This window comes from Scyliorhinus torazame, chromosome 2 (genome assembly GCF_047496885.1).
Source record: "Scyliorhinus torazame isolate Kashiwa2021f chromosome 2, sScyTor2.1, whole genome shotgun sequence".
NCBI classification, from domain to species: domain Eukaryota; kingdom Metazoa; phylum Chordata; class Chondrichthyes; order Carcharhiniformes; family Scyliorhinidae; genus Scyliorhinus; species Scyliorhinus torazame.
This window is the reverse complement of record NC_092708.1, coordinates 148,591,885-148,736,063: the sequence shown is the minus strand read 5'-3', so window position 1 is coordinate 148,736,063 and position 144,179 is coordinate 148,591,885. Positions and strand designations below refer to the sequence as shown.

The 144,179-nt window shown below is 46.5% G+C and overlaps 1 protein-coding gene across 1 annotated transcript; it reads right to left on the bottom strand.

Annotated features, from left to right (window-relative positions):
* Positions 1-45,250: 45,250 nt before the first annotated feature.
* On the bottom strand, positions 45,251-99,301 carry wdr75 (WD repeat domain 75). The gene is made up of 21 exons (XM_072478003.1): positions 99,138-99,301; positions 90,376-90,505; positions 88,960-89,025; positions 88,782-88,878; positions 86,552-86,676; positions 85,926-85,996; positions 85,679-85,792; positions 84,441-84,529; positions 73,033-73,191; positions 72,473-72,532; positions 72,258-72,373; positions 68,009-68,184; positions 66,398-66,561; positions 53,024-53,204; positions 51,830-51,924; positions 51,629-51,724; positions 49,890-50,059; positions 49,738-49,797; positions 49,176-49,307; positions 46,897-46,988; positions 45,251-45,578 (listed from the first exon to the last, which is right to left on the bottom strand). Exons 1-21 carry the CDS (start codon positions 99,230-99,232, stop codon positions 45,368-45,370), a joined length of 2,499 nt encoding a protein of 832 aa, XP_072334104.1. The 5' UTR covers positions 99,233-99,301; the 3' UTR covers positions 45,251-45,367.
* Between the last annotated feature and the right edge of the window lie 44,878 nt (positions 99,302-144,179).

The window sequence follows — 144,179 nt, the reverse complement described above, 5'->3', positions numbered from 1 at the left end:
GTTGAAATCAGCCATGATTGAATGGTGGAGTGGACTCGATGGGCCGAATGGCCTTACTTCCGCTCCTATGTCTTATGGTCTTATAACTGACGTTTCTCATCCCAGGAACCATTCTTCTAAAACTTTTCTGCACTCTCTCCGATGCGTTCACATCCTTCCTATATAGTGTGGCGTCCAGAACTGTACACAATAATCCAGCTGAGGTCTAACAAGTGTCCTGTATAAGTGTCTTGTATTAGTGTTCACTAAAGAAAAGGATACTGACAAAATATTGGTAGAAGCAGAAGTTGGATGGAATTAAAATTGATGGGTAGAATGTACTGGAAAGGCTGGTTATGCTCAAGAGTGCATAATCTGGATATCTTACAGGCCAGGTTACTAAGTGAAGAGAGCGGAAGGGCTTGAAAATATTCCCATCTTCCCTCGATATGGGATAGAAACCAGAGGATAGGAGAGTGGAAAGTGTGACACCCTTAATCCAAGGAAGGTCATAGGACTAGGATCATCAGGCAGCCAGTGGCAGATAAGGTTTTAGAAACAACAATCAGGCAAAAAGAAATCTACAAGCACTCTCAGAAGTTTGAGTTGATGAAGGGGAACTCGAACAGATTTGTAAAATACAGATTGTGCTTGATTAGTTTTGTTGAATTTTTGGTTAAGTAATAGAGAAGGTTAATGAAGGGAATGCAAATGATGTTAACTATATAGATTTTAAGAAATAGTTTGACAAAGTACCACAGATAGTTGGGTAACAAAGCTGAGGCTCATGGAAGAGAAGAGCCAATGTTAGCCTGGATAGAAAATTGGTTTCAGGACAGAACAACAAGTGGTGCTGGTTGTTTTTTTAGACTGGAGAATGGTGTTTTCGAATGGTGCGCTCAGACCACCTTTTTTATGATATATACAAATGACTTGGATACATACAAATGATTTGGTGTATACGAATGATTTGGATACATACAAATGTCTTGGATATTGGAATACAGAATAACATTTCAAAATTTGCTGATAACAAACTTAGAGACGTGGCCAATAGTGAAAATGATATTAACTGACTGCAACGCAATCGAATGGTGGAGCAGACTCGATGGACCGAATGGCGTAATTCTGCTCCTACATCGTAACAGGACATAGATATGCTGGCAGGACGAGCAGGAAAGCTGTAGATGGAAACTAACACAGAGAATCAGGAGGTGATGCATTTTGGCAGAAGGGAGAGGGAGAGGCAATATAGACTTAACAGCACAGCTCAGAGTGCGCAGCAGCACAGTGACAATGGGATTCATATGCACAGATTTCCGAAGGTAGCAGGGCGTATGAGAGTAGTTAGCAAAGCATATGGAATTGGGGCTGTATAAACTGAGACGTAGAGTACAAAACAGCCTATTTATGGTGAACCTTTATAAAATTCTGGTTAGGCCATAATTAGAGTTCTAGTCCACTTTTAGTCACCATACTTCAGGAAGTCTGTGATGCCCCTTGAGGGGGTGCAGAGGAGATTTACCAGATTGGTTCCAGGGATGGGGATTTTAGCTTCAAGGCTGGAGAAGATGGGGTTGTTCTCTTTGAAGAAAAGGTTTGAGGGGAGTTTTCATTGAGGTGTACAAGGTATGGTAGATTTAGATAAGGTAGACCATGTAAAGATGCTCCAATTAGGTGATGATATATGGACTAGGGGACATAGATTTAAGGGGGAAGATGCGAAGCATAATTTTAAAACATTTTTTTTTTTTTTTTAAGGACACAGTAAACGGTGATGATCTTGAACTTACTGCTTATGAGGGTGGTGAAATCAGTGGGCTGGATTTTATGGGGGCAAGAGAAGTCTTGCCCACAGGCTGGAGAGCTGGTGGGAGCCGCAGGTCACCTCCCTTGGGGAAGGCCTGCTGAAATAGATACCAGTCAGACATTTAACTGGACAGCAACGGCCCTTGCTGGAATCAAGGACCTGGGAGCAAAGGTCCTGCCTACCGAGAGCAGCTGGCCAGAGACTGGCAGCTCAACTGAATTGCAGCAACCCCAGGGAGTTGGTAACTGCTCCCAGTATGACATCCACTTGAGACAGACATGGGTCCCAGGCCACAGGTGAGTGGTGGAAGAAAGGGAATTGCACGGAGGATGTTGTGGAGGAATGGGGAAAGAGTAACCAGCAAGGATGGCTCCCAGCAGGGCCCACCCAGTTGTGGTGGCACAGTGGTTAGCACTTCTGCCTTACAACGTCAGGGTTCCGGGTTCACGCCAGGGACCCGAGTTCAATTCCGACCTTGGATGACTGTGTGGAGTTTGCATGTTCTCTCAGTGTCTGCGTGGTTTCCTCCAGGTGCTCCGGTTTCTTCCCACAGTCCAAAGATGTGCAGTTTAGGTAGATTGGCCATGCTAAATTGTCCCTCAAGTGTCCAGGGTTGTGCAAGTTAGGTGGGGCTACAGATTTACAGAGATGGGGGAGAGGGGGGGGGGTTAGGGTGCTCTTTCAGAGATTCGGTGTAGACTCGATGGGCTGAATGGCCTCCTTCTGCACTGTAGGGATTCCCAATGCTGGGTCACATGGGCAGGCACTAGAGTGCCTTTGAATAAGGGACAACCCTCTGGAGTCTGCAAGCAGCCCACATGAGTTAGTTTGTCATGTTCCCCACTTGCGAACCCCTGGCCGACTATTGGGTTAATACCATCAGCGGTGGGATAAGCCACTAAGTTGGCATTAATTGTCCACTTAAGAGTCTCAATTGGTGGGGTAGGAAGGCGACTGGGTCGCCAACTTCCATACCCCTGCCTGATTAAATGCCCGATTACCAAACCCACCACAGGGAAGGCACTAAATTCCACCCAATGAATGATTTCAAAAGGAGATTGGGTGTGCAGCGAAGGGAAATTAACTTGCAGGGAGGTAAAGTGAGAAATGGGACTGACTGGGGCTGCATGGCCTCTTCGTCGATGACTGTATGATCTCATGAACGTTGGATAGATGATTCGTGGAGTCTTAATAATTTTAGAAAATCTAATTTCAAACGCGGAGTAACTTCGAGAATTTACAGGAATCAAAAGTTCTGACCTTAAAAAAACAACTCTTATCACAAAGCAGTCACGAGAAACAACTGCTGCAACCAGCTGAGTCATATAACTGGCATACACAATAACAAAACCCACAGCAGTAATCTGATTCTACCAGTTATAATGACAGTGGACGCGCAATGCATCAGCTCGTATTTGGACAGCTGGACATGTTGAGAAAGACAGCAGAATAGATTTAAATGCTGAAGGTTTGAAAACCCAAATGTTGTAACAGAATTTAAGAACCTTGCGCTCACATTATCTCAGTGTGGTCATTAATTTAGCAACTGTGTTTGTTTTTTCGAATCCTTATTGTTTACATTACTTGATCCATGGTCAACTGTGACCTTTGTGCCTTAAGCTAAATAATGTATCAATCATGTGCTTGCAAAGCAAACACAATTCTTTTCTCGCATTAAATACAGGGGACACTCGTAACAAGACAGGAAAAAAGAGTTGACTTTGTTTAGTCTAAATCTGTTTTGGCCTTCTCAAGAGGCTTGCTGCCTCTATGGATTTGCATCACCAGTTTTTTCCAGTGGACTTCCTGGAATATTTCTAACATAAACATGGAAATTAAAATGGGCTTATAAAAGCTACTTCATTCCACTTACTTCAGGGTTACAAGTTGTGCCGGATTAGTTATTAAGAATGCATTAACATTTGCAACAAACGACCCAACCTTCATTTTACGATTCTTGAAAGAGACGTACTTATGGCCCATGTTGCACGTGTGTAAGTAGCATAGGGACAGACAGGCTGCACTGAAATTAGCAATTTAGAGCCAAAGCAAGTGAAAGGGGGTGCATCAAGTACATAGAAAACGTGAGAAGTTGTCAGGATTTGGGGCTGACTGGTCTTGACTAATGCTCCGAAGACGCAAGTTCAAATCCCACCACGGCAGCTGGGGGAATTTTAATTCAATCAATTAATTAATAAAACTGGAAGGCGGCATGTGGCGCAGTGGTTAGCACTGGGACTACAGCACTGAGGACCGGGGTTTGAATCCCGGCTCTGGGTCACTGTGTGGAGTTTGCACATTCTCCCCATGTCTGCGTGGGATTCACCCCCACAACCCAAAGATGTGGTTAGGTGGATTGGCCATGTGGTGATATGCATCACTGTAAAGACACAAGGGGTTAATGTAAATACATGTAGACTAGCTCGACACTAGAGGGAGCACTAGAGACATGACACACACACACTCAACCAATAGAACAGTTAGATAGGACACGACCAATGGGCATTCACGATACACAGAGGTGACACAACCACAGGAGGGCATTACACCAACCCATATACAAAGGACACAACACACATGATCTTCCTCTTTCCAGTGGAGACAGTCAGTGAGTAGAGGCATAGGGTTGATTCAATATTACACCCACCACGTGGATTGTAGCAGACTGGTTAGTCAGTCTGAGTAGCTATAGAAGGATTAACAGTAGTGGCGAACCCGATTAGGAGAAGTGTAAATAGTTTAATGAACGTGTTGATGTTATCTCCACGTCTGAACCTTCCTTTGTCAAGTGCACCACAAGGAAGCCGCTTATGCTACGCCTAGAGCATAACAAGACAGGCCACACTAAATTGCCCCTTAATTGGAGAAAAAATAATTGGGCACTCAGTTTATTAAAAAATAAATAAAAATAAATAAATCTGGAACAAAATACCAGTCTTACTATAATAGTCATGAAACTACTGGATTGTCATATAAACCATTTGATTCACTAATGTACTTTCCCTCATTAACCTGTTTAACACAATTCCAGACCCAGAGCAATGTGGTTGACTCTTACCTGCCCTCCAAAATGGCCTAACATGCCACTCAGTTCAAGAGGAATTAGGAATCAAGGATCGTCAATTTGTGCTAGCCCCGCAAGTGACTCTGACATTCCAAGAACAAAATTTTAAAAATCCAATCACTCAGCTGCATTCCCATAGACTATATGAATTAGGCCACTCGGCCTATCGAGTCTGCTCCACCATTCAAGCATGGCTGATATTTTTCTCTTCCTTATTCACCTGTCTTCCCCCCCATAACCCCTGATCCCCTTATCAAGAACCTATTTATCTCGGTCTTAAAGACACTCAGTGACTTGGCCTCCACAGCCTTCTGCAACAATGAGTTCCACAGATTCACCACCCTACGGCTGAAGAAATTCCTCCTCAACTATCAAAAAAAAATTATTCCTTCAGTCTCAGGCTGTGCCCTCGGGTTCTAGTTTCTCCTACTGGTGGAAACATCCTCTCCACATTCACTCTATCTCGGCCTCTCAGTGTTCTGTTAGTTTCAAGAACAAATGGTGGACTGGGAAAGCTTAGGAGCTGCAACTCCTTGCTGACAAGCACGACACCCGGGCTTCTTCAGTGCTACCTAGACAATACTCTAGGTCTCAAACCGGTGCGGAGTAAGGACGGAACCCTCGAGAGACAGGGAAAACATCGGTCTCTCATGGAGAGAACACTTCAAAGAACTCAGATAAAGGCATTTGAGGAAATCCCCCAACTCTCCATTAAAGATAATCCTGGACTCACATCAGCGTGGATGAAGCTGAAGCTGCTATTAAACGCGTGAGGAATGGAAAAGCCACATGAGTGGATGGGATCCCAGCTGAGCTGTTCAAACATGGAAGAGAAGAGATTCACCCATCATCTTCCTCTGGGACAGTGAAGAAATTTCTGTCATCCTCAGGGATGTCAGCATCACCATCATTTTTTTTTTCATTTTTTAAAAATTCTCCTCCATTTTCACATTTTCTCCCACATTTACATCCATCAACAATAAACAATAATCAGCAAGATATGTCAGTCCCCATAATAACAACAATGATCCCATCTACCCATCAACCCCCAAACCTCAACCCGCATGTTTACATAAACAAATGACAAAAATAAATCAGGGATTACCCGTAGTCACCCCCCTTAATCTTACACAGCTCCCACCCCCCCACCCCAGGCCGCCAGCTCCTCCCATCCACTGCCTCTTGTAAAACTCCTCCCCCTACCCTCGGTTCCCTCCCCCCCCCCAACTTTCCACCCCGGCTAGACCACTCGGACCCTGTTCTGCCAGGCTCCGATGGCCACAGCCCCTCCCCCCACCTCACTCCTGTTCACTGGCCAGCTTAAACCGGCCAGCGTGGAGGCCCCCGCCCGGGTCCCTTTCCCACTTGCCCGGCCCCAGGAAAGCCCAAAGATACCCTTTTAGCACACAAACCCCGCCTATCCACCTACACCCCAAAGAACTCTCATTTCGAGTGAAAGTCCCGTCCCTTCCCTCGTCCAAATATATACCACCTTGGCTCCTTTAATCTCTACACCCGCGCGCAGTGATACAAAAAAGAAGAAAATACAGTCATGAGGTTACATCGGCACATGGCCATTCCTCAGTTTGTCAGTTCTGCCACAGTCCTGCTTTCGCAAACTCCTCCGCTGCTTCCACCGTTCCAAAATAAAAGTCCCTGAGCTTGTAAGTCACCCTCAGCTTCGCTGGATATACAATGCCGCACCGCACCTTGCTAATGTACAGTGCCCTCTTCACCCGGTTGAAGGCAGCCCGCCTCCTTGCCAGCGCCACCGTAAAGTCCTGGTATACACGTATACCAGCTCCAGCCCACTGCACCACCCGCTTCTGCTTGACCCAGCTCAGGACCTTCTCCTTCACCCTGTACCTACGGAAGCACAGAGTCACTGCCCTTGGCGGCTCACTCGCCTTTGGTACAGGCCTCCACGACCAATGAGCCCGATCCAGTTCATATCGGGAGGGGTCCTCCCCCTCCCCCAGTAGTTTTGCCAGCATCGCGGCAAAATACTCAGTCGGCTTCGGTCCTTCAACTCCTTCGGGCAGCCCCACAATCCTCAAGTTCTGTCGCCTGGATCTATTTTCCAGGTCTTCCATTTTTCCTCGCAGATCCTTGTTAGTATCCATCACCTTCCGCATCTCTTTCCCCATCGAGGCAAGTTGGTCACCATGCTGCAATAACGTCTCCTTCACTTTCTTCAGCGCCTCCCCTTGCTCTCGCACCTCCGCCACTGCGCTCGCCACCTCCGTCCTCACCGGGGAAACCGCCTCCTCCACCAGCACACTCATCTCCTTCCTCACCGTCGCCATGCATTTCGCAATCTGCGCCAACTGCTTTTCAAATTCCGCAGCCATCACCTTGGTTATTTCTTCAGCCGTAAGCAGTGCGGCCTTCCCTGGTGCTCCAGCCTCCATTTTTCCTGGTGACCCCGCGGTGACCTTTCCACTCCCCGACGTACCTCCAGCTGGTTTATTTTCGGCCGTTTTTCTGCTCACCCTCGACATTTTACTTTGGGTTTTTTTCCCTCCTGTGTCTTCGCAGTGCCTCCTCCGTGACTTCTCCCTTCTTCTGCCGCCTCTGCGGACCCTGGGACCGGGCTTAAAGCCCCGAAATTGCCGTTCCCGTGCGGGGGCTCTCCATTGTGCGGCCGCCTCCCGCCCGCCGTCGCCGGAAGTCCATCATCACCATCATCTTAAAGAACGATGATAAAACGGACTGTGGGAACTACCGAGGAATCTCCCTACTCTCCATTGGCAGAAAGATCATCACCTGGATCCTCGCTAACTGCCTTTTCCCAGTCTCTGAAGAAATCCTTCAGGAAAACCAGTGTGGCTTCCGACCAAACCATGGAACAGCAGATATGATTTTCACTGCTTGGCAACTTCAAGAGAAATGCCAAGAGCAACATGGGCAGCACAGTAGCATGGTGGTTAGCACAATTGCTTCACAGCTCCAGGGTCCCAGATTCGATACCCGGCTTGGTTCACTGTCTGTGCGGAGTCTGCATGTTCTCCCCGTTTGTGCGTGGGTTTCCTCCGGGTGCTCCGGTTTCCTCCCACAGTCCAAAGATGTGCAGGTTAGGTGGATTGGTCATGCTAAAATTGCCCTTCGTGTCCAAAATTGCCCTTAGTGTTGGGTCGGGTTACTGGGTTATGGGGATAGGGTGGAGGTGTGGGCTTGTGTATGGTGCTCTTTCAAAGAGCCGGTGCAGACTTGATGGGCCGAATGGCCTCCTTCTACACTGTAAATTCTATGGTAAACATCAACCACTCGACAAGGCCTTCATTGATCTGACCAAGGCTTTTGACTCTGTTAAATCAGGAAGACCCAGTCAAAGGCTGGATGTACAGAGAAATTAATCAACATCCTGACTCCTCCTTGACATGGTGTCTGCGACAGTCCTCACTGACATAAATGAGATAGAAATCTTAAGAGGTCAAGACTGGAATCAAGCACGGATGTGTCATCACTGCCACCATTTTCTCCATCTTCATCACCACAATCCTTCACCTCGTCAAGAGTAAGCTTCCCAGTGGAGTGTTACCGTCTACTGGATAGACGGAAACATTTTCAACCTCAACCGGCACTGACATCACTTGTGAAACTTCAGTATGCCAGTGATGTCATCTCCAGTCTCTCAGAAGAGAACCTCCAAGCCATGCTTGACACCTTTGCAGAAGTATATCAAGGATTGGTCTCAGCCTCAACCTCAAGATTCAAGTCCTTCACCAACCCACATCAGGGCAATATCCGGTCTCTCCTTCCATGAAGATCAACAGAGAAACACTACCAAACGTGGAACATTTCCCATACCCAGAGAGCTACCTCTCCTCGAAGGCTGACATCAACGTGGAGATCGAGCATCGTATCCAATCCACGAGGACCTCATTTGGATGCTTAACGACGAGAGTCTTCGATGGCCACGACATCCATGCAGACACCATGATCTTCTTTTCCAAAATGGTCATCCTGGTAGCACAAGTGGATAGCACTGTGGCTTCACAGCGCCAGGGTCCCAGGTTTGATCCCCTGCTGGGTCACTGTCTGTGCGGAGTCTGGACGTTCTCTCTGTGTCTGCGTGGGTTTCCTCCGGGTGCTCCCGTTTCCTCCCACAGTCCAAAGACATGCAGGTTAGCTGGATTGGCCATGATAAATTGACCTCAGTGACCAAAAACGTTAGGAGGGGTTATTGGGTTACGGGGATAGGGTGGAAGTGAGGACTTAAGTGGGTCGGTGGAGACTCGATGGGCTGAATGGCCTCCTTCTGCACTGTATGTTCTGTGTTCCTCCTAACTCTTCTATGTCTCAGAAACATGGACTACGTACAGATGTCGCCTCAAGGCCTTAAGAAGGTACCACCAATGCTGTCCAAAATGGATTCTTTGCATCAGCTGGGAGGTCAGGTGTACTAACAGCACAGCACCAGTGAGGTCATGATCATCCGAAACCAACACCGCTGGGCCAACCATATGCTTAGGATGTCAGAAACCCGACAGCCAAAGAAAATCTTCTTTGCCTAGCTCAAGGAAGGCTTCCGAACAAGGTGATGAGTAAGGAAGTACTTCAAAGATATCCTGAAGGCTTATCTCAAGAAAAGCATGTTAGAAGTCAACGCCTGGGAAACCCTTGCTCAAAAGGACCTACTTGGAGGAACCTCTTGATTGAAGGACACAATTCTTCAAGAATAACCAACGGCAAAAGGAGGCCCAGCAAAGTAGCCTGAGAAAGGAATACCAGTGATCTTGAGTCCAAGGGTTTGCCAGTCTGGAGGAGCTGAGGGAGAGGATAGAGCTCCCGAGAAGGAGTGAGCTCCTCCACCTCCTGGAAATACCTGCCAAGAGTGCGGTAGAAGATGCGGCTCGAGGATCGGGCTCATAGGCCTTGCAAGAACCCACAGAATCCATAACGCATAACACGGAGTTCCTTAGGTGGACAATCATACTGGTTAGTGAATGATCACCAAAAACAATTACTGTAGGGTGCAGGTATCTGCTGCCAATTGTTTGAGAAACCCAAACATATGTTGGTCTTCCTGACAAACATTTGGCAAGTCTTTCTTCAGAAGCTCTCTCAATCATGATACTTTGGCGGAAAAGTTCAGAATGTATGGTGCCAACATGTTGAAAATTCCAAGGTATTTCTCGGTTTTCTTTGTCTTGTGGGGTAGGCATCAGTCTGACATCTTCCACTTTGCCTGGATTTCACATTCACCTAACACTTCCTGCATGTGGAAGTTGAGCCCTCTTGCTATCAACAAGAAGATGTTTTAAACAATGTATTTTATTACAAACGTGTATCATAAAAATGTTTCCCCCTTTTTCATCCTCCCCCTCCACCGCAATGAACAACTCCTCAAACATGATCACGAACATCCCCCACCTTGTCTCAAATCAGTTAACTGAACCCCTTAGCTCATACTTTATCTTTTCCAGCCGCATGACGTCATACAGGTCACCCATCCAGGCTGCAACCCCCGGTGGCGATGCCGACCACCACTCCAGTAAGATTTGTCGCCGGGCAATCAGAGAGGCAAAGGCCATGACATCGGCCTTCCTGGTCTCCATGAGCTCCGGCTTTCCGAAACCCCAAATATCAGCACCAAAGGATCCGGGTCCACCTCTTTCCCCATTATCCTTGCTAGGACCGCAAACACTCCCGCCCAGAATCTCAAACTTTTGACAACCCCAGAACATGTGCGCGTGATTCGCTGGCCCCCGCCCATACTTCTCACACTCATCTGCCACCGCCTGGAAGAACCCACTCATTCATGCCTAAGTCATATGTATCCTGTATCAGGCTCATCCTTGTGCACGAAATCGCATTTATCCAAAGCAGTGCCTCACTCCAGACTCCCCAATTGATCTCCCCTCCCAGCTTCCCTTCCCATTTTTCCTTAATCTTCACCACCCCGCCCTCCCAGCCACCTGTATACATCCCCAATTCTACCCTCTCCTTTCACATCTGGAAGCAGCAATCGCTCTAACAGGGTGTATCCCGGCACCCTAGGGAACTCCTTCCAGACCTTTTGGGCAAGGTCCCTTACCTGCAGGTGCCTGAGCTCATTCCTTCTCGGGAGCTCTATCCTCTCCCTCAGCTCCTCCAGACTGGCAAACCCTTCCTCCAAATACAAACCCCTCACCTTGACCAGCCCCACTTCCCTCCACCTCCTGTACATGCTATCCACCACCCCCCTCCCGCCCAAACCCCTGATTCTCACAACGGCGTCAACACCAACATCCCCTCCATCTTAAAATGCCTCCTCAACTGGTTCTAAACCTTCACCATGGACTGCACCACCGGTCTTCCCGAATACCTACTTGCCGCAGTTGGCAATACTGCCGTCACTGGGCAGCAGGGTAGCACTGTTGTTTCACAGCACCAGGATCCCTGGTTCGATTCCTGACTTGAATCACTGTCTGTGCGATGTCTACATATTCTCCCCATGTCTGCGTGGGTTTCTTCTGGGTGCTCCGGTTTCCTCTGACGTGTCCCGAAAGACGTGCTGTTATGTAATTTGGACATTCTGAATTCTGCCTGCGTACCCAAACAGGCGCCGGAATGTGGCGACTAGCGGCTTTTCACAGTAACTTCATTGAAGCCTACGTGTGACAATAAGCGATTATTATTATTATTATTTATTAACAGTCGTGTTCAATATTCGAAAAAAGGCCTTTGGCACAAAGATCGGGAATGTGTGAAAATAAACAGAAACTCGGCAGAATATTCATCGTTACCACTTGGATTCTCCCTGCCAAGGTCAATTGCAACGTATCCCACCTCCTAAGATCCCCCCTGGCCTCCTCCACCAGCTTTGTTAAGTTCCACTTGTGGAGCAACATCCATTCCCTCGCCACCTGAATCCCCAAATACCTGAACCTATCCCTCGCCACCTTAAATGGCATCCCCCCTAAATTGGCTCGCCGTCCTAACATATTCACAGGGAACACTTTGCTTTTCCCTACATTCAGCTTATACCCAGAGAACTCCCCAAACCTTCCCAGCAGGCCCATGATCCTTCCCATACTCCTCTGTGGGTCCGAAACATATAATAGGACATCGGCATAGGGGGACATCCGATGCTCCCTCTGTCCCCTCATAATCCCCTACCACTCGGCAGACCCTCAGAGCCATCGCCAAAGGCTCTATAGCCAGCGCAAGCAACAACGGCGACAGCGGGCCCCCCGCCTTGTTCCCGTGTAGTTCGAAACTCCGTGAACTCATATCGTTCGTCCGCACACTCACCCTTGGTGCCACATATAACAAGTGCACCCATGGCACAAATCTCAGCCCAAACCTCTCCCGAACCTCAAACAAGTACTGCCACTCCACCAGTTGAGTGCCTTCTCCACGTCCTACATTCAGTAACAAGGCTTCCAATGGATTCTTGACTACATTTAACAACCTTCTTATATTGCTCAAGAGCAGCCCGTCTTTCACGAATCCTGTCTGGGCCTCTGCCACCAGCCCCGGGACACAATCTTTCATCCTTCCTGCCAACAACTTAGCCAGTACTTTCACATCTGTGTTCAATAGTGGCTTGGGCCTACACGACCCACATTCCACTGGGTCCTTGTCCTCGGGATTATGGTAATCACTGGCTGCTTCATCATCTCCGGCAGCTCCCCCTTCTCCAACGCCTCATTAAACGCCCCCAGAAGATGCAGTGCCAAGTCCGTTGCGAACTCCTTATAAAATTCCGCAGGATATCCATCCGGCCCTGGCCATTGACACCTCCCCATTTTGATTCAATTCCACATGATCCGTAATCGCCAGCCGCACCTAGTCACAAAAGCCCCCATCCACCAACAATCCCGAATCAAACCTCAACCCCGGCCTCTGGTCCCATCCCGATCTAAGCCGAAGCTCCAGCAAGTGGGGCGCATGGTCCAAGATCACTATCCCCGGGTACCCTACCCCCTCCACCACAACCAAAATCACCTATCACCCACAAAATAATCAATCCTCGAATACACCTTATAAACAGGCGAAAAAAAGGAATACTCCCTTCCCCCCGGGTTCTTAAAGCGTCAACGATCCACCATACCCATCCTTTCCATAACTCTACCCAGCTCCTTTGCCATTCGTACCCTACCCATCGACCTGTCCATCTTCGGATCTAGGACACAATTAAAATCTCTTCCCATAATCAACGGTGCGTGGCCAAGTCCCGGATTGTTGCCAGAAACCTCCTCATAAAACCCAATTTGGTGCATACAGGTTTACCAACACCACTGGCGTCCCTTCCAATACCCCACTCACAATCACATATCTCCCACCCGGATCCCTCACTTCCTTCCTTCGCACCCACAAACCCCATTTTCTCACTCATTAAAATTGCCATTCCCTGCGATTTTGAATTAAATCCCGAGTGGAAAACCTGTCCGGCCCACCCCTTCCTTAACCTAACCTTGTCCTTCACGCGGAGGTGTGCGCATTATGGCAGCACAATGGTTATCACTGTTGCCTCACAGCTCCAGGGGCCCAGGTTCGATTCCCGGCTTGGGTCACTGTCTGTGTGGAGTCAACACATTCTCCCCCTGCTTGTGTGAGTTTCCTCCGGGTGCTCCGGTTTCCTCCCACAGTCCAAAGATGTGCAGGTTAGGTGGATTGGTTATGCTAAATTGCCCTTGGTGTCCAAAAAAGGTTAGGTGGGGTTGCTGGGTTAGGGTGGAGTTGTGGGCTTAGATAGGGTGCTCTTTCCAAGGGCCGGTGCAGGCTCGATGAGCCGACCAGCCTGCTGTTGCACTGTAATTTCGATGATTCTATGAAAGACCACCTCCGCTTTTAAGCTCCTGAGGTGCGCAGACACATGCAAACTTTTAACTGGTCCATTAAGTCCAGGGACCTTCCACGTTACCAACCTCACCGGAGGCTCAGGCCTCCATTCCCCTCTACAGTTTGTCCTCCCCACTAACTCTAGCCCCATTAATTTCATCCTGTACCTACCCCATCCCAGAAGGCTACCCCATCCGCCCCTGACCCTGTCATCTCTCACCTCCTGTCACGTCTCATCAATTAAATCCCCCTCCCCCCCCCCCACCTCTCTTGGCCTTCTCCACCACTTCACTTTGTTCACCAGAATTACTTGCTAGCGTGGCAGCCCCTGCCCAAAGGCTCCTCCCAATGACCTCCCCTCCCCCCACTCCTCTGCTCAGGGAAGGTGGCCCCCTGCTGACCTTTCCCTCCCCCACCCAAACAAAGACTCCAGGTCACCTCCCCAGAGAGCAAACATGCAAACAATTAGCACAGTCCCATAAACAAGAGGGGGGATGGGAACATCCATCCCCACATAACATTTCACCCCACCACCCCTTACTAACCCAACAGTAAACAACAAACCCAAAAAAGGATCCCCTCCAAACCAGAGGGAACAAAAAAACCCGAATCCCTACGCCCACTTCAACCGTTTTCCCAACCATTACAAAATGGCAGCACCCCAGCATTGTTCCTCTCAGTTCTCCCACAGTTTATGCTCCTTGATGAAGTCCTCAGCCGCTTCTGGGGTCTCGAAGTAGTATTCCCGGCCTTGAAGCGCTTGTAGGACATCAATTCTCGGTGATGAACCTAAAAATGTTTACTTACCAGAAGCTGATCCTCTAGCTCTTTCCACATCTTCATCGGATCTTTCTGGCCCTTCTCAGATAGTCCAGGTTTATTGACTGTGTAACCCCGCATTACTAATTGCCATCAGTCCTTTCTTATCCAGCTTGCTTATCCAATTCTGCAACTGTTCGGTCTTGGTTGACAAAGCTTAAATTTGAATAAGAGATCAGTCACCTTCCAGTTCATGCTGGAGGGGGTTGCTATCCATCATTCTGTTCTTTTGTCTTTTTCAGACACAATCATTGAAGGCTACTTGTGACAATAAGTAATTATTATTATTGCAATATATTGAAATGGAGGAATGCTTTATGTGCCTCCAGCAACTTTCCAGTTGTGCTCTCTGCTTTTTCTCTTGCTTTGTAATATACTCCTTGCATGCCTTCAGCACTGTATTTGGTGGGCCTTTTCTATTTTTTCATTTTCTATCTTACTCTGTATCTTCAGCTCTGTTCCAAATGCCCGTTACTTTAAGTGATGCTATCCTGAGGCAGCTGGCTGCTTGCTCGGACATGCCCAGCCCATAGGTACTCAGTCTAAAGTGAGCCTTATTTCTTCCATTTTCAATGCTTGTTTTTCTCTACCACGGTAATTTGGATTTTTACATAATTTCATTGCAGTGTTAATGTAAGCTTACTTGTGACATTAATAAAGATTATTATTCTGGAGTGCATGTTAACCTAGTGTACTATTTCTCCCCTTGGTCCACAAGCTTGTATCCTTTGTTCTGTTTTTTCACTTCAAGAGCGCAATCAGTGCTGTACACCATGTCGTGATGTCCTCGTTCGATCTATATCGAAGATAAATTAGGTACGTGGATTCTGTTTGCTTGTGGAATTTATACATCTAAATCAGTACAAGCAGTAGATCAATCTTGAGATACACCCTGCTCTCTAGAGCACTACGGTGCAGAGACCGTGGCTCCTGATCACATGTTGACATATAGGTACCTGGTGTGGTGAATGGAACTACTGTTAATTCTGTGATATCATGTTACTGCTGTATCGTGTTATGTTATGTGTTTAACCCTGTGTGCTCCACCTATGGGCCATTGTACGGCTTCATCCACAGGGGGATATCTCGGGGCATGTACGGGCTCACCCTTGTCTCCAGCCCTTACAGGAAGTATAAAGGCAGCTGACCTGCGGGGCCGCATTCATTGTTGTACCGGTCACAGGCAGGCTCAGTTGTAAGCGGATTAAAACCACGGTTTACTTCTCAATGTGTCTCTCAGTGAATTGATGGTCGCATCAATTTAATCAGCTTAAAATACTACTATGGAATCAGCCCTCAAACCTGATAGACTGGAACTCGATCCACAGGCCGCGGAGGCGAGAGAATTTTTTTCACACTGGCTTCGATGCTTCAAGGCCTACCTCGCCGCGTCGTCTACGCCATCCGTCACGGACAAACAGAAACGGAGTCTTCTCCACGCACGGGTGAGCCATCGTATTTCTGTCCAGCACGATGGCGCCGCGTCCTATACAGAGGCCCTCGCACTACTCGAATGCATATATGTACGGCCCATGAACGAGGTCTACGCACGACACATCTTCACCACTCGCCGCCAGCGCCCCGGGGAGTCGCTAGATGACTACCTACGCGACCTCAAAGCCCTCGCGCGCAACCAACTGTAACTACCAGGCCGTTACGGCCCCTCAGCATATGGAGCTCGCCGTCCAAGACGTTTACGCGGCGGGGGTCCGATCGAACTATGTGAGACAGCGCCTGCTCGAAAAAGGGGCCCAGGACCTGGAAGACACGGTAACACTAGCTACCTCACTGGAGGTCGTGTTTCAGAGCCTTACTGCATTCCCCGCCGACCACGCAACCCCCTCATGGGCCCCCGACCAGAGACTACCCCATGCTTGTGCTGCGCGGCCGCCCGCCCATCATGGGGGGCTGCCCTGCTATTTTTGCGGCCAGTCCCAACACCCCCAACAGCACTGCCCGGCCCGCAACGCGAACTGTAGTAACTGCGGGCGAAAAGGACACTTCGCCAAGGTCTGCTTGGCCCGGTCTAAAAACTCGAACTCACAGACCCGATCCACAGACCCACAGGCCCGCAGACCCCGCAAGGTGGCAGCGTGTCTGCCGACTCCACCTCCGCACAACACGTGAGACTCATGGGGGCCGCCATCTTGACCATCCTCCCCCATGCGGCCGGCCACGTGCGATCCATGGGGGATGCCATCTTGGACGCCATCGTCCTCACCGCCCGCCACGCTTAACCAACGGGGGCCGCCACCTTGGCCGCCATCTGCTACACCGCCCGAGATGTACGAACGACATGGCCAGCAGCCATCGCGGGGCCGCCCCAGCACCTCCAATCACGCCACCGGCTACCCCCAGCTCAGTGCAGTCACCCTGGACCAGTCGCGACCGAAGCACCTCCGGAGCTTCATGATGGCCGTCCGGGTAAACGGGTACGAGACACCTTGCCTTTTCGACTCCGGGAGCACAGAGAGCTTCATTCACCCGGACATGGTAAGATGTTGTTCGCTCCCAAAATTCCCAACGCGACAAACTATCTCCCTCGCTTCTGGGTCGCACTCGGTGCAAATCCAAGGGTGCACTACTGCAACCCTAGCGATCCAGGGCGCTGAGTACGCTAATTTTAAACTATATGTGCTCCCAGACCTCTGAGCTCCTCTCCTCTTAGGACTCAATTTTCTGTGCAACCTCAGGAGCCTAACTCTTAGATTCGGGAGGCCCCTGCCCCCGCTCACCATATGAAGTCTCGCGACCATAAAAATCGACCCTCCCTCCCCCCCCTCATTGCGAACCTCACCGCCGATTGTAAGCCAATAGCCACCAGATGCAGGCGGTATAGTATGCAGGACAGGACGTTCATTAGGTCCGAGGTACAGCGTCTCTTGCGGGAAGGGGTCATAGAAGCCAGCAATAGCCCTTGGAGAGCTCAGGTGGTGGTCGTCAAGACTGGGGAAAAGTTCCGGATGGTGGCTGATTACAGCCAGACCATTAACCGCTTTACGCAACTCGATGCGTACCCCCTTCCCCGGATTACAGACATGGTAAATCAGATCGCGCACTACCGCGTGTTCTCCACGGTAGATCTGAAGTCTGCACACCACCAGCTCCCAATCCGCCCGGAGGACCGCCACTACACGGCGTTTGAGGCAGACGGCCGCCTTTTCCATTTCCTCCGGGTCCCCTTTGGCGTCACAAACGGGATTTTGGTGTTCCAACGAGCAATGGACCGAATGGTGGACCAGTACGGGCTGCGAGCCACGATTCCGTACTTGGACAATGTCACCATCTGCGGCCATGATCAGCAGGACCACGACGCCAACCTCCACTGATTTCTCCAAACCGCCCCAAAACTCAACCTCACCTACAACAAGGAGAAATGCGTTTTCCGCACAACCAGGCTAGCCATCCTCAGCGAAGTCGTGGAAAATGGGGTCCTAGGGCCCAACCCTGACCATATGCGCCCCCTCCTCCAATTCCCTCTCCCTCACTGCCCCAAGGCCCTGAAGAGGTGCCTTGGATTTTTCTCCTATTATGCCCAGTGGGTCCCCCAGTATGCGGACAAAGCCCGCCCACTATTTAAGGCCACCATTTTTCCACTGGCAGCCGAGGCTCGCCAGGCCTTCATCTGCATCAAGGCGGACATCGCCAAAGCTGCAATGTGCACGGTGGACGAGTCCGCCCCCTTCCAGGTGGAGAGCGATACCTCAGAGGTCGCTCTCGCCACCACGCTCAACCAAGCAGGCAGACCGGTAGCGTTCTTTTCCCGCACCCTCACCACCTCTGAAATTCGACACTCCTCGGTCGAAAAAGAAGCCCAAGCCATCGTGGAAGCTGTACGGCACTGGAGGCACTACCTCACTGATAGGAGGTTTACCCTCATCACCGACCAACGATCGGTTGCCTTTATGTTTGACAATACGCAGCAGGGCAAGATCAAGAATGCCAAGATCTTGAGGTGGAGGATTGAACTCTCCACCTATAACTACGATATAGTATATCGTCCTGGAAAGCTCAACGAGCCCCCAGATGCCCTGTCCCTCGGCACGTGCGCCAGCGCGCAAGATGACCGATTACGTGCTATCCACGATGACCTCTGCCACCCGGGGGTCACCCGGCTCGCCCACTACATCAAGGCCCGCAACCTGCCCTACTCCATCAAGGAGGTCAAAGCTGTAACCAGAGACTGCCAAATCTGTGCGGAGTGTAAACCGCACTTCTATCGACCAGATAAGGCCCACCTGGTAAAGGCGCCCTGGCCCTTTGAACGCATTAGTATCGATTTCAAAAGGTCCCGCCCCTCCAATAATCGCTACACGTACATCCTGAACATCATAGACGAGTTCTCCCGTTTTCCGTTCGCCATTCCCTGCCCCGATGACCACTCCCACAGTCATCAAAGCCCTGCATAGTGTCTTCACCCTGTTCGGTTTCCCCAGCTATGTCCACAGCGACAGGGGCTCGTTGTTCATGAGCGACGAACTGCGTCAGTACCTGCTCAGTAAGGGCATCGCCTCGAGCAGGACTACCAGCTATAACCCCAGGGGAAACGGGTAGGTGGCGAGGGAGAACGCGACGATCTGGAAGACCGTCCTACTGACCCTACGGTCCAGGAATCTCCCGGTTTCTCACTGGCAGGAGGTCCTCCCCGATGCGCTCCTTTGCACGGCCACAAACCAGACCCCTCATGACCGCTTGTTTGTTTTCCCGACGGGAGCTACCTCAGGGGCCTCGCTTCCGCCCTGGCAGTCCTCCTCCGAAAACATGTTCGGAGCCATAAGACCGACCCCCTGGTAAAGAGGGTCCAGCTCCTGCACTCCAACCCACACTATGCATATATCAGACACCCCGATGGCCGGCAGGATACCGTCTCCCTCCGGGACCTGGCGCCCGCAGGCTCCGACACCACGACCACCACTGCATCCCCCACACTAGGTCCCGTCCAACCTCCCATGTTCAGCACCCCTACCCCTATCCGACCTCCCATGTTCAGCGCCCCTACCCCGATATGATTCTCGCGCTCCCTCCCACCCGCCGCACCGGTCCACAGGAATGAAGCTCCGGAAGAGCCGCTCCAGGAGTCCACTCCTGTGCCTGCTCCGGGCCCAGCTCCACAGCCACCCGAAACGGCTGCAACACCAGTGCTTCGGCGGTCACAACGTACGATCCGAGCACCAGACCGACTGAATCTGTAAACCTGTCACCCCCGCCGGACTTCATTTTTTAAATAGGGGGTGAATGTAGTGAATGGAACTACTGTTAATTCACCAGTGCACTGTGATATCATGTTACTGCTGTATCGTGTTACGTTATGTGTTTAACCCTGTGGGCTCCAGCTATGGGCCATTGTACGGCTTCAGCCACAGGGGGAGATGTCGGGGCATGTACGGGCTCGCCCATGGCTCCACCCCTTACAGGAAATATAAAGGCAGCTGACCTGCAGGGCCGCATTCATTGTTGTACCGGTCACAGGCAGGCTCAGTTGTAAGCGGATTAAAACCACGGTGGACATCACCCTTAAAGTGATATTACAACATTACTCACTCCCTTTGTCCTAACATAAACACATATTTACTTCTAGGTGTTTTGGCTTCAGTTGAATTGCTTCCCTTGCTTCCTTAAAGACCCTCCTTAAATTTTCTTGGTTGATAAAAAGTTTGTTCACCCCTCTAATATCTCTTTAGCTAGGAGTACATTTTTGTTTAATGCACCTTTTGAAAAACCTTGCAGTGTTTTCCCCATGTTAAAAGCAACTACATAAATGAAAGTTATTGTATTATGTATACTTCTTTGTATCTTGGTGCCCTCCCCGTCTTGGGCTGAAAACAGCGATTACTATATTGTTAAAAATCTGCTTCGAAACAACCCAGTTGGCTGGACCCATCCTACTCTCAACACTATCTTCTGCAATGGAAGTACAAGATAGTTCTGGTAAAAGGTCATCAACCTGAAATGTCAATTCTGCTTCTCCATACACAGCTGCTGCCAGGCCTGTGTATTTCCAGTATTTTCTGTTTTTATTTCAGATTTTCAGAGTTCACAGTACTTTGCTTTTGCAAGGTTATGGGCGGGATTCTCTAATCTCCCAGCCGCGTGTTTCTTGACAGCAGGAGGTGACACCCCGTTCACTGGCAGCAGGATTTTCTGCTCCCGCCGCTGTCAATGGAATTCCCATTGAAGCCACTCCATGCCATCAGGAAAACTACAGGTGGGGATATGCCGTGGCAGGACCAGAAAATCCCACCTCTAGCGAAAAGCCAGAGAATTCAGGCCTATATCTCTGGGATAGAGATGGGAATGGGCTGGCTCAGAGTATCCACCATCTGATGGCCCCTCTCACTTTTCAATGTTTGCTGCTAAGGACAGGAGAGAAAGTCCCTTACATGTGAGAATAACCAATTGCCAAATTTATAATTATTTCAATTTTCATATTAAGGACTGGGCAAAAATAGTAAGGCCCCAGTGTACAACCCTTACTGCTGCTGAGCTGACTGGACAGCATGAGCACTATTATGGGTTTAAAATGTATGGCTGAAAAGAAAATAATGCGCTATTCTTGAACCATCAGATTCCTGCAAATCATTTGTGGTGCAATTTGTACCTTGATTGCAGCATGGTAGCACAGTTGCTTCACAGCGCCAGGGACCCAGGCTCGATTCCCAGCTTGGGTCACTGTCTGTGCGGAGTCTGCACATTCCCCCCGTGTTTGTGTGGGTTTCCTCCGGGTGCTCCGGTTTCCTCCCATAAGTCCCGTGTTAGGTGAATTGGACATTCTGAATTCTCCCTCTGTGTACCCGAACAGGCGCCGGAGTGTGGCGACTAGGGGATTTTCACAATTACTTCATTATAGTGTTAATGTAAGCCAACTTATGACACTAAAGATTATTATAATCCCATCCCATGCCATTCACCTCATGCCATAGGCATCCCATTCCTTTCATATCACACCCCACCTCTTCTTCCTATGTCATTCCCATTCCTCATCTCCCATGTATTCCCACCACCATGCCACCTTTGTTCTCCCCACATCCCACCCCCCTCCTCCCTGCCATCCCGTACTGTTCCCCCCTCTGCACTCCATCGCTTGCGGAGTGCTTCAGCTATGTAATGGTGACGATCAGAAGAGTAGCTGTTGGGGTTTGTCCCATGAATAAATACAGAAAAGATTCAAAATGCCTTTTGGCATCTATACAGTGACATTGCAACTTTTTGGATAACATCCTGCTTAATACAGGAGCAAACCTCGCCATGATAGATTCATGGGAAATGGCCGATAGCAATCACAATTCAGGCCCCAACAAAGAATTTCCATTTGGGGATAAACTACTGGAGGCATTCTGCCAGCTCAGCCTGAGTCACCCACCTTCAGGAAAAAAAGAATGAGCAGATCGTTGGGTGAAAAATTGAATTATCAGCAAATCAAAATTAGCATAATAATAATAAGTTACTTGTCACTCTGGCCAGATCCAGCTGGATCTCAAATCACTATTGGGGCCTGGCTCTCCCTGCCAAAAGTGCTTTTCATTCCAGGATTATCCTATAATGCAAAGATGGTTATTTAAATATTTCTCTACTTTTTCCATCTCCTCTCATGCCCTGTGTGAACTTACCTTGTCCAGGAAGCCTACCTCCTTCGCGCTGAACCCTATTTCCAATCATCCACCATTCCTGCGCTCGATGGCCTACCTGCAATCCTACTTCAGCAACTTGAAAATTCTGATCCTCCAGGTCTCTGAAATATCCGCACTCCACTAATTCTGGCCTCTTGCACATATGGCTCCACCATTGGTGGTTGTGCCTTCAGATGCTGAGGCCCTAAATACTGGAATTCCCTTCCTAAACTTTGCTTACACATTAACGATTCTCAATAAACGTCTCTCTTCAAACAATGGCAAATCAGACTACAGAAGGGCGATAAATCGCTTGGTTGCATGGTCTACTGAAAACAACCTCTCTCTAAATGTCAGAAAGACCAAGGAACTGATCATCGACTTCAGGAAGTGTAGCACGCCACACACTCTGCATCAATGGCTCCGTAGGGGAGATGGTTGATAGCTTTATGTTCCTGGGGGTCACCATCACCAACAGTCTGTCCTGGTCCACTCACGTTGATAAAACAGTTAAGAAAGTCCAACAACGTCTCTACTTCCTACGGAAGCTAAAGAAATTTGGCATGCCTGCATCGACTCTCACAAACTTCTACAGATGTGCGATAGAAAGCATCCTATCCGGCTGCATCACAGCCTGGTATGGCAACTGCTCGGTCCAAGATCGCAAGAAACTGCAGACTGGGGTGAACTCAGCCCAGCGCATCACACAAGCTTGCCACGCCCACATTGATCTGTATACACCTCCAGCTACCTCAGGAAGGCAGACAGCATTATCAGAGACCCCTCTCACGCAGGCATTGCCTTGTTCCAGACCCTTCCATCAAGCAGAAGGTACAGAAGTCTGAAGACTCGCACATCAAGACATAGGAACAGCTTCTTCCCCACAGCTACAAAACTCCTCAATGACTCCCCTTCGGACTGATCTGTTCCATGTAAGAACACTATTCATGATGCCCTATGCTGCTCTTGCTCATGTATTTGCTTTGTTTGGCCCCTTGTTCCACACTGTAACCAATCACTGTTTGTCGATGTACCATTTTTCAATGTTCTCTGTTGATTATTCTCTTTATCTACTACGTACGTACGGTGTACGTTCCTTCGGCCGCAAAAAAATACTTTTCACTGTACTTCGGTACATGAGACAATAAATCAAATCAATCAATCAATCTTCCACCAAGCTTTGGATTAACTGCTGTAATGTCTTATTGGGCTGCAATTTTGTTTGATAATATGCCTGAGAAGACCTTGGGATGTTTTGTGATAAAGGAATGATATACGTCAACATTTTTATCGTTTAATACTGTGGTAGGAACATAGGAACAGGAGTAGGCCATTCAGCCCCTCAAGCCTGCTCTGCCATTCGACATGGTTGATCGGTTGATTGGATAGCCCATAACCCTTTTAAGTAATTGTTAATCAGAAATCTATCAATCACCACCTTCAATGTACTCAATGATTGAGGCTCCACAGCCCTCTGGGGTGGAAAATTCCAAATATTCACAACCCTCTGCGTGAAGAAATTTCTTCTCATCTTGGTCTGAAGTGGCATCCCTCTAATTTTGAAGTTGTGCTCCCTGGTTCTAGACACCCCAACCAAGGGAAACATCTTACCTGCATCTACCTTTAAGTATTTTGTAGGTTTCAGTGGCATCTCCTCTCATTCTTTGAACCTCTAGAGATTACAGACCCAATTTGCCCAATTTCTCTTAATTAAACAATCCCTCCATCCCCAGAACAAGTCTTCTGAACCTTCTTGCACTCGTTCTCTGGTAATAATATTGTTTCTGAGGTAAGGGGATAAAACTGCACACAATACTCGAGGTGCAGTCTAACCAAGCTTCTATCCAATTGGAGCAAGACCTTACTCCTGCACTCAAATCCTTGTGTGTTAAAGGTCAACATTCCACTTGCCTTCCGAATAGCTTGCTCCACCTGCACACTAAACTTCAGTGACTTATGGACAAGGACACAGTTATAACCTGCCTACTGACGATTGGCTGGGGACTAATGACTATCCCACAATCCTATGGGAGTATGAACTTCCCCAATGAGGGGGGCGGAGAAACTCCTACTATAAATAAGCTGGCCAGTCCAGGAACCAGGAGGAAGGAGAAGGTAGCAAGGGAAGTTACTGCTACTGTTATGTATATATTGTTATAGTAAATAAACGTTATTATTTTGTATCCTTAAACTCGTGCTGGATTCTTCGGGGCCCTTACAAAAGACACCCAAGTCCATTTGCACATCTTTACCATGGGAGACTTCAATACGAATGGAATAGGCACAGATTTTGAAGACAACAGTATAAATTAAACATTTTAGACACAGTTGTAATTATTTTGTAACTCGTCCTCTGTAAGCAATGCAAAAGCTTCAGAAACTCAGTATTGGTTTTACAACACAAGAATAGCAATTCTATTCACCTGGTGATGTATCACCACACTTGGTATTACCTTTTCCTGTACATTACGTCATGACTATGTGTGCAGAGTAACTTGCTTCTTTCAACTTTGCTGCAGTTGCACAAACTCCAGAGTTCATTACCTGAACTTCCAACTCATAAGGGAAAATGTAATGAAGGCCGTCAGATATTTACAGAAGCCACACCTGGTGATAATTACAGAAGAGTTGCCACAATTATGCAAGCAGATATAATGCTAACTTTATAAAGCGATCGAGAAACAAACATACAGCGGAATGACAATATCTAGGTTCCTCTGTTTTAAAAAAACACTTCCCCAAGCAAAGCCCCTTTGTTATTTTTGCTATACTCAAATTAAAAATGCAGATTCCTTTTTAAAATCACCTATTGTGTCACTTGTCATCTAACAGGATCAACAATTGTGGACAAAGAAACAATCACTTGCCCCACGAATTTCAGTATTTTTACTTGATATGGGAAATTTACTTTACATTTAATGGGAACAAACAATGAATTATAGATAATGCTTATGGTGATGGACTAACAATCCAAATTTTGATAATTCCCAATCAGAATATAAGTTGGCCCATATTTTTCACTGGCAATGATGGTGAAACTTGTCACAGTTTGCCTTCATTACCCCAAATAACAAAGAACAGTACAGCACAGGAACAGGCCCTCCAAGCCTGTACCGATCATGATACCAACCTTCGCCAAAACCCTCAGCACTTCCTGGTGACATATCCCTCTATACCCATCCTATCCGTGCGTTTGCCAAGATGCCTTTTGAATGCCGTTAATGTGTCTGCTTCCATAACCTCCTCTGACAACACGTTCCAGGCACTCACCATCCTGTGTAAACAATCTGCCTCGCATATCTCCTCTAAACTTTGCCCCATGGACCTTAAACCTACGCCCTCTAGTGACTGACCCCTCCATTCTGGGAAAGACCATAAGACATAGGAGCAGAATTAGGCCACTCGGCCCATCGAGTCTACTCCGCCATTCAATCATGGCTGATATTTTCTCATCCCCATTCTCCTGCTTTCTCCCCATAACCCCTAATCCCCTTATTAATCAAGAACCTATCTATCTCTGTCTTAAAGACACTCCGTGAATTGGCCTCCACAGCCTTCTGCAGCAAAGAGTTCCACAGATTCACCACCTTCCGGCTGAAGAAATTCTTCCTCATCTCTGTTTTAAAGGATCTGAGATGGTGTCCTCTGGGTTTAGTTTTTCCTACAAGTGGAAACATCCTCTCCACATCCACTCTATCCAGGCCTCGCAGTATCCTGTAAGTTTCAATAAGATCCCCACTCATCCTTCTAAACTCCAATGGGTACAGACCCAGAGTCCTCAACCGTTCCTCATACGACAAGTTCTTCATTCCAGGGATCACTCTTGTGAACTTCCTCTGGACCCTTTCCAAGGCCCGCACATCCTTCCTTAGATACGGAGCCAAAAATTGCTCATAATACTCCAAATGGGGTCTGACCAGAGTGCCTGCCCCTCATAATCTTGTAGACCTCTGTCAGGTCACCCCTCAACCGCCGTCTTTCTAATGAAAATAGTATAGCTGACACCCTCCAGACCAGGTAACATCCTGGTAAACCTCCTTTGCACACTCTTCAAAGCCTCCCCGAACAGGCGCGGAATGTGGCGACTAGGGGCTTTTCACAGTAACTTCATTTCATAGAATTTACAGTGCAGAAGGAGGTCATTCGGCCCATCGAGTCTGCACCGGCTCTTTGAAAGAGCACCCTACCCAAGGTCAACACCTCCACCCTATCCCCATAACCCAGTAACCCCACCCAACACTAAGGGCAATTTTGGACACTAAGGGCAATTTATCATGGCCAATCCACCTAACCTGCACATCTTTGGACTGTGGGAGGAACCCGGAGGAAACCCACGCACACACGGGGAGAACGTGCAGATTTCACACACAGTGACCCAAGCCGGGAATCGAACCTGGGACCCTGGAGCTGTGAAGCAATTGTGCTATCCACAATGCTACCGTGCTGCCCACAAATGGAAGCCTACTCGTGACAAGTGATTTTTTTTCTTTCTTTTCTAGAATGGCGACCAGAATTGTGCACAATATTCCAAGTACGGCCTTCCCAAAGTTCGATACAACTGCAGCATGACTTACCAGTTTTTATATTCGATGCCCCGTCCAATGAAGGCAAGAATTCCATATGCTTTCTTGACTACCCTGTCTACTTGTGTTGCCACCTTCAAAGATCTATGAACCTGCACGCCCAGATCTCTCTGATTTTCTATATTCCGAGTTTTGCCATTTACGGTATATTTTCCCTCTCGGTTAGACCTACCAAAATGCATTACCTCACATTTGCCCGCCATTTCTCCACCCAAGTCTCCAACCTATCAATGCCCTGCTGTATCCTATGATAATTCTCAACACTATCTGCCACTCCACCAACCTTGGTGTCATCTGTGAACTTACTAATCGGACCGGCTACATTTTCCTCCAAATCGTTTATGTACGCTACAAACAACAGAGGCCCCAGCACAGATCCCTGTGGGACACCACTAGTCACAATCTTCCATTCAGAAAAACACCCTTCTACTGCTACCCTTTGCCTTCTGTGACCGAGCCAGCTCTGTATCCATCTTACCACCTCACTTCTGATCCTGTGACTTCTACTTTTGAAATAAAACTAACAGCAGCTTCAAGAGTCCACACCTGCGCAGAATAATGCAGAAATCCAAAAGTTGGTGGTTCCATACTCCTCCAGGTGTTTTTTTCCTGATTCGTTCATTGATGGGTTCTGACCATGGGCATCGCTGGCTAGGCCAACATTTATTGTCCATCCTCAATTGCCCTCGAGAACATTGTGGTAAGCTGCCTTCTTGAAGCGGTGTAACCCATGTGGTGTAGGTACACCCATAGTGCTGTTAGGAAGGGAATTCTAGGATTTTGACCCAGCAACAGTGAAGGAGTTATGATATATATCCATGTCAGGATGGTGAGTGGCTTGGTGGGGAACTTCCAAATGGTGGTATTCTCTCCCATGCATTTGCTGTCCGTACCCTTTTAGATAGTAGTGTTACGACACCCTGGGCGAGTGAATGGTCAGTTCCAGCCCCACAGATCCCAGACATTAACTTTTTCATGAGATCTTTTACTCTTGACTGCTCCGATGAGTTACAGGCACCAGATTTAGAAGTAAAACATTAACAAACTATTTATTGCAAGAGTACATATATGAACATATAATCAAAATAATGGAACAGTGGTCTACTAGTCTACCTATTCTCATAACCCTGTCGCGAGGGGGGAAGGGGGAGAGGGGGAGGGGGGAGGGGGAGGAGGGGGAGAGGGGGAGAGGGGGAGAGGGGGAGAGGGGGGAGAGGGGGGAGAGGGGGGAGAGGGGGGAGAGGGGGGAGAGGGGGGAGAGGGGGGAGAGGGGGGGAGAGGGGGGGAGAGGGGGGGAGAGGGGGGGAGAGGGGGAGAGAGGGGGAGAGAGGGGGAGAGGGGGGAGAGGGGGGAGAGGGGGGAGGGGGGAGAGGGGGAGAGGGGGAGAGGGGGGAGAGGGGGAGAGGGGGGAGAGGGGGGGAGAGGGGGGGGAGGGGGAGAGGGGGGAGAGGGGGGAGAGGGGGAGGGGGGAGGGGGGAGAGGGGAGAGGGGGGGGGAGAGGGGAGGGGGGGAGGGGGGAGACACATGGGACAAACATGGGACACAACCGACAGAATACCCTTCGTCGTCCAGTACTTCCCCGGAGTGGAGAAACTACGACACCTTCTTCACAGCCTTCAACACGTCATTGATGAAGATGAACATCTTGCCAAGGTCATCCCCACTACTTGCCTTCAAACAACTGCGCAACCTCAAACAAACCATTGTTTGCAGCAAACTACCCAGCCTTCAGAACAGTGACCACGACACCACACAACCCTGCCATGGCAATCTCTGCAAGACGTGCCAGATCGACATGGATACCACCATTACACGTGAGAACACCACCCACCAGGTACGCGGTACATACTCGTGCGACTCGGCCAACGTTGTCTACCTCATACGCTGCAGGGAAGGATGTCCCGAAGCGTGGTACATTGGCGAGACCATGCAGACGCTGCGACAACGAATGAACGGACATCGCGCGACAATCACCAGGCAGGAATGTTCCCTTCCAGTCGGGGAACACTTCAGCAATCAAGGGCATTCAGCCACTGATCTCTGGGTAAGCGTTCTCCAAGGCAGCCTTCAGGACGCGCGACAACGCAGAATCGCCGAGCAGAAACTTATAGCCAGGTTCCGCACACATGAGTGAGGCCTCAACCGGGACCTGGGATTCATGTCGCATTACATTCATCCCCCACCATCTGGCCTGCGAAATCCTACGAACTGTCCTGGCTTGATACAATTCACACCTCTTTAACCTGGGGTTACCCCTATCTCTGGATCTGTAAAGATTTAATCACGTGCAAATGCTCGCATTCCAAGCATTGTCTGGCATCTTTGAATTTGTCTATATATGTGTTTCTGGAACATACCTTTTCATTCACCTGAGGAAGGAGCAGCGCTCCGAAAGCTAGTGACATCGAAACAAACCTGTTGGACTTTAACCTGGTGTTGTAAGACTTCGTACCATTAATGGTGGAGGGAGGGAATGCCTGTGGATGAGGTGCCAATCAAACCGGTTGCTTTGTCCTGGATGCTGTCTAGCTTCTGGAATGTTGCTGGAGCTTCACTTATCCAGTCACTCCTGACTTGTACCTTGTAGATGGTGGACAGACTTCGGGGAGTCTGGAGGCGAGTTACTTGCTGCAAGATTCCTAACATCTGACCAGCTCATGTAGCCACAGTATTTAGACCATAAGACATAGGAGCAAAATTAGGCCATTCAGCCCATCGGGTCTGCTCCACCATTCAATCATGGCTGATACGCTTCTCATCCCCATAACCTCTTGTCAAGAACATATCTATCTCTGTCTCAAAGACACTCCGTGACTTGGCCTCCACAGCCTTCTGCAACAAATGAGTTCCACAGATTCACCACCCTATGGCTGAAGAAATTCCTCCTCATCGCTATCTAAAAAAAATCATTCCTTCAGTCTGAGGCTGTACCCTTGGGTTCTAGTTTCTCTGACTAGTGGAAACATCCTCCCCACATTCACTCTATCTCGGCCTCTCAGTATTCTGTAAGTTTCAATGAGATCCTCCCTCATCCTTCTGAACTCGGCCGAGTACAGACCCAGAGTCCTCAACCGGCTAGCCTAGTTCAAAGAATAAACAAAGAACAAAGAAAGGTACAGCACAAGAACAGGCCCTTCGGCCCTCCAAGCCTGCGCCGACCGTGCTGCCAGTCTAAACTAAAATCCTCTACACTTCCGGGGTCCGTATCCCTCTATTCCCTTCCTATTCATGTATTTGTCAAGATGCCCCTTAAACGTCACCATCGTCCACCACCTCCTCCGGTAGCGAGTTCCAGGCACCCACTACCCTCTGTATAAAAAAAAAAAAACTTGCCTCGTACATCTCCTCTAAACCTTGCCCTCGCACCAGGATCATTGCCCCCTAGTAACTGACCTCTCCACCCTGAGGAAAAGTCTCTGATCATCCACTCTGTCTATGCCCCTCATAATTTTGTAGACCTCTATCAGGTCGACCCTCAACCTCCATTGTTCCAGTGAGTACAAACCTAGTTTATTCAACCTCTCCTCATAGCTTATGCCCTCCATAACGGGCAACATCTTGGTAAATCTCTTCTGCACCCTCTCTAAAGCCTCCACATCCTTCTGGTAGTGTGGCGACCAGAATTGAACACTATACTCCAAGTGTGGCCTAACTAAGGTTCTATACAGCTGCAACATGACTTGCCAATTTTTATACTCAATGCCCCGGCCAATGAAGGCAAGCATGCCTTATGCCTTCTTGACTATCTTCTTCACCTGTGTTGCCCTTTTCAGTGACCTGTGGACCTGTACACCTAGATCCCTCTGACTTTCAATACTCGAGGGTTCTACCATTCACTGTATATTCCCTAACTGTATTAGACCTTCCAAAATGCATTACCTCACATTTGTCCGGATGAAACTCCATCTGCCATCTCTCCGCCCAAGTCTCCAAACGATCTAAATCCTGCTGTATCCTCTGACAGTCCTCATCGCTATCCGCAATTTCACCAACCTTTGTGTCGTCCGCAAACTTACTAATCAGACCAGTTACATTTTCCTCCAAATCATTTATATATACTACGAACAGCAAAGGTCCCAGCACTGATCCATGCGGAACACCACCAATCACAGCCCTCCAATCAGAAACGCACCCTTCTATTGCTACTCTCTGCCATCTATGACCTAGCCAGTTCTGTATCCATCTTGCCAGCTCACCTCTGATCCCGTGTGACTTCATCTTTTGTACCAGTCTGCCATGGGGGACCTTGTCAAAGTCCATATAAACAACATCCACTGCCCTACCTGCAACAATCATCTTTGTGACCTCCTCAAAAAACTTTTATCAAGTTAGTGAGACACAACCTCCCCTTCACATAACTGTGCTGCCTCTCGCTAATACGTCCACTTGCTTTCAAATGGGAGTAGATCCTGGTCAATGGTAATTCCAAGGATGATAGTGGTGAATTCAGCAATCGTAATGCCATTGCTGTCATGAGGCAATGGTTAGATGCTCTCTTGTTGGAGATGGCCATTCCCTGGCACTTGTATAGTGAGAATGTTACTTACCACTTGCCAGCCCAAGCATAGATATTGTCCGGGTCTTGTTGCATTTGGACATGGACTGCTGCAGTAATTGAGGAACCATTAATGGTGCTGAACAACAATTGGCGAAATTCCCACTCTGACCTTCTGCTGGAAGGATGGTCATTGATGTAACTGATGATGGGTGGGCCCAGGAACCCCTGCAGTAATGTCCTGGAACTGAAATGATTGCTCTCCAACAATCACAACCATCTTCCTTTGTGCTAGGACTTCAACCAGCAGAGTTTTATTCTTGATATCCATTAACTTCAGTTTTGCTAGGGTTCCTGGGTGTTAGTCAAGTGCTGTATGATATCAATGGTAGTCACATTCAACTCACCTTGGGTACAAGGCTGTAATGAGATCAGGAGTGGAGTGACTCTGACTGAACCCAAACTGAGCAGGTTATTACTAAGCAAGCCCCACTTGATAGTATTGATGTTCAAGAGATTTATAGGGTGGTAATTGGCCAGGTTGGATTTGCCCTGACCTTTATATACTGGACATACCTGGGCAATTTTACACAATGTGAGGTAGATACCAGCATCATAGCTGTACTGGAACAGCTTGGCTAGGGCGCGTCCATTTCGGGAGGCCAGGTCTTCAGCACTATTGCCGGAATATTGTCAGGGCCTTTGGAGTAGCCAGAACGTTCAACCGTTTCTTAACTGAATTAAATTGGCTGAAGACTGGCATCGGTGATGCTGGCGAACCTCGGAGGAGACCTGTTACGTTCCACAGAGGTATTACTGAATTGATGAAAATTTCTACTTCAAGTCCACTGCTCCTATTTTATGTTTGTGGAAAGTCAATTTCTTCATTGTGATGAAAAATCAATTCGAAAAAAAGTTTATTGCTTAATCCAATCAGAAATAATTTCAGTTTATAATTTTAAATTAGCAGGGAAGGATATAACAATAATCTTTATTGTCACAAGTAGGCATACATTAACACTGCAATGAAGTTACTGTGAAAGGCCCCATGATATTCAGTGCTCTTAACATCCAGTTTTTCTCTCTTTGAAAATACTTCAATGTGATTGGTTACTTACCTTGCTTCCTGAAATCACTGTTGACGACACCTGGAGACCCCTTCCACTTGACAACAGATTTAAACAGCTGCTATTGGAAAAGGGCAAAGCCACGCTAGAGATCATAGCTCAGAGCTTTAGGTGTCCCTTCGACGTGCCCAACAAAATTGTGGCTGGCCCTCCCCCTTTTTCTTTTAAAAACCTTCCAAGAGTGCAGTTTCCCCTATTCAATGTGTGCTATGCAGAGTTTATTCTTTATTCTTCAGCATTGCTGAAAATAAAACGGAACTCAGTTAGTCCAAATTCCTTTGTTTCAGCAGTGATGACTTTGACTGAATGAACTGCTATGTAGTGCCAGATTATCTTTTCCAAAATTGGAACTGTTCTTCAACTACACTGCATGGTTATATATTTTTTCATAATATAAGACAAGTAAGTTAACATGTGGGATCAGCAACATACATATTAGTTGGTGATGGAAGACCGAAGATGGATGGAGTGGCTCAAGGCAAACAACTTGTATAAAGTGAGTGTGCAGGGAAATGTCTGAGCACTTGACAGTACAGGAACTGTAGACTGAGGACAGGGAAATAGGTGAATGGTTAAGAGCTGGTCGAAATTTCTTAAGCACAAAGAGAGGTAACAAAGTAAGGATGTTGAGTGGAAGGGTAGAGGAAGAGCAGTTCCCAACAACAGAACAGATTTTTATTAATTGTATTGAAGTTGCACTAGCTGCCATGGTGGGTTTGAACCAGTGTCCCTAGACCACCTGGGCCTCTGAATTCCAATTCAGTGACATTACCATTACACCACTGCCTCCCCTCAGCAACAGAGCTAATGTGTGCCGGAAGTTAGGACTTGAAATCACTAAGATTGGGTGAGGTGAGGCTTTAGAGCCAATGAAAGAGGCATTTGGTGGACAGCAAAGATATTGAATTATAACAATATTGGGTGCAGAAATAAGGACACATGATTTTGGCTGGGGTGCAGCTTAGGCTGGCGGGGGCGGGGGGGGGGGGGGGGGGTGATCCTAATAAAAAGCATTGATGAAATGGCTCAATGTAATAAAATATGGAAAAGGGGTTCTGGTAAGGATCAAAGAAATTAGATATGTGGCTCAGTCTGGAGGAGGAATCTAAGCTCATGGCTGAGTAATACAGCTGTAACTGGAGCCTGTATGGCGACAGAAATGAATGACAACTGTAATAGATCACTTCAAGGTCAAGGGAGTGGATGAGGATTATAGAGCTGGTGCCATTGTATTACAAAATCTTTTCAATCTTCCTCTTTTTCACCTCCCTCAGACTTCATTCTGGCCATGGGCTGCATTTTTACATACACCTCTAACTGATTTTAAATGAGGATCTTTGATATTCCTTGATGTCTTTGCCATACCATTTTTAATGATGCAAACTTATAAACTTTTGTGGTATTTTAAAAGTCCATTCCTGAGTTTTGAAATATATGTGCCACATTTAAGGATTTCAAAACCTGAATGCTTCGATTAAAGAAAGTCCGATTAAGGAACAGAAAATGGGTAGTTGCTCGTGATGGCTTTATTATGCAATAAAATGAAACTAGCGTCTTTAAAACAGTACGGAACTAAGTTAGAAGGCTTGCATTTTCTAAACAAGGTCAACTAAAATATCAAAATCAACAGAACCCAGGGAAACAGATAGTTTGCTTAAATCTTACTTAAAACGGTTTGTTTCTCAAAGAATACCATATAATGCAGAAACATAATTCACTTATGAATTAATCGTAGTGACTGGTAATCTTTTTTGATACTAAAAATGCTGTTAAGCTAACTTATTTAAATTACTTTACAATGGAACTCTGAAAAATGGGAAAAGAAACATTGATTTTCTGGCATAAAAGCCAAGATAAAAACAAATTACTGCGGATGCTGGAACCAGAGACAAAAACAGAAAATGCTGGATAATCTTAGCAGGTCTGACTGCATCTGTGGAGAGAAACCGAGTCTGGATGGCTCTTTGTCAAAGCAGCAGCAGTAAACTCCCTTCAGATAAATGATATCAGCATTTATAGTCTCCTTTTCTCAATACTGCACAGTACATCCTCATGTAAAAATAACCATGGCTGCTGGAAGGCTGAAATAAAACAGAAAATGCTGGAAATATTCAGCAAGTCAGGAGGGAGAAACACAGTTAATTTTCAGGAAGGCAGAGTGCCTTTTTACTATAAACTTGTGACTCAACTTGATGACATTCCTCAGAATCCAGCACGGGTTTTCTTCTCCTGATTCCACGCTTTGTCATGACTACTTGGTTACTTGGGAAAAATGGACTGCCAGATCTACAATAGTGACTCGCCAAGCAGCTTGTTCAACGGATTTCCATCCCCAACCTTCTGTGAGGACGGGACTGTTTGTTGGGTGTCAGTGAAAACACCAGGAGGCAGTGGATTTAACTCAAATTCATAGAGTTAAATAAAGGATTTCAGTGCATTTCCCACCAGCAAGCACCGCTACGCTGAAGGCCAAACACAAAAGCTTTTCATGGCCACTCTGACGAGACCTTTCCATGGTGGCCCCAAACCCAAGCTTTTCATGGTTGCATGCCTGTACAGGGTAGGGGGACAGGGGAATAGGGCAGGGGTGAAGGTCAGCATAACAGGTTATCACCACACACCAGTGAAACTTCGACAATGTTACAGGTATCACACGTACTTAACTGCATTGAATGTAAAGTTCACTTTAGTAAATGCTTGTGTAAAATGTGCTTTTCTCTCACAACTATACAACAATCACATCATCACCAAAAGTCAGATAATTTGGTTGTAAGGGTTGTCACAAAGAGAACTGCGGTCTTATAATTTCCTTGTGCTTATGTTCGAAGAAACACGATTCTTTTCAAAATTTATAGCTCTGAATTACTTCTGATATTGGACTGGATTTTATGGCCACAAATCATAGGCTGCTCCAAGCTTGCGGAAAATGAACAAAATGACATCAGGTTGGCAACCTGATGCCATTCTGCCAGTTTCCTACAGGACAGAACTGAGTGGGTGCAGAAATTGAAAGCCTGCCTGCCATTTTGAAGAAAAATCAAGACTATTTAGATCTTTAAAGAGGCTGAAATTCTACATTTCCCATTCAATTTTATTTAGCAGTCATCTGGGAAAATGTTGGGAGTGACTCATGCCAGGTATGAGGAAGCAGAACAAGTATGGGTGAAAGTGCTTCCAAATGGGACCATGGTTGCATGCAGCAACTGAGTCTGCTGTTGAAAGTGGCAGCATTTGGCGATTAGTAGACTTTATAAGTTGACATTACAAATAAGGAGAGGACAGGGGGTCTGGAGATGGGGCTATCTTGGAGGGTGAGAACTCCAGCGGAAGAACCAGAGATCACTGGCCCCATGGAATTGCACATTCTGGAGGAGGCTCCTTCAGTGTGAAGGACACAGATGGGCCAGCAATTCTAGGACAGGTAAGTCCTGCAGTCCAGGTGGGTGAGAGATCTGCAGTTGTGCAAAGGCAAGGACAAGTCAGACACCAACTGTTGGTGTCTGACTTGTCATGGTAGAAGGCACAATCCTGCATAGAATCTACAGGCAAAGGACGATTACCTTCAGCCCTCAGAGCGTCAGTGCCTTTGCAGACTGTTTCTCTCCAAGGAGTGATCTCCTTTTGCAAATTGCTGTCCCTGTCCAAGTTGCACATCATCCTGGAAAATGATTTGTTGTTCCTTCAGTCACTGGAACTCCTTATCCTAACAGCACTGTAGGAGTACCGACATGACACAGGCTGCAATGGCACAACCTCACCACCAGGGGCTCAAGGGCAATAAATCCTTGCGAGCGATGGCCACATCCAAAGAGCCTTAGATGACCTGCAGCTGAGTGACTTGTTTAGATCTGATGCACAGGTCAGAAAGATAGATTAATCTTGAAGCACAATAAAGATCGATCAGAATAATGCGTGGATTCCAAAGGTTAAAATACAAGAAGATTACACATACTACTAGGCCTTGTATTCCCAGAAAATTATACAGCCAAAGAGCGATTTGATCAAAGTTTTAAAGATGATCAAGCGTACTGTTGAAGTAGAGAAAGAATTTCCCTGTTTGTGGCGTCTAGGATAGGAGTTAGAGTCAGATCTTTCAGGAGCAAATTTAGAAAACAATTCTACATGCAAATAGCGGAATAAGTTTGGAACTCACTTCCACAAATGGCAGCTGACAAATAGGTTAATTGTTAATTTTTAATCTGAGATTGTTAGATTTATGTGAGCTAATGGGGTCAAGCTGAGTATATGGAATTAGGTCACAGATCAGCTGAATGACAGAACAGGCTCAGGGGCTAAATGGCCTACTCTTGCTCCTGGGTGAAGGAACTTTTACAGCTGTCAATTGGTTAAGCATTTATATAAAGTTTATCGACATGACTGAATGATGCTTGCATTTCTGTGGGTCAATTAGGTATAATTGGTTGTGCTGCACTTAATTTCATTTATATGTATATTTTACAATTATTTTTTTACAGGATGTGGGCAGCGCTGGGTACGCCAGCATTTATTGCCCATCAGAAGGTGGTGAGTTGCCTTCTTGAATAGCTATAGTCCCTGAGGTGTAGGTACACCCACATCAAATGCTGCTGTTAGGGAGGGAGTTCCAGGATGTTGATGCAGCGACAGTGAAGGAATGGTGAAATATTTCCAGGCCGGGATGGTGACGGACTTGGAGGGGAACCTCCAGGTGATGGGGTTTCCAGGAATCTGCTGCTCTTGGCCTCCTAGATGGTAGTGGTCATGGGTTTGGAAGTTGCTGCCTAAGGAAACTTGGCGAGTTCCTGCAGTACATCTTGTAGATGGTACACATGGCTGCCACTGTTCATCGGTGGAGGAGGGTTTGAATGTTTGTGGAAGGGGTAGCAATCAAGCGGGCTGCTTTGTCTTGGATGGTGTTGAGCTTCTTGAGTGCTGTTGGAGCTGCACTCATCCAGGCAAGTTGGTTTGGGGGGGGGGGGGGGGTTCAGGCGCCAAGTTATACGCCTTGATCTGCTCTGGTAGCCACAGTATTAATATGGCTAGTCCAGTTCAGTTGGATCAATGGTAACATCCCAGGATGTTGATTGTGGGGGATTCAACGATGGTGATGTCATTGAATGTCAAGGACCGATAGTTAGATCCTCCCTTGTAGATGGTCTTGCCTGGCATTTGTGTGGCACAAACATAACTTGCCACTCATCAGCCCATGTCTGGATATTGTCCAGGTCTTGCTGCATTTGGACGTGGACTTCTTCATTATCTGAGGAGTCGCAAATGATGAACACTGCATCTGCAAACAGCCCCACTTCTGACCTTATGATGGAAGGGAGGTCATTGATGAAGCAGCTGAAGTTGGTTGGGCCGAGGACACCACCCTGAGAAACTCCAACATTTACCCTGTCAAGGCTGCTCAGAATCTTAAACCAAAGAGAAAATGCTGGAAAATCTCAGCAAGTCTGGCAGCATCTGCAGGGAGAGAAAAGAGCTAACGTTTCGAGTCCGATGACTCTTTGTCAAAGCTTTGAAGACATATACGAGGACACTCCGATCCTTCTGTACGGCAGCATTTCACATTCTCTTGCCATTTAAATAATTTTCTGCTTTCCTAATTCTGCACCAAATACATTTTCCTGTATAATATTAAATCTGCCAAATATTTTTGGACACCCGAGTAATCCTTTATCTCCTTGCTTCCCTATCTTTGAATAGTCAGCAAATTTGGCTACAATGTACACTGTTCCTTCACAGTTTTCATGGATTAGGTTCTGGAATGCACCGTCTGAGAGTGTGGTTAAAGCAGGTTCACGCGAGGCTTTCAAGAGGGAAGTGGATTCCTATCTGAAAGGGAAGAATGTGCAGGGGGAAGGAAAGTGAGTGGCAGTAGGTGAATTAATCCTTTGGAGAGCTAGCACAGACATCACCAGTTGAATATCCTCCTTCTGTGCTGCACCCATTCTCTGAAGTCATTATTATAGTTGTAAAGTTGAGGCACCAGCACTGACATCCCACTGCCAACCTGAAAATTAGCTATCCTAATTTGTTTCTCGTCAGTTAGCTAATCCTTTCTCCATGCTAATATATTACCCGTAACACAATGATTGTGTATTAACCTTTTATGTGGCACCTTAGTGAATACCTTTTGGAAATCCAAATATATTGGGTGGGATTCTCCAAAATGGAGGAAGAGTGTTCGCGCCATCCTGAACCCCGTCGCCCAGAGGGGGCCAGCACGGTGCTGGAGCGGTTCACGCTGCTCCAGCCTCCCTTGCCGGCGCCAACTGGGCGCTGTGCCAACCCACGCATGTGCAGTGGCGCTGCGCCAACCCACGCATGCAGTGGCGGCGCGCCAACCCGCGTATGCAGTGGCGCCGTGCCAACCTGCGTATGCACAGTGGCGCCGTGCCAACCCGCGTATGGTGGCGCAGCGCCAACCCACGGATGCAGTTGGGCCAAGTTAATAAGACCATAAGACATAGGAGCGGAAGCAAGGCCATTCGGCCCATCGGGTCCACTCCACCATTCAATCATGGCTGACTTCAACTCCATTTACCCGCGCTCTCTCCATAGCCCTTAATTCCTCGAGAAATCTTAAATTTCGGGAACCTTCGATAACGAGAGCTATTGTAGGCCTCGTCAAAAAGGAAAAGGAGGCATTTGGCAGGGCGAGAAGGCTGGGAACAGACAAAGCCTTTGTGGAATATAAGGAAAGGGCCGGTCAAGGACAGTAGTGGGAACTTGTGCATGGAGTCAGAAGAAATAGGAGAGGCGTTGAATGAATACTTTTCTTCAGTGTTCACAAAGGAGAGGGGCCATGCTTGTGAGGATGAGAGTGTGATTCAGGCGGGTAGGCTGGAGGAGGTAGATGTTCTGAGGAAGGATGTATTAGCAATTTTGAAAAACCTGAGGGTCGACAAGTCCCCTGGGCTAGATGGGATATATCCAAGAATTCTTTGGGAGGCAAGGGATGAGATTGTAGAGCCTTTGGCTTTGATCTTTGGGTCCTCGCTGTCCACGGGGATAGTGCCAGAGGACTGGAGAGTGGTGAATGTTGTTCCTCTGTTCAAGAAAGGGAATAGGAATGACCCTGGTAATTATAGGCCAGTTAGTCTTACTTCGGTGGTCGGCAAGATAATGGAAAAGGTCCTGAAGGATAGGATTTATGACCATTTGGAAAGGTGCAGCTTAATCCGGGATAGTCAACACGGATTTGTGAAGGGTAAGTCTTGCCTCACAAATTTGATTGAATTCTTTGAGGAGGTAACTAAGTGTGCAGATGAAGGTAGAGCGGTTGATGTCGCATACATGGATTTTATAAGGTGTTTGATTTATAGAATTTATAGTGCAGAAGGAGGCCATTCAGCCCAGCGAGTCTGCACCGGCTCTTGGAAAGAGCACCCTACCCAAGCCCACACCTCCACCCATTAACCCCACCCAACACTAAGGGCAATTTTGGACAGTTCCCCATGGTCGGCTTTTGAAGAAAGTAAGGAGGTGTGGGATAGAGGGAAATTTGGCCAATTGGATAAGTAACTGGCTATCACATAGAAGACAGAGGGTGGTGGTGGATGGAAAATTTTCAGACTGGAGACCAGTTACCAGCGGTGTACCACAGGGATCAGTGCTGGGTCCTCTGCTATTTGTGATTTTTATCAATGACTTGGAGGAGGGGGCTGAAGGGTGGGTCAGTAAATTTGCTGATGACACCAAGATTGGTGGAGTAGTGGATGTGGTGGAGGGCTGTTGTAGGCTGCAAAGAGACATTGATAGGATGCAGAGCTGGGCTGAAAAATGGCAGATGGAGTTTAACCCTGATAAGTGCGAGGTGATTCATTTTGGTAGAAAAAATTTGAATGCGGATTACAGGGTCAACGGCAGGGTTCTGAGGAATGTGGAGGAACGAGAGATCTTTGGGTTCATGTTCACAGATCTCTGAAAGTTGCCACTCAAGTGGATAGAGCCGTGAAGAAGGCTTATAGTGTGTTAGCATTCATGAACAGGGGCTTGAGTTTAAGAGCCGCGGGGCTATGCTGCAACTATACATGACCCCGGTGAGACATGTGTGTGCAGTTCTGGTCACCTCATTATAGGAAGGATGTGGAAGCATTGGAAAGGGTGCAAAGGAGATTTACCAGGATGCTGCCTGGTTTGCAGGATAGGTCTTATGAGGAAAGGTTGAGGGAGCTAGGGCTTTTCTCTTTGGAGTGGAGGAGGATGAGAGGCGACGTAATAGAGGTTTATAAGATAATGAAGGGGATAGATAGAGTGGACATTCAGAGACTATTTCCACGGATGGATGTAGCTGTTACAAGGGGGCATAACTATAAGATTCAGGGTGAGAGATATAGGAGGGATGTCCGAGGTAGGTTCTTTACTCAGAGTGGTTAGGGTGTGGAATGGACTGCCTGCTGTGATAGTGGAGTTGGACACTTTAGGAACTTTGAAATGGTTATTGGATAGGCACATGGAGCACACCAGAATGACAGGGAGTGGTAGCTTGATCTTGGTTTCAGACAATGCTCGGCACAACATTGAGGGCCAAAGGGCCTGTTCTGTGCTGTACGGTTCTATGTTCTAAATCAAGAATTTATCAACTTCTGTCTTAAAGACATTCAACGTCCCGGCCTCCACCGCCCTCTGTGGCAATGAATTCCACAGACCCACCACTCTCTGGCTGAAGAAATTTCTCCTCATCTCGGTTCTAAAGTGACTCCCTTTTATTCTAAGGCTGTGCCCCCGGGTCCTAGTCTCCCCTGCTAATGGAAACAACTTCCCTACGTCCACCGTATCTAAGCCATTCATTATCTTGTAAGTTTCTATTAGATCTCCCCTCAACCACCTAAACTCCAATGAATATAATCCCAGGATCCTCAGACGTTCATCGTATGTTAGGCCTACCATTCCTGGGATCATCCGTGTGAATCTCCGCTGGACCCGCTCCAGTGCCAGTATGTCCTTCCTGAGGTGTGGGGCCCAAAATTGCTCACAGTATTCTAAATGGGGCCTAACTAATGCTTTATAAAGCTTCAGAAGTACATCCCTGCTTTTATATTCCAAGCCTCTTGAGATGAATGACAACATTGCATTTGCTTTCTTAAATACGGACTCAACCTGCAAATTTACCTTTAGAGAACCCTGGACTAGGACTCCCAAGTCCCTTTGCACTTCAGCATTATGAATTTTGTCACCATTTAGAAAATAGTCCATGCCTCTATTCTTTTTTCCCCAAAGTGCAAGACCTCGCACTTGCCCACGTTGAATTTCATCAGACATTTCTTGGACCACTCTCCTAAACTGTCTAAATCTTTCTGTAGCCTCCCCACCTCAATACTACCTGCCCCTCCACCGATCTTTGTATCATCGGCAAACTTAGCCAGAATGGCCCCAGTCCCGTCATCTAGATCGTTAATATATAAAAAGAGAACAGCTGTGGCCCCAACACTGAACCCTACGGGACACCACTCGTCACCGGTTGCCATTCCGAAAAAGAACCCTTTATCCCAACTCTCTTGCCTTCTGCCTGACAGCCAATCGTCAATCCATGTTAGTACCTTACCTCGAATACCATGGGCCGTTATTTTACTCAGCAGTCTCCCGTGAGGCACCTTATCAAAGGCCTTTTGGAAGTCAAGATAGATAACATCCATTGGCTCTCCTTGGTCTAACCTATTTGTTATCTCTTCAAAGAACTCCAACAGGTTTGTCAGGCACGACCTCCCTTTACTAAATCCATGCTGACTTGTCCTAATCCGACCCTGCACTTCCAAGAATTTAGAAATCTCATCCTTAACAATGGATTCTAGAATCTTGCCAACAACCGAGGTTAGGCTAATTGGCCTATACTTTTCCATCTTTTTCCATGTTCCCTTCTTGAACAGGGGGGTTACAACAGCGATTTTCCAATCCTCTGGGACTTTCCCTGACTCCAGTGACTTTTGAAAGATCATAACTAACACCTCCACTATTTCTTCAGCTATCTCCTTTAGAACTCTAGGATGTAGCCCATCTGGGCCCGGAGATTTATCAATTTTTAGACTTTAGTTTCTCTAGCACTTTCTCCTTTGTGATGGCTACCATATTCAACTCTGCCCCACGACTCTCCTGAATTGTTGGGGTATTACTCATGTCTTCTACTGTGAAGACTGACGCAAAGTACTTATTTAGTTCCTCAGCTATTTCCTGGTCTCCCATCACTAGATTACCAGCGTCAATTTGGAGCGGCCCAATGTCTACTTTTGCCTCCCATTTGTTTTTGATGTATTTAAAGAAACTTTTACTATCATTCCTAATGTTACTGGCTAGCCTACCTTCATATTTGATCCTCTCTTTCCTTATTTCTCTCTTTGTTATCCTCGGTTTGTTTTTGTAGCCTTCCCAATCATCTGACTTCCCACTACTCTTTGCCACATTATAGGCTTTCTCTTTTGCTTTGCTGCATTCCCTAACTTCCTTTGTCAGCCATGGCTGCTAATCCCCCTTCTAATAACCTTTCTTTTCTTTGGGATGAACCACTGTACTGTGTCCTCAATTACTCCGAGAAACTCCTGCCATTGCTGTTCTACTGTCTTTCCCACTAGGCTCTGCTCCCAGTCGATTTTCGTCAGTTCCTCCCTCATGCCCCTGTAGTTACCTTTATTTAACTGTAACACCTTTACATCTGATTCTACCTTCTTTCTTTCAAATTGCAGATTGAATTCTACCATATTTTGATCACTGCCTCCTAAGTGTTCCCTTACTTTAAGATCTTTAATCAAGTCTGGCTCATTACATAACACTAAGTCCAGAATGGCCTGTTTCCTCGTGGGCTCCATCACAATCTGTTCCAAAAAGCCCTCCTGTAAACATTCAATTAATTCCCTTTCCTTTGGTCAACTGGCAGCATTATTTACCCAGTCCACCTGCATATTGAAGTCCCCCATGATCACTGTGACCTTGCCTTTCTGACATGCACTTTCTATTTCGTGATGCATTTTGTGCCCCTGGTCCTGACCACAGTTAGGAGGCCTGTACATAACTCCCATTATGGTTTTTTTGCCTTTGTGGTTCCTCAACTCTACCCACACAGACTCCACATCATCTGACTCTATGTCGTTTAGTGCTATTGATTTAATTTCATTCCTAATTAACAAGACAACCCCGCCCCCTCTGCCCACCTCCCTGTCTTTTGGATAGGTTGTGAATCCCTGGATGTTTAAATGCCAGTCCTGAACCCCCTGCAACCACGCCTCTGTGATGCCTACCACATCATACCTGCCAGTCACAATCTGGGCCACAAACTCATCTACCTTGTTCCGTACACTCCGCGCATTTAAACATAGCACCTTTAATTCTCTATTGATCGTCCCTTTTTGTTTTCTTAAGTGTGGTGGACCTTGGTTTACTGAGCCTTTCCATACACTGTCATATTTTGTGGGATGGGGACTATCGTAACCTCTCCTAAGTTGTCTTTTCGTGCTTTTTTGTATTCCTAAGCAGCTATGCTTCCCACTGACTACTTCACCTCTTCGTTCCCTGACTTTCCCTTCCCCCCCATTCTCTAGTTTAAAGTCCTATTGACCACCCTATTTACTCTTTTTGCCAGAACACTGGTCCCAGCTCGGTTCAAGTGGAGACCATCCCAACGGTATAGGTCCCCCCTGTCCCAAAACTGATGCCAGTGTCCCATGAAAAGGAACCCCTCTTTCCCACACCACTCTTCCAGCCACATGTTAACTTCCCTTATTCTTGCCTCCCTATGCCAATTTGCACGTGGCTCGGGCAGTAATCCGGAGATTATGACCCTTGAGGACCTGTTTTTTTAAAATTTGAATCCTAGCTCTTTATAATCTCTAAACAGGTCCTCTTTCCTAGACTTGCCCATGTTGTTGGTACCGACATGGACCACAACTGGATCCTCCCCCTCCCTCTCCAGTATCCTTTCAAGCCAGTCAGAGATGACCCGCTACCTAGCACCGGGCAGCAACATATCATGCGGGACTCTTTATCCTGCTCACAAAGGATACTATCTATCCCCCTGATAATAGAATCCCCTACAACTACAACATGCCAATTTACTCCCTCCCCTTGAATGGCCTGCTGAACCATGGTGCCTTGGTCAGCTGACTCATCCTTCCTGCAGTCCTGTTCGCCATCCACACAGGGAGCAAGTGCCTCATACCTGTTGGACAGGGTCCCGTGAATGCGCAAAGGACTTCCTCAACGCGCCGGCCCCGACGCAACATGGCGTGGGGGTTTAGTGGCCGGCCGCGTAATAAAATAGGGCCGGGGCTGGAGAGGCCAGCCCGCCGATCGGTGGACCCCGATTGCGGGCCAGACCGGTGAAGGGGCGCTTTTCCCCACCCCACAGGCTGCCACCCAACCCTACGCGCAGATCTCCCGCCGGCTGCGAGCAGGGGCAAACGGCGCCGGCGGGACTCTGCCGTTTCCGCGCGGCTGCTCGGCCCATCAAGGCCGGAGAATCGGCGGCCCGGCCGTGGGAAGAAATGGCGCGGATGCCGATTCTCCCATACGGCGCAGCATGGGAGAATCCCTTCCATTACATGTAGTGGTTCCCCCTTTTCCTCCTGATTTGTGACATGCTTAAAGAACTCTGATAAATTTGTCATTTCCTTTCATACAGCCGTTTGTATTGTAATTTTCTAAATGTCTTGCTACTTGCTTAATATAGAATTCTAGCAGTTCCCAAAGACAGATGATTAGCTCACAGCTTCCTCTTTTCTGTCTCCCTCCTTTCTTGACATTACATTTTCAGTTTTCCAATCTGTTGGGATCTTTCTAGAATCTGGAGAACTTTGGAAAATTGCAACCAATGCATCCACCATCTCTGCACCACTTATTTTAAAAACATTGGATATAGGCCATCAGGTCCCAAGAATTTGACAGCTTTTAGTCCCATTAGTGTTCTTAGTGCTTTTTCCTTGAGTGATAATGATCAGTTTATTTTTTTTCCTTCTGCCTCTTGATTTTCTATTATTATTGGTTTGTATTTTTCACCATTAAGATAAGGAACACAAATAGCTTATTTAAAAAAAAAGCTTTATATAGATAAGCACGAGTAAATGTTTGTTCTAAAAATATTTAACACTTTATCTGGTCATTTTCCAGCAGATCCCCAGCTGTAATCAATCTTTCCAGTCTATACTGCAGTTAGCCAGCTGTAGCTAACCTTCCGAAGTTTTTTCAGTTCTTTTTCTTCAGATTTAGTCAGTTTAGGTAATTGTTCCTCCGATGAAAATGCTTTCTTCATTTCTTGCTCATTTTCAATGGGATTCATCTCCACATCAGATTCATCATCATCTTTCTCATTCTCACTCTCCATTTCCAAGTCCTCTTGTTCTTCTTTTGTACTAATTTTAAAGATCGCAAAAATGCACAATCGTATCAAAATAGAGGGTTAGATAGTGGATCTTTCTCTTTTCAATTGAATTATTTGGGAGACAGGATTTGAATGCATTACTTCAATTCATTTGGCTGATTATTTCAAACATTTATCACTACGAGTAAAGATTTCTTCATTGTATCAATTTACTTTCTACTATGTCCTCCTGTCTTGGTGTACTTATGGCAATAATCTAGTTTTACCTTTTTTATTACATGTAACACCACCACGGCTCACCCTTACTTGTGGTCTTTCAAAACATCAAACCCCAAGATTCTCTAACCTTTACCATGTAGGTTATAGGTGAGATGAGCATCTATATAATTTTAATCAAAGTAGTAATAAAATTATTTTCGATATTAATTAATTCTATATTCAATTAATTAATTTTGATATTAAAAGGTGTTTTAAATGCAAGCTGTGGCATACGCATGTCACCAGAATAATGTGTCAATTAAGTAGTAATTCAAAATTACAAACGTGTTCCTACTTATTGAATGGTAAGCTGTAATCAAATAAATTTCTCTGAACACTTGCTTCATTTGAAAATGTAATGCTGTTGCTGGAACGTGTGACAATTCACGACAATTAAGATATCTGATGATTATCGTAATTTTGTTGATTATAGGGAAATACAGATCTTATTTAGGAATGTTGACCTGAATTTAACATAATCCACTGTATTGCAAAATTTTACATTCATGTTCTTGGTCTGTATTCTAGGATTCCAATAGCTTCTTTAATTCCATCATTATATTGTTATAACAACAAAAGCACAATGCCTCAAGTCCCTTTTTTCTTTTCATGATAATTATTCAATGAATAAAAATTAAGTCCCCATTTTTTAACCTATTTAATACTTTGATTTCAGCTTTTACTTGGGATTGTCAATCAGCAACCAAACTCAACACATCATATTTGCTTCATTTCCCTCCACCCCTTGTTTCCTTGCTTCGTGCTTCTGCACAGACTCCAGTTCCTTTCCCTGCTCTTCATGGATTTTCAGTTCATGCAACAATTGGCAAGTACAGGATCCATTTTAGCTTACTAGTACTGTGTGGAGTAAAGGTTTATTGCAGAATACAGGATTTAAAGGCAAGAAGAAAAATCCAAATATAACACTAAATAGGATGGCTGAAGAGCCATGTGGAGTCTGAATAATTTAGGATTCTGCATTAATAGAAAGAAAATGGGTGTAATCTCAAAGGACATGCCTGTTTTGGTAACAACTTAATTGCATCTAGATGAAGTCAGGTATCCCAAAGCTATCAATCTATTCATCTTACCTTATGCCCATTTTGGGTATCAGCAATGAATTCACAAACATCAAACAGAGAAATGATGCATTTGGCAGAACATGAGCTGGTGTATGAAGCATCTAGAAAAAAATAAATAGTGTTTTTAAGAAAGCTGTCGTAGTGAGGACTTGGTATTCTTAATTGCTCATTGCTGAGGGTAAATCAACATCTGACACGTGGGAGGCCTTCAAATGTCAGTTGAAAGGAATTCAGGACCGGCATGTTCCTGTGAGGAAGAAGGATAAATATGGCAAATTTCGGGAACCTTGGATAACGAGAGGTATTGTAGGCCTCGTCAAAAAGAAAAAGGAGGCATTTGTCACGGCTAGAAGGCTGGGAACAGACGAAGACTGTGTGGAATATAAGGAAAGTAGGAAGGAACTTAAGCAAGGAGTCAAGAGGGCTAAAAGGGGTCACAAAACGTCATTGGCAAATAGCGTTAAGGAAAATCCCAAGGCTTTTTACACATACATAAAACGCAAAAGGGTAGCCAGGGAAAGGGTTGGCCCACTGAAGGACAAGGGAGGGAGTCTATGTGTGGAGCCAGAGGAAATGGGCGGGGTACTAAATTAATACTTTGCATCAGTATTCACCAAAGAGAAGGAATTGGTGGATGTTGAGTCTGGAGAAGGGTGTGTAGATATCCTGGGTCACATTGAGATCCAAAAAGACGAGGTGTTGGGCGTCTTGAAAAATATTACGGTAGATAAGTCCCCAGGGCCTGATGGGATCTAGCCCAGAATACTGAAGGAGGCTGGAGAGGAAATTGCTGAGGCCTTGACAGAAATCTTTGGATCCTCACTGTCTTCAGGTGATGTCCCGAAATGTTGTTCCTTTGTTTAAGAAGGGTAGCAAAGATAATCCAGGGAACTACAGGAGACTGAGCCTTACATCGGTGGTAGGGAAATTACTGGAGAGAATTCTTCTAAACAGGATCGACGCCCATTTGGAAGCAAGTGGACGTATCAGCGAGATGCAGCACGGTTTTGTGAAGGAGAAGAGAGGTAGTGTCTCACTATCTCGATAGTTTTGAGAGGAGGTCACAAAGATGATTGATACAGGTAGGGCAGTGGATATTGTCTATATGGGCTTCCAGTAAGGCCTTTGACAAGATTCCCATGGCAGACTGGTACAAAAGGTGAAGTCACACAGGATCAGAAATGAGCTGGCAAAATGGATACAGAACTGGCTAGGTCATAGAAGGCAGAGAGTAGCAATGGAAGGGTGCTTTTCTGATTGGATGGCTGTGACTAGTGGTGTTCCACAGGGATCAGTGCTGGGACCTTTGCTGTTCGTAGTATATCGAAATTATTTGGAGGAAACTGGTCTGATTAGTAAGTTTGCGGATGACACAAAGGTTGGTAGAATTGCGGATAGCGATGAGGACTGTCAGAGGATACAGCAGGATTTAGATTGTTTGGAGACTTGGGCGGAGAGATGGCAGATGGAGTTTAATCCGTACAAATGTCAGGTAATGCATCTTGGAAAGTCTAATGCAGGTAGGGAATATACAGTGAATGGTAGAACCCTCAAGAGTATTGAAAGTCAGAGGGATCTAGGTGTACAGGTCCACAGCACTGAAAGGGGCAACACTGGTGGAGAAGGTAGTCAAGAAGGCATACGGCATGCTTGTCTTCATTGGCCGGGGCAGAGTATAATAATTGGCAAGTCATGTTGCAGCTGTATAGAACCTTAGTTAGGCCACGCTTGGAGTATAGTGTTCAATTCTGGTCGCCACGCTGCCAGAAGGATGTGGAGGCTTTAGAGAGGCTGCAGAAGAGATTTACCAGGATGTTGCCTGGTGCGGAGGGCATTAGCTGTGAGGAGAGGTTAAATAAACTCGGTTTGAGCTCACTGGAACGAAGGAGGTTGAGGGGCGACCTGATAGAGGTCTACAAAATTATGAGGGGCATAGACAGGGTGGATAGTCAGAGACTTGTTCCCAGGGTGGAGGGGTCAATTACTAGGGGCATAGGTTTAAGGTGCGAGGGGAAAGGTTTAGAGGAGATGTACGAGGCAAGTTTTTTTTTATTTTTTTATAGAGGGTAGTGTGTGCCTGGAACTCGATGCCGGAGGTGGTGGTGGAAGCAGGGACGTTAGTGAGGTTTAAGGGGCATCTTGACAAATACATGAATAGGATGGGAATCGAGGGATACGGACCCCCGAAGTGTCGAAGATTTTAGTTGAGACAGGCAGCATGGTCGGCGCAGGCTTGGAGGGCCGGTTCCTGTGCTGTACTTTTCTTTGTTCATTGTTTAAGTACTCACTTGGTTAATTGTAGCAGATCCTTCAGGCAGTGCAGTTTGTTCTGTTTCTGATCCAAAATTGGCTTGTTGTTCCCTATGTTTCCCCAGCAACACATGGAAAGGAGTCTTGGGAATGTTTTCTTCTATGACCAGCTGAAGGAAAATTGAATGCAGTTATAAAGTTGCCGGTGAACATTGATTTTCTAATACTATTAAATTTACAGATCACACACGGAAGGAGGAAGGCTTGTAACACTCTTGTCACAAGATGTTGCTACCTTTTTAGTCAAACATCAGTTAACAACATCCTAAAGCTCACAGCCTCAAATCTGTAACTCGGTACTCACTGCCCTTTTAGTTAGGTCACAAAAGCTCCCATTAGTTGCACTATATATTACCAGAGTGAATCAATGATTGCATTCCAATTTCACAATTTAGATAGCATTCCAGTATAGGGCTCAAAAATGTTTTTAACTTATATGTGTTCAACAATAAACTTCTTTCATATGATATATGATTTATACAAAAGAAAACATTATTTCCTGTGGTCACCTTATCTTTGTACAAACCACATATACAGTACCTGCTTGCTAGATGGTGTCAATCTTTCTTCTGCGGATTCTGTACCGAATGTCATCAAGCTCTATGTGGGAAAATAATGGTCAGCAACTTATTAATTGCTTAATTTAGCTGTAAATATCTTGTTTGTAACTTCACTGTTTACATTCGTGTTACCTGTGAAGCAGAGAGGAAGTACAGCTGGGATCTGACTAGCCACTGGTTACTGTCAGAATGATAGTCCTCAGGAACTTCTCTGGGAACAAAGAGCGCCCACTGGACTCGACCAGAACACACATTTGTCTGCATGTACAAGGGCCGTGGCTCATTAGGCTTAAAAACAAACACTGCAGCAAAATAAAAAAGACTTGAATGAAAAAAGGCTGGAGGAACTTAAATTCTGAAAAGCTAAGAAAAAGTTATAGACTATTAGAAGTGTTGGAAAAGCTTAGCATGTCTGGCAGCAACTATGGAGAAGAATGTTTTGAATCGAATATAACTTGTTCAAAACACATTTTTGACTTGAAACAGTAACTCTAATTTCTCCCTGCCCAAATACTGCCAACCCTGCTGACATTTTCCAACACATTCAATTTTTATTTTAGGTTTTCAGCATCTGCAGCATTTTGCTTTTATTCTGGAATATGAAAAGTGACCCAACTTTAAAAATAAAAGGGTATACATTCCACTTCTGTGCTCGTGTCCTTCCATCGAATGATGGTTGGAAAAACATTAGAAAATGGGGAGCATAGAAGTAGAATTTTTACCGGAATATTTTTAATATGGAGGAGAGGGCTTAAAATTTCAAGCAATTCCAACAACAAAAGTTCATAAATATGGACACTACACTTCTATGTGTAAGCAATTTCAATGACAGACGTTATGAATAATTGCGATTTTACAAAAAGGTAAATTTAAGTCAACCTCACAGACTACTTTATAAGAATACTGGAACTATGTGGACTGAAGAAACTACTTTAAAGTGACTTTCATGAGAATTTGTGCAGCATTATTCAAAGCTGAATTTGCTTACTCTAGTCTTACATTAAATTTAGAGTAGTATGCATAGACATCCCAGCAGCTAATATGGTTGTGTTTATTTGATGAGATTTTAAGGTTTGTTTTTGGTAACAGAAGTGTTACTCCAAACAAATTGCAGAGAAAAGTGCATTATGCGCACAGAACAGTTAATATGGTGAAAAGAAGATTTTGTATGTAACATCTTTCACTGTGGCATTCTAGAAAAAAAATCCTCAAATTGAAAGGGCATGGCAATACATTGTAAAGAGTCAGAAACTGGCAGATTTATGCATCCTGCTCTTTCTCCCCCAATGACCCCATCACAGAATTATGTGGCCATGGTTCATGTGTCAGTGACAAATCAACTCTCGAATGTGGTTTTCCCACTTACTGCCAAGTGGAGAGACCATGACATGGGAGGGGCAAAAATACATCTGTGTGGTCAAATCTCCAGTCCATTCTCCCAGACACTATCACAAATCATGGAGTTGTCTATTACCAAAGGCAGTGTGATGGTGCTCTGACTGCTCATGAAGGAAGATGAAAAATTAATCACAAATGAAGTGACAATTAAGTAAAAAAATAAAAGTAACATTTTGCAGTACCATCCACTTATTTCACAAATCTCTCAAAAGGACAGCTCTGGGAATTAAGCTATTTTTAAAGAGTTTGCACTTAAAACCAGTGAGAGCTAGGTTTTAGCTGTAAATTAAATAGGGAATATACTTTCTGCAACATTTTTTGTGACAAGTGATCAACTGGTAATCAAATGGTAATCAGATAGTTTTTAAAATTACTAACTGTGGCAGCACTGAAAAAAACATATAGTAATTGTTTAATTTACTCCAGTGACCAGATGCAGAATATATTGCAGATAAATCAACTATTGTACTCACAGTCTGTAGTCCTGGTAAATTCAGTAAAAGCAGCAACATTCTCAGACAGAGGGTCAACTTGCAATACCTTTACATTTAACAGTGTACTCCATTCCACTGCAAAAAAAAAATACTGTCAACTCAGGAGCTGTTTAATGAGTGTAAACAGTGAGATTATAAAATCAGATAGTATTTTGACAAAGAAAAAAATTCATAACTCACAGATACAACTTAGAAGGTTCCAACAGCACAAAAATCCATTGTCTGTTGTACCAAGGAGGTATTTGGAACAACTCAGTCTTCCAAAGGCAAGATCTCTGGAAAAATTGAAATGAAATGTTGAATTCTTCAAAATAATGTTAATATTTGATTATTTGCATCAAATTATCAAATGGTCAGGGGAAAAACGCAATTATGAAATGGACTGTTGTGATGAAAGTGGCATTGTGTCATAAATGCTTGGAAAATACATCACTAAAGCAGGAAATGCAAGAGGGGCGGGGAAGGAAGAGCCACTTAGGAATGGTTCCTTAACATATTTCCACTGCGGAGAACTTAATGGGCTGCCAACTGCATGGAGGCTGGAAGCTTGTTTACAGAGTCACGGGACCAATTAACAGCAATTTTGTGGCCTCACTGGCATCTTGCTGAAGGTGTCGTGGTCCCTCAAACATGTGTGGAGGCCACCTGATTAACAGAGACAGCCTAGCCAGCAGAGCCAGAGACCCCATGCCACAAAGAAGGGGCTGTATTAATGCATGGCTGCAATCGACCTGCGAGAGGGTATTCCCTCTAGCCCCATTCATCTATCTATCTCGTTATGTGTGACTGCTGTGCAGGCAAATGAAGGCACCTCCATTAAGACACCCTTGCAGTCCCGATCTCTCCTACTGGTGTTGCCGATGCCCGAGAGTTGCCAGCTTTTTAACTAGGCCAGCAGTCTGTAAGGTGCACTTGGCGATGGTTGTTTCCAGGAAGACTGCTCTGCTTGTTTTGCTGTGAGCAATGCATCATCGGGACCCTCATTTGGTCCCCACATCAGGATCCCGAAGTCTGCAGCACAATCTAGCCCATTATTTTTATTCTGACCACCTGAACAGAAACTTTTGTTCAGTTTCCATGTCAATTTGGTTTTCATCAAAATAAAAGCTCATCATACAGGAAGAACCAGAGATATCGGCATTAGCTGACATTGTCAGGGTAAACTGAGGTTTCTCCAGAGTTGTCAAGTAGCTGGAAATTGGGTGATATAATACATTTCAACAGTGTAGATAAATGCCAAATTTCTCCAAAGGTGAAATATTACTTTCAAAATTAAGAGCCAAATGGCATATTTATATCTTACAGTAGACAGTAATTTTATCAGTAGAAGCAACTCTGCAGCCAGATTGCAAAAAATTCACTTAGAGGACTCACCGTATTTTGCCAGGTGGGTGACAGAAGGTGCATTTCAGATCCCAAGTGTCTGGATCCCATAAAGTAATGATTTGTTCAAAGCTGACTGCAAGCAGGGAACCATCTTCAGAGAAACTACAGTTTGTGGCCTGAAGGTGGTGATATTTGCCCACAAAATCACAGCTCCAGCTTACACTTGTCCCTGGAAATGAATTGCAAGATAGAGAACACAGCATGTGAAGGGCAAAGTGCAGACTTCGTAACTCCTCTGATCAATTATTTGAACCTTTGCACTGATAATTCAGCCAAATTTTATTTTAATTACTTTACCTCAAGCGGTTTCAAGAAACTCTAAACAAAAACAGAAGAGCAATTTGGTATCAGCATTAATACTCCTTTAGAAGAGTGGGCTATGAGATACATTCACTGTCCCCCTATGAAAACCGAATCACATGCAATGAATGGACTAATGTAGTCATTTGGGTCAGGAATTAAGGAATGAAAATGTCAGGACTTCGCTTATTTCACAGAAGTTTTTGATGACAAATCAGAAGCAAAATTGTTGGAACCATGTACAATATGATTCAGTACCTCCAAATGGGAATCTATGCAACAGCACCTTCTACTGTTGAATCGCCTGCATTTACAAAAAGCATCTAGAAAATACAAGTCCCAGAATTTCCAATCTCTAGCACAACATACCCAGGAGGTACAGAGAAGATTCCAGGGGAACCACCCGGAGATTGCCACACAAGGATTGCATGAGAATTGCCTGGGAAGTTTAAACTTCTGATGGACAATTACCGTTGACTGGGAACCATCCAATACTCCCGTTTAAATTGGAGACTTTGGATGGTTCTGCCTCTCTGCACAGAATAGTTATCCAGGAAAAGTTAAAAGAATTGAAGCCACTTTTAACTGCTAGTTAACCATAATAATGACCTGCCCCCAACCCCACTGTACCCCCAAGACTACCCTCCGCTCCCTGCTGGCTACTCTCCTATCCCCCATCACGACCCCCTCAACTCCCCGAACCCACAGCCCCCGAATGCCACCCCCACAGCTCCGACTGCACCCAAACCGCCCCGAAAACCCCCCAACTCCCCAAGATATCTCAACCATCCCAACTACCCTCCTGATCGCCCAATCCATCCTACCCACCCCCAACCCATCCTACCCCACCCCCAACCCATCCTCCCCACCCCCAACCCATCCTTCCCCACCCCCAACCCATCCTTCCCCACCCCCAACCCATCCTCCCCACCCCCAACCCATCCTCCCCACCCCCAACCCATCCTGCCCAACCCCAACCCATCCTGCCCCACCCCCAACCCATCCACCCCACCCCCAACCCATCCTCCCCACCCCCAACCAATTCTCCCCACCCCCAAAAACTAATTATTTCAATGAGCCATAATCTCACACAACCCCATCAAATCTCCTCTTTTTTTGCTCTAAAGGGAAGGAACCACAACTTCACCAATCTATTTGTAGCTAAAATCCCTCATCCCTGGAACCATTTTTACAAGTCTCCAACCTCTCATCTTTCCTAAACTGTGGTGACCAGAACTGGATGCAATATCCAGCTGCAGACTAAGCCCCTTGACATTCGATGGCACAACCATCACTGAATCTCTCCCCCCCCCCCCCCCCCCCCCCCTCAAAACCACCACCGCCCAAGTCAACATTCTGGGGGGTTACCATTGATCAGAAACTAAACTGGACTAGACACGTTCCTTCACTGTCGCTGGGGCAACATCCTGGAACTCCCCCCACCACCTAACAATACAGTGGGTGCACCTACACCTCAAGGACTCCAACGGTTCAAGAAGGCAACTTACCAGCACCTTATGAAGGGCACTAAATGCTGGCCTAACCAGCGATTCCCACATCTCGTAAAATATGTAAAAAAGCAGAGCTTTATAAAGGTTCAGCAAAACTTCCCGGCTTTTGTACTCAATACCTCTATATAATGTCCATAATCCCAAAAGCTTTGCCAATTCTCTAACAATATATCCTGCCACCTTCAAAGATCTATGCACATGGACCCTCAGGACTCTGCTCCTGCACATTCTTTAGAATTTCACCATGATGTCTATATCCTCCCGATCCCTTTAGCTAAAAATATACTGGCTCACACTTCTCTTTATTAAATTCTTTCGGCCACTTGTCATGGCAAAAAAACAACACCAATGAAAAAGAATTTCTGAAGTGTGTTTAGGAGAATTTTCTTTATTGGAATGTTTCTGGTAGAAAGAACCAACAATACCTTCGCTCTTGGAGTCAAATGAATGAAGTGTCAGTAGGGGAACGGTTAAGGACCATAGATTTTACAGTACAGGAGGCCATTCTGCCCATCGTGTCTGCACCGGCACCTGGAAAGAGCACCCGACTTAAGGCCACGCTTCCAACCTATCCCTGGAACTCACCAACCCCACCTCCGCAAAGACAGTGGCCCAAGCCGGGAATTGAACCTGGGGCGGTAAAGCAACTGTGCTAACCACTGTGCTACCATGCTGCCCTATTATTGTATCATAAAATTTAGTCATAATGGGACAGATGGAGGCTATTCAGCCGATCAAGTCCATGTCAGCTTTCTATAGAGCAATTCAATCAGTCCTATTCCCCTGATAGTTCCAGGTCATTGTCACTCACTGAGTTTAAAAAAAGTTTCCCTCTCATCCTTCCAGTATCTCTTGTCCAAAACCTGAAACATGTGTGCCTAGTCCTTGTACCTTCAGCTAATGAGAACAGTTTTACTTTGCCTACCTTATCAAACCTACCACAATCTAGTCCATCTTTATCAAACCTGCCCTCAATCTCTTTTGCTCCAAGGAAATTCCAACTTAACCTCTACCTCACCTCTGGAACTATTCTGGTACATAGGGTAATTATGGAAATAGACAAGGACCAATCCAAAGTAAAAATAATTTAATGGGGGAGTACCATTTCAGTGGGGTGAGAACGGCCTTGGCCCAGGTAAATTGGAATCAAAGACTGGAGGACAAAACAATAATCAATAGACTGTCTTTAAAGAGTAGAGTTGATGTACATTTTCACAAGAGGAAAAGGTGGGACAAACAAAGCCAGAGCTTCCTGGATGATGAAAGAAGTAAAGGGGAAGATGATGCAGAAAACTAGTGCCTATGCCAGAGTCAGGTCTGATCATACAAGTGAGAACCAGGCTGAGTATAGAAAACTCAGAGGGGAAGCAAAAAGAGAAATACGAAAAGCCAGGAAAAAGATGATAATGGGAGCAAACATGAAAGGAATCAAAACGTCTTTTAAAGCCATAGAAATACAGAAAATAGGAGGCCATTCGGCCCTTCGAGTCGGCTCCGCCAATCATTATGATCATGGCTGATCATCCAACTCAATACCCTGATCCCACCTTCCCTCCATATCCTTTGATCCCCTTCGCCCCAAGTGCTATACCTAATTCCTTCTTGAAAACATGCAATGTTTGTATGTTGCTTCACTGCTTTCTGTGTAGCAAAGGCTCACTACTCTCTGGGTGAAGATTTTTCCTCACTTCAATCCTAAACAGTCTATCCTGTATCCTCAAACTGTGACCCTTGGTTCGGTACACCCCTACCATCGGGAGCATCCTTCTTGCATATACCCTTTCTAGTCCTGTTAGAATTTTATAAGTTTCTATGAGATCTCCCCCCCCGTTCTTCTGAACTCCAGTGAATACAATCCTAACCAATAAATCTCTCCTCATATGTCAGGCCTGCCATCCCAGGAATCAGTCTGGTAAACCTTCACTACTCCCCCGCTATAGCAAGAACATAAAAATAGTAAAAGGGAAAAGACAAGGAGGGGACTATTAGGCACCAAAATTGGGATTTATGCATGGAGGCACAGGGCATGGCCAAGGTACTACATGAGTACTTTGCAGCTGTCTTTTACAAAGAAGCACAGACTGCCAATGTCAGAGGGCAGGATTTTGCCATGCACTATGCCAGGATGCATCTGTATTGCTGATGATATTGCTGTTGTAGGAAGAACATGGACATGCCCATAATCTCAATTATTGCAAGCAGCACATAATGAAGGATTGGTGTTCAACAGTCTGAAATGTGCCAATGTGTCACAGATCAATTTATTTAATTCTATTCATTCCAGAGCTGGTAAGTGTCCCAATTCATGTAAAATAGGGCCATGCCAACTCGTCAAGACAAAGACAATCTTTGAAGATGTCTTGATTTCTTTATATCTTGTCTCGATACATTCCCAACTTTGCCCCCAAATCTTTACGCAACAAAAGTTGTTGAGAAAAGTAGTGTCTTTCCTGTGCACGTAGACCACCAATACCCTCTTCACCAGGCAGTCAAACTTGGGGGCGCTACCCTTGGGTGGGTCGCGCGCGGGTGTCGGGAGGGTCGTGGAGCCGACCGTCGTGGCGCTCCCGATCACACAGCCGGCTGTTAATAACGCCGGCTGCAAGTGGTCTTCAAAATGGCCGCAAACATGTAAGAAAACACCGATGATTGGGCACTGCCGCCTTTTGTTTTTAAAATGGTCGCAGCTTTTCGTTTTACAAGTTCGGGGGGGGGGGGGGGTTTATTCATTTCATTTATTTGATTTATTCATTTAATTTTTATTTTTTCCATTTATTTTATTAATTTTTTAATTTTTGTTTTACAAGTTCGGGGGGGTTTTATCTGATAAAATTTTACTGGGAAAAAAATGCAGAACTATGGACAGATGGAGACTCCATACTTTCCGACAACGGGAAGCTTCACCTTCATCCAACAGGTTCCATTGGAGGAGCGCGTACGTGGGCAAAGGGACCCAAAACCATTTCCTCCATTTTTTAAGCAGCATAAAAGGCAAGTGAAAATGGTGGGTAACGCAGGTCGGCCGCGTGGGTCACGAAGGTTAGCCGGTGTGGGTCGCGAAGCTGGCCGGGTTGGGTCCCAAAGGTTTGCCGGTTGGTAAAAATGGGTCGCCGGAAAAAAAGTTTGAAGAACACTGCTCTTCATAATACCGAAAGCCATTATCAGAACTCAGAAGCAGACATTAAAATTTAGGGAGACGGGACTTACGGTTGCGGCTATGCCTAGGTAGGTCGCACGTTCAGCAGCTCCCGCCGGGAACGGACTTTTGGGCTCTTCAGAGGGGCCCCAACGGCAATTGTTCAACGGCTTCCAGTATGGCAAGGTGACAGCAAGGTCCCCCCGACACTATATTGGACCAGGAGTGGAACGGTTACAAAAGTGATCCGGGTGCAGCGAAAAGTGCGAGGGAGGAAAAGCAAGATGTCGGCGGGTGGAGACCAAGCAGCGTGGGCGCAGTGGTCACAGGAGTAGCAGGAGTTTCTTAAACGCTGCTTTGAGGAGCTGAGGACAGAAATGCTGGCGCCAATGAAGGCGGCGATTGAGAAGCTTGTGGAGACCCAGAAGGCCCAAGGGGCGGCGATCCAGGAGGTGCGGCAAAAAGCTTCGGAGAACGAGGACGAGATCTTGGGCCTGGCGGTGAAGGTGGAGGCGCACGAGGCGCTGCACAAGAGGTGGGCAGAAAAATTCGAGGACTTGGAGAACAGGACAGGGAGGAAGAATCTTCGGATTCTGGGTCTCCCTGAAGGAGTGGAGGGGCCCGATGCCGGGGCATATATGAGCACGATGCTCAATTCGCTGATGGGCGCGGGAGCTTTCCCGAGGCCCCTGGAGCTGGATGGGGCTCATCGGGTCCTGGCAAGGAGACCCAAAGCCAACGAGCCGCCAAGGGCTGTAGTGGTGAGGTTCCACGGTTTTATGGACAGAGATGGTGTCCGGAGATGGGCCAAAAAAAGAGCGGAGCAGCAGGTGAGAGAACACGGAGATCCGAATTTATCAGGACTGGAGTGCGGAGGTGGCTAAGAAGAGGGCTGGTTTCAACGGGCTAAGGCAGTGCTCCATCGGAAGGGGGTGAAGTTCGGGATGCTGCACCCAGCGCGATTGTGGGTCACGTTCCAAGATCGGCACCACTATTTCGAAACGCCTGATGAGGCATGGAACTTTATACAGACTGAAAAGTTGGACTCAAATTGAGGGTTTGTCGTGGGGGGGATGTTTACTGTGTTTACCGCGTTTGGGGAATGTTCGTTTTGTTTGAGTGCTGGGTGGGGATGGGTGAATGGATTTGATGTGGGGGCTGTGGGAGTGTGGGCGTCAGTGTTGGAGGGGCAGGGCCCCATGGAGGAAGAGGGGGGGTGGAGGCCCGGGGATGGGGAGTTGGGCGTAAGGCCGCAAAAAGGAGCTGCGCTAGGGGGGGTGGGGCCGGCTCAGGAAAGCGTGGGCATTTTCCCGCGTTAGGGAAGGATGGGGACAGGGCCGGGGAGGAGGGAGGGGGAGGACGGTGCTGGAGAGGAGTGCACACTGACTGCCAAGGGGTGGGGGGATTCTCACACTGGAGGGTCGATGGAATGACGGGAGAGGCCGGGGTCGGCAGGAGTCAGCCGACTTACGGGAGTGTCATGGGGGGAGCAAAATGGCTAGATGAGGATCTAGCGGTGTGGGGGGGGGGGGGGGGGGGAAAGAGGAGGAGAACTGGGTTGCTGCTGCATTGGCCAAAAGGGAGCTGGGAGTAGGAGAGGTAGTCGGGGCGGGGGTCCGCCGCCTGGGGGACTGGAGGATGCGGGAGGGGCGGGCACGTGGCTGGCCTAGAAAAGGAGATGGCTAGTCGGCAGGGGGGGGTAGCCCCCCGATCCGGCTGATAACTTGGAATGTGAGGGGGGGCCTGAACGGGTCGGTCAAGAGGGCCCGGGTGTTCACGCACTTAAAGGGACTGAAGGCAGACATAGTTATGCTCCAGGAGACACATCTGAAGGTGGCAGATCAGGTTAGGCTCAGAAAGGGATGGGTAGGGCAGGTCTTTCATTCAGGGCTGGATGCGAAGAACAGAGGGGTTGCAATACTGGTGGGGAAACGGGTGTCGTTCGAGGCACTGAATATTGTTGTGGATAATGGAGGTCGATATGTGATGGTGAGTGGTAGGTTGCAGGAGGTGCAGGTGGTACTGGTGAACATATATGCCCCAAATTGGGATGATGCCAGATTTATGCAACGCATGCTGGGTTGGATTGTTGGCGGATGAGGGGGTGTGCGGGTGGTGCGGGGGTGTATTGAAAGATATTTGGAGGCCAACGACAACGGGGAGTTGCAGGTGGGGGTAGTCTGGGAGGTGTTGAAGGTGGTGGTCGGGGAGAGCTGATCTCCATTAGGGCCAACAGGGAGAAGAGAAGGGGGAGGGAGAGGGAGAGGTTGGTGGGGGAGATTTTAAAGGTAGACAGGAGGTATGCAGAGGCCCCCGAGGAGGGGCTACTTAGGGAGCGACAGAACCTCCAGACGGAATTCGACCTGTTGACCACAGGGAAAGCAGAGGCACAGTGGAGGAAAGCGCAGGGGGCGATGTATGAGTATGGGGAGAAGGCGAGTCGGATGCTGGCACATCAGCTTCATAAGAGGGAGACAGCGAGGGAGATTGGCGGAGTTAAGGATAGAGGGGGGGAATACGGTGCGGTGAGAATAAACGAGGTATTTGGGGGCTTCTATGGGGATCTGTACAGGTCTGAGCCCCCAGCGGGGGAGATGGGGAGGCGACGATTCCTAGATCAGCTGAGGTTCCCGAGGGTGGAGGAGGAGGTGGCTGGTTTGGGGACGCCGATTGGGCTGGAGGAGCTGGTTAAAGAATTGGGGAGCATGAAGGCGGGGGAGGCCCTGGAGCCGGATGGGTTCCCGGTTGAATTCTACAGGAAATACATGGACCTGCTGGGCCCGTTGCTAGTGAGGACTTTTAATAAGGCGAGGGAGGGGGGACCTTGCCCCCGACAATGTCCAGGGCGCTGATTTCTTTGATCTTGAAGCTGGACAAGGATCCATTGCAATGTGGGTCTTATAGACCGATCTCGCTCCTCAATGTTGACGCTAAGTTGCTGGCGAAGGTGCAGGCTACGAGAATTGAGGACTGTGTCCCGGGGGTGATTCATGAGGACCAGACGGGATTTGTGAAGGGTAGGCAGCTAAACACAAATGTGCGGAGTCTCCTCAATGTGATTATGATGCCCTCAGTGGAGGGGGAAGCAGAGGTAGTGGCAGCTATGGACACGGAGAAGGCCTTTGATCGGGTGGAGTGGGAGTATCTTTGGGAAGTGTTGCGGAGGTTTGGGTACGGGTAGGGGTTCATCAGTTGGGTCAGGCTGCTATATAGAGCCCCAGTGGAGAGTGTGGCTACGAACCGGCAGAGGTCGGAGTACTTTCGTCTGTACCGGGGGGACGAGGCAGGGGTGCCCCTTATTGTTTGCACTGGCAATTGAGCCGCTGGCCATGGCACTGAGGGAGTCCAGGAAATGGAGGAGACTGGTCCCGGGGGGGGGGGAGACACCGGGTGTCGTTGTATGCCGACGACCTGTTGCTGTATGTGGCGGATCCAGTGGAGGGGATGGCGGAGGTCATGTGGATCCTTAGGGAGTTTGGGGACTTTTCGGGGTATAAACTCAACGTAGGGAAGAGAGCGCTCTTTGTGCAAGGTTTCGGCGATTTACCAGGAGCTGAAGGAAGAGGAGGAGGCCTCGGTGGAGGGGTTAAAGAGCAAGTGGGAAGAGGAGCTTGGGGAGGAGATAGATGAGGGGGCTGGTGCCCTGAGTAGGGTTACTTCTTCCTCCTCTTGCGCCAGGCTCAGCCTAATACAGTTCAAAGTTACTCACAGAACGCATATGACATATGGCGAGGTTCAGTAGGTTCTTTGGGGTGGAGGACAGATGTGGGAGGTGCTCGGGGAGCCCGGCAAATCAAGTCCATATGTTCTGGTCGTGCCCAGCACTGGATGGGTTTTGGAGGGGTTTTGTGAGGACTATGTCCAAGGTAGTGAACGCCCAGGTCAAACCGAGCTGGGGATCAGCATTATTTGGGGTATCGGACAAGCCGGGAGTGCAGGAGGCGAAAGAGGCCGGTATTCTGGCCTTTGCGTCCCTGGTAGCCCGGCGGAGGATTTTGCTACTATGGAAAGATGCGAAGCCCCCTAGTGTGGAAGCTTGGATCAATGACATGGCAGGGTTCATCAAGCTGGAGAGTGTAAAGTTTGCCTTGCGAGGGTCTGTGCAAGGGTTCCTCAGGCGGTGGCAACCGTTCCTAGACTATCTCGCGGAGCGTTAGGAGGAGGTCAGCAGCAGCAGCCCAAGGGCGGGGGGAGTTTCTTTTGGGGTGGCGTTTGGGTGAAGGGGTTTCCCCTATTTGTGTTTTTAAATGTTATGTTATATGGGGGGTTATTGTATATGGGGGAAATCCAATGTATAATTTCTGATTGTTGTGTTCTTGTTTCTGTCTTTTTGTTGGGGGGGGGGGGGGGTTGATGAAAATTTGTTCAAAAATTTGAATAAATATATTTAAAGCATTTTTTTTTTAGGGAGACAAGTACCTTGGAGATAGATGCCTCACAGAAAAGACTGGGAACATGTACACTACTAAAAGGTAAACAGTTTGTATTTGCTTCAAAATCTCTAACACAATTCACCAATATTGAGCCAAAAACATTAGGTTTAGTGTTTTGAACCATGTGTTTTCATACCTATTTAGCAAAATGTTTGTAGTACAGACCGACCACAAGCCATTGGAGATGATTTGGTGAAAACCATTGACAAGTGCAACATCAAGATTGCAGCATCTCGATAAAGATTCACAGTTGTGACTGTGAGATCAAGTACAAGCCAGGTAACTTGATGGTCACATTGCACGTGCTTAGCAGACTGCCTAACCCACGACAGACAACGTATTCGTAAATCTCCAAGTTGACTGCATTGACAACGAACCTGAAGATGCTCGCCAAATTGATCAGTACATTTTGCACAATGCAAATGCCAGCAGCTATAAGAAATAACAAAATAAACATGAAAACCATCACTGACAGATGGCCTGATTCAATTCAGAATGTCCACAAACACGGAAGATCTTTTTGGCCTCATCAGGATAAGCTAAGCATTTCCCAGGGAGTCACTTTTAAAGGCAGGCTGGTTACCAAGTCAGAGTCGTTGTGACCCGATATTCTTCAACCACTTCATCACTCACACATGGACATAGATCGTACTGGAAGACTCACAACAGAAACCGTCTATTGACCGGGTATAAACAATGACATTGAAGTCATCATTGAGAAGTGCAAAACATATGAAAAACGTATGCCAATTCAGCACAAAGAACCACTGATCCCACATGAAGTCCCTACCCATCATTGGTCCAAAATTGCATCAGACCTCTTTCACGTGAATGCACTGGTTTCATAATCACTGTCGATTACTCAAATAACCTATTAATCGACAATCGCACAATACAGCAACACACCTTTGCACACACTTCAAATGTTATTTTTCTGTATTTTGGTGCGCCCAGAGATCATTACGGATAGCAGTCTGCAATATATTGGTAAGCCGTTTCAGGATATGAGAGAGTAGTGGAATATGGATCAAACTACTTTTTCTCCTTATTACCTCAGATCTAACGGCCTAGCTGAATGATTTGCCCAGTGAAATCTCTAATTATCAAATGTAGATAGACCAAGTAAAATCAATGAAGAAAGTGGGTATTTTAGAAATACTTTCGATGTTTGTGTTATTCTGTGAAACAGACTTGTAGCTGTGCGTGAGACTAATTTAATTAAACTGAAGAACATTTGTCTGCAGGGTTGAGGACATTAAATGAGTATAGGTGCGAAAGACATGCACTTCAACTAAAATTAGTTAAGTTGAATTTTCTGTAAGTAAATAATAACAACAATAATAATAACCTTTTATTGTCACAAGTATGAAGTTTCTGTGACAAGCCCCTAGTCGCCACATTCCGGCACCTGTTTAGGTAAGCTAGTACGGGAATTGAACCCGCGCTGCTGGCCTTGTTCTGCACCACAAATCAGCTGTTTAGCCCTAAGCTAAACCAGCTTGGGTACTGGACCGCTTCTTGGCACTTCTACCAGAAATCCAGCAGTTTGTAGCACGGAAATCTCAAATATACCCAGAGTTAGAAGATGAAAATTAGATTGGGGATGTGGCTTTTCTCACTGACATCGTGGTCTCCTGAGCTTGTTTAATGAGGTATTGCAGGGGGAAAAAAAATCACCTCTTGCCCCAGTAGTTGCTCGTGCAACAAACTTCATACTGCACCTGCAGTTAGTGTCCACTCAGTTACCTCAATTCCCAAATTTGGAAAGAAATGCTGGAAAAATACTCTGATCGAGGAATTAAATATGATCCATCAGTACACATACAAGTGCAATCTACACTGGCAGAATGTTTTTCGAGAACCACTTTTTTTCTCAGTGATCTGAAGCTCTTCCTCTCAAATCTATTTGATTTTACCTGAGCAAATGTGGCATAGTATGTCAAACCAGCTAAAGGGGAAAGATGTACGAGAATTTTGGTTGAATAGCTACAGTCCAGTTGTCCGACATTGCATTGCAAAGTTGATGTCAATATTTGGATCAACACATGTGAGCAGACCTTTTCTGCTATGGGACCCATCAAATGCAAGAAGCACAACAGCCTGATGGATGGAAACCTCAGTGCTGAATTGCGAAGCGTTTACACATTACTGAGTCCGAATCTAAGAAAGCTTGTGGAGGACAGATCCAACCAGAAGTCACATTAATGCAGATAAAGTGTAAATATTACATTTGATTTTGCCATCTGAAATTGATAATAGTTCTATGAATGCATGAATTAAGTATTTATGCATCTTCTGTAACTGGTTGTGAAATATTTGGCATGTGTTAAATGTAGGCTGCTGCCCAGAGATGAAGGAGGGCCTCTTGTGTGATCACTCACTAGCCTAGGTTGCCCATCACTGCTTTAAGGAATAGGTGCATGACATCATGAACAAGGAAGTATGCCATGCAATCCAGTTTTAGTTTTGTTTTTGCCTGTAAGCATAGCTTTTCAAAAATAAATTTTGAGTGCCCAATTATTTTTTTCCAATTAAGGGTCAGTTTAGCATGGCCAATCTACATATTTGGATGGTGGGGGGTCAAACCCACGCAGACATGGAGAGAATGTGCAAACTCCACACAGACAGTGACCTAGGCCAGGATCAAACCTGGTTCCTCGGCGCTGTAGATAGTAGTGCTAACCACTGCGCCACCGTGCCACCTTGCTTGTAAGCACAGCTGATTATGTATTTAAGCTTTCTGTCCACGTATATCTGTTCTCATGGGCCTAGCCTTAATAAATGAGCCCACAACTGTTTACCCAATCTCTTATGAGAAATTGATGCCTTTATATTATATAAACATGACAGCGATGGGCTGCTGGGCTTCCCCTCTATCCTGGAACGCCTTCCACAAGCCTCAAAATTGAGGCCAGAAAGCACCTGGCCCTCTTACGGTGCCAATAACTGATCACTTAGCAGGCCTCAATTGGACGAGGGCAGGCGTGCCCTCGTCCGAGAGTGTGGTGGAAGCAGATTCAATCATGGCTTCCAAAAAAATCTAAAGAGAAAAAAATCTAGCAGGGCTACAGGGATACAATTGCATGAATTATGAGCAGGGGTAGGCAACTCGGCACATCGAACCTGCGCCGTTATTCAATATAATCATGCCTGATCTGATTGTAACCTCAACCCCACTTTCCTGCCTACACCCAGTAATCTTTACACCCCCCTTCTTAATCAACAATCTATCTCGCTCTGCCTTAAAAATAGTTTCTGCTTGGACTGCCTTTTGGGGAAGAGATCCAGAGACTGACGATCCTCAAGAGTAAAAATTTCTCATTTCCATTTGAGTGACCTGTTTTTCAAATGTGACCCGTAGTTCTAGATTCTCTGACAAATACACCTTGCAAATACCCCATAGGATCATAAACGTTTCATCAAGTTTAATTTTTCTCTTCTAAATTCCAGTGGATACAAACCTAACCTCGGCAACCATTCATCATAAAACAACCCACCCTTTCCTGGTATTAGTCTAGCAAACCTTCTCTGAGCTGCTTCCAATGTATTTACATCTTTCCTTTAATAACGAGACAAACACATACACAATACTACAGATATGTTCCCACCAATGCCCTGTACAACTTAAGTGTAATCTCACTACTTTTGTATCAATTCCTCTCACAAGAAGCAATTACATTCTGTAGCTTTCCCAATTACTTGCTGTTCCTGCACACTGGGATAGGGCAGGAGCTGAATGCTCGTGAGCCAGCACCAATCTGACAGAACACAATACTTCCTTCTGTTTTAATTAAACAGGAAAAAGCTATTTCCAATAATCAGTTATTTTATAGTTTAAAAAAGGAAAACAGACTAACATACAGATAGATCTCTGTATATTTTACGAGTGACATTCAAGTCCCTTCAGTTTATGCAGTTCATTGCTCAAAGTTTAGAATTTACAGAAGTGAATAGGAGCTTCCTCAAAGGGCTAAGTACTCACTGTATATATCGGAGTCATCTCCAAGAATCCAGACTTTAAACTGGCAATCCAAGCCAGTTGTTACCAAAGTGGCTGGCCCACTTCTGTAACGAGGAAAATTTTGGAAGCAAAGGGCTGAAATATGGCTCTCATGTGGTGCATTTACTGTGGTATTAAGGACAAAACTACCAAAAGGAAAGAAACAATGTCAATTAAATTCAAATTACACAAGATTGATACATCGGAATTTAATGCAATGCTTCCTTATGAAAGATATTCTGGGACTGTCAACGCAGCAATCTAATTATATAACACCTTTAACATAATCAAATATCCAAAGATGCTTCACAGGAGCATTAGAAAACAAAGTATAACACCAAGCCACATAGAGAGATCTGAAATCAGATGACCAAAAGCTCGGTCAAGAAGATACATTTTAAGAATTGTCTAAAAGGAGGAAAGTGAGAGAGATGCAGGGAGGGAATTCCAGAGCTTGGGGTCTAGGAAGATGAAGCCACAGCCACCAATGGTGCAGCGATTATAATTTGGAATGCACAAGAGGCCAGATTTACTTTCAATCTCACTAATAATGGAAGCAGAGATGCCATAACGCACATGTAAAGCATGTAAGATTCCAGGAAATTCACAGGAATCAATTAAGGAGAAGCTTCTGACTGTTTCATCTACAGCACTGCGCCAACAAGTTTCTGTTAGTAAAGTAATGAGAGCTGTAGCAAAAATTGAAAACATGTCCTCCCTTCATATTTAAGGTTTGGCGTTTAAATAGAATAGGTGCTAATAAGTTAAGAATCAGCACAACATGGGGGTTAAATTGGGTAGTGCAGCATTTTTATTTTTAGACACTACGTCATAAATTGAGATTTAAGAATGGGATCCAAGGTGCACGTGCACTTTTGGCTGGACTACTAAGAGCCATTTCAAAGGGTCATTAAGTGTATACATGTTAGTTGTTTGTGCAACACCTTTCTGGAGATTTCCTATCCTTTTCATTCTTGCATATTCAGCCATTCTTCGATAATTAAGTGTATAAAGGGCTCCTAATACTTTTTGCAGCCACAATGCTCATTCAGAGGAACAACTGCCTTTAAGTAGCAATATCAGGGTTTCAGCTGAAGCAACCACTGAGTAATGCAGGTAAAACTGACATGAATTTAACATCCTGCCTGTTATGCAATGAATGGATGCGAGTCAATCATGCACTTTTTTGGGGCTTAGCCAATTTAACCTCCAACAGTCCAATAATACAGCCAGTTTACTTGAATAGGATTACACTTTATAAGCAGTAAATAATACTACTGTTATGGAACAAATGTACCAAACAACAAACCTAAAAGTTAACAACCTCTACGGCATTACAAATTTTCAATGGTCTACATTTTGGTAGGCAAAAAGTAAAAGGTGATTCATGTGGCTTTAGCAATGGAAGAAACATTTCTGACATTTATATTCCACCACTGTGCAAGCTGGTAAAATATTAATTACAATATTTCAATTAAAAAATACAAGAGTTCCATGGTAATAAATCTTATTTTAGTGGCTCTATTCATATACGATTCAAAAGCAGGTTAGATAATGTAGTTAATTTTTGTATATGGTTTTGGGAAAACCCACCTCTGCGTTTTCTCATTATAGGCCCAAAGTTTCATCTGCAACTCAAGGTCTGTTTCTTCCCCTTTCCTTTCTTCCACAGTTACTAACCATGCACCCTGGGAATCAAAGACTGCCTTGACCACCTCAGTCTGCTTTAGTCCCGATTGGTGGATATATTCCTGTTGTACTATGTCTAGCTGTGAAACAGAAACAACATTAACATTTGGTTGTTCTTCAATGTTTAAACACTGGAGAGCCTTCTGAAATGCACCATAAAGTATTTTATCTTCTTTGAAGTGCATGGAACACACAAATTTGATCAATACATAATACTGCATCAAAACTATTGCTGAAATGGTTTTTGCGTTTGATTGGCAAAATTAGAAAGACATGTTTGAAAGCATTTCCAGCTAATGGAATGATTTGGATCCTGGAGAAATGAATGATAAAGAATACAAGTTGCATGGCAACACGTTGTTTTGTTCAGCATAATAGCTGCATTACAACTGTGAATTACACTGTCCCATCAAAAATAATGCCATGCAAATGACATAGGATCAGGAGAGTGAACTAAAGCACAGTTTAGAAAATGTTATGCAATAAAAACAAACTTTAAGAAACTTATTAATCACCTGAAACTCAAATCTAGATTACTGCATATTGCAAGGTATTTCCAGGATTTACTTTAAAAAAATAACATGGCAGTTGGGAGTGGGTGCAGTACTGTGTTGTGTGTGGCTTCAGGCTACCAGCATTCTCTGACACGAGATTAATGGCATTCTTCTGTTTGTGTTTTGTTGAGGAAGAGAGGATGAGGCAAAGAATCCCATGGAGGTAAATTTTTCTCAGAATTCATACTGCCAAAGAAAGCCTCCATTAAGATTGTAAGAACGCAAGCCAGAGAAAACAGAAGAGTAGAGATAAAAGTTAACTATGATTCAAGCAACAGAAAATAAAGAATTGATATTGGAAGAAAATCCTTGAAATAAAATGAGAAAGCAAAACCAAAAATCAAGATTGGGTTATATTTCAGGATATTGTTCATTATTCTTCAAGGAATTAATCCAGATAAGTTATTTTTTAAATGTGCATACAACTTGCTTTAATGTGGCCAGTTTCTACGGTCAGTCTGATGCTGGGATGTGAATTGGAAACCAGATGCAGCATGGCTAGATGGCTGCAGATAATAAGAGGCTTGTAAAAAGGTTTTTCAGGGATTGAAAGCTGATAAATTCCCATGACCTGAAAATCTACATCCCACAGTACTTACGGAAGTGGCCCTAGACATAATGGATGCATTGGTGGTCATCTTCCAAGATTTTATAGACTGTGGAACGGTTCCTACAAATTGGAAGATAGCTAATATAACCTCGCACTTAAAAAGGGAGGGAGAGAGAAAACGGAATTATAGACCAGTCAGTCTGACGTCAATAGTGGGGGAAATTTTAGAGTGCATTATACAAGATTTAATAGAAGAGCATTTGGAAAACAGTGGCAGAATCGGACAGAGTCAGCATGGATTTATGAAAGGGACACCATGCAGAGATGCCTCAGTGTGATTTGGACAAGTTGAGTGAATGGGCAAAAGCATGGCAGATACAGTATATTGTGGATAAATGTAAGGTTATCCACTTTGGTAGCAAAAACAGGAAGGCAGATTATCTGAATGGTGATGGGGAATGTGCAATGAGACCTGGATATCCTCGTACATCAGTCATTGAACGTAAGCATGTAGGTGTATCAGGCGGTAAAGAAGGCAAATATATATTGGCCTTCATAGAGAGAGGATTCTGGCCTTCATACCGAGAAGATTCAAGTACAGGAGCAGGGATGTCTTGCTGCAATGATAGAGAACACACCGGGAATATTGTGACAGTTTTGGTCCTCTTATGGAGGAAAGATGTTCTTGCTCTAGAGGGAGTGCAGCGAAGGTTTACCAGACTGATTGCTGGGATGGTGGGACTGACATATGAGAAGAGATCAAGTCGGTTAGGATTATATTTACTGGAGTTCAAAAGAATGAGGGGGGGGATCTCATAGAAATCTGTAAAGTTCTAACAGGATTAGACAGGGTAGATGCAAGAAGGATGTTCCTGATGGTGAGAGTTCAGAACCATGGCGTCACAGTCTGAGGATACTGGGTAGACCATTTAGGACTGAGATGAGGAGAAATTTCTTCACCGTGGTGAGCCTATGCAATTCCCTACCATAGAAGGTAGTTGAGGCCAAAACACAAATATTGAAAGGACTTAGATATAGGACTTGGGGCGAATGGGATCAAAGGATATTTTGGGATGGGGAAAAGGCGGGAACAGGCTATTGAGTTGGATGATCAGCCATGATCATATCGAATGGTGGAGTGGGCTCAAAGGGCCAAATAGCCTACTCCGATATTTCTATTTTAAACACACGAGGTATCTTCCCATATGTTGCTGGGCCACATGCTAATAACAACATGAGTAATAAACATTGTTCTTTTGCCAGCAAATTCTAGGTCAATGATTCAAGTCCAGCTATGGCTCGTCTCATGCAATCTTAGCTCACTTCCCAAAAGATTAAGTGAAATATACATATAAAAAACATGCAGAACTAGTTCAAATTAAATAGCAGCTTGATAGTTACACCCATCCCATTTAAGTGTGTCATTCGGGACACTGGCAGTGTGTATTAACTTCTGGAAAGTAAAGCCTCTCAAGACTGTTGGTGGGTATAAATTATGCCACGAACCAGGGAAGTCAGCTATGCTAGTCCTCAATTCATCACAGAATGGAGGCAGAAATAAACAAACAAAAATTAAAGAGTAAAAAATGAAAATAATAAATAGCATGCTTGGGAACTGGGGAACGCTGTGGTCCATTAATCACTTTAAAATACATGCAGAAATCTTAGAATCATAGAATCCCTATAGTGCAGGTGGCCATCCAGCCCACCGAGTCTGCACCAACCCGTTGAAGACCACCCTACCTAGGCCCAATCCCCCACCCTATTCCAGCAACGCCACCCTAAGGGGCAATTTAGCAGAGCCAATCCACCTAACCTGCAATATTTGGAGTATAAGAAACCGGAGCACTCTGAAGGAACCCATACACACACTGGGAGAAAGTGCAAACTCCACACAGTTACCCAAGGTCGGGATAGAACCTGGGACCATTAAATCTTGTTGGGAAATTTCCCATAAAACCACTGTGCTATTTAAAAGATCAATCAATGAAACAGGAATGGTAAGACGGCAAGCTAACAGTGGTTTTTAAACTTAAAAACCTTTTGTCAGGGCTTTGCACCGACTGCTTTTATACTGCAGCTAATGACTCTTCTCAAATATTCTCAGACAATTTATGATGGACGTTTGCTAAAATGTATTTATTAGTAACTAGAATATGAAATTTGCTTGTTGGAATAACATCAATTATTCAAAGCATTTGAAAACGACTGCAAAATACTTTTATATTTATTTTTGAAAAAACACAGACAAACTAAATACCTTACAACATTATCAACATTCTAGTGACAAAAAGCATTGCATGAGTAACCACTTGAGATTGTAGCATTTGATTAAAGGTTAGTGAATACATCAAGATAGAAACAAAAACAAAAAATGCTTGAAATCTCAACACGTCTGACAGCATCTGTGGAGAGCGAAAAGAGCTTACATTTAGAGTCTGAATGACCCTTTGTCAATGCTGGAGAGAACTGAAAATAGGATGAGATTTATACTGTTGAGGGAGTGGGGAGAACGGGACATTGAGCAGTGGAGCTGGATAGAGGGCCAGCGATAGATGGTCATTGACAAAGGTGTCATGGACAAAAAGACAAAGGGAATCTAAACGGTGGCGATAATGACTAAGGGTGCTGGGGTTGTACTCAGAGTCTATTCAAAGACAACCTGAAGCTAAATACAGTAGTCACATGAATCTTAAATTACTATGAATAACCTGGAGATGAGCACTACATTTAAGCAGTACTCAAAATCTTCAACATAAAACACAAATGGAAAAGTGTAATTTGTCTTCTAGTCATTTTATTTTACTGTAACATGTACAGGATCCCTATGCCAACAGAATACAATATATTATCCAGTCTCTGCTCCCAAACACTGGCCAATTTACCACTTTGTTTCACTTGAAAATAACATTTTGAATGAACATTATATGCCCCTTAAAAAGGGCAAAAATGCAGTTCACGAAAGAATCACTTTAAAATACACTTAAAATGCAGCATGTCTTTTATTAACAAAATGAAATAGTTGTAGATTGGAAATAATTGCACTTACATTGTATAATTGCTTGTCACTCTGGAGCGAATAAAATTGCAAGTGCCCTGGTTTCCCATTTAGAACCAGAGCTTTGCTTCTTGGATCAAGCATTAAACCAGTTATAACCTCCTGACCTGAAGAAGGACCAAGAAACAAAACAGAAAAGCAACAATCTAGTGACAAACAATGACAACACAAGCATGCATTCAAACAAATCTCAGTCACATACATACCTTGAACCAAACCCTGAATTACAGCAGAAATATTCAGATTGCTTTGGATGATTGTTATTTCTGGAAGAGAAATCAAAATGTAATATTAAAAAAATAGAAACAAGGTGCCCAGAGGACTGGTCGAAAGTTAGAATTATAAATATTGCCAAATTGGGAGGGATCATAGAAAACACAAGCGATACATGCGTGTAATTTCACAAAGTGTGATTTATAAGACTTTATGGGCACAAATAGCCACTTGCAACGCAATGTACTGAGACCGGACTCAAAAACAGGGGAAAATTGAATGTTCAATATTCCTGGGTATACGATATTCAGGGAAAAAAATGGTGGCAGACTAAACCAACCTGTATAATGTAATGTCAGTCAGATGGGCAAATCTTTACCAACTGAACGGAACTCTCACACATACTGATACTACCATTTCAAAAGATGATGTGAAGTGTGTGTGAGCTTCGAAATCTGTTGCCCAATGTTATAAGTAATACAAAAGCATAACATAATCTCTCAAAGTTTACTTCTAAAACACAATGGCTCCTATGGAAGTTTCCAACCCTTACTATTATCACTGTGAGATGTACAATGCAAGACACCATCAGGTGAGGCTGCAATATGTTCAATCGCTCCCCCAAGGCGAGGCAGAAAGTCTTTTGTGTTTTCGGATCCATATCGCCACTGAACGAGCACAGACTCTACTCCACCAGACAGCAAATTAGTGCCTATTAAATAAAAAGCCACAGAAAACCCAATCAGCCAAGAACATTTTTCTTGCTGCAGCCTTTCACAAATAGCGGTCATTGTAAAATCTTAATGCAACAATTTGTCTCAACCTAAAACATAGCTCTGCAAACTCGAAAAAAGAATTGCAAGAAATACAAAGTCAAGTTTAGACTGCAATAATAAATATACAAAGTTTGGTGAATAGGTTGGGGAGTTACAAGTGGAAATGCCCGTGTGGGAAAATGATGTAGTGGCAATAACAGAAATATGGCTTAAAAAGAATGGGCTGCTTAAGATTATTGATACAAATGATTTAGAAAAAATAGGGAAGGAAAAAGGGAAATAGGGTGTCAGTATTGATTAGCAAAGCCTTTGTAGTGTTGGAAAAGGGGGACATGGACAGAATCGATTTGGTTTGAATTGATAGACAAAAAGGACATGTTCAAACTACTGGATAGTCAAAAGGTCTCAAGCACTGAGACAAGGAGCAAGAAAGAGTTAGAAGAGCACATCTGTAGGCAAGTCACAGAGATGTGAAAACACAATAGAGCAGTGATACATTAATTACCCAAATATCGATTGGCATAATGGGATAATGATAAGGGTAAAAGGAGGTGGTGTTTGCGAGCGGGTCGGCCGCATTGAGGAGCTCCCACTGGTGGCCACTATCTGCGGTGCTTTCGGGGGTTTCCCCGATTCTTTGCTCTTCCTCCCGATCGTTGTCGGCCTTTGGGGCCGTCCCAGGCGTCAAGCCGGGCTGGTCTGAAAACCGGCGAGGAACCCCACGTGAGTGTTGGGCGGCTGTGCTGAGGCGCGGGCCCAGGGCGGGCAGCTTTCTGAGCAGAGGGGGCGGAGCCAAACTGAGGACGAGGCGGCAGGCCCTAAGCCAGGGCGCGATGTAGTGGAGATGTTCCACATCGGGTGGCACCCGCCTAGAATGGGTTTGTTTTAAAACTGAAGTGCGGTTCCAGGGGAATTCTTGAGTAATACAAAAAAAGAGAAAGACGTTTTAAAGAAAGTTTTTGAAAAATATTTTTCTTTCTCTTGAAGGAAGAATTTATTGATTTAAAAAAAAAAAGATTGAAGAAGGAAAGAAGGGAAAAAAAGGGAAAAATAATAAGTCGTTAAAGGATACGAAAAGCAGCGTCTAAGAAGGGAGGAAGCGCGAGCTCGCCGTTGAATGAGGACCAGCAAAAGCGCTGACAAGATGGCGGATGCCGGACCGCACAGTGGGGCCGCACTGCTTACGGTGGAAAAGATGACCGAGGTGATGGCTGTGGAGCTGGAAAAGCAGTTTGCGAGGCACACGGAGGCTTTGAGGAAGGAGATGGCGGTCGCATTGAAGTCATTGGTGGAGGAGGCAATCGCCCCTGTGAGGGTAGCTGTGGCAAAGACATCAGCCGAGGTGAGAGAGCAGGGTGAGAAATTGAAGGAGGTGGAGGAGGCCGTGTCGCCGCACAGCGACCAGCTCACCTCAATGGGGGACGAGCTGTGGAGGATGGTGGAGGTCAACAGAGGACTCCGAGCAAAGCTCAAGGACTTGGAGAATCGCTCGAGGCGGCACAATCTGAGAATTGTGGGCTTGCCCGAAGGGACAGAGGATCCAAGGCCAATAGAGTACTTCACTAAGAGGTTGGCGAAGTTGATGGGGGAGGGTGAGAACCCCAACTGGTACGAGCTGGACCGAGCTCATCGGTCATTAAGGCCGAAGCCCAAAGTGAATGAACCGCCAAGTGCAGTAATTATCTGCTTCCACAAGTACTGTATAAAGGTGTTAAGCTGGGCGAAGCAGAAGCGCGAGGTGCAGTGGGATGGTGCTAGAGATCGGATTTACCAGGACTTGATGGTGGAGTTGGCAAAAAGGCGTTCGGGCGAGTGAAGGCGGCACTGTACAACAAGTGGGTGCGATTTGGTATGGTGTACCCAGCGAAGCTGAGGGCGACGTATAACGCCAAAGACTTTTATTTCGAAACAGTGGCGGCGGCTGAGGCGCTCGTGAGGGCAGAAGGCTTGGGACTGACGTGAGGAGCGGAGCTGGAAGAGAGACTGTGGACTGCGATTGGGGAGCTGGAAAATGTATAAATGCTATAACTTTCTTTTCATTGACGTGTATTGTAATTTACTTCATATTGTTACAGAGTTCAAGTTATTGGTTGGGTTGATTGGCATTCTGTGTTGAGACGGTTATATCTTATTTTAGTGAATTGTATGGGTTGGATTGTTGTTTTTTTTACTCTGGGACTGGGTGGGAGGGGACGGTATACCTTTTGGAGGGGGGGGGGGGGGAAAAGAGAGCCACCTGCGCTAGCTAACTAAAGTTGGCTAGTGACAGAGGTGAGGTGAAAGGAGGGCTGCAGACATTGGAGCCTGGTTAGCAGGTTTCGATGGGCCTACAAGGCGAGCAGTGGGGGGAGGATTGATGCTGGGAGACGTTCTTTTGAGAGGAAATGTAGGGGGGGGGGGGGGGGGGGGGGGGGAGTTCAATGTTAACATAAGAACTAGGAGCAGGAGTAGGCCATCTGGCCCCTCGAGCCTGCTCCACCATTCAATGAGATCATGGCTGATCTTTTGTGGACTCAGCTCCACTTTCCGGCCCGAACACCGTAACCCTTAATCCCTTTATTCTTCAAAAAACTATCTATCTTTATCTTAAAAACATTTAATGAAGGAGCCTCTACTGCTTCACTGGGCAAGGAATTCCATAGATTCACAACCCTTTGGGTGAAGAAGTTCCTCCTGGAACAATGGATAGGGGTGGGTCAGGCTCATGGGACAGGGCCCGGTGGTATGATGATGGTGGATAAGAAGGGTGAGGGTGGGAGAGACCCTCAGTTAAGATAGTCACGTGGAACGTGAGGGGGTTAGGAGGTCCAGTCAAGATGTCAAGGGTGCTTGCGCATCTTAAAAGTTTGAAAGCCGATGCAGCAATGCTGCAGGAGACTTACTTGCGGGTGAAGGACCAGGTGAGACTTAAAAAGGGCTGTGTTAGTCAGATGTTTCACTCTGGATTTGACAGAAGGGCTCGAGGGGTAGCGGTAATGGTCAGCAAAATTGTACGTTTCCAGATGGAGAATGTGGTTGCAGATCAGGGGGGTAGATATGTGATTGTGACAGGGGCGCTGGAGGGAGGGAGGTTAGTGGCGTTGGTAAGTGTATACGGTCCCAATTGGGAAGATGTGGGATTCGCGAAGAAGCGGTTTGGGGTCATCCGCCACTTGGACACACACAAACTGATAGTGTGTGTGTGTGTGTGTGTGTGTGTGTGTGTGAAGTGTGTGGGGGGGGGGGGGGGGGGGGGGGAAAGAGACTGGAACTTGGTGCAGGAACCAAGGTTGGACAGGTCACGGCCGCGCTCGCTGGTCCCATCAGGGAGGGGCGAAGGCATTGGCTGGGCTAATGGTGGAAATGGGAGGGGTGGACCCTTGGAGGTTTCTGCATCCGAGGGAGCAGGAGTACTCTATTTTCTCGGCAGTCCAGAAGGTATACTCGCGGATCAACTTTTTTGTGGTGGAGAATGCTTTGCTGGCTAGGGTTAAGGGGTCAGGATACTCGGCAATTGTAGTATCAGATCAAGCTCCGCATTGGGTGGATATGGTACTGGAGAAGGGGGTAGCGCAGAGGCCGGGGTGGAAATTAGATGCAAGACTTTTGGGGGACCAAGGGTTCTGTGACAAAATTGAAATGGTAATTGCGGAATATGTATGTTTCAACTGTACGGGTGAGGTGTCGAAGGCAGTTGTCTGGGAGGTTCTAAAGGCAGTGGTGAGGTCATCTTGTTTAAGGCCAGGGTGGACAAAGAGGAGAGGTTGGAGCGGCAGAGGGTAATAGATGAGATGTTGGAGGTAGATAGGAGTTATGCAGAAGATGTGGATCCAACGAAGTTGGAAAAGAGGAAGGAACTACAGGCGAGCTTTGACCGACTATCTACCAGGAAGGCGGTGCGCCAACTGAGGCGAGCAAGAGGTGCAGTTTACGAGCATGGAGATAAGTATATTAGCATGTCAGCTTCGGAGGGAGGCAGCGGTAAGGGAAATTGTTCAGGTGAGGGACAGGGCAGGGAAGTTGGTGGTGGCTCCGGATCAGAGTAACAAGGTCTTTGAGAAATTCTATGAGAGGTTGTACAGGTCAGAGCCACCTGGGGGAGACCGGGAGATGCAGGAATTTCTAGATGGGTTGAGTATCCGAGGTTAGGGGAGGAGGACAGGGCTACATTAGAAGGAGCGATAGTGGAGCAGGAGATAAAAGATGCGATTGGGAGGATGCAGTCGGGGAAGGTGGCAGGGCCGGATGGGTTTCCAGTGGAATATTATAAAAAATTCATGGATAAGCTGGCATCCCTGATGGTGGGGATGTTTGAAGAAGCAATAGGGAAGGAGGTGTTGCCACAAACCTTGGGGCAGGCATCGATTTCCCTGTTGCTAAAAAAAGATAAGGACCCGACGTAGTGTGGGTCGTATAGGCCCATATCACTTTAAACGTGAACGCAAAAGTATTGGCGAAGGTACTGGCGGGTAGGCTGGAGGAGTGCCTCCCGAAGGTGATAGGTGAAGATCAGACGGGGTTCGTCAGAGTGAGGCAGCTCTTTTCAAACGTTAGAAGGGTATTGAATGTGGTTATGGCACCGGCGGAGGGGAACGAAACAGAGGTGGTTGTGGCATTGGACGCTGAGAAGGCGTTTGACCGGGTAGAATGGGGGTACTTGATTGCAGTTCTGGAGCGGTTTGGGATTGGACCAAGATTTGTGGACTGGGTAAAGCTACTATATGAGGAACCGAGGGCGAGTGTCCGCACAAATAACATCAGCTCGAGATACTTCTCTCCACTGTGGGACAGGCAGGGATGTCCTATGTTGCCCCTGCTGTTTGCACTCGCGACTGAGCCGTTGGCCATCGCATTAAGAAGTTCGGGGTTATGGAAAGGAATAGTGCGGGGGAGGGGGGGGAACAGAGCATAGGGTGTCCTTAAATGCCGATGACTTGCTGTTATACGTGTCGGAACCGAGTGTGTCAATAGGGGGAATATTGGAGCTGCTTCGGGTGTTTGTGTCTTTCTCGGGGTACAAACTAAATCTAGGCAAGAGTGAGTATTTTGTGGTATCTCGGCCGGGGGTGGGGGGACTGCCATTCCGTAGGGCAGGAACTCACTTTAGGTACCTGGGGGTGCAGGTTGCCCGGGGGTGGGGGGCGCTCCGCAGTTACAACATTACTAGTTTGGTGTGGAGGGTGAAAGCTGATCTGTCAAGGTGGGATGGTCTCCCTCTGTCACTGGCGGTTCAGATACAGGTGGTTAAAATGAACGTGTTGCCGCGATTCCTGTTTATTTTCCAATGCCTGCTGATTTTCCTGCCAAAGGCATTTTTCAGAGAGATTGAAGGAATGATTAAGTCGTTCCTATGGGGAGGGAAGGTGGCCAGAATTAGAAAGGTGCTGCGACAAGAGGGGAAGGCAGGCAGGGGGTTTGGGTCTTCCGAACCTGATGTATTATTACTGGGCGGCGAATGTGGAGACGGTGTGAAGCTGGGTCAGAGGGGTTGATTCCCAGTGGGTCAGAATGGAGGCGGGATTGTGCAGGGGGCCCAGATTGAAAGCACTAGCAACAGCGCCACTCCCGATGGCCCGGGTAAATACTCAGGGAGTCCGGTAATAATAGCTTCATTGAAAATTTGGAGACGGTTTCGCCAACACTTCGGGTTGGGGGCAGGGTCAAGGAAATGCCGATTCGGGGGAACCACAGATTTGAGCCAGGGAAGTGGGATGGAAATTTTCGGAAATGGGAGGAGATGGGGATTAAGACACTACAAGATTTGTTTCTTAGAAGTTGGTTTGCAGGATTGAAGGAGCTGGAGGCGAAGTATGGGCTGGAGCAGGGGGAAATGTTGAGATACATGCAGGTTTGAGATTTTGCCAGAAAGGAGATACAGAGCTTCCCGGTGGAGCCGGTCTCCACATTGCTGGAGGAGGTGTTGACGACAAGGGGACTGGAGAAGAGGGCAGTGTCGGTGGTTTACAGAGCTACTTTGGAAGAGGAGAAGGCACCACTGGAAGGGATCAAAGCAAAGTGGGAGGAAGAGATGGGAGAGGATATGGAGGAGGGGTTCCAGTGTGAGGTGCTCCAGAGAGAGAACGCCTCCACGTCGTGCGTGATGTTGGGGCTAATCAGCTGACGGTGGTATACAGAGCACACCTCTCGAGGGCGAGGATGAACCGATTCTTTGAAGGAGTAGATGTGTGTGAACGTTGCGCGCGGGGGGGGGGGGGGGGGGGGGGTTGCGCGCTAATCACGTTCATATGTTTTGGCCCTGTCCAAAGCTGGAGGATTGCTGGATGGAGTTGTTTAGGGTGATCTCAGTGGTGCACGTGAAACTGGACCCGGGCACTTGGGGAGGCCATATTCGGGGTGTCGGACCAGCCGGGGTTGGAAACGGGTGCAGAGGCAGATGTTGTAGCCTTTACCTCGTTGATCGCCCAAAGGTGGATCCTGATGGGTTGGAGAGCACCCTGTGCCCTGGCGAGGCAGTGGGGGGGGACCTGTGTTGGAATTTTTGATCCTTGAGAAGGTTAAGTTTGAACTGAGGGGAAGGATGGAGGGGTTCTACAATTCATGGGCATTATTCATTATGCACTTTCAAGAACTGGATAACATCGAAGATTAGATGGGGGGGGGAAAAGAGGTGTTGGTTGGGAGGGTTGGGGGGAGGGGGCGGTGTGGGTTAATAGTGACTATGGGTGATTCCTGATTCCTTTTTGTCATTTGTTTATGTGAACATGCGGGCTAATGTTTGGGGTTTGGTGGAGGATGGGATTGTTGTTATTGATATGGGGATTGACATACTCGTTACTGATTGTTGTTTATTGTTGGTGGGTGTAAATTTGGGAGAAAATGTGAAAAAGGAGAATAAAAATATTTTTTTAAAAAAAGAGTAAAAGGTGTAATTTCAGGAGAACTTTTGTCACTAGTATGCTCTCGGTTTAACAAGGAAGGAGACATTTCTGGATCTGGTGCTGGGAATAAGGTGGGCTAAGAGGATCAAGCGGCTGTAGAACATTTGAAGTGATCAAAGTGATCAACATATCATAAGGTTTAGAATAGTGACGGAGAACGCATGGTACAAGTTAAAGTAGATTTCTAAATTGGAAGAGGGCTAACTTAATGGATTGATAGGAAATCTAACCAGGGTGAAATGGAACCAACCTTGGTGAGGAAAAATGGTAATGGAACAACAGGTAAATTCCAAAGAAAGATTAAAGTAGGTGAACCAAATGCAGTGATTCTTGGATGATGAAAGAGAAAGTGAATAGAACGAAACAAAAAAAGTGTACAATGCTTGTCAGATGAATTCTTCAAGTGCTAAACAAACTAAACACAATAAGTGGAAAAATAAAAAGGAAAATAAGATTGACAAAGAAAATGAGAATATAAAGTCAGTTAATATAAAAAGGAAACAAAACAAATCCAGATATATAAATAGTAATTGGGCTGTAAGGTCCTATTAGGGATAAAGAAGGTAATATATACTTAGAGGCACAGGGCCAGGCTAGAATACTTAATGAGTGCTATGTATTCGTGTTTACTAAGATGATGCTGGGAAAGAATTGGTATAAGTGGATAGTAGAGATAATGTATCAGGTGAAAATTCAGAAGCAGGACGTATTGGAAAGGCTGGCTACGCTTAGAGTGGATACGTCACATCATCTGATGACTTATGTTTCAACAACTCACCAAAGATCCTTCAACAGCACTTTACAAACCTGTGACCGGGACCACCTAGAAGGACAAGAGCTGCAGATGTGTGGGAACACCTTTGCCTGAATGTTCCCCTCCAAGTCACGCACCATCCTGACTTGGAACAATATTGCCATTCCTTCATTGTCATGGGTCAAAATCTTGAATCTTCCTTCCTAAAAGTTCCTATAACACATGGACTGCAGCAGTTCAAGGAAGCACACCACTACCTTCTCAAGGGCAATTAGGGATGGGCAATTAATGCTGACAGGCAGTGATGCCCACATCCCATAAACAAATTTTAAAAAAGATTGCTATGGAAGATGGTTGCAGATAGCAGAAGGGTTTGCCATAATCTTCCAATCTTTCCGAGATGTGGTAAGTGCCAGGGGATCGGAGAGTGGCAAATGTGAAATCCTTCGTCAAGAGAGAGCAAGGACTGTCCAAGTTGCCACAGGCTGCTCAGTTTAAAATCAGCAATAGGCAAGCTTTAAAAACAATAAAATCAGTTTACTAAGGCAGGACAACACATGTAAAAGGCAGATTGAATTTTGTTGATTAGCAGAGCCGGTTGAAGAAGGGAATGCAGCGGATGTTGATATGGGCTTTAAGAAAGCATTCGACAAAGTACCAGATAAAAGGCCGATTAACATAATTAAAGTCTATACAATAGGAGGGTCAGTGGCAGATTGGATAAAAGAAATTGACTTAAAGACTGAAAAGTGACTTGTGATAAATGGTTGTTTATCAGAATAGATGATATACATCAGTGTTTTCCAAGGGACAGTGCTAGGACCACTGATTTTCTGATTTATAAAAATGGCTTCAGTGTTGGAATACAGAGTAAAATGTCTAAATTTTCCATTGATACAGACAGTGTAGATGATACCAATCAACAGGATATTGATAGGTTAGCATAACGGACAGAGCAGTGCAGTGTGAGGTGATTCATTTTGAAAGAAGGGATAGGGAGATGAACTATGTACTTAATTGTACAGTCTAAACCAGGCATTGTCAAAGTCGGGGACGCGTCCCGTGGGTGGATCACGGGCGGTTGTCGGGAGGGTCGCGGAGCCATCCGTCGCGGCGATCCCCGATTGCGCAAATTCACGCGTCGTGGCCGGCTTTTAACTATGCCGGCTGCGAACGGCCGCGACCAGATTTTTAAAAATGCGGCCGCACTGCGCATGCGCACTGATGAGCGCGCACGCATGCGCAGTGTGGCCGCATTTTTAAAAATCTGGTCACAGCTTTTTGAAGGCTGTTCACAGCCGGCATAGTTAAAAACCGGCTGCAAAATGTTCAGGGAGAATGATGTGATGGGTTGCTTTCTGAACTTTGATGAGGATGAAGTGGAAGTCTCTTACTCCAAGAATGGGGAGTGATCCAACGATGGTTTCACCGCAGCTTTAACTTCAACCAAGAGATGTCAACTTTTTTTAATCTTGATTTATAAACATTCCAAAACAAAGTGCCTGCAGGTCGTATTTGGTAGCTTTATCAATTAATTGATTCTGACGTGTCTTTTATTTTTTTACATTTTTAATTGTAATGTTTAGGTGAAATGTGGTGAACCTCCAATTTCTAGAGGATGAAAACATGTTCAGTTTCTGCAGCTTTTCCTGGAAAATGTTATCAAATTAAACCCCCCCTGAACTAGTAAAAAAAAAAGCTGGCTGCTGCGGCTGTTGCCCACGGATTTGCGCAGTCGGAGACGCTGAAGATTTTTAAAAAACGTTCTATGTAATCTTTCTGCCTGAAGGGAGGCAGACAGCAAGTCACGCCCCCCGAACACTGACATCACGTGCTTTGGGTGCGATTGCGATTCCTCCATTTCGTCAGCAGGAAACAAGGTAAGAGAAAATGGTGGGCTGCAAAGGTCGGCCGGCGCGGGCCGCAAAGGTCGGCCGGCGCGGGCCGCAAAGGTCGGCCGGCGCGGGCCGCAAAGGTCGGCCGGCGCGGGCCGCAAAGGTCGGCCGGCGCGGGCCGCAAAGGTCGGCCGGCGCGGGCCGCAAAGGTCGGCCGGCGCGGGCCGCAAAGGTCGGCCGGCGCGGGCCGCAAAGGTCGGCCGGCGCGGGCCGCAAAGGTCGGCCGGCGCGGGCCGCAAAGGTCGGCCGGCGCGGGCCGCAAAGGTCGGCTGGTTGGTAAAAATGGGTCTCCGGAAAAAAAAAAGTTTGAAAAACACTAGTTTAAACAGTATGGAAGAACAGAGGGACTTAAAGGTTAGTGTGCATAGATCTCTGAAGGTGGCAGGAGTTTCAGCAAAGCATATGGGATCTTGAACTTCATAAATACAGGTAGAGTGCGCAAGCAGGGAAGTTGCACTGAACCTTTATAAAGTCCTGGTTATACCACAACCAGAGTATTGCGTCCAGTTTTGGTAACCAAACCTTAGGAAGAACATGAGGATGCACGGGAGATCTCTCATCAACCTCCCTTTTCTCCAAAAGAACCCTAAAATTTTCTCAAACCTGGAACCATTCTGGTACATCTCCCCTGCATCCTCTCATGTCCTTCCTAAGGTTTGGTGACCAGAACTGGCCAAGATAGAGCTGTACAAGATTATGACAGTTTCAGATAAGGCAGCCAAAAGCTGCTTTCATTAGTTAGGCCTCTTCTGCAGTACAGCATCCAGTTCTGGACACCATACTTGAGGAAAGATGTGAAGACACTGTGGACAGTGCAGAGGTGATTCACAAGAATGATTCCCAGGATAAACAATGGTAGCTATGAGGATAGATTGCAGAGATTGTGCCTGTTTTCCTGTGAGTGAAGAAAGCGGAGAGGAGACTTGATGGGGGTATTCACGATCTTGAAGGGTATAGATAGGGTAAATAGTGAGAATCTGATCATTTTCAAAGATACATCAAGTAGTGGGCACAGATTCAAAATAATGGGAAAAAGGAGTAGAAATAATGTGAGGAAAAAAAATTCATAGAGGTTGGTTGGTGGCTGGAACAAAAAGAATGAATGTGCCAGGTTACAGGGGGAAGGCAAGGGAGTGGTACTAGGTGGAATGTTCTTCCGGAGAAACACTGCAGAGATGGTATTAATGGCCTCCTTCCACACCGTAACGATTTGTGATTAGCTGTTGATATAAGCACTAGTCACACAGATTTAAGGTTTTGAATAGATACAGGTGAAATGTGAACAAGAACTTTTTTTTCCATAGTGATGGAATCAATGATTTCAAACGGAAACGAAATATGCATTGGAGGGAAATAAACATGTTGGGCTATGGGGATAGAGTAGGGAAATGGAACTGACTGAATTGCTCTACCCAGAACCGGCATGCACTTAATAGATGAAAGGACCTCCCTCTGTGGAGCGATGACTATGAACCGAGTTTGAAGGGATATGTTTTTAATAAGTACGGACTCCAAATTAAACCCCGTCAATTTACTTTGTATTGGGAGTTTTAAAAACTATAAAATTTGTAAACTATAATAATGTAAAAAGAAACAAAGATCCATCTGACTAATTTCAGTTAAAATCAGATTAGAAATCAGACAATGCACTTCCCTACCTTCTGCTGAAAAGACCAGGTCATTGACTGCATCGTGATGCCAGTGCTGTGATGAATAGGTATACTCTTGTTTGTGATTAAAGTTCCTCCTATGAATTTAAAAACAGCCTCACATGAGGACTAGAAACTCCTCACCTTTTCAAAAGCTAGAATCTACTTTTCCTTTCAGCCAAGTGAAGACTTTTCAATACATTTTGAAAAATGAATAGTTCAAAATCAAAATATCCCAAAATAGCAGCTCTTTTTATGAGTAACTGTGGCAAAGTGTTTCATAATATAGATATACGAGTTCCCGCTTTAATTCAATTTTCTACAGGAAGTTTCCCTGATGGCCAATATTGCGTCTTTACGGTAGAGTACATAAATAGACAAGAACATCTCAGCGGGGATCTCTAGTTGTACTGAATTATCTGATCTCGGTCAAGACTGCCGACTTAAGAAAAACACTCTTGAATCTTCCTTCTACTTACTTATATTTTAATGTTAAACAGTATTAAAGATGCTGATTCTGGAAACAATTTCCTCGGTTTAGACAGTGACATTTTAGTGCCTATACAGCTTAGTTCCCAAGCACCCTGTTTTCTCATTGAAAATAAAGCATCTCATTGCTATCTGGATATTTGCAGCTTTTATTGTTGACTGCACTTTATAAAATAGTGAAACAGAACTTTGTACAAAAGGAATTTTCTCAGCAAACTGTTATTGTAACCTGCATTCTAGCAGTTATGAAATAATGTGTGAGAAAAATGTTTATCAGCTTTCTAAACAGCAATATGAAACGGGGAAAGAATTAAAATTAATTCCAATGGTCATTTTATAAATTTAGCTTGAAATTGTTCTTGGACGGTACTGTCCAAATTAAAGTAGGGCATGAGAAGGAAGACGAAAAAGATATTTTTAAGTATTTCAACTCCAATATCATTTAACACTACTCCTAGAAGGCCTATGGCCTTGGTTTTCAGATTACATCACAGCATCCTAGAAAACCAGTTACAAGTTATATGATAAAACCAAGATCACAAAGCACATACCCACTTTAAATTATTTTTTATTGCATCTACTTTTGATGATGCACATGGGCAGTTAGGTAAGGAAGAATAGCAACAAAATCATATATGCAAGTTTTCTGATTTCAGTGTGCACTGAAAAGTTTTCCCCAATGGTAGAAACCAAATAAAACTAATTACAAGTGGCTTATCAAAGATGAATTCCAGAAGCATGTTGAAAGAATGCCATACCAGAGCCGGATTTTGCCATCTTCGTGGCCTGTTGCTATACAGTCTTCCTTTGGATGGCAAGCTACACAGGTGAATGCATTAGCTCCTTTCCGATTTTTGATACCCAAAGGAAAACTTAAAACATAAAAGTAAAACAAGATTATTTTGTTGGTTCCTTGATTGTAAACAGATTGTTTTACGGACTAGTCTGACATGATAAAACTAGTATGCAGAGAAAAACCAAAGTAATATTCCAACTAAGGATTACCTGTAATGCTTTTTCTTTTTGAAGAAAAACACACGGAGCTCAAGAGCTTTGAGTGAAGCAACATATGCACCCTGTTAAATGAAAATCAAATAGAAAATGTAACAAATAAAGAAGGTGCATTTTTCATTCTAATGAACTACTAAATCACTTAACTTAAAACAAATCATGCAAATTAATTGTGTATGATTAATAAAATTAATTTATTCATTATGTACCCAAATTATCGTTATTTAGAAACACTGCCAGATGAATTGCCAGTAAGAGCCATTTCCTACAATTTGCCCCACCCCACCGATTTCACCAGTAACTGTCGGATTATATTCTAACTACAAATTAATCTCCCTTTGGATTAAATTTTATTTCTCTAGGTGTACATACGTTATGGAACAACTTGAAGATCCAACAGTTATACTTGCACTTCCTTTCCATTGCCAATAAAAATTATTTAGGAAGGTGCTTTACAATTAAATTGCAGCCATTAATGTACAAACTTTTTATCTGAATCAATCTGACTGTCATAAATTGTTTCATATTCATTTTGTTTTACACTTTTGAGGACAAAAATTTTTATTAATGTATTTTACATTACTTTTATTTTTTTAAACCAGATACTCAAAGAGTCATACCTCTCTGCCAAAAGCTATTGATTTTGGTGACTGACATACATCATCCAAAATGAGAGTCAAGTCTTTTGCTTCAACTTCTTGAGCAGTTGATTTGGGCAGACTGATGGACATCAACTGAAGTTTCCCTGGAGAACAACACAGATTGCAAAGCAGGAGTACAATACACAAAGTGAGGAACCTTTCAATTTTACTTTACACGTCATGATTTATCTTTGAAAACATTCCACCTACTACCAAAATGTAAAAGACAATTTGCCATCAGAATCAAAATCTAAAATCTATTGTACTTGGATCAGAGAAAACAATTAATATCGTTGAGATTGGTTACTAAATTGATAATTACATATAGTCGCTCGGTAATACAGGACTTGAGTATTGTTAAAGAGTTGCCGCTGAAGCTTTTTGTCGTGCGTTCAAGACAAATAGAAGAATTTTAAATGATCACAGCAATATATATTACAGGAGAAAAGGGGTGCTGACTTGGCAAGTTGATTCCAATTGGTCAACTGGCACATTAGGGAAAGGTAGCATATTTAGACCACTCCATTTTAAGAGTGAATTTGAACGCAGGATGGAGCGTAAACAAACAGCAGTAGATTCAAAGATCACAAGCATATCAACTATGTATTGGAAATATGCACAGGATAGGAAGTATGGCTCATTCCATCAAAAACAAGCTTCTTGAGAAAAGCAATGGAAATGTTTCAGAGTTCTAGGCCTAAAGATGCTACACCATCTATTTGGACATAGCTGCGGATATTAAAATTGAATTCAAATGTGAGAGTTTCTAAACTCAGAAAATGGCTACATGTCTAGTTTATCGTGGTAGTGACGTGCTCAATTTGCGATGGCTTCTTTCAGCAGCACATTTGTAAATAAGCCAACATCAAACAAGCACTTGGACAAGCCAGTGCAATCAGGTCACCTATAGTCTTCGCCAAGATGAAGACACCCTTCACCATGGGCGTGGGAAACTCACTAAGAAACAACTGTATTAATTCACTCAACCATTTGGCCAATTCATGCTGCGCAGATCCGGCCATTAATAAATAGGCTGTAATGAGACACCATTTTTATGTGTGGTATGCAAGCTCGCAAATGGGCCAAAGGCCACCATTTTCAGACCTGAAAAGTGTCTGATCTATCTAAAGTTCCCTGGAAAGGGACAGCATCTCAAAAATTTGAACAAGTTAAGCAAGCCATTTCCAACTGCAACTGTGCAGTGACAATGCAAATGGTATTTTCCATTAATAGTTTGCAGCCAACAGTTCAAAAGGGAGTTCTGCCTCCAACACAATTATGCAATGTAGTGTATGAATTTCAGTGCCAGGTACATAGGCCATACATCCCAATGATTGGCTGGTGCAATCAAATAACATATTCCTCCAGATGTTCATAATAGGCAGAGTACAGACCATACTCAATTAGCCCATGCTTATAACATCCAAAAACATCTACTGTTAGATGCAGTTCGAGATTAGGCGTCACATGCTGAAAAATCCTATGTGCACTAATAGTTACACCAACAACTAATCCAAGATAATCAATTGATCTTGTAACTTGGCCCATTTACACTTGCTAACTTGGCTACATTCACACGCAGGGACCGTTCTCTACCAACAAAAGGAATGTTTGAAATTTGACATTCTTGCATTTGTCTTGATGAGTGTAGTAAGGTGAACAGTTTTGGCAACATGCCTCTTTTCAGCAATAATAATTACATGCAGATGGCAGCACGGTGGCGCAGTGGGTTAGCCCTGCTGCCTCACGGCGCCTAGGTCCCAGGTTCAATCCCGGCTATGGATCACTGTCCGTGCGGAGTTTCACATTCTCCCAGTGTTTGCATGGGTTTCGTCCCCACAACCCAAAGATGTGCAGGATAGGTGAATTGGCCACACTAAATTGCCCCTTAATTGGATAAATGAATTGGGTATTCTAAATTTATTTAAAAAAAATAAAAAGTAATTACATGCAGATTAAGAGGCTCGAAACTAAAAGAAGTTTTCTGTATATTCGAAACTGTGACAAGATACCAGCTGCAAAAGAAGAGAATTTGACCAACGTATTGTGATCACAATATTTTACAGAGCATTAAAGCATGCAGCTGGTTATATTACGGTGTTAAATCAGCTTTTCAGGGTTTTATATCTCTGTATTTTAGCTGCACATACAATGCAATGTTAGCAAAGGATAACCTTTCTTAAATCAGATGACAAAACCTTTTTGTTACCTGTAACTTTATTATCTTTTGGAATAATAGCAAAGATGGACTTTTCATCAGCAGCAGATGCGTACAGGGCAAGAAGTTTAAAATCCACAACAAAGGTCTACAGAGAAAATAAATAGTTACCACACATTTAAAAGAAAACTTTTTTTTAGTATGTGTTTCAGAGTACAGCATCACTTACTTTTATTAATATTCCATCGGTGAAGTCCCATAGTTTAATAGTGCCATCCAACGAAGTAGAGTACAGCTGTGAACAAATAGCTGGATAATCAGTAGCAATTTTAAAAGATTTTTCACTGCAGTTAAAATGTACACTGTGTAGGCTTATGCATAATTAAACCTTGTAGTTGTAAATTTGAACCAAATAACAACTATTATATAGACTCTCAACAATATCAGGAGACAAGACATTCCACCGTGAAAAAAGGACTACAGCACCAATAGTTGTACTGGCTTGATTTTTTTTTTTTTAAATTTAGAGTTCCCAATTCTTATTTTTTTCCAATTAAGGGGTAATTTAGTGTGGCCAATCCACCTAACCTGCACATCTTTGGGTTGTGGGGGTGAAACCCACGCAGACATGGGGAGAATGTGCAAACTCCACACGGACAGTAACCAAGGGCCGGGATTCAAACCGGGTCCTCAGTGCCACAGTCCCAGTGCTATCCATTGTGACTGGCTTGATATTTTTAAGGACTTTCAGTTGTTTTGTGAAAGATGAGATCACTTGGGCCTTTTTTTAGCTTGAGGAAGGAAAATCAATATCAGCACTTTGCATTGGTCAAAAGCCTATAGCTTAAACCATCAATGGAGGCTCGATAAACATGGAGCAGCAAAACGTTAGAAACCCATACGTGAAAGGGTAATGAGGTACATTTATAGCATCTGGGCTGCATGACAAGTGCCCATTGCCAGAAAAATTTCAATTGTCAAACATTCACATTTTTAATACATCAGAGCCCAAAGGTATGATGTTTCTCCAAGAGATGATTTACTGCATTTCTTCAAGATCATGGTTCAAGGTTTACGGAGGATAACAATTTAAAACAATCAATCCCCTTTTGATCTTTTTGAAAATTATTTTCAAAAGATCAAATCAGCTGAAGATAATCCATTCCCAATAAACCTATTTGATTATATCACTATCCCAATCAATTGGTAAGTGATGAGACATATATTTTTTAATTTATCCTTCTTTCTCATTATAATTTGAGAACACGGACACTGTGTCACATATGGAATTTTTTTAAATGTTGGCAGAGTGTTCACCCAGGTTTTTTTGTTCCATTTATATTCTTTGAACATAGGAAAATAAAATTTCTACATCATTTCAAAAATATCTGTGTCTTTGGATGGGAAGGTGGTGTTGAAGCCCTAAAAGTGGTGTGGAACTCTGGCCAAATTGGGACAGCGAGTTGGAATGTGTTTAATTTGCAGGCAGGCAAATCACTGTAGCCTATATATCAGCTAAGTCTCCAGGGTCTTCCACAGCTGAAGCAGCTTAACAGAATTTGCTCGATGTACTGCACAACGTGCCACAAATGCAATTTGTTTTACTGTGTTGTAGCCAAACATTGATCGCAAAAATCTTTCTTACCTGCAAATGATTTTTGGGATTAAGTTGAATGCCTGTGACGAGATTCTTATGGCCTTTCAGGGCATGCACACATTCCTCTGTGGCTGTACTATACACTTTGACAAGATCCCCTGATGCACACAACAAATATCTGCAAAACATTAAGCATCTGAGTACTATTCTGTAAAGGGGGAAAAAATGAATCTTAAAAAGCAAGCTCCATTCTGTTTGTGTAATGGCTGTGTAATGGCTAAAAGGCTTCTCCTGAATGCATTATGAATTTTGTAGCCTCTATACATTTGATACTGAATGTATCCCAGTTAATATCAGGCTGGTTGAAATTCTCGACTGTTACTGCCTTTGTTTCTGTACTTTCAGCAATTTGCCGAAATATCTGCAAGCTTACCTCCTTCGGACTGTTTTAGGCGCTTTGACATACTTCTAGTAGTGCAATTGCTCCTTTTAGTTCAACCTATATGTGGCCTGATTTGATGGTAGATCCAGACCCGTGTCATGCTCCTCGTGTGCGATGTGGGAGCTCAGGGGCACGTCCACTGTCCCTGGCTCCTTCACGTGCAAGAAGTGTGTCCAGATGCAGCTCCTGTTAGACCGCTTGACGGCTCTGGAGCTGCGGATAGTCTCACTTTGGCGCATCCGCGATGCTGAGGACGTCGTGGATATCACATTTAGCGAGTTGGTCACACCGCAGGTGAAAGGTACTGAGGGAGATAGAAAATGGGTGACCAAAAGACAGAGCACAAGTAGGAAGGCAGTGCAGGTGTCCCCTGCGATCATCTCCCTGCAAAACAGATATACCACTTTGGATACTGTTGAGGGAGATGGCTCACCAGGGGAAGGCAGCAGCAGCCAGGTTCATGGCACCGTGGCTGGCTCTGCTGCACAGCTGGGCAGGAAGAAGAATGGCAGGGCTATAGTGATAGGAGACTCAATCGTAAGGGGAATAGACAGGGGCTTCTGCGGACGCAATCGAGACTCCAGGATGGTATGTTGCCTCCCTGGTGCAAGGGTCAAGGATGTCTCGGAGCGGCTGCAGGACATTCTGGGGCAGGGGGGTGAACAGTCAGCTGTCGTGGTGCACATAGGCACCAACGATATAGGTACAAAACGGGGCGAGGTCCTACAGGCTGAATTCAGGGAGTTAGGAGCTAAACTAAAAAGTAGGACCTCAAAGGTAGTAATCTCAGGATTGCTACCAATGCCACGAGCTAGTCAGAGTAGGAATGTCAGGACAGATAGGATGAATGCGTGGCTCGAGAGATGGTGCAAGAGGGAGGGATTCAAATTCCTGGGGCATTGGAACCGGATCTGGGTGAGGTGGGACCAGTACAAACCGGGCGGTCTGCACCTGGGCAGGACTGAAACCGATGTCCTGGAGGGGTGTTTGCTAGAGCTGTTGGGGAGAGTTTAAACTAATGTGGCAGGGGGATGGGAACCGACGCAGGAAGTTGGAAGGTAGTAAAACAGGGACAGAAACAAAAGGCAGTAAGGGGGAAAGTGTAAGGCAGAGAAGCCATAGTCAAAAATCAAGAAGGGCGACAGTAAAAGGTACAGTGACTGAGGGGAGCTCAGTGAATAGGACCAGTAATACTAAAAGGAATAAAACGGGAAATAAAAACATTAATGGTAAGCGACATGGCAGGTTGTTACATGAAGATATGGGTTTAACGACAAGGAAAATTAGGAGAAAGGTTAAGAGGAAATATAACTTAGGAGAGGTTACTGATCAAGGTGTTATGATTCAGAACAGAGGTAAAAAAGCCAACATAAGTGTACTTTACCTGAATGCTCGTAGTATTCGGAATAAGATAAATCAGTTGATGGCGCAAATCATCGTGAATGACTATGATTTAGTGGCCATTACTGAAACATGGTTAAAGGATGGTCACGACTGGGAGTTAAATATCCAGGGTATCAAACTATTCAGAAGGACAGAGTGGATGGTAAGGGAGGTGGTGTAGCTCTATTATTTAAGGATGACATCCGGGCAATAGTAAGGATGACATCGGTGCTATGGAGGATAAGGTTGAATCCATTTGGGTGGAAATCAGGAATAGTAAGGCGAAAAAGTCACTGATAGGAGTTGTCTATAGGCCACCAAATAGTAACATTATGGTGGGGCAGGCAATAAACAAAGAAATAATGGATGCATGTAGAAATGGTGCAGCAGTTATCATAGGGGATTGTAATCTACATGTCGATTGGTTTAACCAGGTCGGTCAAGGCAGTCTTGAGGAGGAGTTTATAGAATGTATCCGCGATAGTTTCCTCTCGGAAGGAGCAATCACAATATGGTGGAATTTAAAATACAGATGGAGAGTCAGAAGGTAAAATCAAACACTAGTGTTTTGTGCTTAAACAAAGGTGATTACAATGGGATGAGAGAAGAACTAGCTAAGGTAGACTGGGAGCAAAGACTTTATGGTGAAACAGTTGAGGAACAGTGGAGAACCTTCCAAGGGATTTTTCACAGTGCTCAGCAAAGGTTTATACCAACAAAAAGGAAGGACGGTAGAAAGAGGGAAAATCGACCGTGGATATCTAAGGAAATAAGGGAGAGTATCAAATTGAAGGAAAAAGCATACAAAGTGGCAAAGATTAGTGGGAGACTAGAGGACTGGGAAATCTGTAGGGGGCAATAGAAAGCTACTAAAAAAGCTAGAAAGAAGAGTAAGATAGATTATGAGAGTAAACTTGCTCAGAATATAAAAACAGATAGTAAAAGTTTCTACAAATATATAAAACAAAAAAAAGAGTGGCTAAGGTAAATACTGGTCCTTTAGAGGATGAGAAGGGAGATTTAATAATGGGAGATGAGGAAATGGCTGAGGAACTGAACAGGTTTTTTGGGTCGGTCTTCACAGTGGAAGACACAAATAACATGTCAGTGACTGATAGAAATGAGGCTATGACAGGTGAGGGCCTTGAGATGATTGTTATCACGAAGGAGGTAGTGATGGGCAAGCTAATGGGGCTAAAGGTAGACAAGTCTCCTGGCCTTGATGGAATGCATCCCAGAGTGCTAAAAGAGATGGCTAGGGAAATTGCAAATGCACTAGTGATAATTTACCAAAATTCACTAGACTCTGGGGTGGTCCCGGCGGATTGGAAATTAGCAAACGTGACACCACTGTTTAAAAAAGGAGGTCGGCAGAAAGCGGGTAATTATAGGCCAATGAGCTTAACTTCGGTAGTAGGAAAGATGCTGGAATCTATCATCAAGGAAGAACTAGCGAGGCATCTGGATGGAAATTGTCCCATTGGGCAGGCGCAGCATGGGTTCATAAAGGGCAGGTCGTGCCTTACTAATTTAATGGAATCATTGGAGGACATAACCAGTGCGGTAGATAACGGGGAGCCAATGGATGTGGTATATCTGGATTTCCAGAAAGCCTTTGACATGGTGCCACACAAAAGGTTGCTGCATAAGATAAAGATGCATGGCATTAAGGGGAAAGTAGTAGCATGGATAGAGGATTGGTTAATTAATAGAAAGCAAAGAGTGGGGATTAATGGGTGTTTCTCTGGTTGGCAATCAGTAGCTAGTGGTGGGATCAGTGTTGGGCCCACAACTGTTCACAATTTACATAGATGATTTGGAGTTGGGGACCAAGGGCAATGTGTCCAAGTTTGCAGACGACACTAAAATGAGTGGTAAAGCAAAAAGTGCAGAGGATACTGGAAGTCTGCAGAGGGATTTGGATAGACTAAGTGAATGGGCTAGGGTCTGTCAGATGGAATACAATGTTGACAAATGTGAGGTTATCCATTTTGGTAGGAATAACAGCAAAAGGGATTATTATTTAAATGATAAAATATTAAAACATGCTGTTGTGCAGAGAGACCGGAGTGTGCTAGTGCACGAGTCGTAAAAAGTTGGTTTACAGGTGATTAAGAAGGAAAATGGAATTTTGTCCTTCATTGCTAGAGGGATGGAGTTTAAGACTAGGGAGGTTATGCTGCAATTGTATAAGGTGTTAGTGAGGCCACACCTGGAGTATTGTGTTCAGTTTTGGTCTCCTTACTTGAGAAAGGACGTACTGGCACTGGAGGGTGTGCAGAGGAGATTCACTAGGTTAATCCCAGAGCTGAAGGGGTTGGATTACGAGGAGAGGTTGAGTAGACTGGGACTGTACTCATTTGAATTTAGAAGGATGGGGGGGGGGATCTTATAGAAACATATACAATTATGAAGGGAATAGATAGGATAGATGCGGGCAGGTTGTTTCCACTGGCGGGTGAAAGCAGAACTAGGGGGCACAGCCTCAAAATAAGGGGAAGTAGATTTAGGACTGAGTTTAGGAGGAACTTCTTCATCCAAAGGGTTGTGAATGTATGGAATTTCTTGCCCAGTGAAGTAGTAGAGGCTCCTTCATTAAATGTTTTTAAGATAAAGATAGATAGTTTTTTGAAGAATAAAGGGATTAAGGGTTATGGTGTTCGGGCCGGAAAGTGGAGCTGAGTCCACAAAAGATCAGCCATGATCTCATTGAATGGCGGAGCAGGCTCGAGGGGCCAGATGGCCTACTCCTGCTCCTAGTTCTTATGTATCATTGCTCCTCACATCTGAAATTGTTTCCTTCATCAATATTGTAACCTATTTTTATTTTTTTTTAAAACTCTCAACTATCTGACTATCCTGTTATCAGGAATGTTGAGTTGCCCTCCCTGCCCTTTAAGCAAACTTTCAAATACATTTTTGAGTGTCTTCCTCCTCTGCTCATCGGCCTTGTATACTAGAACACTTGTATCAGAGTATACCACTAATGAATGAACAGCTCCTTTGTTGGCTATTTTCTAGCCTTTGTTTCCTCAGCCTGCCATACTTCCTCGCCATTTTTCTTCTCTATTTTCCTTCCGAATCTATGCTCAGACTCCTATCTCCTCCTGCCAAACTCTCCTCAGCAACTGCAACAAATCTTCCCACCATAATATTGGTTCCTGCCCTGCTGAGGTACAACCTCCCGACTTGTACAGGTACCACATTCCCAGTTCCCCAGGACAAAAACCCTCTGATATCATCTTGAATCATAGTCACCTGAACTATCTCCTCCTTTGTCACAGTACTCAGAAGCGTGGCAGCATGAGTAATCTTTGAGGATCTATTTGTAATTTCTTCCTATCAATGTCACTGGTACCGATATGCACCATGACCGCTGATTGTTCCCCTCAGAATCTTGTGCAGCTGTTCAGTGACATTCTTAACCCCAATACCAGGGTGGTAACATTCGATTATCAAGGAGTCAGGCTGACGGCGGCTGCAGAAATGCCCATCTGTTCCTCGAGTGGTCCAAGGATAGTGTTACAGGCATTCCTCAGGATAGTTTCCTTGGTTGAACCATCATGAGCTGCTTCAAGAATTACCTTCCTTCCAACATAAGGTCTGAAATGGGGATGTTCAATGATGATTGCAATGTTCAGTACATTATCATTTGCAACTCCTCAGATACTGCATGCAGCAAGACTCAGTGAACATTCAGGCTTGGGTTGAAACGTGGCAATAACATTCATGGCACACAAGTGCGAGGAAATGATCATGGATGGATGGATTTGTTTATTGTCATGTGTACCGAGGTACAGTGAAAAGTATTGTTCTGGGTACAGTTGAGACAGATCATTTGGTACATGAAAAGATAACCCATTGGGCAAACATTAAATATAAAAATATACAATGTGAATAAATAGACACAGGCATCAGGTGCAGCATACAGGAGTGTAGTACTACTCAGTAGAGAAGATGTGTGAAGACATCAGATCAGTCAATAAGAGGGTCATTTCAGAGTCTGGTAACAGTGGGGAAGAAGCTGTTTTTGAATCTGTTAGTGCGTGATCTCAGACTTTTGTATCTCCTGCCCGATGGAAGAAGTTGGATGAGTGAATAAGCCGGGTAGGAGGGGTCTTTGATTATTCTGTCCACTTTCCCAAGGCAGCGGGAGGTGAATGCACGGGAGGCGGGTTTGTGTGATGGACTGGGCTGTGTCCACGACTCTCTGTAGTTTCCTACAGTCCTACGCCGAACAGTTGCCATATCAGGCTTTCTATAGTGGATCTGTAAAAGTTAGTAAGAGTCAATGTGGAACTGCCAAATTTCCTTAGTTTCCTGAGAAAGTAAAGGTGCTGTTGTGCTTTCTTGGTCAGTGTCGATGTGGGTGGGCCAACACAGATTGTTGGTGATGTGCACACCTAGGAATTTGAAGCTGTCAACCATCTCCACCTCGGCACCATTGATGCAGACAGGGGTTTGAACAGTACTTTGCTTCCTCAAATCAATGACCAGCTCTTTAGTTTTGCTGACAATAAGGGAGAGGTTGCTGCCATTACACCACTCCACTAGGTTCTCTATCTCCCTCCTGTATTCTGACTCATTGTTGTTCGAGATCCAACCCACTACGGTGGTGTCGTCAGCAAACTTGGAGATGGGAGTTGGAGCCAAATTTTGGCACACAATCCTGTGCATGGGGAGTACAGTAGGGGTCTCGGTACACAGCCTTGTGGGGCCCCAGTATTGAGAACCATCATGGAGGAGGTGTTCTTGTTTATCTTTACTAATTGTGGCCTATGGGTCAGAAAGTCAAGGATCCAATTGCAGAGTGAGGAGCCCAGTCCTAGGTTTGAAGCTTTGATACGAGCTTTGCTGGAATTATGGTGTTGAAGGCAGAGCTGTAGTCAATAAATAAGAGTCTGATGTAGTCTGATACAAGTTGTCGAGGAGGAGTGTACAGCCAGGGAGATGGCATCTGCTGTGGACTGGTTGTGGCGGTATGCGAATTGCAGTGGATCAAGGTATTCTGGAGTATGGAGTTGATGGGCCTCATGATCAACAAGAGAAAATCTAACCATCTTACTTTGACATTCAATGGCATTACCACCAATGAACCTCACGCCATCAACATCCTGGCAGTTACCACAGATCAGAATCCTAACTGAACCAGCCATAAAATACCATAGCTACAAGAACAATTCAGAGGCTGGGAATTCTGCAGCAAGTAATTCAGCACCTTCTACAAGGCACAAGTCAGAAATGTGATGGAATACCCTCCAGTTGCCCGAATATGTGCAGCTCCAACGACACTCAAGAAGCTCAACACCACTCAGAACAAAGCAGCCCACTTGATCAGCACCCCATCAGCCATCTTAAAACATTCAGTAGCATCATCTGCAAGATGCAGTGCACCAACGTGCCAAGATTCCTTCATCGGCATTTTCCAAACCCGAGACCTCTACCATCTATAAGGACTGTAGATAGGTGGGAAGACCACAAACTGCAATTTTCTCTCCAGGTCACAGCACCCTGACTTGGAACCATTACTTCACTGTGTCGAGCTCAAAATCTTGGAATTCCTGCCCCCAACAGCACTGTTGGTGAATCTATATCATATATTTGCCCCAACGCTGCAGCCACTTTCTCAAAGGCAATTAGGGATTGGCAAGAAATTCTGGCCTTGTAAGCAGCAATCACATCCCAACAACAAATTACAAAACGATTTAATTCCTATTACTATTGCTTTCTTAATCTTCACATCTGCCCTGGATAGGAATGGCATCTATAGACCTTAGGGCCTTTCCTCTGGCTACATTCTGAGTATTCAGAATTGAATGTCATTTGGAGAGCAAGATGCACTCAGGAGATCCAGTACTACCTGCCTGGTACAATTTGACCCTCTGGCTCTCACCCAATTCCTCACTCTCTGCACACTATTAAGTCACAGCATCCCCACCTCTCAAATCAGGGTATTCATGTTCCTCTCAGCCTGACACACCAGTGACTGCAGTTACTGCTGAAGCTCCTGAAATCCAGAGCTCAATCGTTACTGACTGTTGCTACTTGTTGCACATTGTCACAAACTTTAGCTTGATCACTCTTCTGTGAAGAGCACTGGGTTATTTTACTATGTGAATGCCACTATATTAATATGCAAACTGCTCTTATGTGTACAGGTGCATTTAGTAGGGTCTGTTGCAAGTATTTTACACAATACAATTTGGCCTGGAAGAGTACAGCAATGGTGGTGTTCAGCACAGTTGTACTCTTACTGGTACAAGGATTTGATTTTCATCCAAAACATTTACAATTTTTCAATGAAATAAATTTTTAAAATGCAACTATTAAAACATCAATTCACAATTTGACCAGGAACTAATCACTTGACTGAAATTAACTGTGTAAATATTTGTGAAAATTTAAGACGCAATAAAATATGTTGTACTTTTCGTGACCAATGTACATCTCAGAGAGCTTTACAGCTGGTGAAACAATTTCAAAGTCACTGTCAGTCACAATAAACAGGAGCTCCAAGTTATCAGTTGCAGGCTACTTCAATTGATTACAGATAGAAGCGCAGCGCTGTAACAAGTACGACTGTTCCGTCATTTGGAATTTTGGATAATCTGCCAGCAGTAAAGTGCAAGGATCTGTTGAGACCACTAAAACATATAAACAACAGGCCCCATTATAAAATCAGGGCATCACATAGAGCATCCCATTCCAACCTGGGGCAGGTTAATGTAGTCTAATTGTTAGCACCAGGACTTGGAGAGACACTCGGTCCTTCCTGCCTCTGCTAACTGCAGATGTAAATCAGAGCCTCCCCTCCCCGATACTGAAGCTTCCCGGGAGTCAGGGCGAACCCCAGCCACTTCCACCCCAGAACCGGGCACAGGCAGACACCGCGTGGCTGCAGACAGCTTCTCTCCAGCGGGTTCTCCGCTCGCAGCCTTGGACTGTGCCCAGGAGCCGGCACGGAGCAGCTCGGGACAGCGCTCACCTGCTGTCGGCCGAAAAGACGGGCCGCCGGTAGTTGATTCTGCTGCCGCCACAGCGAACCACGCGCACATCAACCGGCTCGACTCCTTCCACCATCTTCCCCGACCTCTGACTCCTTACCTCACAGTCACGTGGGCTGCGAGGGGGAACGCAGCAGGGGAGGGACCTAGAACGAGAAGGGCGGGGCCTAGAGGCGCGGGCCGAGAGACCGTGACGGGGCGGGGCCTAAAGGCTGCAAAAGCGACCAGACTGAGAGGCAGGGAGAAGGGGGCTTCGAGGCAGCGAGAGGGGCGGGGCCCAGAGGCAGCGAGAGGGGCGGGGCCTAAAGGCGTCATGAGTGGGGAGTGCGAGTCAGAGAGGGGCGGGACCGAGCCAAGCAAGGGGGCGGTGCCTACAACAGGAGTCATGATGTGAGCACAGTCAGAAGTCTTACAACATCAGGTTAAAGTCCAACAGGTTTGTTTCGAATCAATAGCTTTCGGACCGCAGCTCCTTCCTCAGGTGAATAAACAAGAGTGACAACGAGAGGGGTGGGGATTTTCTGCTCCTTAGCAAATTTTGTATCCATGCTGCCGCTCTCCCTTTAATACCATAGGATTTAAATTTGCTCGCAAATGTAAATAAAATAAGAATTGCATTATGTTGTACTTTTCGTGACCAATGGACATCTCAGAGAGCTTTACAGCTGGTGAAACAATTTCAAAGTCACTGTTACAGCTAGCAGCCAAGCTGCACACAGTAACCTTCCACAAACAGCAATGTGATAACAGAGTTAGAACTGAGATGAGGAGAAATTTCTTCAGCCAGAGAGTGGTGGGTCTGTGGAATTCATTGCCACAGAGGGCGGTGGAGGCCGGGACGTTGAGTGTCTTTAAGACAGAAGTTGATAAATTCTTGATTTCTCGAGGAATTAAGGGCTATGGAGAGAGAGCGGGTAAATGGAGTTGAAATCAACCATGATTGAATGGTGGAGTGGACTCGATGGGCCGAATGGCCTTACTTCCGCTCCTATATCTTATGGTCTTATGGATAAGGTCAGATAATGTGTTTCTCGCCAACGAGAGGCGAGGCCATATTGGATTTGATACTGGGTAATAAACCAGGACAGGTGTTAGATTTGGAGGTAGGTGAGCACTTTGGTGATAGAGACCACAATTCGATTACGTTTACTTCAGTGATGGAAAGGGAGAGGTATATACCGCAGGGCAAGAGTTATATCTGGGGGAAAGGCAATTATGATGTGATGAGGCAAGACTTAGGATGCATCGGATAGGGATGGAAGCTGCAGGGGATGGGCACAATTGAAATGTGGAGCTTGTTCAAGGAACAGCTACTGTGTGTCCTTGATAAGTATGTATCTGTCAGGCAGGGAGGAAGTGGTCGAGCGAGGGAACCGTGGTTTACTAAAGTAGTTGAATCACTTGTCAAGAGGAAGAAGGAGGCTTAAGTAAAGATGAGATGTGAAGGTTCAGTTAGGGCGCTCGAGAGTTACAGGTTAGCTAGGAAGGACCTAAAGAGAGAGCTAAGAAGAGCTAGGAGGGGACATGAGAAGTCTTTGGCAGGTAGGATCAAGGATAACCCTAAAGTTTTCTATAGATATGTCAGGAATAAAAGAATAACTAGGGTAAGAGTAGGGCCAGTCAAGGACAGTAGTGGGAGGTTGTGCGTGGAGTCCGAGGAGATAGGAGAGGTGCTAAATGAATATTTTTCGTCAGTATTCACACAGGAAAAAAAAATGTTGTCAAGGAGAATACTGAGATACAGGCTACGAGACTAGAAGGGCTTGAGGTTCATAAGGAGGAGGTGTTAGCAATTCTGGAAAGTGTGAAAATAGATAAGTCCCCTGGGCCGGATGGGATTTATCCTAGGATTCTCTGGGAAGCTAGGGAGGAGATTGCTGAGCCTTTGGCTTTGATCTTTATGTCATCATTGTCTACAGGAATAGTGCCAGAAGACTGGAGGATAGCAAATGTTGTCCTCTTGTTCAAGAAGGGGAGTAGAGACAACCCCGGTAACTATAGACCAGTGAGCCTTACTTCTGTTATGGGCAAAGTCTTGGAAAGGTTTATAAGAGATAGGATGTATAATCATCTGGAAAGGAATCATTTGATTAGAGATAGTCAACACGGTTTTGTGATGGGTAGGTCGTGCCTCACAAACCTTATTGAGTTCTTTGAGAAGGTGACCAAACAGGTGGACGAGGGTAAAGCAGTTGATGTGGTGTATATGGATTTCAGTAAAGCGTTTGATAAGGTTCCCCACGGTAGGCTATTGCAGAAAGTACGGAGGCATGGGATTCAGGGTGATTTAGCAGTTTGGATCAGAAATTGGCTAGCTGGAAGAAGACAAAGGGTGGTGGTTGATGGGAAATGTTCAGCCTGGAGTCCAGTTACTAGTGGTGTACCACAAGGATCTGTTTTGGGGCCACTGCTGTTTGTCAATTTTATAAATGACCTGGAGGAGGGCGTAAAAGGATGGGTGAGTAAATTTGCAGATGACACTAAAGTCGGTGGAGTTGTGGACAGTACGGAAGGATGTTACAAGTTACAGAGGGACATAGGTAAGCTGCAGAGCTGGGCTGAGAGGTGGCAAATGGAGTTTAATGCAGAAAAGTGTGAGGTGATTCATTTTGGAAGGAATGACAGGAATACAGAGTACTGGGCTAATGGTAAGATTCTTGGTAGTGTGGATGAGCAGAGAGATCTCGGTGTCCATGTACATAGATCCCTGAAAGTTGCCACCCAGGTTGAGAGGGTTGTTAAGAAGGCGTATGGTGTGTTAGCTTTTATTGGTAGAGGGATTGAGTTTCGGAGCCATGAGGTCATGTTGCTGTACAAAACTCTGGTGCGGCCGCATTTGGAGTATTGCGTGCAATTCTGGTTGTCGCATTATAGGAAGGATGTGGAAGCGTTGGAAAGGGTGCGAGGAGATTTACCAGGATGTTGCCTGGTATGGAGGGAAGATCTTATGAGGGAAGGCTGAGGGACTTGAGGCTGTTTTCGTTCGAGAGAAGAATGTTAAGAGGTGACTTAATTGAGGCATACAAGATGATCAGAGGATTAGATAGGGTGAACAGTGAGAGCCTTTTTCCTCGGATGGTGATGTCTAGCACGAGGGGATATGGCTTTAAATTGAGGGGAGATATATATAGGACAGATGCCAGAGGTAGGTTCTTTACTTAGAGAGTAGTGAGGGCGTGGAATGCCCTGCCTGCAACAGTAGTGGACTCGCCAACATTAAGGGCATTTAAATGGTCATTGGATAAACATATGGATGATAAGGGAATAGTGTAGATGGGCTTTAGAGTGGTTTCACAGGTCGGCGCAACATCGAGGGCTGAAGGGCCTGTGCTGCGCTGTAATGTTCTATGTTCTATGTATTGTGATGTTGATTGAGGAATATACAGTCCGTAGAATCCCTACAGTACAGAAGGAGGCCATTCGGCCCATCGAGTCTGCACCGACTCTCTGAAAGAGTACCCTACCTAGGCCCCACTCCCCCCACCGTATCCCTGTAACCCCACTAAATCTGCACATCTTTGGACTGTGCGCGGAAACCGGAGCACCCGTAGTGTGGTGAATGTATTACTGCTACCATTCACCATTGTAATTGCATTACATTGTATTGTATTATGTTGATGCCCTTGTGGGCTCCGCCTGTGGCTCTGCCCCTTGGGGGAGGTATATGGAGCTGCAGCCTGTAGGCGGCACTCAGTACAGAGCAGTCGCAGGCAGGCACAGTTCTAGCTGCTTAAAACCACAGTTCACTTCAACTCTCCGTCTCGTGTGAATTGATGAAATGAAATGAAATGAAAATCGCTTATTGTCACAAGTAGGTTTCAAATGAAGTTACTGTGAAAAGCCCCTAGTCGCCACATTCTGGTGCCTGTTCGGGGAGGCTGGTACGGGAATTGAACCGTGCTGCTGGCCTGCCTTGGTCTGCTTTAAAAGCCAGCTCTTTAGCCCTGTGCTAAACCAGCCCCATGGTCGCATCAATTTAATCAGTTACAATATCGCTATGGAAGCAGCCCTCAAACCTGATCGACTGGAACTCGACCCACAGGCAGCTGAAGCCAAAGGAATTTTTTCGCACTGGCTCCGCTCTTTTGAGACCTACCTCGCCGCCTCCTCCTCGCCCACTGTCACCGAGGAACTGAAACTGAGTGTCCTCCACGCCCGGGTGAGCCACTGAATCTCCGTGCAGATCGAGGAAGCGACCACGTACGCAGACGTGGTCGCGATCCTGAAAAGCAGTACGTGAGGCCGGTGAAGAAGTGTTCGCGTGGCATCTCTTCACCACTCGTCGTCAGTGCCCCGTGGAATCGCTGGAGGAATACCTACGCGATCTGAAGGTACTCGCTCGAAACTGCAACTGCAAGGACGTCACGGCCATGTTGGTGAGGGGCCGGCGTGCGTAAGACGTTCTCCACGCATGCGCAGGATTGGGCTGCCCCAACTGCGCATGTGCGGGTTGGCGCAGCACCCATTTGGTGCCGCGTAAGGACGCTGGAGCAGCGTGAACCGCTCCAGCGCTGTGCTGGCCCCCTGTGGGGGCCAGAATAGGCCGTGTTCGGGCCCTGTTTGCGCCATCGTGAAACGCGACCTCGTTCAAGATGGCGCGAACACTTGGCCTCAATATCGGAGAATCGCCCCTATATGTCCTCCCTGACCTCTGTGCTCCTCTCTTGTTAGGACTGGACTTCCAGTGCAACCTCAGGAACCTGACCCTGAAGTTTGGCGGGCCCCTACCCCCTCTCACCGTATGTAGCCTTGCGACCCTTTAGGTCGCCCCTCCCCCGCTCTTCGCGAACCTCACCGCCGACTGTAAACCCGTTGCCACCAAGAGCAGGCGGTACAGTGCCCAGGACAGGACTTTTATCAAGTCAGAGTTCCAGCGGCTCTTGAGGGAAGGGGTCATCGTGGCCAGTAATAGCCCCTGGAGAGCCCAAGTGGTGGTCGTCAGGACCGGGGAAATGAACTGGATGGTTGTAGACTACAGCCAAACCATAAACCGATACACGCAACTCGATGCTTCCCCCTTCCCCGGATAGCGGACATGGTTAATCAGATTGCACATTACCGGGTGTTCGCCACGGTAGATCTGAAGTCCGTATACCACCAGCTTCCAATCCGCCCGGAAGATCGCCACTACACGGCCTTTGAGTCAGACGGCCGCCTCTTCCACTTCCTCCAGGTCCCCTTCGGCGTCACCAACGGGGTCTCAGTCGTCCAAAGAATGATGGACCGAATGGTGGACCAGTGCGGGCTGCGGGCCACATTTCCGTACTTGGACAATGTCACCATCTGCGGCCATAATCAGCAGGACCACGACGCCAATCTTCAGAATTTTCTCCAAACCGCCCAAGCCCGCAATCCCACCTATAACAAGGAGAAATGCGTTTTCCGCACAACCCGACTGGCCATCCTCGGCTATGTCGTGGAATACGGAGTCCGAGGGCCCGACCCCGACTGCATGCGCCCCCTCCTGCAACTCCCCCTCCCCCACCCGATGCCTCGGGTTCTTTTCATATTATGCCCCAACTATGCGGACAAAGGCCGCCCATTTATCAAAGCCACCATCTTCCCCCTGACAACTGAGGCCCGCCTGGCCTTCAGCCGCATCAAGGCAGAGATTACCAAAGCTGCACACAAGGCGCATCTGGTGAAGGCATCCCGGCCCTTTGAGCGCCTCAGCATCGATTTCAAAGGGCCCCTCCCCTCCACTGACCGCAATGTGTATTTTCTTAACGTCGTTGACGAGTATTCTCGTTTCCCCTTTGCCATCCCATGCCCCGACATGACCTCGGCCACTGTCATTAAAGCCCTGCATAGTATCTTCACCCTGTTCGGTTTCCCCACTTATGTGCACAGTGACCGGGGCTCCTCGTTTATGAACGATGAGTTGCGTCAGTACCTGCTCCGTAAGGGCATTGCCTCGAGCAGGACTACCAGCTACAACCCCCGGGGAAACGGACAAGTGGAGAGGGAGAACACAACGGTATGTAAGGCCGTCCTTCTGGCCCTACGGCCTGGGACGCTCCCAGTTTCCCGCTGGCAGGGGGTCCTCCCCGACGCGCTCCACTCCATTAGGTCACTCCTCTGCACAGCCCGAAAGAGACCCCTCATGATTGCCTATTTGTTTTCCCCAGGAAATCCACCTCCGGAGTCTCGCTTCCATCCTGGCTGACAACACCGAGGCCTGTCCTCCTCCAAAAGCCCGTGAGGTGCCATAAGTCCGACCCCCTGGTCGAGAGGGTCCAGCTCCTTCATGCCAACCCCCAGTGTGCCCACGTGGCGCACCACGACGGCTGACAAGATACAGTCTCCCTCCGGGATCTGGCACCCGCCGGTTCCCCTGCGACCATCACCTACCCCCCCCACCCTACACCGAACACCGCCCCTACATGGCCTACACCCCCCCCTCACCTCATCGCCAACTTACAGTGATGAAGCTCCAGAAGAGACGCTCCCGCTCCCGGAGTCAACGGGCCCAACACCCGTGCCTGCTGCGAAACCAGAGCTCAGGCGATTGCAGCGAATGATCAAGGCACCGGACAGACTCGATCTGTGAGCCCACTTCACCCCCGCTGGACTTCAATTTTTAACAGGGGGTGAATGTGGTGAATGTATTACTGCTACCATTCACCATTGTAATTGCATTACATTGTATTGTACTATGTTGATGCCCTTGTGGACTCTGCTTGTGGCTCCGCCCCTCGGGGGAGGTATATGGAGCTGCAGCCTGTAGGCGGCACTCAGTACAGAGCAGTCGCAGGCAGGCACAGTTCTAGCTGCTTAAAACCACAGTTCACTTCAACTCTCCGTCTCGTGTGAATTGATGGTCACATCATGTAGTAAACCTACGCAGACAGGAGGAGAACGTGCAAACTCCACACAGCCAGTCAACCAAGGACGGAATCAAACCTCGGTCCCTGGAGCTGTGATCCAGCAGTGCTCACTTTTGTGCCACCGTGCTGTCAGGAACCGGGGATAACTCCCCTGCTGTTCTTCAAAATGTGTTCTTCAAAATAACATCTCAGGGTCTTTTACATCTACTTGAGCAGATAGATGGGATCTCAGAGACAGCAAATCCAACAGTGCAACAATTTCTTAGAATTACACTAGAGTACTAGGCTTGATTTTTGTGCTTCAATCCTAGTATAGAATCTACACACAGCTCTGTGATTCAGAAACAAGCGGGTTTCCAACTGAATCATGGCCGAGACTCAGAGAAATAAGTTTTGGTGCTGCTTATGAAAGTTCCTATACACAGCAACACCTGTATTACACTCATCAGCCCTATCCAATACTTCATCAAAGAACATGATCAAGTTAAATGCCAATTGTCCAAAATAATTACCTCTAAAATGTTTTCCACGACCAACATTAGGCTGCTGTGGACTTATCCCCAGCTTTTGTAAATACGGGTGGCACAGTGGTTAACACTGCTGCCTCACAGCGCCAGGGACCATGGTTCAAATCCAACTTTGGTTGACTGTGGCAAGTTTGCACGTTCTTCCCATGTCTATGGGTTTCTTGTGAGTGCTCCACTTTCCTGCCACAGTCCAAAGTTATGCAGGTTAGGTAGATTGGCCATTCTAAATTGTTCCTTAGTGTCCAGAGGTTAGATGGGGTTATGGAGTTACAAAGATGTGGGGCTGGATTCTCCACAGCCGCACACCAAAATCGCGGTCGGCGCGGAGGCGGAGTATCCACTTTCATGCCGTAATAGGGCCCGGCGCCGGTTCGGTGATTCTCCGGGCCTCAAAAATTGGCGTGACCGCGGAGTGCGCTGCGTCGCCGAGGGGCCATTGCCAGAGGCCCACTCATCAAAGCTCCGCTCCCAACCGGCCGAGTTCCCAACAGCGTGGAACTAACGCCACCTATTGCTGACGTGGCGGCTGCGGACTCAGTCCGCGGCTGCCCTGGGCGGGGGTAGGGAGATTGGAGGTCAGGGGGGGCCTTATAGATTAAATCTGCCCAGTTTCAGGCTCAGACACACGTCCGATCGGGGGGGGGGGGGGGGGGGGGGTCTCTTTTCTCTGTGTGGCTCCGCGGTCCGAGTCCGCCATGGGCTCGTCGCGGCTGCTGGAGGCCGCCGCCGTGCGCATGCGTGGACTCCGAACCGGAAGTGCAGGGCCCGTATCTGCAGCTAAAGCTGTGAGATTTACTCCGGGCCCTGCTCGCCCCCTGCAGGGCATTGGATCAGTTCAACTTTTTAATAGGAATTTAGGGAGTAAAACCACCATTTATACGCCGGCGTGGGGACATAGTATAATTTTGGGAGAATCCAGCTCAGGGTGGGGGAGTGGGCCTTGATAGGGTGCTCTTTCAGAGGGCAGGTGTAGACACAATAGGCTGAATGGCCTCCTTTGGCACTTTAGGGATTCGATGATTCTATGAATATTTGCTGTTTTCCAGTCCTCCCATTTCTAAGGTGGGTTCGAGAATTGTGACCAGAACTTCTACAATTTCTACTTTTAGTTCCCTCAATAACCTCACAGGTTGTATCCCATCTGGACAGGGTGAGTTTACTAGTTTGAAGGCTGCCAACCTTTTAATCATTCCTCTTCATCTACACTTAAACCTATCCAATATTTACAGTCTCCACATTGGCATTATCTGGTAACGTCCTCTTCTCTAGTGAAAACAGAATCAAAATACTCATTTAGTACCTTAGCCATACACTCTCCTCCAGATGAATATATCTATAATGGTCCCTAATTGATCACACCCTTTCCTTGATTATCCTTTTGTTATTTATGTATTTATAAAATAAATTTTACATGAGCTGCTAGGTCTTGTACTTTTTCTTTGCCCTCTTATTCCTTTTTAGATCTTCCCTGTAATTTTTCCATTCAACTTTACTCGTTACTCTGTTATCAATGTTATAATTGTCAGAAACCTAATTTTCCTATCTCAGTTTAACTTTTGAATCTTGAGTCATCAAGTGATTTCTAGCTTGGAATGTCCTTCCTTTCCTCCTCATGGAAATGTGTGCACTTCAATCATCTCCTGTTTGAAGCACTCCCCATTGGTCAATTACTTTTTTGCCTCCCAAATTTTGATTCCAATCCCCCTGGGCCAGATCCCACTTCAAATCAGAAGGGGGAAATTGAAGGGGAGTCAAAAGATTGAATTGTGTAGTTTCCTTTTGAACACCAGTATAATCAGTGAGCTTTCTGTTATGGAATGTGCAATGCTTCTTTATGTGACTAGACAGCTATTGACATATTTAAATAAAGAGCCTTTATCTCTTGAAATCTTCACTGCATGGTTGAGCGATTGTATGAAATGTTCAGCTAAGCCATTGGTAGCTGGATGATAGGGGGTAGATTTGATATGGCGGATGCCACACCCCTGCAGCTAGTCCTCGAATTCAGCTAATGTGAACTGAGTACTGTTAAGCCTCATGAGTTGTTCACGTTGCCCAAATCTTGCAAATATCTCATCAAATCTTTCTATGGCCTGTTCCATAGCTGTCGATTTCAAGATGGCAACCTCTGGGCACTTCAAATGCGCATCAATCATGACCAAAAACATATGTCCTTCAACTGGCCTGCATAATCAACATGGATTCTTTGCCATGTCCTGGTAGGCCATTCCCATGGATGCAAAGGTTGTAATGGAGGTACGTTTCTCAACGCAGTACAGGATTGGCACGAGTTCTACCTTCTCCTCTCTTCTCCTTGGGAGTTCACTTCTGCCACCATCACGGCGGTCTACATCCCACCCCAGGTGGAAGTGAAGAAGGCGCTTGATGTATTGTACGCTGCTATAAATAACAATGATGTGGAGATGCCAGCATTGGACTGGGATGAGCACTGTAAGAAGTCTTACAACACCAGGTTAAAGTCCAACAGTTTTGTTTCGAATCACTAGCTTTCGGAGCACAGCTCCTTCCTCAGGTGAACCTTCCTCATTCAACTGAGGAAGGAGCTGTGCTCTGAAAGCTAGTGATTCGAAACAAACCTGTTGGACTTTAACCTGGTGTTGTAAGACTTCTTCCTATAAATAACAATGAAACAGAATACCCGGAGACCTTGTTCATCGAGGCCGTGGACTTCAACCAGGCCAACCTCAAGAGCGTACTGCTAAAATTCGACCAACACATCTCCTGTCCCACCAGGGGCCCCAACATTCTTGACCACTGCGACAAAACATCAAGGGCGCCTACCGATCCATCCACTGACTGCACTTGGAGAATCGGACTACAAGACGGTGCTCCTTCTCCCGGCATACAAGAAACCTAAGCGGGAGAATCCGGCAAGAAGGTCGTGCAATGCTAGTCCGAGGCAATGGAAGAGCTCCAGGTGACTGCTTAGAGTCAGTGGACTGGTCCATATTAAAGAACTCAGCGGCCAACCTAAATGGGTATGCCACCACCATCACAGACGTCATCAGTAAGTGTGGAGAGGGTTGCATGCCAAAGAAGGTAGTACATGAATCAGAATGAGGAGGTGTCAGTGGCCACGGTCTGGGAGGCGTTGTTGGTGGTGGTTCAAGGGAAGATTATGTTGTTCAAGGCTCACAGGCACAGGAGGAGGAGGGAGGAGCATGGATGGCTGTTGGACAAGATAGTTGAGGTGGACAGGAGATACTTGTGGATCCCTACTAAGGAGTTATTGGCGGAGAGGAAGAGGTTGCAGGGAGTTTGATAGGTTGATGATGGGCAAAGCGGTGGGACAGCTACAGAGAGAAGGCAAGCCATCTGTTGGCCCACCAGCTGCAGCAACAGGCGGCGTTTAGGGAAATTTTAAGGGTGCGGGCAGAGAATGGTGAGGTGATGTCGGAGCCAGGGAGGATAAACAAGGTGGTCAGGGGGTATTAGGATAGGTTGTATAAGGCCGAGCCGGGTGGAGCGGAGGGGAATATGGGACTTCTTTTGGATGAGTTGGAGTACCCAGAGTGGGAGGAAGAGAAAAGGAGCCACTGGGGCTGAGGGAGGTGATGGACAGGATCAAAGGAATGCAGTTGGGGAAGGACCAGGGACTGGACGGCTTTTTGGCGGAATTCTACAAGGTGTTTGCGACAGAGTTGGCAACCCACTTGTTGGGGATGTTTTGTGAGGCAGTGGAGAGGGGTGAGTTGCCAGAGACATTGACACAAGCATCGATTTCACTGATTCCAAAGAAGGGGAAGGATACGCTGGAGTGTTGAATATGGACGTGAAAGCATTGTCGAAGATGTTGGTGGGGAGGATGGAGTGGTGTGTGCTAGGGTGGTTTCTAAGGATCAAACGGGTCTTGTGAAGGGTAGGCAGCTCTCTAGTAATATCAGGAAGCTGTTAAATGTAGTTATGTCTCTGACAGGGGGGCAGGTACCTGAGGTTATTGTTTCCATGGATGTAGAGAAGGCCTTTGATCGGGTAAAGTGGAGGTACTTGTTTTAGATTCTGGGATGTTTTGGGTATGGGCCAAAGTTTGTGGCTTGGGTGCATCTGCTGTATGTGTCCCTGGTGGCTAGCATGCGCACAGACGAGATGAGTTCACCAGGTTTTGGATTGCAAAGGGGGACGAGGCAGGGGTGTCTGCTGTCGTCACTGTTATTCGCATTGGCGATTGAATCTTTGGCGATGGCCCTTCGGGGGTCTATTGAGAGGCGAGGGATTGTGAGGGGGGCAGGGAGCGCTGGGTGTCATACGCGGACAACCTGGACCTGTTGTTTGTGTTGGACCCGCTAAAGAGTATGGGAGGATCATGGGACTGTTGGAGTGGTTTGGGGACCTTCTCCGGGTATAAGTTGAATATTGTGAATGGCGCTGAGGAGCCCCGTTTTTGTGCGGGTTTCACCCCCACAAACCAAAGATGTGCAAGTTAGTTGGACTGGCCACACCAAATTGGCCCTTAATTTGAAAAATATAATTGGGTACTCTAAATTTATAAAAAGAAAAAAAAAGAATGTTGGGAAGAGCGAGGTGCTTCAGGTTCATGTGGTGGGGTGGGAGGCCATTTTGGGGCAGTTGCCATTTAAGCTAGCTAGAGAGAGGTTTAGGTATTTGGGGATTCAGGTGACGCGTGAGTGAGCACAATGCACAAGTGGAATTTGACAGCGTTAGTCGAGGATGTAAAGGGAGATTTTAAGAGGTGGGACACTTTGCACTTGACACTGGCAGGGAGGGTTCAGGTGGTGAAGATGAATGTGCTGCCAAGGTTCCTGTTTGTCTTTGAGATCCTCCCGTTCTTTCTCCCTAAGATCTTCTTCCGGAGGGTGCAGGCATTGATTTCACAGTTCAAGTGGGTGGAGAGGGTGCCAAGGGTAAAGAGGGGGCTCTGTTGCAGAGGCAGAGACAGAAAGGGAGGTTGACGCTCCCGAACCTGCTGCATTATTATTGGGCAGCGAGTATGGAGAAGGTGAGGCAATGATTGTGGGGGCTGGGGGGGGGGGGGGGGTTAGTGGCCGGGGGCGGATGGTGGTGGTGGTGGGGGGGGTTGGAGTGGAATGGGTTAGGATGGAAGAGGATTCCTGTAAGAGTTCCAGTCTGAGGGCCATGGTGACGGTTCCGCTGCCGTTAGCTCCGGGGAAGTACACGGGGAGCCTGGAAGTGCAATCGACAGTCAGGGTGTGGAACCAGTTGAGGAGGCATTTTAAGTTGGACACGATGTCGATGCTGATGCCACTGTGTGGGAACCACAAGTTCAAGCCAGGGGGAGATGGATCGGATATATGGAAAATGGAGGGAGGTGGGGCAGGAGTGAGAGACTTGTTCTCGGAAGGTAAATTTGCGGGGCTGGACGAGCCGCAGGAGAGGTTTGAGCTGTCACAGGGCAGCGAGTTTAGATATATGCAGGTGCGGGACGTGGTGTGAAAAGAGTGGAGGGTGTTTCCGAAACTGCCAGCGTGCGCACTGTTGGAGCAACTGCCTCTCCAGGATGAGGTGGGGGAAGGCAGGATTGGAGATATATATGGGTGGCTGGTGAGGATCAAGAGTAAATGGGAGGAGGAGTTGGGGTTGGGAAATAGGTTGGGGGCAGTGGTGCGAGGCGATGTGGTGGGTTAACTCAACCTCCTCGTGCGCAAGGATGAGCTTGATTCAGTTCAAGGTTGGGCACACAGTACACATGACTCGGGCGAGAATGAGTGGGTTCTTCCAGGGTGTGGCAATAGGTTGTGAGAAGTGTGGGCGGGTGCTGGTAAATCATACGCATATGTTCTGGAGTTGCGAGAAGCTGGAGAGATACTCGGAAGCGGTGTTTGGGACACTATCTAAAATAGTAGGGGTGTAGGTCAAGCCAGACTATGATGGTGGTTTTTGGCGTATCAAAAGCGCTGGAAGTGGAGGAGGGGAGGGGATAATAGGGGAAAAATTGTACCACTGTGGGCTCTAATTTTATGGACTATTTATTTTATATTTTTCTGTTGTTACACGTGCTTCGAATAAAATACCCAACTGGAAACCATTGTCTAACTTTGAGATTCATTCCTTACTGAAGGCCAGGTCTGAGGCGTTCAAGACGGGTGACGCAGACCTATGCAAGAAATCTAGATACGACCTCCGCAAAGCCTTCAGGGACACCAAGGGACAATACCAGACAAAGCTAGAGTTACAGACTAATGACAGATTAGATTAGATTTATTGTCACGTGTACCGAGGTACACGTGACTGTATTGTTCGGCATACATCCGGGCAGATCGTTCCATACATGAAAAGCATAGGACATATGATAGATGCACAATGTAAATACATAGACATCGGGTGAAGCATACGGAGTGTACTGCTACTCAGTAGAGAAGATGCGTGGAGAGATCATTCAATCCATAAGAGGGTCATTCAGGAGTCTGGTAACAGCAGGGAAGAAGCTGTTTTGGAATCTGTTAATAATTATAATAATAATCTTCATTGTCACAAGTAGGCTTACATTAGCACTGCAAATTAAGTTACTGTGAAAAGCCCCTAGTCGCCACATTCCAGTGCCTGTTCAGGTACATGGAGGAAGAATTTAGAACCTCCAAATTGCATAACAGCATGTCTTTCGGGGCTTCTGGGAGGAAACTGGAGCACCCGGAGGAAACCCACGCAGACACAGGGAGAACGTTCTGTGCAGACTCCGCACAGACAGTGACCCAAGCTGGGAATTGAATCTGGGATCCTGGCACTGTGGAGCAACAGTGCTACCCACTGCGCTATTGTTAGTGTGTGTTCTCAGACTTTTGTATCTCCGACCAATGGAAGAGGTTGGAAGAGAGAATAACCCAGGTGGGAGGGCTCTTTCTTTCTGCTGCCCGCTTTCCCAAGGCAGCAGAAGATGTAGACAGAGTTAATAGATGGGAGGTGGATTCGCGTGATGGACTGGGCCGTGCCCACATCTCTCTCTCTAGTTTCTTATGGTCTTGGGCCAAGCAGTTGCCATACCAAGCTGTGATGCAGCCAGATAAGAACATAAGAACTCGGAGCAGGAGTAGGCCATCTGGCCCCTCGAGCCTGCTCCACCATTCAATGAGATCATGGCTGATCTTTTGTGGACTCAGCTCCACTTTCCGGCCCGAACACCATAACCCTTAATCCCTTTATTCTTCGAAAAACTATCTATCTTTATCTTAAAAACATTTAATGAAGGGGCCTCTACTACTTCACTGGGCAAGAAATTCCATAGATTCACAACCCTTTGGGTGAAGACGTTCCTCCTAAACTCAGTCCTAAATCTACTTCCCCTTATTTTGAGGCTATGCCCCCTAGTTCTACTTTCACCCGCCAGTGGAAACAACCTGCCTGCATCTATCCTATCTATTCCCTTCATAATTTTATATGTTTCTATAAGACCCCTCCCTCTCATCCTTCTAAATTCCAACGAGTACAGTCCCAGTCTACTCAACCTCTCCTCGTAATCCAACCTCTTCAGCTCTGGGATTAACCTAGTGAATCTCCTCTGCACACCCTCCAGTGCCAGTACGTCCTTTCTCAAGTAAGGAGACCAAAACTGAACACAATACTCCAGGTGTGGCCTCACTAACACCTTATACAATTGCAGCATAACCTCCCTAGTCTTAAACTCCATCCCTCTAGCAATGAAGGACAAAATTCCATTTGCCTTCTTAATCACCTGTTGCACCGGTAAACCAACTTTTTGCGACTCATGCACTAGCACACCCAGGTCTCTCTGCACAGCAGCATGTTTTAATATTTTATCATTTAAATAATAATCCCTTTTGCTGTTATTCCTACGAAAATGGATAACCTCACATTTGTCAATATTGTATTCCATCTGCCAGACCTTAGCCCATTCACTTAACCTATCCAAATCCCTCTGCAGACGTCCGGCATCCTCTGCACTTTTTGCTTTACCACTCATCTTAGTGTCATCTGCAAACTTGGACACATTGCCCTTGGTCCCCAACTCCAAATCATCTATGTAAATTGTGAACAATTGTGGGCCCATCACTGATCCCTGAGGGACACCACTAGCTACTGATTGCCAACCAGAGGAACACCCATTAATCCCCACTCTTTGCTTTCTATTAATTAACCAATCCTCTATCCATGCTACTAATTTCCCCTTAATGCCATGCATCTTTATCTTATGCAGCAACCTGTTATGTGGCACCTTGTCAAAGTCTTTCTGGAAATCCAGATATACCACATCCATTGGCTCCCTGTTATCTACCGCACTGGTAATGTCCTCAAATGATTCCATTAAATTAGTTAGGCACGGCCTGCCCTTTATGAACCCATGCTGCGCCTGCCCAATGGGACAGTTTCCATCCAGATGCCTCGCTATTTCTTCCTTGATGATAGATTCCAGCATCTTCCTTACTACCGAAGTTAAGCTCATTGGCCTATAATTAACCACTTTCTGCCTACCTCCTTTTTTAAACAGTGGTGTCACGTTTGCTAATTTCCAATCCTCTGGGACCACCCCAGAGTCTAGTGAATTTTGGTAAATTATCACTAGTGCATTTGCAATTTCCCTAGCCATCTCTTTTAGCACTCTGGGATGCATTTCATCAAGGCCAGGAGACTTGTCTACCTTTAGCCCCATTAGCTTGCCCATCACTACCTCCTTCGTGATAACAATCCTCTCAAGGTCACAGTCACTGGCATGTTATTTGTGTCTTCCACTGTGAAGACCGACCCAAAAAACCTGTTCAGTTCCTCAGCCATTTCCTCATTTTCCATTATTAAATCTCCCTTCTCATTCTCTAAAGGACCAATATTTACCTTAGCCACTCTTTTTTTGTTTTATACATTTGTAGAAACTTTTACTATCTGTTTTTATATTCTGAGCAAGTTTACTCTTATAATCTATCTTACTCTTCTTTATAGCTTTTTCAGTAGCTTTCTGTTGCCCCCTACAGATTTCCCAGTCCTCTAGTCTCCCACTAATCTTTGCCACTTTGTATGCTTTTTCCTTCAATTTGATACTCTCCCTTATTTCCTTAGATATCCACGGTCGATTTTCCCTCTTTCTACCGTCCTTCCTTTTTTGTTGGTATAAACCTTTGCCGAGCACTGTGAAAAATCGTTTGGAAGGTTCTCCATTGTTCCTCAACTGTTTCACCATAAAGTCTTTGCTCCCAGTCTACCTTAGCTAGCTCTTCTCTCATCCCATTGTAATCTCCTTTGTTTAAGCACAAAACACTAGTGTTTGATTTTACCTTCTCACCCTCCATCTGTATTTTAAATTCTACCATATTGTGATCGCTCCTTCCGAGAGGATCCCTAACTATGAGATCATTAATCAATCCTGTCTCATTACATAGGACCTGATCTAGGACCGCTTGTTCCCTCGTAGGTTCCATTACATACTGTTCTAGGAAACTATCGCGGATACATTCTATAAACGTCTCCTCAAGGCTGCCTTGACCGACCTGGTTAAACCAATCGACATGTAGATTAAAATCCCCCATGAAAACTGCTGTACCATTTCTACATGCATTAGTTATTTCTTTGTTTATTGCCTGCCCCACCAGAATGTTACTATTTGGTGGCATATAGACTACTCCTATCAGTGACTTTTTCACCTTACTATTCCTGATTTCCACCCAAATGGATTCAACCTTATCCTCCATAGCACCGATGCCATCCCTTACTATTGCCCGGATGTCATCCTTAAATAACAGAGCTACACCACCTCCCTTACCATCCACTCTGTCCTTCCGAATAGGATGCTTTCTATGGTGCATCTGTAAAAATTGATCAGAGTCAATTTGGACTTGCTGAATTTCCTTAGTATCCTGAGGAAGTATAGGTGCTGTTGTGCTTTCTTGGTTTCAGCGCTGACGTCCAGCTCGGCACCATTGATGGAGACAAGGGTGCGTATGGTACTTTGTTTCCTGAAGTCAATGACCAGCTCCTTCGTTTTGCTGACATTAAGGGAGAGATTCTTGTCGTTGCACCATGCCACGAGGTTCTCTATCTCTCTCCTGTATTCTGACTCATCGTTGTTTGAGATCCAACCCACTATGGTCATGTCATCAGCAAACTTGTAGATGGAGTTGGAGCAAAATTTTGCCACACAGTCATTCGTGTATAGGCAGTTTAGTAGGGGGCTAAGCATGCAGCATTGTAAGGCCCCAGTATTGAGTGTTGGGTTAAGAGACATTGCAATTCGTTGTCTCATTTATGTTAAGTATCCATTAATTTTCTAAAAAATATATATTTATCAAAGTTTTTTAACACAATTTTTCTCCCTTACAAACAATAATCCCCCCCCCCCCACCCCGTAATAAAAAACAAACAAACGAGAAATCGCGCAGAGCAAGTTATATACATGGCAAAATGATATATTTACACAGCTTTGTACACTGGCCCTCACCCGTACGTGCCAGTTTCCCCAACCCTTCATGTTATCTCTTGCTCATCCACCCTCCCAGGCAGTCCCCCTCTTTCCCCCCCCCCTCCCAGGCCCCCCCCCCCCCCCCCCCAAGGTTGCTACTGCTGCTGACCGACCTTCCTCTAACGCTCCGCGAGATAGTCTAGGAACGGTTGCCACCGCCTGTAAAACCCCTGCGCAGACCCTCTCAAGGCGAACTTAATCCTCTCCAACTTTATGAACCCAGCCATATCATTTATCCAGGCCTCCAGGCTGGGGGGCTTCGCCTCCTTCCACATTAGCAAGATCCTTCGCCGGGCTACTAGGGACGCAAAGGCCAGAATGCCGGCCTCTTCCGCCTCCTGCACTCCCGGTTCGTCCACTACTCCAAACATTGCTAGCCCCCCAGCTTGGCTTGACCCAGACTTTCACCACCTGAGATATTGCTCCCGCCACTCCTCTCCAGAACTCCTCCAGTGCCGGGCATGACCAAAACATATGGACATGGTTCGCCGGGCTCCCTGAGCTCCTTCCATATCTGTCCTCTACCCCAAAGAACCTACTCAACCTCACCCCCGTCAAGTGCGCTCTGTGGACCACCTTAAATTGTATCAGGCTGAGCCTGGCACACGAGGAGGAGGAATTAACCCTATCAGCCCACAGACCTTCCTCGATCTCCTCCCCCAGCTCCTCCTCCCATTTACCCTTCAACTCTTCTACCAGCGCTTCCCCCTCTTCTTTCAACTCCCGGTGTATTTCCGACACCTTGCCCTCCCCGACCCATACACCCGAGATCACCCTATCTTGAACTTCTTGTGCCGGGAGCAACAGGAATTCCCTCACCTGTCGCCTCACAAAAGCCCTCACCTGTATATATCTAAAGGCATTTCCCGGGGGTAACTCAAACTTCTCCTCCAGTGCCCCTAGGCTCGCAAACGTCCCGTCGATGAACAGGTCCCCCATTCTTTCAATCCCCGCCCGATGCCAGCTCTGGAACCCCCCGTCCATCTTCCCCGGGACAAACCGGTGGTTACCCCTGATCGGGGACCACACCAATGCTCCCATTGCACCCGGTGCCGTCTCCACTGGCCCCAGATCCTTAGCGTTGCGGCCACCACCGGGCTCGTGGTATACTTTGTCGGCGAGAGCGGCAGCGGTGCCGTCACCAACGCCCCCAGGCTCGTTCCTTTACAGGACGCCATCTCCATCCTCTTCCATGCCGCCCCCTCTCTCTCCATAACCCACTTGCGGATCATCGCCACATTTGCTGCCCAGTAGTAGCTCCCCAGGTTTGGCAGCGCCAACCCTCCTCGGTCCCTACTGCGTTCCAGGAACCCTCTCCTTACTCTCGGGGTCTTATGCGCCCACACAAACCCCATAATACTCCTGCCTACTCTCTTAAAAAAGGCCTTAGTGATCATGATGGGAAGGCACTGAAACACAAACAGAAACCTCGGAAGGACCACCATTTTGACCGACTGCACTCTACCTGCCAGCGAGAGCGGTAACATGTCGCATCTTTTGAAATCCTCCTCCATTTGCTCCACCAACCTCGTCAGATTCAGTTTATGTAGGGTCCCCCAACTCCTGGCTATCTGGATCCCCAGATACCGAAAGCTCCCCTCAGCCCTCCTCAGCGGGAGGTCCCCTATCCCTCTTTCTTGGTCCCCCGCCTGTAATACAAAGAGCTCACTCTTCCCTACATTGAGCTTATAGCCCGAAAACTCCCCAAACTCCCTTAGAGTCTGCATGACCTCCACCATCCCCTCCATTGGATCCGCCACGTACAGCAACAGGTCATCCACATATAGCGACACCCGATGCTCTTCTCCCCCTCGGACCACCCCCTTCCATTTATTAGACTCCCTCAATGACATGGCCAATGGCTCGATCGCCAATGCGAACAACAGGGGGGACAGGGGGCACCCCTGCCTTGTCCCTAGGTACAGTCGAAGGTACTCCGACCTCCGACAGGTTCGTCACTACACTTGCCATCGGGGCTCTGTAAAGGAGCTTAACCCAATTGATAAACCCTACCCCGAACCCAAACTTGCGCAGCACCTCCCAGAGGTACTCCCACTCTACTCGGTCAAAGGCCTTCTCCGCGTCCATAGCTGCCACTATCTTCGCCTCTCCCTCCTCCGATGGCATCATTATCACGTTTAAGAGCCGCCGCACATTGGTGTTTAGTTGCCTGCCCTTTACAAATCCCGTCAGGTCCTCGTGGATTACCCCCGGGACACAGTCCTCGATCCTCGTGGCCAGCACTTTTGCCAGCAACTTTGCATCCACATTGAGGAGCGAGATCGGCCTGTACGATCCACATTGCAGTGGGTCCTTGTCCCGCTTTAGGATCAAAGAAATTGTCGCTTCCGACATTGCCGGGGGCAAAGTCCCCTCCTCTCTTGCCTCATTAAAGGTCCTCACCAGTAGCGGGGCCAACAAGTCTGCGTACTTCCTGTAGAACTCCACCGGGAATCCGTCTGGTCCCGGGGCCTTCCCCCCTGCATGCTCCCCAAACCCTTGCTCAGCTCCTCCAACCCAATTGGTGCCCCCAAACCAGCCACCTCTTGCTCCTCCACCCTCGGGAATCTCAGCTGATCTAGGAATCGTCTCATCCCCTCTTCCCCCGCTGGGGGCTGGGATCTGTACAGCTCTTCATAAAAGGCCTTGAATACCTCGTTTATTTTCGTCACACTCCGAACCGTGGCTCCCCTTCCATCTTTGACGCCCCCTATTTCCCTCGCTGCCATCCTCTTACGGAGCTGGTGTGCCAGCATCCGACTAGCCTTTTCCCCATACTCGTAGGTCGCCCCCTGCGCTTTCCTCCACTGTGCCTCCGCCTTCCCTGTGGCCAACAGGTCAAACTCCGTCTGGAGCCGTCGTCTTTCCCCAAGTAATCTTTCCTCCGGGGCCTCTGCGTATCTCCTGTCCACTCTCAAAATCTCCCCCACTAACCTCTCCCTTTCCATACCCTCTGTCTTCTCCCTATGAGCCTAATGGAAATTAGCTCTCCCTGATCACCGCCTTCAACGCCTCCCATACCACCCCCACCCGCACCTCCCCGTTGTCGTTGGCCTCCAAGTACCTTTCAGTATCCATTAATTGACACTGAGATGTAAAGGGGATTCAGGTGGCCTCTGTCAGGTGGTGTGTTGTTAAGAGTTTTGTGCAGAGGCTGTGGAAGTGAAATAAATGGTGTCAGGTGAAAAGGAACAAGAACTTTAGACTCTTCATTTCACAGCAACTAAAACGTCTAACAATTGGTACCAGAGGATGGTTGCTGTGCAAATGTGAAGGTTTGAAAGATACAACTTTTCCTGATCAAACCAAGGAGTGAGTGCGAAGGAAAAAAAAAAGATACATGGCTGAACCCAGAATAAAGATGGCTGGATATGACTATCCTCCCTTATTTTCTGAAAGGGAATCGTACGACCAATGGAGAAGTGCAGTAGTTATGTGGACTAAAGTAACTGCTTTGGGAAAGTGAAAACAAGATATGGCATTGGCTCTTTCTCTACCATATGGCAGTAAAATGTGAAACAAAGTGCTTTCTGAGCTGGAATTGGAAGAGTTAGACTCAGAAGAAGGTCTGGAGACTTTATTACATTACATGGATAAGATTTATAAGAAAGATGACTTGTTAAGTGCGTACGAAGCATGGTCGGATTTTGATAAGTTCCGGAAAATGGAGGATATCTCCATGGAAGACTATATAATGGAATTTGGCAGACTATATAAAAGGCTGCAGAAACACAATCTGGAATTTCCACAGTCTGTGTTGGCCTTTAAATTACTTGACTGTGCTAGAGTGAGCAACATGGATAGGCTCCTGGTTTTGACAGGAGTTCAGTTTACTGATAAGGATACCTTATTCGAACAGATGACAAAAGCTTTACAAAAGTTTCTGGGGAAACATTTGATTCCGATGGCTCTGATGACCCAAATAGGTCAGCCTGCAATAAGGCAGAATATGGAAGATACACTAGTAACAGGATGGCGAAATCGTATGGCTACGAACAGGGCTCAAGACTATAGATGGAGACCGAGACAAGGAAATTATGAAGACAGAAACCCAGTTAGAACCTACAATAGGAAGATGAACCCCAGAAATGCACGGGGCATGATAAATCGATGTTTTTGATGTGACTCTCAATACCATTAAGCTTTCAACTGTCCAACTCGTTATGATAGAGTGTTTGAAGCGACACATGACACGGAAGAGTCAGAAGAGGAAAAAGATAGTGACCAGAAAGAAGGCATTGTCCTATTGACAAGCAGTTTTACGCCGGTAATGAGGGTGTTGGTTGCAGAATCCTTCAACTGTGCTGTATTGGACAGTGGCTGCACATCTGTGTGTGGAATTGACTGGTTAAAATGTTACCTGGACTCTTTGAATGCTGAAAATCGTAACCAGGTTAAGGAATTTGAAAGTTCCACAAGTTTCAGGTTTGGGGATGATAATACTCTGAAGTCGCCGAAAAGAGTGGTGATCCCTTGCAATATTGCCGGAGTGAATCATTTCATTAGCACGGATGTTGTATCAAGTGAGGTACCTTTGCTTCTGAGCAGACCATCGATGAAGAAAGCACACATGAAATTGGATATGGAACAGGATAAGGCAACAGTTTTTGGAAAGACGATGGACTTACAATTTACACAGTCGGGACACTATTGTATTCCATTACTGACAAATAATTTTTCAAGTAGAGTGGTTAAGGATGTGTTATTGGCAGTTGAAAATGGGACTTTAGCTGATAAAAAGCTTGTGGTATTAAAACTGCATAGGCAATTTGAACATCCATCTCCTCGGAGGCTGAAAAATTTATTAAAGGATTCAGGGGTAAGGGATGATGACTATACTAAACTGATAGAACAGGTTAGTGACCGCTGTGAAGTTTGTAGGAAGTACAGAAGGACACCAGCACGACCGATAGTAACCCTACCTTTGGCCAGGGATTTTAACGACATTGTGGCCATGGACCTTAAGATCTGGGATAAAGCAAATAATATATTTTATTTTGCATTTTGTAGATTTAGCAACCAGATTTAGTCAAACAACGATTGTACGAAGTAAAGAAAAGAGAGTAATTCTGGATCAAATCGTGGAAAAATGGATAGGGACAGGAATGGGTCCACCGGCAAAATTCCTTACGGACAATGGGGGAGAATTTGCTAATGATGACTTTAGGGATATGTGTGCAAACATGAATATCAGAGTTATGAATACGGCTGCAGAAAGCCCATATAGTAATGGTGTCTGTGAAAGAAATCATGCTGTCATCGATGACATGCTTTGGAAAACTTTGGCAGATCGACCAAATTGCAGGCTAAATTCAGCTTTAGCATGGGCAGTACATGCAAAGAATTCATTGCAGATGATTGGGGGCAATAGTCCTTATCAATTAGTGTTTGATAGAAATCCTAAAATTCCGTCCATTTTGGATGACCAGCCTCCAGCTTGGGAGGGGACTACAATTAGCTCTGGTTTTGCTGAACATTTAAATGCATTACATAGCAGTAGAAAAGCTTTTTTGGAAGCAGAAGTCTCTGAAAGAATTCGCAGAGGTTTAAGACATAACGTACGGCCATCAGATGCCATTTTTCAGCCAGGAGACATGGTATGCTATAAGAGAGACAATTCTAATTAATGGAAAGGCCCAGGGAAGATCATAGGCATAGATGGCAAAACAATTATTTTGCAACATGGTAATCAAACTGTTAGGGTCCATTCATCAAGGATAATGGATACAGATTACAAATTTTCAAATTTAGACAGAGCAGACAGACATGACGAGGAACCAGAGTCATCTGGTATGCATGTGTTACAGAACTATGAGGACCAATTAACTGATATAGACAGGGTTTCTGTGGAGGAACACAACACTTCTGGTGAATTAAAACAGGCCATTTTTCCGAAAGGGCAACTGCCAAAAGTTGGTACAAAAGTGACATACTTGCCTGAAGGGCCTAGTCAATGGAGGATGCAACTGTTATTAGTAGAGCAGGGAAGGCCACTGGAAAGTATAAACGTTGGTTGAATGTACAGCATTCAGGGGAAGGAGTCAAGACAATGGATTGGGAAAACAAAGCTCAAAAATGGAGGGCACAGAAATGCAGTGCCAGTTCAGATAGTACATCGGATAATGAACCGGTCGGCAGGAAAAGGTCGAGAGCTATTGAAAGGACATCCCACAGCAGAAGGGAAAGATCAAGCAGTAGCAGTACAGAACGAGATCCCAGGCGGGAGAGGGGACGTAGATTGTCAAGATCTCGGAACATGAGTAAGACTACGAATACTAATAGGAGTAGAAGCCCACATGCATGTGAGATTTTGGTGGCTTCAAATCAATTCGGTGAAATAGTTACTAACGAAGCTAAACAGCAAGAATTGCATAGTTGGAGTGAATTTGGGGTATACACGGAGGTACCGGATAGGGGACAGCGAAAACAGCGTCGGAGGAGAGAGCCGGGAGATTTTAAAAGTGCGGGAGGAGAGAGCCGGGACAGCGAAAACAGCGCCGGAGGAGAGAGCCGGGAGATTTAAAAAGCGCGGGAGGAGAGAGCCGGGACAGCGAAAACAGCGCCTGAGGAGAGAGCCGGGAGATTTAAAAAGGGCGGGAGGAGAGAGCCGGGACAGCGAAAACAGCGCCGGAGGAGAGAGCCGGGAGATTTAAAAAGCACGGGAGGAGAGAGCCGGGACAGCGAAAACAGCGCCGGAGGAGAGAGCCGGGAGATTTAAAAAGCGCGGGAGGAGAGAGCCGGGACAGCGAAAACAGCGCCTGAGGAGAGAGCCGGGAGATTTAAAAAGGGCGGGAGGAGAGAGCCGGGACAGCGAAAACAGCGCCGGAGGAGAGAGCTGGGAGATTTAAAAAGCGCGGGAGGAGAGAGCCGGGACAGCGAAAACAGCGCCGGAGGAGAGAGCCGGGGGATTTTAAAAGCGTGGGAGGAGAGAGCCGGGACAGCGAAAACAGCGCCGGAGGAGAGAGCCGGGAGATTTAAAAAGCGCGGGGGGAGAGAGCCGGGACAGCGAAAACAGCGCCGGAGGAGAGAGCCGGGAGATTTAAAAAGCGCGGGAGGAGAGGACCGAGGCAGCGAAAACAGCGCCGGAGGAGAGAGTCGGGAGATTTAAAAAGCGCGGGAGGAGAGAGCCGGGACAGCGAAAACAGCGCCGGAGGAGAGAGCCGGGAGATTTAAAAAGCGTGGGAGGAGAGAGCCGGGACAGCGAAAACAGCGCCGGAGGAGAGAGCCGGGAGATTTAAAAAGCGCGGGAGGAGGGAGCTGGGACAGTGCTGGGAGAGGTGAGTGCACAAAAGGTGTGGCAGGAGTGCCTTTAGTCACGGAGTGCTGATTGGAACAGAGTGCATCTGAGTTCAGGTGAGTGACTGAGTGCTGATTGGAACAGAGTGCATCTGAGTTTAAGTGAGTGACTGAGTGCTGATTGGAACAGAGTGCATCTGAGTTTAGGTGAGTGACTCAGTTCGGGTGAGTGACGAGAGAGGGCTGTGTTTTTGTTGGTGTTCGGGTTTATCCTTGAGGTTCTTTAAAAAATGTTTTTTAAAATATTTAAATTAATTAACGAGTTGAATATGGCTGGACGGATGATGTGCTGTTGCTGTATGATGATGGAACTGGTGGATCCCATTGAGACCGTCAGTGACCACATCTGCAGCAAGTGTTGGCTGCTCGAGGAACTTCGGCTCAGAATTGATGAGCTGGAGACCGAGCTGCACACACTGCGGCACATCAGGGAGGGGGAACATTACCTGGACGCTTTGTTTCAGGAGGCAGTCACACCCGGTAGAATAAGTACTGTTAATTCGGACAGTGGTCAGGGACAGAGTGGTGTGACTGCAAGGGAGGCAGGTAGGGGGATCCTGAGTTTAGGAGTTGAGGAGCCTCAGCCCTTGACCTTGTCCAACAGGTATGAGGTACTTGCTCCCTGTGTGGATGAGGAAGAGGGCTGTAGGGAGGATGCGTTGACTGACCACTGCACCGTGGTACACGAAGCCATTCAAGATGGGGGAGCAAAAAGACAAGTGGTAGTTGTAGGGGATTCTATAATTAGGGGGATTAATGGCATCCTTTGTAAGCCAGATCGAGAGTCCCGCATGGTATGTTGCCTGCCCGGTGCCAGGGTGAGGGACATCTCTGATTGGCTTGAAAGGATTTTGGAGAGGGAGGGGGAGGATCCAGTTGTTGTGGTCCATGTTGGGACTAACAACATAGGTAAAACGAGGAAAGAGGACCTGTTTGGGGATTATCAAACACTAGGGACTAAATTAAAGAACAGGTCCTCCAGGGTTATAATCTCTGGATTACTACCCGAGCCACGTGCCAATTGGCATAGGGTTGAGAAAATTAGAGAAGTTAACACGTGGCTAAAGGAGTGGTGTGGGAAAGAGGGATTCCATTTCATGGGGCATTGGCATCAGTACTGGGGCAGGAGGGACCTGTACCGTTGGGACGGTCTTCACCTGAACCATTCTGGGACCAGTGTCCTAGCGAATAGGATAAATAGGTTGGTCACAAGGACATTAAACTAGCAAGTTGGGGGGGGAAGGGAAATGTAAAGCTATGGACAGTATAATGGTTAATGGAGATCAAGGCAGCAGGTTACGTGACAGGTTATTATGTAGAGATATGGGTTCAAAGACAAGGAAAATTAGGAGAAAGGGTAAGAGGAAAAATAATTTGCGAAAAGTTACTGATCAAGGTGTTAGGATTCATAACAAAGACATAAATAAGCATAAGTGTACTTTACCTGATTGCTCGTAGTATACGAAATAAGGTAAATGAGTTGATGGCGCAAATCATCGTAAATGACTATGATTTAGTGGCCATTACTGAAACATGGTTAAAAGATGGTCACGATTGGGAGTTAAATATCCAAGGGTATCAGACCATACGAAAGGATAGAATGGACGGTAAGGACGGTGGTATAGCTTTGTTGTTTAAGGATGGCATTCGGGCAATAGTAAGGGATGATATTGGTGCTATGGAGGACAAGGTTGAATCAATTTGGGTGGAAATCAGAAATAGTAAGGCGAAAAGGTCACTGATAGGAGTAGCCTATTGGCCACCAAATAGTAACAGGATGGTAGGGCAGGCAATAAGCAAAGAAATAACGGATGCATGTAGAAATGGTACAGCGGTTATCATGGGAGATTTTAATCTGCATATCGATTGGTTTAACCAGGTTGGTAAAGGCAGCCTTGAGGAGGAGTTTATAGAATGTGCCCGGGATAATTTCCTGGAACAGTATGTAATGGAACCTACAAGGGAACAAACGGTCCTAGATCTGGTTCTGTGTAATGAGGCAGGATTGATGAATGATCTCATAGTTCGGGATGCTCTTGGAAGGAGCGACCACAATATGGTGGAATTTAAAATACGGTTGGAGGATGACAAGGTAAAATCAAACACTAGTGTTTTGTGCTTAAACAAAGGCGATTACAATGGGATGAGAGAAGAACTAGCTAAGGTAGACTGGGCGCAAAGACTTCATGGTGAAGCAGTTGAGGAACAGTGGAGAACCTTCCGAGCGATCTTTCATAGTGTTCAGAAAAGGTTCATACCGACAAAAATGAAAGACGGTAGAAAGGGGAAAAATCGACCGTGGATATCTAAGGAGGTGAGGGAGAGTATCAAATTGAAGGAAAAAACATACAAAGTGGCAAAAATTAGTGGGAGACTAGAGGACTGGGAAGTCTTTAGGGGACAACAGAAAGCTACTAAAAAAGCCATAAAGAAGAGTAAGGTAGACTATGAAAGTAAACTGGCTCAGAACATAAAAGCAGATAGTAAAAGCTTCTACAAATATATAAGACAAAAAAGAGTGGCTAAGGTAAATATTGGTCCTTTGGAAGATGAGAAGGGAGATTTAATAATAGGAGACGGGGAAATGGCTGAGGAGCTGAACAGATTTTTTGGGTCAGTCTTCACAGTGGAGGACACAAATAACATGCCAGTGACTGATGGAAATAAAGATATGATAGGTGAGGACCTTGAGATGATTGTAATCACTAAGGAGGCAGTATTGGGCAAGCTAATGGGGCTAAAGGTAGACAAGTCTCCTGGCCCGAATGGGATGCATCCCAGAGTGTTAAAAGAGATGGCTAGGGAAATTGTAAACACACTAGTGATAATTTATCAAAATTCACTAGACTCTGGGGTGGTCCCAGAGGATTGGAAAGTAGCAAACGTGACACCACTGTTTAAAAAAGGAGGTTGTCAGAAAGCGGGTAATTATAGGCCGGTAAGCTTAACTTCGGTTGTAGGGAAAATGCTGGGATCTATCATTAAGGAGGAAATAGCGGGGCACCTGGAGGGAAATTGTCCCATTGGGCAGACGCAGCATGGGTTCACAAAGGGTAGGTCGTGTCTGACTAATTTGGTAGAATTTTTTGAGGACGTTACCAGTGCAGTAGATAACGGGGAGCCAATGGATGTGGTATATCTGGATTTCCAGAAAGCTTTTGACAAGGTGCCACACAAAAGGTTGCTGCATAAACTAAAGATGCATGATATTGAGGGTAAAGTGGTAGCATGGGTAGAGGATTGGTTAACTAACAGAAAGCAGAGAGTGGGGATAAATGGGTGTTTCTCTGGTTGGCAACCTGTAACTAGTGGGGTCCCTCAAGGATCAGTGTTGGGCCCGCAGTTGTTCACAATTTACATAGACGATTTGGAGTTGGGGACCAAGTGCAATGTGTCAAAGTTTGCAGACGACACTAAGATGAGTGGTAAAGCAAAAAGGGCAGAGGATACCGGAAGTCTGCAGAAGGATTTGGATAGGTTAGGTGAATGGGCTAGGGTCTGGCAGATGGAATTCAATGTTGCCAAGTGTGAGGCTATCCATTTTGGGAGGAATAACAGCAGAATGGATTATTATTTAAACGGTAAGATGTTAAAACATGCTGCTGTGCAGAGGGACCTGGGTGTGCTGGTGCACGAGTCGCAAAAAGTTGGTGTGCAGGTGCAACAGGTGATTAAGAAGGCTAATCAAGTTTTGTCTTTCATTGCTAGAGGGATGGAGTTCAAGACGAGTGAGGTTATGCTGCAATTGTATAGGGTGTTGGTGAGGCCGCATCTGGAGTATTGTGTTCAGTTTTGATCTCCTTATCTGAGAAAGGACATATTGGCACTGGAGGGAGTGCAGAGGAGATTCACTAGGTTGATCCCAGAGTTGAGGGGATTAGATCATGACGAGAGGTTGAGTAGACTGGGACTGTACTCATTGGAGTTTAGAAGGATGCGGGGGGATCTTATTGAGACAGATAAAATTATGAAGGGAATAGATAGGATAGATGCGGGCAGGTTGTTTCCACTGGTCGGGGAAAGCAGAACTAGGTGGCATAGCTTCAAAATAAGGGGAGGTAGATTTAGGACGGAGTGTAGGAGGAACTTCTTCACCCAAAGGGTTGTGAATCTCTGGAATTCCTTGCCCAGTGAAGCAGTTGAGGCTCCTTCTTTAAACGTTTTTAAGAAAAAGATAGATGCCTTTCTAAAGAATAAAGGGATTCGGGGATATGGTGTACGGGCCGGAGAGTGGAGCTGAGTCCATAAAGATCAGCCATGATCTCATTAAATGGCGGAGCAGGCTCGAGGGGCCAGATGGCCTACTCCTGTTCCTAGTTCTTATGTTCTTATGTAAAGAGCTCTATCCCACAGATGGATTTATACGGAAAAGGTTCTTCTGGATGGAACTTATAAGGCAAAGGCCAGGCTCGTGGCAAGGGGATTTGAAGAAAACGTAGAAGATCAGGATTTAAGGATAGATTCACCTACAGCAGGAAAGGTTATTTTAAAGATCTTCTTGGCTCTGTCAGCCACAAAGGCATGGGAATGCAAATCTATAGATATAAAAGCTGCCTTTTTGCAGGGGCATCAGCTCCAGAGAGACATTTTTCTCCGTCCTCCTAAAGAAGCAGCTAACACAGAAGGGGTACTCTGGAAGTTGAACAAATGTGTTTCTGGATTAAATGATGCATCTAGAGTCTGGTATTTTTCGGTAAGGTCAGTTTTGTTAAAGTTAGGCTGTTGCCAGTTGAAAGTAGATCCTGCAATGTTTTACTGGCACTATAAAGGAAATCTTTCTGGCATTTTTATGATGCATGTCGATGATTTTTTGTGGGGTGGGACTAGTGATTTTGAAGCTATTGTAATCTCTGGTTTGAGGAAAGAATTCAGGGTTGGAAGTCAGGCTTCCGGTGTATTTAAATATATTGGACTGGAAATTTGACAGACTAAGTTAGGGGTAACTTTACGTCAGCAATCTTATTTGGAAAGCATCACCCCAATAGCAATTAGTCGTGGCCGAGTTTCACAAAAAGACGCAATGGTTTCAAAGATAGAAAAAGAGCAACTGCGAAGTTTAATTGGGCAACTGAACTGGTTAGGTAGACAGACTAGAGTTTGTCTAGTTTTGATGTCTTAGAGTTGAGTACAAAAATGAATGATCCCAAAGTGGAAGACATAATAAGAACAAATAAAGCGTTGGCCAAACTAAAAATGCAGGAGTGTGTTTTGAAGTTCCTGGTTTTAGGTGACCTTAAGCACTTGAAACTCATAGTTTATAGTGATGCGTCCTACGCAAATTTATGTGATGGGGTTTCAAGCGCAGGAGGTTTTATAATTTTCCTTTTGGGGAACAATGGTAAATGTTGCCCACTTGTGTGGGAGACAAAGAAAATAAGGAGAGTGGTAAAAAGCACTTTGGCTGCTGAGACGTTAAGCCTTGTAGAGGCGGTGGATAGGGCCTTTTATATAATTATGATATTGACAGAAATTTTGGGATTAGGGGATTTGGGTAATATACCTATTGACTGTCACATTGACAATAAATCCCTGTGGGAAAATGTGCACTCTACAAGAAGTGTCAATGAAAAGAGGTTACGGATAGACATCGCAAGTTTGAAGCAGATGTTGGACAGAGGGGAAATAACACAAATTAAATGGGTCCACAGGAGCTATCAACTGTCAGACTGTTTTACGAAAAGAAGGGCGAGTTCACAGAAACTTTTGGATATTGTTAATGAAGGGCGCTTACTTCTGTGACTGTTTTTTTTTCTTTCTCGTCCAAACAAAAAAAAAATCATGTGTGTTTTTGAGTTTCTTGAAATTTTGTTTTCACCTAATTATTATTTTTTCTCCAAAGAAGGGGAGACTGTTAAGTAATAGGTTAAGAGACATTGCAATTAGTTGTCTCATTTATGTTAAGTATCCATTAATTGACACTGATATGTAAAGGGGCTTCAGGTGGCCTCTGACAGGTGGTGTGTTGTTAAGAGTTTTGTGCAGAGGCTGTGGAAGTGAAATAAATGGTGTTAGGTGAAAAGGAACAAGAACTTTAGACTCTTCATTTCACAGCAACTAAAACGTCTAACATTGAGGGCTATTGTGGAGGAGGTATCATTCTTTATACTTACCGATTGTGGTCTATGTGTTAGGAAGTCAAGGATCCAGAGTGTTATGGGCCAGGGTTTTGAGAACCCCAAAGTGTATCATGGAGTTCACCTGACCCACAACTTTTAATAGATTGTGGTTATGGGGAGCACACGGGCCTACCCTATAAGTGTGATATAACAGAGATTTACAGTACTTTTAAATTAAAACAATGTTTATTTATGAAACCAGCTAACACTTTATAAACCCACAGTAAACATCTTAACAACTATCAACACCAATCCTCCCCACAGACACAATATTCTCTAAGTAAACCTTAATCTTTCCTTATTAACACCCATAAGACAAAATACCCTTTTTAACACAAGAGATCAGGTTTAGATTCACTACTGAGAGCAGTCAGCACTTTGAAATCACCCAATTGATCTGGAGACAGTCTTCAGTTGGCAGAGAGAGATCCTTATACAGCTCATTGCTTTGCCTGCAGCTATCCAGCTATCAAAACGAAATGCAGACAGACATCCTAGCTCCACCCACTCTCTGACATGACTGCAGCTCTCTAATAAACACCCATTTCTGAAAGGCACATCCACTACAGCTATTTTATTAAAAACACCCATTTCTTTCAGGTACTCTCGCATGACAAGAGGGAGGAACCAAGTCCTAGGTTTTGGAATTTTGATATGAGCTTGGCTGGGATTATGGCGTTGAATACGCAAGCACAAGGTCAGATGTCTCCCAGCCGCTGACATGTTGTAGCCCGTTATGTTTTCATAAATGGAATGATCTGCCTGAACAGTACGCAGAACAATGTTTTTCACTGTACCTCGGTACATATGACAATAAATCTAAATCTATTTGGGCATCGAACCCAGGCCACCAGAAATAGCTTACCGCCAACTCCTTTATTCTAAATACACTGGGATGGCCCTCATGCAGCTGTTCCGGGATTTACTTCACAGACACAGCAGAATGATTACTGTAGTACACCACAATAATATTCCATTTTGTACTGTCAACTCAAGATGCCTGGTAAGGTAGGGTTTAAGGTCTGGTTTCTTTCTGTGCTCTTGTGTTGGAGTGCCTTTTTGAGTCATGTCCAACATTTTTCCCATCACTGAATCCGTTTGGGTAAATGTTCGGACCTGACGTTACCGGAACATTTTCCACATGGTACGATACGTTGTTGAAGTGTTCATCATATTCGTGCTTATCTTTTTGGTCTGCAGCGGCAGCCTGGACAAAGTGTCTATGTTCGCTTGCTGTTCGGACCTATGATATTCAATGACATAATCGTGTGCCGACAAGATTAACGCCCAATGTTGTAATCCACTAGCAGCGAACAAAGAGATCCCCTTATGTGACCCAAATATTGTTGTCTTTTTTTTAAAAATAATTTTTATTAGGGTTTTCACAAAATATCAACAACAGAATGAAAAAGAAACCCAATAGAATTAAATACAGAACAAAGTAAAACAACCCCCACACCCCCCTATACATAAATAATAAATTAACACCCCGAGTTAACACAAAGCAAACATAGCAAATATATACACGCCCTCAGATCCCCCAGGGTAAATAAACAAAAATAAAATAGAACCACCCCCTCCCCTCCCCCCCCCCCGGGTTGCTCCTGCTGCTGACCATTGTCTACCGCTCTGCCAGGAAGTCCAAGAATGGTTGCCATCGCCTAAAGAACCCTTGTACCGAACCCCTTAAGGCGAATTTCAGCCTCTCCAATTTAATAAACCCCGCCATATCGTTGATCCAGGATTCCACGCTTGGGGGCCTCTCATCCCTTCACTGAAGAATTCTTCGCCGGGTTGCCAGGGACGCAAAGGCCAGAATACCGGCCTCTTTCGTCTCCTGCACTCCCGGCTACCCTGCAACCCCAAATATTGCAAGCCCCCAGCCCGGCTTGACCCTGGATCCTACCACCCCGACACCGTCCTCGCTACGCCCTTCCAAAATTCCTCCAGTGCTGGGCATGCCCAGAACATATGGGTGTGATTTGCTGGGCTCCCTGAGCAACCTAACACAGCTGTCCTCTCCCCCAAAGAACCGGCTCATCCTTGTCCCGGTCATGTGTGCCCTGTGCAGAACCTTAAACTATATGAGGCTGAGCCTCGCGCACGAAGAGGAAGAGTTCACCCTCCCTGGGGCACCTGCCCACGTCCCCTCTTCGATCTCCTCTCCCAATTCCTCCTCCCACTTACCTTTCAACTCCACAACCGAGGCCTCCTCCTCCTCCTGCATCACCTGGTAGGTTTCCGAGAACTTCCCCACTCCAACCCACCCCCCCGAGAGCACCCTGTCCTGTACTGTGTGTGGCAGCAGCCGCGGGAAATCCACCACTTGCCGCCTGGCAAACGCCCTTACCTGTAAATATCTGAAGGTGTTCCCCGGGGGGAGCCCATACTTCTCCAGTTCACCCAGGCTCGCGAACTTCCCATCCACAAACAGGTCCCCCAACCTTCTTATCCCTGCCCTGTGCCACTCCGAATACCCTCCATCTATTCTCCCTGGGACAAACCAGTGGTTCCCCCGTATTGGGGTCCACACCGAGGCCCCAACCTCCCCCCTGTGCCACCTCCACTGCCCCCAGATTTTGAAGGTAGCCGCCACTACCGGGCTCGTGGTATACCTCAATGGAGGGACCGGCAGCTGTGCCGTTGCCAGCGCCTCCAGACTCATGCCCTCACAAGACGCCGTCTCCAGTCTCCTCCATGCCGCCCCCTCCATCACCCACTTGCGCACCATCGCCGCATTGGCAGCCCAGTAGTACCCACAGAGGTTGGGCAGTGTCAGCCCCCCCCCCATCCCTACTCTGCTCCAGGAACACCCTTCTCACCCTCGGAGTCCCTCGCGCCCACACAAACCCCGTTATGCTCCTGTTGACCCGCCTAAAGAAGGCCTTCGGGATGAACATGGGGAGGCACTGGAACAGGAATAAAAACCTTGGAAGCACCGTCATCTTACCTGACTGCACCCTACCCGCCAGGGACCGCGGCAACGCGTCCCACCTCTTGAACTCCTTCTCCATTTGCTCCACCAGCCTCGTGAAATTAAGTCTATGCAGGGCCCCCCCAGCTCCTGGCCACCTGGACCCCCAAGTACCTGAAGCTCCTCTCCGCCCTTTTTAGTGGGAGCTCGCCAATCCCCCTCTCCTGGTCCCCTGGGTGAACCACGAACAACTCGCTCTTCCCCATGTTGAGCTTGTACCCTGAGAAATCCCCGATCTCCCTGAGGATCCTCATTACCTCCGGCATTCCCCCCACCGGGTCCGCCACATATAGCAGCAAGTCGTCCGCATAGAGCGACACCCTATGCTCCTCTCCGCCCCGCACCAGCCCCCTCCAGTTCCTCGACTCCCTCAGTGCCATAGTCAGGGGTTCAATCGCCAGTGCGAAGAGCAGGGGGGACAGGGGACACCCCTGCCTCATCCCTCGATGCAACCAAAAGTACTCAGACCTCCTCTTGTGCGTGGCCACACTCGCCATTGGGACCCCGTATAACAACCTTACCCACCTGACAAACCCCTCCCCAAACCCGAACCTCTTCAGCACCTCCCACAAGTACCCCCACTCTACCCTGTCGAAGGCCTTCTCAGCGTCCATCACCACCACTATCTCCGCCTCCCCCTCCCTCGCCAGCATCATAATAACGTTCAGGAGCCTCCGCACATTCGTGTTCAACTCCCTCCCCTTCACGAATCCCGTCTGGTCTTCGTGGATCACCTGCGGCACACAATCCTCAATTCTCGTGGCTAAGACCTTCGCCAGCACCTTGGCATCTACGTTTAACAACAAAATCGGCCTGTAAGACCCACACTGCAGGGGATCCTTGTCCCGCTTCAGGATCAAGGAGATCAGTGCCCGGGACATCGTCAGGGGCAAAGCCCTCCCCTCCCTTGCCTCATTGAAGGTCCTAACTAGCAACGGGCCCAACAGGTTCACATATTTCTTGTAGAATTCGACCGAGAAACCGTCCGTCCCCGGTGCCTTCCCCGCCTGCATGCTCCCTATCCCTTTGGCCAGCTCCTCCAGCCCAATCGGGGCCCCCAATCCTGCTACCAGTCCCTCCTCCACCTTCGGAAACCTCACTTGGTCCAGAAAGCGGTCCATCCCTCTCTCCTCCCGTGGGGGCTCGGACCGATACAATTCCTCATAAAAGTCCCTGAAGACCCCATTGATGTCAACCCCACTCCGTACCACACTCCCTCCCCTATCCTTAACTCCCCCGATCTCCCTAGCTACGTCCCGCTTCCGAAGCTGATGCGCCAGCATCCGACTTGCCTTTTCCCCATACTCATAAATTGCCCCCTGGGCCTTCCTCCACTGCACCTCCGCCTTCCTGATGGTCAACAGGTCGAATTCGGCCTGGAGGCTACGCCTCTTCCTCAACAGTCCCTCCTCCGGCACCTCCGCATACCTCCTGTCTATCCTCACCATCTTCCCCACCAGCCTCTCCCTCTGCTCTCTCCTCTCCTTGTGGGCCCTAATGGAGATCAGCTCTCCCCTAACCACCGCCTTCAGCTCCTCCCATACCATCCCCACTCGGACCTCCCCGTTATCGTTGGCCTCCAGGTATCTCTCTATGCTTCCTTGGACCCGCTCACTCAGCTCCTCGTCCGCCAACAGCCCCACCTCCAAGCGCCACATTGGGCGCTGGTCCCTCTCCTTCCCCCAGCTCTATGTCTACACACTGCGAGGCGTGATCCGAAATGGATATCGCCGAGTACTCGGTATCCTCTACTCTCGCAATCAGCGCCCTACTCATAATAAAGAAGTCGATCCGGGAATAAGCCTTCTGAACATGCAAGAAGAATGAAAATTCCCTAGCCCCTGGCCTTGCAAATCTCCAAGGGTCCACCCCTCCCATCTGGTCCATAAACCCCCTCAGCACCTTAGCCGCCGCCGGCTTCCTACCCGTCCTAGACCTGGAGCGATCCAGTGCCGGATCAACACCGTATTAAAGTCCCCCCCCCTATTATCAGGCCCCCCACTTCCAAGTCCGGGATCCAACCCAACATGCGCCGCATAAAACCCGCATCGTCCCAGTTCGGGGCATAGACATTGACAAGCATCACCCTCTCCCCTTGCAGCTTACCACTTACTATTATATACCTGCCGCCATTGTCTGTCACGATGCTTGACGTCTCGAACGACACCCCCTTTCCCACCAAGACCGCCACCCCCCGATTTTTGGCATCCAACCCTGAGTGAAACAGCTGACCTACCCACCCCTTCCTCAATCTTAACTGGTCGGCCCCTTCAGGTGTGTCTCCTGGAGCATAACCATATCCGCCTTCAGGTGCGCGAACACCCGTGCCCGCTTAACCGGCCCGTTCAGCCCCCTTACGTTCCAGGTTATCAGCCCGATCAGGGGGCTACTCGCCCCCCTCCCCCGCCGACTAGCCATAACCCCTCCTTAACCAGCCACGCGCCCACACCCGACCTGTTCCCCAAGGCGGCAGACCCCCGTCCCAACCCCCTTACTCGCTCCAGCTTCGCCTTGACCATAGCAGCAGCAACCCGGTACCCCCCCCCCCCCCCCCCAAAGCTGGGATCCCTCCTAGCTGCTTTACTACCCCCATTGCACTCCCGCAAGTCAGCTGACTCCCGCTGACCCCGGCTACTCCCGCCTCTCCTTCGACTCCTCCAATTGTGGGACATACCCTCCTCCTCCATTACCCATCCACAGGCTCTCCGCCTCCCCCTTCCATCTCAAGCGCAGGAAACAACCCTCGCTTCCTCACGCCCTCCAGCCTTCAGCACGGGAAAAAGCCCGCGCTTTCCACCTGCCTGGCCCTGCCACCTCTGTCGCCGCTCCTTTTACAGGCCCAGTCCCCTCACCCCCGACTCGGGCCTCACCCTCCCCCGCGGGGCCCCATCCCCCCTACCGGTCATCCACCCCTACTCCATTTACTTACCTCCCTCCAAGAGCCCACCTAACAGACCCAACCAAAACAGTGCCCAACCCGCCCTAACCACCCTCATCGAACCAAACAGAAATAAGAGCAAAGAACCCCCCTCAAAGTGTAACACCCCAACAGCAATCCCCGACCACCCATCCCGACCCTCAGTTTGTGTCCAGTTTCTCGGCCTGAACAAATACCCACGCCTCCTCCGGAGACTCAAAATAATGGTGCCGGTCCTTGTAGGTGTCCCACAGTCGCGCCGGCTGCAGCATGCCAAACTTCACCCCCTTTCTGTGCAGCACCGCCTTCGCCCGTTTGTACCCGGCCCTCTTCTTCGCCACCTCCGCATTCCAGTCCAGGTATATTCGAACCTCCGCGTTCTCCCACCTGCTGTTCCTCTCTTTCTTGGCCCACCTGTGCACGCACTCCTGATCAGTGAACCAGTGAAACTGCACCAGCACCGCCCGTGGCGGCCCGTTAGCCTTGGGCCTCCTCGCCAGCACTCCAGGGGCCCCTTCCAGCTCCAGGGGCCCCTAGCAGGACCCCACTCCCATCAGCGAGTTTAGCATGGTGACCACATAGGCCCCCACGTCGGACCCCTAGAGCCCCTCCGGGAGGCCCAGAATCCGCAAATTCCTCCGTCTTGACCGATTCTCCATCTCCTCGAACTGTTCCTGCCATTTCTTGTGGAGCGCCTCGTGCGCCTCCACCTTTACCGCAAGGCCAAGATCTCGTCCTCGTTGTTGGAGACCTTTTGTCGGACCTCTCGGATCGCCACCCCCTGGGCCGTCTGAGTCTCCAGCAGCTTGTCGATAGAAGCCTTCATCGGCTCCAGCAGGTCCGCTTTAATCTCCCTAAAGCAACGCTGGATAACCTCCTGCTGCTCCTGCGCCCACTGCAACCCCGCTACCTGGTCCCCACCCACTGCCATTTTGCTCTTCTTACCTCGCACCTTCTTTGCGTTCACCACCACTTTTTTAGTCGCCCCGCTCCTGGTCCAAGCCACACATTGTCGGGGAACTATTGCAATCTCCTTCCCACACCGGGAAACGTCGAAAAAATGCTGATGGGGGCTCTGAAAAGAGCCCAAATGTCCGTTTTTAGCGGGAGCTGCCGAATGTGCGACTTAGCTCCGCATAGCCGCAACCGGAAGTCCCCGAAACATTGGTGTTAAGGGACGATGGTCAGTTAATAGAATAAACTGACTGCCAAATGAATAATGGTGGAATCTTCGAACACCAAAAATAATGCTGAGAGCTTCTTTCTCAAGTTGAGCATAGCTGCACTGAACATCCTAAAGCAAATGCTGTTAGAATCATAGTATCCCTACAATGCAGAAGGAGACCATTCAGTCCATCGAGTCTGAATCGACCCTCTAAAAGAGCACCCAACCTGAGCCGACTTCACCGTCCTATCTCTGTAACCCTTCCTAACCTTTGAAAACTAAGGGACAATTTTGCATGGCCAATCAACCTAACCTGCACATCTTTGGGCTGTGGGAGGAAACCGGAGCACCCGGAGGAAACTCACGCAGATATGGAGAGAAAGTGCAAAGTCCACACAGTCACCGAGGTTGTAATTGAACCCGGGTCTCTGGTGCTGTGAGGCACACTGTGCCACTGTTCTGCCCTTAAAGCTTCATCTCTGGATGGGATTGAACCATCAACTTTCTGGTTAACAGCCAAACGCGCTAACTGATTGCACCACAATTGGTCACTCTTTGCCTGAAGGCATTGCATGCGAGACAACTGCTCCAACCCCATAAGGTGATGCTTCGCAAGCAAGCTGCAGCTTCAGTTTGGGGTTATAATGGACCAATAACTCCGATTCCTGTAATCCTTTTAGACATTTTGGTAAGCATTTTCACAATCTTCCATCCAGAGCCAAACTTGTTTGTTATAAAGCAAGTGTGTAAAGGCTTCAGTCTTGTTGCTCAGTGTGATATGAACTTACTGTAGTAATTTAATAATCTTCGAAATGACTTTAACTGAGTCACGTTCTTCGGTTGTGGAGCATCTAGGATCTCCAACATCGTCTTAGGTTCTTTGTTAAGACCGTCTTGGTTTATGATGTGTCCAAGATGGTGAATAGAAGTTTTTAAAATTCGCAATTCTCTTCCTTGACCCTGAGATTGTGTAGCTGCAGCCTTGCAAGTGCAGTTTCTAGTTTTTTTAACCTGTTCTACATCATTCAAACTTGTAATCAAAATGTCGGTAAGGTAGCATTTCACACACGATAACCCACTCAAGATCTGATGCACAGGTCGTTGGAAGAGAGCCGGGACTGACGTTATCCCAAACAGAAGCCTCCGGTACCAAAACAGACCCTTGTGTGTTTCTATGGTCAGTGATAGTTGAAGCTCAATTGTTACATTCATTTGCAAACAGGCTTGGGAGCGATCAATTTTACTAAATGTTTGGCCGCTTGAGAGACCTGCAAAAAGACCTTTGATAAGCGGTTGAGGGTACTGATCAGCACATAATACAGGATTGATAGTCGTTTTGAAATCCACGCATATTCCGACTGAACCGTCCTTCTTTAAGACTGTGACGATTGGGATTGACCCATTGCTGGCGGTAACAGGCTCAATGGCCCCAGTCTTCAGTAATGTCTTGAGTACTTCTTCCACTTTACGTTGAATAGTATAGGGTACAGTATGTGCTTTCAAAGACTTCGGCACTAAGGTGAAATTAAAGGACACTGGGAGGTAAAATAAAGGAAAATCCTAAGTTGTTTTACAAGTACATTAAGGATAAAAGGATAACTAAGGAAAGAATAGTGCCCATTAAGGACCACAGTGGTAATTTGTGTGTGGAGCCAGAGATTGTATGCAGGGTTCAAAATGAATACTTTGTGTCGCTATACACTCATGAAAATGGCAGTGTGGGCATAGAAATCAGGGAGAAGGACTGTAGTAAAATTAAAGAGATTAACATAGGCAGAGAGGAGGTTAAGAGTGGTTTGGCAGTCTTAAAGGTATACAAATCAACAGGGCCAGATGAAATGTATCCCAGACTGCTGAGTGAGGCAAGGGATGAAATAGCAGTCGCACTTACAATAATTTTCAATTCCTCTCTGGCCACAGGAGAGGAACTGGAGGATAGCATTATTCAAGAAGGGAGGAAGGGATAAACCAGGAAACTACAGGCCAGTCAGTCTAACCTTAGTGGTGAGGAAATATTGGAAGTAATTCTGGGACCCAAAATTAATCTGCATTTGGAGAGGAAGGTATTAATCAAGAACAGTCAGAATAGTTTTGTTAAGGGGAGGTCATGACTGACCAACTTGATTGAGTTTTTTGAAGAGGTGACCAGATGTGTAGATGAGGGAAACGCATTTGACATAGTCTACTTGGACTTCAGCAAGGCTTTTGATAAGGTCCCACATGGGAGACTGATAGCGAAGGTAAGCGCTCATGGGATCCAAGGAAATTTGGCAAATTGGATCCAGCATAGGCTGAGTGGCAGGAAGCAGAAGGTGATGGTCGAGGGTTGTTTTTCTGACTGGAAGCCTGTTTCCAGTGGGTTCCTGCAGGGGTCAGTGTTGGGGCCCTTATTATTTGTAGATTATATAAATGATTTAGATACGAATGTAGGAGGGTTGATCAGTAAGTTTGTGGATGATAAGAAAATTGGTGAGGTGGTAAATAGTGAGGAGGAAAGCCTTTGAATACAGGAGGATATGGATGGGCTGGCCCGATGGACTGATCAGTGGCAAATGGAATTCAATCCAGATAAGTGTGAGGTGGTGCACTTGGACAGGACAAAGAAGGCAAGGGAATACATGATAAATGGCAGGACCCTGTGAAGCACCGAGGACCAGAGGGATCTTGCTGTGCATGTATATTAGTTCCTTAAGGTAGCAGAGCAGGTGGATACAGTGATACTGTAGCTTTTATTAGCTGAGGCATAGAGTTTAAAATCAGGGAGGTTATGCTGGAGCTGTATAAAACATTGGTTAGGCCACTGCTAGAGTGTTGCATGCAGTTCTGGAATCCATATTACAGGACGGATGCGATAGCACTGGGAATGGTGCAGAGGAGATTTACCAGGATGTTGCCTCTGCTGGAGAGAGTTAGTTATGAAGAGAGATTGGATAGACTTGGATTGTTTTCTTTGGAGTAGAGGAAACTGAGGGGGCACATGATTGAGATGTATAAAATTATGAGGGACACAGATAGAGTAGACAGGATCAAACTTTTCTCTTTGCTGGAGGGGTCAATGATCAGGTGGCATAGATTTAAGGTAAGGGGCAGGAGGTTTAGAGGGGATGGTAGGAAAAACCCTTTTTACAAAGAGGGTGGTCGGAGTTTGGAATTCACTGCCTGAAAGGATGGGAGAGGCAGAGATCCTCACACCATTTAGAAGTATTTAGATTTGCACTTATGGTCCAGGGCATACAAGGCTATGGACCAAGTGCTGGAAAATGGGATTAGAATGTTTAATTGGTTGTTTTTGACCGGTGCAAATGTGATGGGCCGAAGGGCCCTTTCTGTGCTGTATGACTCTACGACTCTATGACACACTGGGCGAAATTCTCTGGAAACGGCGCGATGTCCGCCGACTGGCGCCAATCAGACGGGCATCGCGCCGCCCCAAAGGTGCGGAATGCTCCGCATCTTTGGGGGCCGAGCCCCAATATTGAGGGGCTAGGCCGACGCCGGAGGAATTTCCGCCCCGCCAGCTGGCGGAAACGGCCTTTGTTGCCCCGCCAGCTGGAGCGGAAATGACATCTCCGGGCGGCGCATGCGCGGGAGCGTCAGCGGCCGCTGACAGTTTCCCACACATGCGCAGTGGAGGGAGTCTCTTCCACCTCTGCCATGGTGGAGACCGTGGCGGAGGCGGAAGGGAAAGAGTGCCCCCACGGCACAGGCCCGCCCGCGGATCGGTGTGCCCCGATCGCGGGCCAGGCCACCGTGGGGGCACCCCCCGGGGCCACATCGCCCCGCGCCCCCCCCAGGACCCCGGAGCCCGCCCGCGCCGCCTTGTCCCGCTGGTAAGGTAGGTGATTTAATTTACGCCGGCGGGACAGGCAATTTATCAACGGGACTTCGGCCCATCCGGGCCGGAGAATCGAGCGGGGGGGCCCGCCAACCGGCGCGGCGCGATTCCCGCCCCCGCCGAATATCCGGTGCCGGAGACTTCAGCAACCGGCAGGGGCGGGATTCACGCCAGCCCCCAGCGATTCTCCGACCCGGCGGGGGGTCGGAGAATGTCGCCCACTGTCTGCCTTTATCTTGAATTTCACTTCAACCCCAGTCCTGGATCCAAGTGGCTCCTTGAATTTCTTTGCCTACTTTCTCAGAAGTGGTTGAAGATTGTTCGTAGAATCAACAACTTAGTTCACGACGGCCCAGTTTAGCATAATCTTCCTTGAGCAAAATCTTCCAAACAATGCGGGAAAATATCTTTGAGCAAAGTGAAGCGGCAACTCCACTTTCTGCTCCAACAATCTCCAGCCATATGTGCCGCTTGGTTTCAGCGAATATATGGCAGGCTCATGGTGGACCTGCTTCTCACAGACTCCATCTGTTGGACTTTAGCTCAAACTCCAATCAGTGAAACAAGTTCCATAGATATTGTGATTTCTATTGCAGATTTTAGGGTTAATGTACCTTCAATCAACAATTTCCTTTTAATGGCTTCATTCCTGAGGCCACAAACTAATCAGTCACGAAGTATATCATCCAAAGTCTGGCCAAATTCACAGTACTTTTCTAGCTTTGGCAGTGATGCCGCAAATTGTGAAATGTTTTCCCCTTTCTCCTGTGCACGATGGTAACAGCGGAATCTTTCAGCTATTAATAGTGGATGGGGAGATAAATGTTCTTGCAAGATAGTCATGAACTCATTAGATGACTTGTCTCCAGGTTTAGCAGGGTGTACTAAATTCTGTGGTAACTGAATTCCCAGCTGAGCTGAGTGATGCTCGATCAATAACTCCAGAAGCGAGATTGGATGACAATTGAAGGCTTTATTGGACTAGATGTTTCCCCCAGCAGCGCAGGTACAGAATGTGGCTGCTAGGGAGACACAGGCTCTTATACTCCGCCTTACTGGGCGGAACCAGCAGGCAGGCTTCACCAATGATATTGCTGTCTCAGGTACCTCCCACACCAATGGTCTTACAGCATCAGCCTGGGTACCGTAATACCCCTAATACCGACTACCACACTGAGAAAGGTCACAGTATGCAGGTCTGCTGGTGTCTGATTGGCTTGAAGGAATGACTGGAACCTTTCCTCATAAGTTTTCCATGTCTCTCCTCCTCATCAAACATGTCCATGGTACCTTTTCTTCGTGCCATTTTGGATTGCATCTCCCTGATCTGTGCTACTCAACCTTCAGGCTGTCTTCTCTGCTCTTTCTTTTGACTTTGTTTAAAGCAGACAACTCTGCAGCACACAAGCATACTAGGTGTTACGTGCCCCGCTCTCAGTTCCTCGGCAATAATGGTAACCGCAGTTCCACCCACTACAACAGTAAGTGTACTGAAAACTTTGATCCTCCGCTTGAAGTAAGTCCCCAGTAACTCTCAGTTTTCCGACAGCTTTTGTTCCTTTTTGTAAACCCTTTTACTTGCACTAGCGGCTGTCATGATCAACTGGGTAATTTGCTGACGCCCTGTTACAAACTGTACGGTGTCCAAGTATTTAATTGAGAGTTGTTTTTATTTGTCACAATGATGATTTCGCCTTGGAAGGCATAGACATAGACATAGAATTTACAGTGCAGAAGGAGGCCATTCGGCCCATCGAGTCTGCACCGGCTCTTGGAAAGAGCACCCTACCAAAGGTCCAAACCTCCACCCTATCCCCATAACCCAGTAACCCCACCTAATCCCCATAACCCAGTAACCCCACCCTACACTGAGGGCAATTTTGGACACTAAGGGCAATTTATCATGGCCAATCCGCCTAACCTGCACATCTTTGGACTGTGGGAGGAAACCGGAGCACCCGGAGGAAACCCACGCACACACGGGGAGGATGTGCAGACTCCGCACAGACAGTGACCCAAGCCGGGAATCGAACCTGGGACCCTGGAGCTGTGAAGCAATTGTGCTAACCACCATGCTACCGTGCTGCGGTATTTCGCCCGACCTCACTCCCGATGGTGAATGTGCCTGGATCTCCGTCGATAATTCCTCTTTCTGGCTCACAAAACCGTTGTCGAAAGTTGTTTTCATCCCGTATGTCCGTCTATGGCCCAGATCTCATCACCGGTTTCTCTTTTGTTATTTTCCTTGTTATAGCAACAAAGAGAAAGAATGAAAAGTGGCACACGTCAAGTTCGTATAACATAGTGAAAGGTGTTTATTTGCAAGATGCTGCTCGAACAGATACATTGGTGAACTCCATAAAAGCCAGTGAAACACTCCGATGATGTCATTGCGCAGCACTTGACATTACAGCAGCCAATGGTGTTACTCTGATACATAACAGCAGGACAGCCAAGAGTGCTTTAGAATAGTCAAATATGGAGATAATAAAGACATGGATGATGTTGTCAGCAGCTTCTGAGCTGAGGCTGGGCAGAAGTTGCTGTCAGTTTCTGACGAGGAATGACAATGAATTTGGACAATTTTGTCATCATTCCGATCTGGGCCTTTATATTTTATCAAAACCCAAAGCTGAAAGGCAAGTACAAGAATAAGTATTTACATTATTTGGAATTTTCATCAATTACAGCATGATGTGAGGTCGCTGAAAACTATGCTGAGGGCCATCTGGACACATATACAATTATAGTATTGCGCCGTTTTAATGTTACGAGAAAGTGGACATTTTCCAAATTGTTGGTAGGAAGAGTATTTGTTACAGCCAGGACATAATTCTGGCCTTGTTTTCAGCGGTTTGGGCCTTTAGCTATTGGTTTGAGAGACTATTTTGACCGCAGCTTCGCATTACTTGCTACATTTACATTGGAACTCAAACTGCACATCCGCTACTTTCCTTCACAGTTGCA

Bases quoted from the DNA above. Each gene is read 5' to 3' on its own strand.
- wdr75 (XM_072478003.1), bottom strand. From the start codon at position 99,232: ATGGTGGAAGGAGTCGAGCCGGTTGATGTGCGCGTGGTTCGCTGTGGC. The intron at 66,562-68,008 runs GTGGGTTTTCCC...TCCTTTTGGTAG, and splicing joins TATAATGAGAAAACGCAGAG to TTTTGTCCTTAATACCACAG. The intron at 49,798-49,889 runs GTAACACGAATG...TTTCCCACATAG, and splicing joins ACTTCCTCTCTGCTTCACAG to AGCTTGATGACATTCGGTAC.